Consider the following 121896-nt stretch of genomic DNA (forward strand, 5'->3'; position numbering starts at 1 on the left):
ACTTAGGAAGGAAAAATCAAATGCAAAATGGGGAACAACCGGCTAGGGGGTTGTACTGCCGAAAAGGATCTGGTCGTTCGAGTAGATCACAAACTGAATATGAGTCAACAATGTGATGCAATTGCAAAAAAGGCAAGTAACATTCTGGGTGTGTTATCAGGAGTGTCGTATGTAAAACACGGAGGTCATTGTCCTGATCTACTCGGCACTGGGAAGGCCTCAGCTGGAGCGCAGTGTCCAGTTCTGGGCGCCATGCTTTAGGAGAGACGTGGGCAAATTGGAGAGAGCCAGAGGAGAGCCACAAAAAGAATCCAAGGTTTAGCAAACCTGCCCTAGGAGGAGAGGTTAAAAGAAGTGGGTAGGTTTAGTCTGGAGCAAAGCAGACTGAGGGGGGGCCTGAGAACAGTCGTCTGATACGTTACGCGTGTTGTAAAGAGGACGAGGATCAGCTGTTCTCCATGTCTGCTGAAGGCAGGACAAGAAGCAATGGGTGTAATCCACCGCAAGGGACATTTAGTTGAGATATTAGGAGCAACTCTCTAACTCTCCGGGGAGTGACGCTCCGGAGCAGGCTCCCGAAGGAGGTCGTGGGATCCCCGTCACTGGAGCTTTTTCAGAACTGGATGGACAAACCCCGGTCGGGGCTGGTCTAGGTTTACTTGGTCCGGCCCCAGCACAGGGGGCTGGACCTGACGACCTCTGGAGGTCCCTTCCCGCCAGACATTTCTCTGATACTGATCAGTCCAGACTCTGCTTAGCCTGCAAAAGCCAACAAGCCTCACAGCCGGTGGCACCACTGGCTGGAATTTGCTGCTGCCTTCCACTGGGCACAAGTGCGCTGAACCTGGTCTCCTCCCCCTCCGTGCCGCATGGGGCGAGGGGCTGACAGATGGCTCTCCCCAGAGCTCCCCTGTGCAGAACAATCACTCTCCCAAGAGCACTATATTTAGCACGGATGCTTGCAGAGCGTCCACCCAAGCTGTTCGTTCAGAGCGTTAGCCCAGCTGAACATTTGTTTCTCTTGGGCTCGGCAAAAGACAGGAGACTTCTTATCCAGTCTGTCTACATTAGGGTTAGTGGATTATGGTCGCACCCACATGCCGCATCTGAGATCAGGGCCCCGTTGCACCGGGCGCTGCCCAGACACACAGGGACCAAGATTGGGGCCCCATCGCGCCGGGCGCTGCCCAGACACACAGTGACTGAGACTGGGAGCCCATCGCGCCGGGCGCTGCCCAGACATACAGTGACTGAGACTGGGACCCCGTCGCGCCGGGCGCTGCCCAGACATACAGTGACTGAGACTGGGACCCCGTCGGGCCAGGCGCCGCCCAGACACACAGTGACTGAGACTGGAACCCCGTCGCGCCAGGTGCTGCCCAGACATACAGTGACTAAGACTGGGACCCCGTCGCGCTGGGCGCTGCCTAGACACACAGTGACTGAGATCGGGACCCCGTTGCACCGGGCGCTGCCCAGACACACAGTGACTGAGACTGGGACCCCATCGCGCCGGGCACTGCCCAGACACACAGTGACTGAGATCGGGACCCCATCGCGCCGGGCGCTGCCCAGACACACAGTGACTGAGATTGGGACCCTGTCGCGCCGGGCGCTGCCCAGACACACAGTGACTGAGATTGGGACCCTGTCGCGCCGGGCGCTGCCCAGACACACAGTGACTGAGATTGGGACCCTGTCGCGCCGGGCGCTGCCCAGACACACAGTGACCGAGATTGGGACCCTGTCGCGCCGGGCGCTGCCCAGACACACAGTGACCGAGATCGGGGCCCCGTCGCGCCGGGCGCTGCCCAGACACACAGTGACTGAGATCGGGGCCCCCGTCGGGCCGGGCACTGCCCAGACACACAGTGACTGAGACTGGGACCCCGTCGCGCCGGGCGCTGCCTAGACACACAGTGACTGAGATCGGGGCCCCGTCGCGCCGGGCGCTGCCCAGACACACAGTGACTGAGATCGGGGCCCCGTCGCGCTGGGCGCTGCCTAGACACACAGTGACCGAGATCGGGGCCCCGTCGCGCCGGGCGCTGCCCAGACACACAGTGACTGAGACTGGGACCCCGTCGCGCCGGGCGCTGCCCAGACACACAGTGACTGAGATTGGGGCCCCGTCGCGCCGGGCGCTGCCCAGACACACAGTGACTGAGATTGGGACCCCGTCGCGCCGGGCGCTGCCCAGACACACAGTGACTGAGATTGGGGCTCCATTGCGCCGGGCGCTGCCCAGACACACAGTGACTGAGATTGGGGCCCCGTCGCGCTGGGCGCTGCCCAGACACACAGTGACCCAGATCAGGGCCCCATCGTGCCAGGTGCTGCACACACAAACACACAGTAACTGAGGTCTGGGCACTGCCTGGCACAGTGGGGCCCCGGCCTTGCTTGGCACCTCTAGACATGACAGTAATGGGTGATGAATGATAAAAGGGAATTCCAGAATCTCACCAAACCCTGTGAAAAGGTGTGTGGTCTGAACCCTGAGAATTGGCCCAGGAGCCAGGACTCCTGGGTTCCACTCCTGGCTCTGGGAGGGGAGTGGGGTCTAGTGGTTACAGCAGGGGGGGCTGGGAGCCAGGACTCCTGGGTTCCACTCCTGGCTCTGTGGAGGGGGGGGGAAGTGGGGTCCAGTGGTTGGGGGGGGCAGGGAGCCAGGACTCCTGGGTTCCACTCCTGGAAGGGGAGGGCTGCTCTGCCAGTTACAGAGGGGCACTGAGTCAGGATTCCTGGGTTCTCTCCTGGTCCCTACTGAGGTCAAGTCACATCCCATGTTGCCGTCTACGCAGGCAGGTGGACGGCTCCCACCATTGCAATGTGCTGTGGGGCGGGGAGGGGCAGTATACGCGGCAGAGTGTTGTTTTGGCACCACCCCTAGGGGTCGCGCCCGTGCACTTCGCCCAGCTGCCCTGTGGTCCAAAAAGACCCAGTTAAACGGCTAGCGCCCGATCCCCCTAAGTCTGCCTCCCCTCCCCCGCTCAGGTTATTCGAGACCCACCCCGAGTGCAAAGACGTCTTCTTCCTCTTCCGGGACATCGACGACCTGCAGCAGCTCAAGATGAACAAGGAGCTGCGAGCCCATGGCCTGAGGTGGGTCCCTGGGGGGGTGCCGTGGAACCTGCTACCACGCCAGGCCCGAGCTCCTGGGTCCATGAGGGCGCGGCACGGCCCTTGAGTCACAAGGCTAATGCAAGTGGCTGAGTGACAGGAATCAGGACTCCTGGGTTCTATTCCAGGATCGCCGAGGGGAGGAAAGTGGGATCTAGTGGTTAGAGCAGGAGAGAGGCTGGGAACCAGGACTCCTGGGTTTGTTCCTGGATCTGGGTGGGGGAGAAGCATCTCATCTCCCCATGCTGGCTAACGTGGGAAGGGGAGCTGCTCCCCAAAACGAGGGTGGGCTGAGGGTGAAAGGTAAAGTAATCAAGCTATGGAAATGGGAGTGGTCCGAGACGGGGAGGGTCAGGGCTGGAGTCAGTCCCATAAGGAGTACCCAACCATGGTATGGGGTGGTGGGCATGGGAAGAAGGTTGGAGAGGAGCCAGGGGGAGCTTTGGGGGGCTGGGAGCAGAACTGTGGGGGCATGGGGGAGATTTGGGGGGGGCTGGGAGGGGGAGCTGGTTAGTCAGTTAATTTGCTAGGCCGATATTATTATTGTCTGAAGAACAAGGCCCTGCGTCTGCAGACCAGCCCTTGTTAGCCTATGGAACTGCCTGCCAAAGAACGTTCCTGAGCTGGGTCGACTCTGGGGAAGCTGGACCTGTGCCAGGGGCTTGCTTTACAGAGGTGCTGAGCACCCACAACTCACTGTGCAGCCAGTGGGACCTGCCAAGGCTTGGGGCCTCTGGACATGGGGCCTGAGGGTTCTCCATGTTCATGCACCAGGGCATTGGTGCTGGAGGGGGTCAGGAAGCAATTTCTCCCGGTGCAAGATGGGCTCCCACCTGAAGCAGCCGGCTTTGGCAGGCTAGAAGGCTGGATGTTGGCAGCGTATGGCACATCTCCCGCCTACCGCTCTGCCCCGTGGGAAGCAGGGACTAGCCACAGTGCAGTGCAATGCAGCCACGCCCCCCGATCCAATGCTTGATTCTCCCCCACCCCAGGGTGATGTCCTTCATCGAGAAAAGCGTGGCCCGGCTGGACCAAGAGGACAAGCTGGAACAGCTGGCCTTTGAGCTTGGCAGGAGTCACTATAGATACAATGCCCCTCCCAAGTACTATGAGGTGAGCACCCCAGGGACCCGGCTGCAGGGGAGGGGGTGGACCTCCCCATTCTGCGGGGGTCGGGGAGCTCCTGTGGGATCTGCTAACCCCCATGGTGTTTGGAACCAGGGTCTGTGCAGGAGGGTATCCCAGAGTGCATTGCACCATGGTGGCAGGCTGGGAGCGATTTTTCCCAGCACCTTCCCGTACAAAGCAATTATCCCAGCATGCACTGGTACACAGTGCGTTTTTCCCAGCATGCATGAGTAGAAATATCCTTTTTCCCAGCATGCACTTGTGCAAATGGCTCTTTTCCCCCCAGCATGCTCCAGTATGAACCGCTTTTCCTACAATTCACGAGGACGAACTGCTTTTCCCAGCACATCCCAGTGTGAACTGCTTCCCCCTTCTCCCCCCCACCCCCAATTCGCCAGTATGAACTGCTTTCCCCTGCATGCACGGCTGCAAACACAGCTGTGCAGCACGATCGGTCCACCAGCTGGCTGGGCCGGGAGAGATCTGTGTTCTCGGCGGCGCCCAGCCACGTCCGGACCGGTCTGTATTTGCCACAGGTCCATCTGTAGCCCGGGCAGGGAAGGGCTGGGGCTGGCGCCTCCCTCTGACCCTGCCTTGGCTCTCTGTTTCCAGTACGTGGGCATCCAGTTCATCAGCACGGTGCAGCCCATCCTCAAGGAGCGCTGGACGCCGGAAGTGGAGGAGGCCTGGCAGGTAGGGAGCAGCTCCGCAGCTGGCTGTCTCCTGTGCTGCTGCTGGCAGAGCTCCCGTCCACGCCTGGGTGGGCTGGACCCCTTCATCCTTCCCCGATACCTTTCTGTGATACCTTTCTGATACCCGATACCCTCAAGCTGCTCTAACTGGGGACTGGGCTAGCCCCTGCAGGGTGTATTCAGGGAGTGCAAAGGGGGCGAGGTTCGGCCCCCTCGCGTGTACGTTTTAGGATACAGATCATGCAGACAGACTGTTCTGCTCAGCCCCTGCAGCCTTGGGCTGGAGCATGCTAAGTGCAGACGGAATCTTTGGAGAATTTAGTTGCCAAACTCTAACCAGTCTCTACTGAGCATGTGCAAACTGAGATTCCCCCCTACCTCCCCCAAAGGCTTCTAACTTAGCCAGATTTGAGTGGGATGTCACAGGGAGGGCAAAAGGCACCTCCCTGGCCCCAAGGTGACCATGCCCGAACTAGCCGCCCTGCCAGGCCTGCTTCACCCCTTGTGCGTTCTTTCTCCCCTCCCCTGGCAGAGTCTGTTCAAGTACCTGACGGCTGCGATGAAACGGGGGTACTACAAGGAAGAGGAGAAATCGGGCAGCATCCAATCCCTGGCCTTGAGGAAACCCGGGACTGGATCCATCCTGAACAGAATATAGGACCGAGAGCGGGCGGTGCCGCGGTTGGCTTGGCTTGCTGTGATATTCCCATAGGATCTCTCCATCCCCCCTGTGCACAAGGAACTGCCCTTGCTTGTGACTTTCACTGGCTGTGATTCCAGCTGACCGGAGCACAGAAGCTGGATTTTTGCTGCTGGTCAGAGGCCCCATCTGTGCAGCCGGGGTCCCCATGGGGTCGCTGCAGCAGGTAGAGGCAGTAAACTATCGCTGAACCCCCTCTACTTTGGGCATAGACAGTTCTGGGTGGGCTTCCTGGAAGGGAAAAGAGGCTGAGAACAGGAGTGGGCTTTAGAGACTGGCGTGAGGGCCTTGATTTCAATATATGGACTGTTATCCGTCCGGCCCATCTAGCAGCAGCGGGGAAGGAGTTAAACATCCCCCACGTGTGCAGCGTGGCGGTGTTAAAGGTGACTCGCGAAGGGAAATGAAATTGGGGTGTGGGCCCTCCCCCCGTTCTGCTTCTTTCCAATGGATCAAGACACCCAGAGAAATTAAACTTGGTCCGCCCCAGCCTTCTTGCGAGCTGGTAACAGTCTGCTACCGCTGCCAGCTCCGGGAGCGACTCTGTTAGCTTGAGTGGTGGAGGCCCGTGCTAGGCATAAGACCAGTGAGACGAGGTAGAGACAGCTGTACAAGGGGAGTACAAGGAAAGAATGAGACAATCTGGTCAGGTTCAAACCCGGTTGATGGCCCTGTGCTGGGTGCCAGTATAAAACTGATGCTGGAGGAGGGCCGTGAAATCACATGGACCTCAGAGACGGGGGCAATAGGACAGAAGTAGCCTTACCTTGTGGTTAAAGCATTGGTGGGGGATGCAGGAGATCAAGGGTCACTCCCCACCTCCACTACAGCTTCCCTGTGTGACCTTTGGCAAGTTACATCATCTTTCTAGGCCTGGGTCCCCCTCGGTCTGTACAATAACTGTGCCTTTGTCCGGTTAGACTGGAAGCTGTCTGGAGCAGGGGCAGTTTCCCAGGGGGCCCTGATCTCAGTTTGCAGTGACAATAAAGCGAGCTTTTACAGGAGAAACGTTGACCTGGCAACCTACCCTTCAGGACTCGATGGAGAACTAGCCCTGGGGCTGGTCTAGGCGCAAAAATGGCACCAATTTAACTAAACCCCCCGCCCCCAAAATTCAAAGCCAACTTAGTTAAATGAGTGCAAACCCACCTCAGTGATTATTTATTATTTCATAGAATCATAGAATATCAGGGTTGGAAGGGACCTCAGGAGGTATCTAGTCCAACCCCCTGCTCAAAGCAGGACCAATCCCCAATTTTTGCCCCCAATCCCTAAATGGCCCCCTCAAGGATTGAACTCACAACCCTGGGTTTAGCAGACCAATGCTCAAACCACTGAGCTATCCCTCCCTCCATTTGTACTATGGAAGGCCCTAGGAGCCCTAGCCATGGACCAGGCCCCCACTGTGCCAGGCACTGTACATCTTTATTGCTATTGCATGTATTACGGTCGCGCCTTGGAGCCCCAGTTAATTGGGTTCCCCGGGGTATTATGGGCTTACCCTCCCTTTTTCGCCGTCATCCCTCCAACTCTCTTGCGATGCCCTTAAATAAAGCAGCAACTTCTGTGTTTGCGGGCAGACGTTTTGATTTCTGCCCCTGCCGTCTGAGAGCAACTCCTGTCAGTTTCTCACGGCAGCATCCACGGCTGGTGCTAATTCTCCTGCTTTGGGCCAGGTTCTTCCCTTCTGCCAGCGATCATCCTTGATTAACAACCCCCGCCCCCCACATCTGTCCTGGCCTCTAGGCCACCGCCAAGCAAGCAATATTCAGCTCCTGCTTTTTGCCCGGCCTCGGCCACGTGGCCACGTCTCCCCTCGTCCAGCGATGAAACCTGGAACGTTCTGCAGTTTTGGTGCCTTGTGCGCCCGCCTTCCCAGCATTTCCCTCCTGCTTTCTGAGCTGGTGACAAACTCCTGGAGGTTTGATTGCCGGGAAAACGGCTTCTCTGCCCAAATCTCATTTGCAAGGCAATAGCCGACGGAATGGTTGCTGCTAATCCTCGTTTTCTGCAGGAAGCGCCTCGATTTCCCCCTCAGGCGCGCTCCTTGCAGTTTGCCTCATCCCTGGTTTTGCAAGTTGCGAGGGAAAATACGTCCACTCAGGGGCCTGAAGGCTGGGAACGGGCTGCGTCACTTCCCTGCATCACAACAGAGCGTGCACGCTGGCCAAGTGGCTGGAAGCTCCCTTGGACTCTCGCCAAGGTTTTACAGGGAGGTTGCAGGGGAGCCAGAAAAGGGATGCAGGATTCCCATATCCTAGGGTCATGCCTTAACCTAACCTCTAGAGGGTGCCGGAAGGAAGGGGGGGGGAAGGGTAGAGCATGGCTCCAGCCCATAATACTCTGGGCAACCTAGTTAACCCTATCACGACCGCTTTGCTACAGTGTAAGCGCATTTATACTGAAGTAGCTGGGTCCACGCTGGTCCACTTGAATTGGCTCGGGATCGCTAAAGCAGGCCGCCTTTCTCTACAGACCAGGCCTGAGACAGACAGAAGAGGGCACAGATCCAGTCTTGTCTATTCCTGGGCAGGTCGCCTTTCAGCGCTCCCTCTGGTCTGCACCAGGGCCTTTCTTTCTTTCTTTTTTTCTGCTGCTGTCTTGCGGACCTGGGTTCTCCATGGCCCCCAAACAGCGGCTTTCTCAACAGCCGTCGCAGGGATCGCAAAAAAAGTTGAGGGCTGAAGCATTCAGCGTGTCGGGACACTCCATGCTGAGCTCCCAAATCTTCCAAAAGGGGCTGCTGATTTTGAATGACTGGGAGCACGGCCCAGGACTCCCGGGTTCCAGTCCCAGCTCTGGGAGGGAGTGTGATGCAGTGGTTACAGCCGGGGGACTGGGTGTCAGGACTCCTGGGTTCTAGTCCCAGCTCTGAGAGGGAGTATGATGCAGTGCTTAGAGCCGGGGGACTGGGTGTCAGGACTCCTGGATTCTAGTCCCAGCTCTGGGAGGGGGTATGATGCAGTGGTTAGAGCTGGGGGACTGGGTGTCAGGACTCCTGGGTTCTAGTCCCAGCTCTGGGAGGGAGTGTGATGTAGTGGTTAGAGTGGGGGAAGCTGCAGGGTGGGGCTTCTGGGTGCTGTTTTTGGCTATGGGAGAGGAGTGGTGCCTAGCAGTTAAAGGAGGGGGGAATGGGTGTCAGAAATCCTGGGTTCTGTTCCTGGCTCTGGGAAGAAGGAAGTAATCTAGTGGTTAAAGCAGGGGAATTTATAGATTCCAAGGCCAAAAGGGCCCATTGTGATCATCTAGTCTGACCTTTATAACACAGGGCAGAGAATGGCCCCAAAACGCTTCCCAGAGCAGAGCAAAACATCCCAGCTTGATTTTAAACGTGCCCGTGACGGAGAATCCACCAGGCTCCAGTAATTACTCTCACCGCTAACACTGGGCAGCCTGGACTCCTGGGTCCCATGCTGGGTTGGTTAAAGCCAAGGGGAGCTGAGAGTGCTTAAGGCTTCTGAAAATCTAGCCCAGGTTGGGCACCCAAAATGAGTGGCCAGGTTTACTAAACTGTCGGGTGGATTCTAGGCGCCTAATCCCCTGTGTTAGCCCCGTGACTGCTGTCCCGATGATCCGGGCCTTCTTCCTATACACACCCCTCAGCTGCGTAGCTCTGCCTATAGTGACATGACACGGTTAAATAAACCCACAGCGCAGATCTTGGTGTACGGATAATTTTTTGCTTTGACATGAAGGTCATTTTAAAAACAAACAAACCCAATACACTCTTAAAACCAGGCTGATAGCAGGGGACTGGGGCACTGCCTGCCGCCCGGCCTCCCTGGTGCGGGGAGCTGGCTGGCTTGGGGGCGTTAGGGAATGGGGCACGGGGCCTTTCCCCTCTAGGGGGCACTGGTTCCCACCTGGCCCCAAGGGCAGGGGGGACTGGCTGGCTCAGGAGGTTGAGGAATGGCGCATGGGGCCTTTCCCCTTTAGGGGGTACTGGCTCCGGCCTGGCTGGCTTGGGGAGTGGGACACGGGGCCTTGCACCTCGATCCCAGCTCCAGTGGGGCAGCGACCAAGAACGTGGCAGCTGCTCGACGCCCCGCGGCGTGGCTCCTGCTGAAGGAGGCGTCTCTGCAAACCGCCACTGCCCTGGGACTGGCTGCCCCGTGGCCCTGAAAGCGGCATGGTCCCCCCAGGATGGAGGGAGGAGGTGTCATGAGAAGGGGGGATCATATTGCAGCTCTTCTGTTACCTACCATGTGGCTCTCTGCCCCCCTCTAGTGACCAGACTCTGCCATACCCTTCAGGTTGCTGGCGTTGCCTCTGGCTCTGCCTGCCTGGAGGTCAAAGGTTCAATCCCCAGTGCTGGGAATTCACCCCCGACCCCCCCAGCCCGTCGGGTTGCATGGGGATGAGCAGACATCCAACTACCACCCTCAACGACCATCAGGTGGCAAACCTGTGAATCCCCCTTGGCTTGTTCTACGGAGCGTATAGCGGGGGGAAAGTGCCCTCTGGGTGGTGGTGGACGTGGGGGGTGAAAGGCACCTGCTCCTGGGTTCCCGGCCCAGCTCTGCGAGGGTGAGCTGTTTGAATGGGCTTGCGTCACCCAGGGGTGCATGGGGCAGGTCCCCCTGCTGTGCCAGTCCCCCCATGAGGTGCCTTGATACAGTCCCCTAACTACGGCGCTGTCAGCTCTGGAGGTCCCCGGTTCGGTTCCCGGTGCCGCAGCCGTCACGCTGGGCTATCACTGTTCATCCAGGCACCTCCTCGGCCGCCGAGCAAAACGCTCTTGTGCTCTCCTGCTGCAGCCCCAGTTAGTGCCGTTTGTCGGGCTGTTGCTTCGGGGCTGTTGCCATTATTTGGTATGAGGTGGCCTGCCTAGGAGCCTGAGTCGTGGCCCAGGCCCCATTGTGCCAGGTGCTGTACATTTGTACTGCTATTAGGTGTATTAGGGTAGCATCTAGGCACAGACCAGGATACCGTTGTGCTAGGCGCTGTACGTTTTTATTGCTGTTAGGTGTATTACGGGACAGACACAGAACCGAGCTGGTCCCTGCCCCAAGCTGCGAGCGTGGCACTCCCCCCCCGGGGAGCCAAGTCTGCCGTGGCTGCTGAGCCTGGCCTCTCGTGCGGCTGTCGCCCGTCTGGTGAAGAGGCAGCAGGATGGCAGTTGGAGGAGCTCACCCGCCAACACTGGCCACAGCTGCACATAGGTCGGTGTAACTCACATTGCTCAGGGGGAGCCGTGTTAGTCGGTATCCACAAAAACGACGAGGAGTCCGGGGGCACCTTAAAGACGAACGGATTTATTTGAGCATAAGCTTTCGTGGGTAAAAAACCCCACTTCTTCAGATACGAGCATAAATAGATATATATTTATATGTATATAAATCTATAGATTTGTAAGGTAACGCCCTTCTCTTCATGTGCCAATATATATTTATGCCGGTGTCTGTAATTTTCTCTCCATGCATCTGAAGAAGTGGGTTTTTTACCCACGAAAGCTTATGCCCAAATCAATAGGTTTCTCTTTTAAGGTGCCGCCAGACTCCTCGTTACTGTTGCTCAGGGGTGTGGATTATTCAGCAACGTAAGTCATTCCGACGTAAGCGCTCGTGTAGACGGGGCCTTCGTGTCTGGCTGTACTGCGTCGTAAACCCTGCGCCTGGGGACTCGGTGGGTCTCCTGAGCAGCCACCTGCCCTGTCAACCTGGGCTTACAATTGCTGGACCCGGGTCTCCCAGCCGTGCTCACGCGTCCGCGAGCTGCTGACTCAAGCCACAGCCACATTGCAAAAGGACGGGGTTTGGACCCGAGTCTCCGAAGGCCCGAGGAGGACCCTGCTCCTGAAGTGCTCGATGATCGCAGCCAGGCTGATCTGTGTGTGGATGGGGGGTGGGGGGGGAGCTTGGGTTCAAACCTGAGGCCAGAGGTACAGTGCAGTGTAGACGTACATGGGGTTTGTGCCACACCCTATGTAAAGGGGATCTGATCTCAGCTGGGACGTCTAGCTGCTACCGTAATACACCTAATAGGTGGTAGCAGTAATACCATATCAAGCCTCAAGGCTTCTAAGCAGGGAAGGAGTCTGCTACCAGATGGGACCGGACGGGATGGGGGCGGGGGTTTGACCATGGCTCCTGCCCTCCCTGGAATGACAGCCCTGGAACTATGTGGAAGGAAGACGGAGCAGGGAGCTGTGCGTGTCTAGGGGCTGATGGGAGTCAGCGAGGTATCCCTGAGAGAGGGGAAAAGTGCAGGAGGTGAGCCCTGAGCAAGGAGCAGGGGAGCCGGGCATCAGGACTCCTGGGTTCTACTCCTGCTTCTGGGGAGGGCAGCGTGGTTGAGTAGTTAAGAGCTTGGTGTCAGGACTCCTCCGTTCCGTCTTCGGCCCTAGGGGGAAGAGTGTTTCATGGAGGTAGGAATTTGGGAGCCAGGACTCCTGGGTTTCTTTCCCAGCTGTGCCATTGCCGTTCTGGACAAGTCTCTCCCCCCGCCCTCTTGCCGTGCCTCAGTTTCCCCACTGGGAGAATGACACCTTGTCTGGGAACCGACGGTGCCAAGCGTACTAATTTCTCCAGTTTGCCAAGCTACAAGCCCTCTCCCCTCCCCCGGGGGAAGCGGAACCACAGTGCCTGGAATGCAGCCGCTCCTCCATCCGGCCTCCCGCGCGCCTCCTTGGACTTTGTAGGGCGGGCTGCGCGCTCTGGCAGCCCTTCCTGTACAAGCTCAGCAGGACGGGTCAGACGGGCAAGTCTCGGCCTCTCCTTGCCCCTTGCGCTGAGCGGGAGGAGCATGTGAAGGCGTGTCCCCTCCCCGCCCCAAGCTTAGCTCCAAGACACTTCTCTGCCCTGTGGACCAGAGAGCAGAAGGAAGAAGCAGACCCAAGGCGGAGCAGGGAGCCATGTGCATGTCCCAGGGGGACGGTGTAAGTGCTTTTCACTCGGCTATGCCCATGCCCCAGCCACTAGACCAGCCCTTCCTGCTCCGGTCCTGTCACGCTTCCCACCTGCCCAGCAGGGCCCATCCCGCTGAGTTGTCCTGCCTGACAGCTGGGGGCAAGGGAGCTCCCTGGCCATGTAGCCCATTGGGCTGATCCAGCGGGAGATTTCATAGCCTGGGACCCGGGGGATGGGGGGGACTCAGCCCTTTAGCTCAAGCTTCAGTCCCTGTTGCCTATTGCAGCAACATAGCAAGGAAAAGGGATTTTAAGGGCTTCCAGCCAAGGGCACCTGTGTGTGCTAGATAGCCCTGCTCTGCGGGCCTTTCCCTTCCCATGCAGGCAGGGGTAGGGGAAGGAGCCGAACAAAGCCTGCTGGATCTGCCGTTCCTCTCCCCGCTCCATGGGTGGGAGGCGTGGTCAGGTCACCAAACAGCTGTCAAAGAACTGATTTTGTCCCCCTGGGCTGTGAAGGCCGGGAGTTGAGCCTCTCCTTTCTGTTGCTGGGTTGTCCATCGGCGTGAGCCCGTCTTGGGTAGGTGCCTGTTCGCTCCAGCGTGGCCAGAGCTAATTAACAATGCTCTCTTTGCAGTTCTGTAGCACTTTTTGTCACTGTGCTTTGCAAACTAGGCACAGAAGATTCACTGCATCCAGCACTGAGATGCAGCCACCTCTGGGGTGGGGCACAGCAGGGATCCCTCACCTGGTGCTGAGATGCACCCACTTTTGGGGCACCACACGGATACTGCTAATACAAGGATCATGCATGAAATGTAGCTGCCTCTGAGGTGAGGTGTAACTGTTTGTCCAGGGGTCACTCTTCCCACACTGATATGCAGCCACCTCTGGGGAAGAGCAGAGCAGGTGTTTATACAAGGATTGCTCCCCCAGCACTGAAATGCAGCCATGTCTGGAGCGCAGGACAGCAGCTGTTTATATAGGAATCACTCACCCAGCGCTGAAATGCAGCCGTGTCTGGGGTGGGGCATGGTAGCTATTTTCAGAGACACCCTCTGCTGAAATGCAGCCACTATGAGATGGGACGACAGTTGTTTATACAGTGATCACTTGCCCAGCACTGAAATGCAACCACCTCTGGAGTGGGGCACAGCAGCTGTTTATATAGGAATTACTTGTCCAGCACTGAAATGCAGCCACCTCTGCAGCAGGGTGGGGCAGCTTTTTATAAAGGGCTCCTCTGCCTAGTGCTGAAATGCAGCCATCTCTGGAGTGGAGCGCAGGAGCTGTTAATACTGGGATCCCATACGCAGTGCTAAGGCTGCAGACAGACAGCATACGGGGAAGAGAAATTAGCCAAAGTACACGCTGGGAGAAGGGACCGTTATTATTAGGCAAAGCACCTTGTGTCGCGTGACTCAGCACCGCTGGACTAGCGTGGGGTGAATCTGGATTCCAGTGAAACCCGTTGCCACAGGTAACAATATTTGTCCGGTGTATGCCTGGCCATAGGGGGCAGGTTAGCAGGGCCTACTGTGACATGAGGGATGACATGGCTTTGTTCATTGTTTGCTTTCATGTGTCACATTCCTCTGGCTCCTTTCACCCATGGTGCCATCTGTGACCAGTTATTGACCGAGCCCTACAACCCCCCACCCCTGCCAGCACCGTGAGACAGGTGGAACAGAACCCAGGAGTCCTGACAGCCAGTGTCCCACCCACTATTAGATCACACCATTCGGTGAGTTGTAAGAGTTTCTGGATGGGGGGCTCGATAGATTAGATAGATAGAGGGGGGTGTCTGAGGACGGAGTGGACAGAAATAGAAAAAGCCAGAGTGCGTGGGTGGGGGTGTATATGGATGGATGGATGGATGGATGGATAGGTGTGCATGAGGGTAGATGGGTAGATAGAGGAGTGGTGAGATGGAAGGAAATGGTGGGGGGGGGTAGATGGATAGAGGGGTGTGTACAGGGATAGAGGAGCGTGTGAAGTGTATGAATACATAGAGGGGCTGTATAGTGATGGCTGGATAGAGATAGAAATGGGAGTGCGTATGGGGATGGAAGAGTAGATAGGTGCATCTGGGGATAGATGGGTAGCTAGAGGGGTGTGTACAGGGGTAGACAGAGAGGTGTGGGGGTGGATGGATAGATAAGGGGTGTGTAGGCGAATGCATAGAGAGACCGGTGTGTAGAGTACATGGATAGATGGGGGTGTGGGAATGGACAGAGGGGGTGTATGTGGGTGGATGAATAGATAGAGGGGTGTATATGGGGATGGATGGAGTGGTGTGTATAGGGTTGGATTGGATAGACACAGCAGCGTGTATGGGGATGGATGGATGGAGCGGTGTGTATGGGGATGGATGGATGGGTGGATCAGTGTGTATGGAGATAGAGGGAGGGTGTGTACGGGGATAGATGGATGGAGCAGTATGTATGGGGAGGGATGGAGTGGTGTGTGTAGGGATGGATGGATAGACACAGCAGTGTGTATGTGGAGGGATGGATAGATCAGTGTGCACAGGGATGGAGGGATGGAAAATGTGTGTATGGGGAGGGGTGGATGGAGCGGTGTGTATGGGGATGGAGGGACGGAGCAGTGTGTATGGGGATGGATGGATGGAGCGCTGTGTATGGGGATGGAGGGATGGAGTGGTGTGTATGGGGATGGATGGATGGAGCGCTGTGTACGGGCATGGAGGGATGGAGCGCTGTGTATGGGGATGGATGGATGGAGCGCTGTGTACGGGGATGGAGGGACGGAGCGGTGTGTACGGGGATGGAGGGACGGAGCGGTGTGTACGGGGATGGAGGGATGGAGCGGTGTGTATGGGGAGGGATGGATGGATGGAGCGCTGTGTACGGGCATGGAGGGACGGAGCGGTGTGTATGGGGATGGAGGGATGGAGCGCTGTGTACGGGGATGGAGGGATGGAGCGCTGTGTACGGGCATGGAGGGATGGAGTGGTGTGTATGCGGATGGATGGATGGAGCGCTGTGTACGGGGATGGAGGGATGGAGCGGTGTGTACGGGGATGGAGGGATGGAGCGGTGTGTATGGGGAGGGGTGGATGGAGCGCTGTGTACGGGGATGGAGGGACGGAGCGGTGTGTACGGGGATGGAGGGACGGAGCGCTGTGTACGGGGATGGAGGGATGGAGCGCTGTGTACGGGGATGGAGGGACGGAGCGGTGTGTATGGGGAGGGGTGGATGGAGCAGTGTGTACGGGGATGGAGGGACGGAGCGGTGTGTACGGGCATGGAGGGATGGAGCGCTGTGTATGGGGATGGATGGATGGAGCGCTGTGTACGGGGATGGAGGGATGGAGCGCTGTGTACGGGGATGGAGGGACGGAGCGGTGTGTATGGGGATGGATGGATGGAGCGCTGTGTACGGGCATGGAGGGATGGAGCGGTGTGTATGGGGATGGAGGGATGGAGCGCTGTGTACGGGGATGGAGGGACGGAGCGGTGTGTATGGGGATGGATGGATGGAGCGCTGTGTACGGGGATGGAGGGATGGAGCGGTGTGTACGGGCATGGAGGGACGGAGCGGTGTGTATGGGGATGGATGGATGGAGCGCTGTGTACGGGGATGGAGGGATGGAGCGCTGTGTACGGGGATGGAGGGATGGAGCGGTGTGTATGGGGATGGATGGATGGAGCGGTGTGTATGGGGATGGATGGATGGAGCGCTGTGTACGGGGATGGAGGGATGGAGCGCTGTGTACGGGGATGGAGGGACGGAGCGGTGTGTATGCGGATGGATGGATGGAGCGCTGTGTACGGGGATGGAGGGATGGAGCGCTGTGTACGGGGATGGAGGGACGGAGCGGTGTGTATGCGGATGGATGGATGGAGCGCTGTGTACAGGGATGGAGGGATGGAGCGCTGTGTACGGGGATGGAGGGACGGAGCGGTGTGTATGCGGATGGATGGATGGAGCGCTGTGTACAGGGATGGAGGGATGGAGCGCTGTGTACGGGGATGGAGGGACGGAGCGGTGTGTATGCGGATGGAGGGACGGAGCGGTGTGTACGGGGATGGAGGGACGGAGCAGTGTGTATGGGGATGGAGGGACGGAGCGGTGTGTATGGGGGTGGATGGATGGAGCGCTGTGTATGGGGATGGAGGGATGGAGCGGTGTGTATGGGGATGGATGGATGGAGCGCTGTGTACGGGGATGGAGGGATGGAGCGCTGTGTACGGGGATGGAGGGATGGAGCGCTGTGTATGGGCATGGAGGGATGGAGCGCTGTGTACGGGGATGGAGGGACGGAGCGGTGTGTATGGGGGTGGATGGATGGAGCGCTGTGTATGGGGATGGATGGATGGAGCGCTGTGTATGGGGATGGATGGATGGAGCGCTGTGTACGGGGATGGAGGGACGGAGCGGTGTGTATGGGGGTGGATGGATGGAGCGGTGTGTATGGGGATGGAGGGATGGAGCGGTGTGTATGCGGATGGATGGATGGAGCGCTGTGTATGGGGATGGAGGGACGGAGCGGTGTGTATGGGGATGGAGGGATGGAGCGGTGTGTATGGGGATGGAGGGACGGAGCGGTGTGTATGGGGAGGGGTGGATGGAGCGGTGTGTATGGGGAGGGGTGGATGGAGCGCTGTGTACGGGGATGGATGGATGGAGCGGTGTGTATGGGGATGGATGGATGGAGCGCTGTGTACGGGGATGGATGGATGGAGCGCTGTGTACGGGGATGGAGGGATGGAGCGGTGTGTATGGGGAGGGGTGGATGGAGCGGTGTGTATGGGGATGGAGGGATGGAGCGGTGTGTATGGGGATGGATGGATGGAGCGCTGTGTACGGGGATGGATGGATGGAGCGCTGTGTACGGGGATGGAGGGATGGAGCGGTGTGTATGGGGAGGGGTGGATGGAGCGGTGTGTATGGGGATGGAGGGATGGAGCGCTGTGTATGGGGATGGATGGATGGAGCGCTGTGTACGGGGATGGAGGGACGGAGCGGTGTGTATGGGGAGGGGTGGATGGAGCGCTGTGTATGGGGATGGATGGATGGAGCGCTGTGTATGGGGATGGAGGGACGGAGCGGTGTGTATGGGGAGGGGTGGATGGAGCGCTGTGTACGGGCATGGAGGGACGGAGCGGTGTGTATGGGGAGGGGTGGATGGAGCGGTGTGTATGGGGATGGATGGATGGAGCGCTGTGTACGGGGATGGAGGGATGGAGCGGTGTGTATGGGGAGGGGTGGATGGAGCGCTGTGTACGGGCATGGAGGGATGGAGCGCTGTGTATGGGGATGGATGGATGGAGCGCTGTGTACGGGGATGGAGGGATGGAGCGGTGTGTATGGGGATGGAGGGATGGAGCGGTGTGTATGGGGATGGAGGGACGGAGCAGTGTGTATGGGGATGGAGGGATGGAGCGGTGTGTATGGGGATGGAGGGACGGAGCGCTGTGTACGGGGATGGAGGGACGGAGCGGTGTGTACGGGGATGGAGGGACGGAGCGGTGTGTATGGGGATGGATGGATGGAGCGCTGTGTATGGGGAGGGGTGGATGGAGCGGTGTGTATGGGGAGGGGTGGATGGAGCGGTGTGTATGGGGAGGGGTGGATGGAGCGCTGTGTATGCGGATGGAGGGATGGAGCGGTGTGTATGGGGATGGATGGATGGAGCGCTGTGTACGGGGATGGAGGGACGGAGCGGTGTGTATGGGGATGGATGGATGGAGCGCTGTGTACGGGGATGGAGGGATGGAGCGCTGTGTACGGGGATGGATGGATGGAGTGGTGTGTATGGGGATGGAGGGATGGAGCGCTGTGTATGCGGATGGAGGGATGGAGCGGTGTGTATGCGGATGGATGGATGGAGCGCTGTGTACGGGGATGGAGGGATGGAGCGGTGTGTATGGGGAGGGGTGGATGGAGCGCTGTGTATGGGGAGGGGTGGATGGAGCGGTGTGTATGGGGAGGGGTGGATGGAGCGGTGTGTATGGGGAGGGGTGGATGGAGCGCTGTGTATGCGGATGGAGGGATGGAGCGCTGTGTATGCGGATGGAGGGATGGAGCGGTGTGTATGGGGATGGAGGGATGGAGCGCTGTGTACGGGGATGGAGGGACGGAGCGGTGTGTACGGGGATGGATGGATGGAGCGCTGTGTACGGGCATGGAGGGACGGAGCGGTGTGTATGGGGATGGATGGATGGAGCGCTGTGTACGGGGATGGAGGGATGGAGCGCTGTGTACGGGCATGGAGGGATGGAGCGCTGTGTACGGGGATGGAGGGACGGAGTGGTGTGTATGGGGATGGAGGGATGGAGCGCTGTGTACGGGCATGGAGGGACGGAGCGGTGTGTATGGGGATGGAGGGACGGAGCGCTGTGTACGGGGATGGAGGGACGGAGCGGTGTGTACGGGGATGGAGGGACGGAGCGGTGTGTATGGGGATGGAGGGACGGAGCGCTGTGTATGGGGATGGAGGGATGGAGCGGTGTGTATGGGGATGGAGGGATGGAGCGGTGTGTATGGGGATGGATGGATGGAGCGCTGTGTATGGGGATGGATGGATGGAGCGCTGTGTACGGGGATGGAGGGATGGAGCGGTGTGTATGGGCATGGAGGGATGGAGCGCTGTGTATGGGGATGGAGGGACGGAGCGGTGTGTATGAGGATGGATGGATGGAGCGGTGTGTACGGGGATGGAGGGATGGAGCGGTGTGTATGGGGATGGAGGGATGGAGCGGTGTGTATGGGGAGGGATGGATGGAGCGGTGTGTATGGGGATGGATGGATGGAGCGGTGTGTATGGGGATGGAGGGATGGAGCGGTGTGTATGGGGATGGAGGGATGGAGCGGTGTGTATGGGGAGGGATGGATGGAGCGGTGTGTATGGGGAGGGATGGATGGAGCGCTGTGTACGGGGATGGAGGGATGGAGCGCTGTGTATGGGGAGGGGTGGATGGAGCGGTGTGTATGGGCATGGATGGATGGAGCGCTGTGTACGGGGATGGAGGGATGGAGCGCTGTGTACGGGGATGGAGGGACGGAGCGGTGTGTATTGGGATGGATGGATGGAGCGGTGTGTACGGGGATGGAGGGACGGAGCGGTGTGTATTGGGATGGATGGATGGAGCGGTGTGTACGGGGATGGAGGGATGGAGCGGTGTGTATGGGCATGGAGGGATGGAGCGCTGTGTATGGGGATGGAGGGACGGAGCGGTGTGTACGGGGATGGAGGGATGGAGCGGTGTGTACGGGCATGGAGGGATGGAGCGGTGTGTACGGGGATGGATGGATGGAGCGCTGTGTACGGGCATGGAGGGATGGAGCGGTGTGTATGGGGATGGATGGATGGAGCGCTGTGTACAGGGATGGAGGGACGGAGCGGTGTGTATGAGGATGGATGGATGGAGCGGTGTGTATGGGGATGGATGGATGGAGCGCTGTGTACGGGCATGGAGGGATGGAGCGGTGTGTATGGGGATGGATGGATGGAGCGCTGTGTACGGGGATGGAGGGATGGAGCGGTGTGTATGGGGATGGATGGATGGAGCGCTGTGTACGGGCATGGAGGGACGGAGCGGTGTGTATGGGGATGGATGGATGGAGCGGTGTGTATGGGGATGGATGGATGGAGCGGTGTGTATGGGGATGGATGGATGGAGCGCTGTGTATGGGGATGGAGGGACGGAGCGGTGTGTATGGGGAGGGATGGATGGAGCGGTGTGTATGGGGATGGAGGGACGGAGCGGTGTGAATGGGGATGGAGGGATGGAGCGCTGTGTACGGGGATGGAGGGACGGAGCAGTGTGTACGGGGATGGAGGGACAGAGCAGTGTGTACGGGCATGGAGGGATGGAGCGGTGTGTACGGGGATGGAGGGACGGAGCAGTGTGTACGGGGATGGAGGGACGGAGCGGTGTGTATGGGGATGGATGGATGGAGCGCTGTGTACGGGGATGGAGGGACGGAGCGGTGTGTATGGGGATGGAGGGACGGAGCGGTGTGTATGGGGATGGATGGATGGAGCGCTGTGTATGGGGATGGATGGATGGAGCGCTGTGTACGGGGATGGAGGGATGGAGCGGTGTGTATGGGGATGGATGGATGGAGTGCTGTGTACGGGGATGGAGGGACGGAGCGGTGTGTATGGGGAGGGGTGGATGGAGCGGTGTGTACGGGGATGGAGGGACGGAGCAGTGTGTACGGGGATGGAGGGATGGAGCGGTGTGTATGGGGATGGATGGATGGAGTGCTGTGTACGGGGATGGAGGGATGGAGCGGTGTGTATGGGGATGGATGGATGGAGTGCTGTGTACGGGCATGGAGGGACGGAGTGGTGTGTATGGGGAGGGGTGGATGGAGCGGACGGATGGATAGATACAGTGGCGTGTATGGAGATGGAGGGAGGGGGAGTGGGGACAGAGATGCCAGCAGCTTTATAATTAGCCAGTGTCTGGACGTAATCATGTTAGGATCCTCCAGCCTCTGCAGTCCCCACTAATGGCTGCTCTGGCCAGTCGCCCCCTCCTCCCCCGCTCCTCCCCTGCTCATGTTTACATGTCGTCAGCCAGCGCCGCAGACTCCCAGTGAGCCACGGCAGAGAGTTATGCCGGCTCCAGGCTGCCCTGCCAGACCCTGCTCCCCCGCGGGCCCCAGCCTGGCTCTGGTCTCAGACTGAAGGCCCGAGAGCCCATCTGCCCCCTGGCTGACCCCTTCTCGAATTAAGACGGTGCATTGACGGAGGCTGAAGACGCTGGCAACGCCCTCGGGCGCCTTTCCGCACCGGGGCGCTGGCTCGGGTCCCTCGGAGCCTGGCAGCCGGCAGGGGATGTCGCTGGCGCAGGGCTCTGGGGGAAGGAGTCGGCGAGCTCAGCTCCAATCCTGAGGCAGGCTGGTCTAGTGGTTAAGGTGTCGCTCTTGCATTCAACAGGCCTGGCTTTGCCATGAGGCCCGGGCAGCTGCGCGGACAGGGGGCGTGATTGCTGGTTGACAGAAATCAGAGAATCTGGGAGGTGTCGGGGTGGGTGGGACCTCGAGAGGTCAGCAAGCCCAGCCCCCTGTGCTGCGGCAGGACGGAAGAAACCTAGACCACCCTTGACAAGTGTTTGTCCAACCTGCTCTTTAACACCTCCAATGACAGGGTCCCCACAGTCCCCCTTGGGAGCCTGTTCCAGAGCTTCACTCCCCGGAGAGTTAGAAAGTTTCTCCTAATATCTCACCTCAATCTCCCTCGCTGCGGATTAAGCCCATTGCTCCTTGTCCAACCTCCAGTGGACATGGAGAACAGCTGACTCCCGTCCTCGTTATAACAGCCCTTAGCGTGTCTGATGACACTTATCAGGTCCCTGCTCAGCCTCCTTGTCTCAAGACTAAACATGCCGATTTTTTTATAACCTTTCCTCATAGGTCAGGTTTGGATGGATGGATGGAGAGAGAGGAGGGTACAGAGATAGATGCGTAGAGGTGGGGATGGATGGATGGAGAGGAGGGTACAGAGATAAATGCATAGAGGTGGGGATGGATGGATGGAGAGAGAGGTATGTATGTGAATGGATGGATGCCATATATATAGAGAGAGAGACAGAGAGAGATGGATGGGTGGGTGGGTGTGTATGGGGAGAGTTGAGGAGGGATGGGTGGATATATAGGTTAGACAGAAGTGGTGCATGGAGACAGATGGTGTGTATGGGGATAAATCTGTAGATAGATGTGTAGGGGGGTAGATAGATAGAGGAGTGTGTATGAGGATAGATAGATAGATTAGATAGAGGAGGTGTATAGGGATAGACAGACAGATAGATAGATGTGTATGGGGATAGAAATGGATAGATGGGGGGGGGTGTATAAGGATAAAGAGAGACCAATGGATGAATGGATGGAGAGAGAGAGAGGTATATACTGATAGAAATAAGTGGGGATGGGGATGGATGGATGAAGGGGTTGGGAGGGATGGGGAGGGATGCAGGGGTGGCAAGAGATGGGGATGGATGAATGAAGAGATGGGGATGGATAGAGGGATGGGGATGGATGCAGGGGTGGGGATGGATGGATGGAGATGAATTAATGGTTGGCGAGGGATGGGGGTGGATAGAGAGGTAGGGAGGGGTGGGGATGGATGGGGATAAATGAAGGGGTGGCGAGGGATGGGGATGGATGGATGAAGGGATGGGGATGGATGAAGGGATGGTGAGGGATGGGGATGGATGCAGGGGTGGGGAGAGATGGGGATGAATGAAGGGGTGGCGAGGGATGGAGATGAATGGATGAAGGGATGGGGATGGATGCAGGGGTGGGAGGGATGGGGATGGATGAAGGGGTGGCGAGGGATGGGGATGGATGGATGAAGGGATGGGGATGGATGCAGGGGTGGCGAGGAATGGGGATGGATGAAGGGGTGGCGAGGGATGGATGAAGGGGAGGGGATGGATGAAGGGGTGGTGGGGGATGGGGATGGATAGAGGGGTCTCTGGCAGAGTTGTGACATTGTCCCACAGCGACTCTTGTTGACGGAAATTCCACTGCTGACCCCCCGCCCCACCCCCTCCAGCAGGGTCTGTCTCCTTGTCGTTTCACCCTGGGCCCTGACAGCCATAAGGTCCCTAGTGCTGATGGAAGCACACCGGGGGGGCGGGGTCCACACGGTGCCTGAGACAGCCAGGCCATGCCCCCATCGCTAGCTTTGCAGAGGACCCCAGGACCTCGCCCGGCTCTCGAGGGCTCTCCAGCTGCAGCTGCATCTCGGACTCGAAGGCTCTGGAGCGGTGGACGTGAACATGGCCCTTAGCAGGCCAGGCTGCCTCTCGGCATGACGGGACTCCACGTGCTCCTCTTGGTCTCTTTGCTGACGAGCGGCTCGGTGCGCGGGAGACGGGTCTGTGGAAAGGAGGCCATCAGGGTCCTGCAGAACGTCACCAAGTTGCTGGTGAGCAGTGCAGGGGGGGATACGAGATGGGATGGAGCTCTCCCACCCCCATGCCATAGGTGAAGGGCCTGGGTAGCCTCTTGGGCCCCCCATGGGCAGCTGGAGTCTCGGAGCCGTTCCTAACAGGCAGGTATTGCTATCTCCTGCCCCAGGCTCCTCGCTCAGTAGAGAGAGAGGCCCAGGCGTGGGAAGAGAGTGGACGCAGCCAAGACACATTGGCAGCCGGGGGCAAGGTACCACATTGCTGCCAGGGGCTGTACCCGCCTTGCGGCCCACCCCCATGGCATCCCAACAGCATGGCACCTCACCCTCCATGAATCCCTCATTGCATTCCTCTGCCCCTGTATCCCTCCTCCCAGAGCTGAGAATAGACCCCAGGATTCCTGGCTCCCAGCCCCTCTGCTCTCCAGTTTTAGTACACCCGCTTTCCCAGGTTTGATGTGAGCTCTCCTTTCAACCTTGGATGCATCACGTCCCTGCTCCGTGCCTCAGTTTCCCCATCTGTAAAACAGGGATCATGATCCTGCCCTGCCATTGGCTGGGTGGTGTTTTAACAGGCTCATTTAATTGTGCCCTGTAAAAGGCCCTGAGCCTCTGAAATATCAGGGGACCGAGAAGTGCAAAGTGTCGGGCAGATTCCTCCGTACAGGGCGCAGTCTCAGTTAGCTATATCTGTATAATGGGCCCAGGATTGCTCAGAGGAGATTTAAACAGAAGGCCGGGGGAGCTGGCTTGTCTGCAGGGGGAAATTGACCGGAACCGCTATTGTGGAATAGGAACAGCTGCATGGAGGATCTATTCCGGAATCTACTTCCCCCTGCTGCCTTATGCGGGGCCTGTCCCCCTAACCCGTGGTGCTGCTCTCTTCCAGGGGGACGCCACCGACGGGATTCTCTACACCCCGGAAGACATCACAGTACGTACCCTCTGCCACCCAGGCTCCAGCGGTCCCCTTGAAACCCTCCATGCGCTGGGTCCAACCCAGCCCAGGGTAGCGCTGTTGAAGTGGGTGAATTTCCGGCAGTAAGTGTGGCTCGGCGGTATGGGGAATGCCGTTCATGGGTTAGGACACAGGCCCCAGGTCGCGGCGCAATGGGATATGGGGCCTTTCTGCTCTAAGGCCCTGATTCTGATCTGTCCCCTCACAGCAGGGACTCGATGGCTTGACAGTGGCGGCATTGGTCACTCCTGCTACCACCTTGCACCAGCTGAGGCTCTTGGATGGTTTTATAAAGTGTGGGTGGATTGGATTAGGGGGCCACCCAGAGGCCCCGCTGTGCCAGGTGCACACCCAGACTCAGAGGAGGGACGGCCCAGGGGCTCTAGCCCTTGCCCAGGATTCAGGAAACCTGGGTTCAATTTCCAGCTCTGACGAAAGTCATTTATTTACCCGCCTCGTGCCTCAGTTTGCCCACCTGTAAAATGGGGATGATAGTGGCATTGTTCAGGCGAACTGCCCCTGTATTCCCAGTCCACCAAGGGCACCCGCTTCGGGCTCTTCAGCTATCACCTCTCTTGGCCAGAGACCTGTGTCTCTCTCCCTCCTGACGGGTTCTTCCACTTTGCACAGGTCCCTGCTTACACTGTGAGGTCCCCAGCAAGAGAGACTCAACTTTTCCCTCAGAGGCGAGGGAACAGTGTAATTGCCTATAAGTTAAAGGTACAGGCACGGCCCAGATTTTCTAAGCAAGCCCATTTACTCTTCGGTCCGAAGCATCCCAGAGAAAACATTGAAACGATCGAAGTTCCGGACGTGGGTGCTAACGAGCTTAGCAGAGATCCCGCAGCTCCAGCAAGAGCTCTGGCTCCGGGCTCAGCCCTTCACACCCCACCAAGTGGTTTTACCAGTTCATAACCGCCTTGGTTCAGAACAAACTCTCTGTAGATCCGTGAGTTCCTCCTTTATATATAGGTTGGGCCTCTGAGCTTGTCCTGGCGTAACAGGTGATCAGCAGACAAAGGTCCCCTCCTCACAGGGCAGCTTCAAAAGGCTGAATTCTTACATAACTGGAGAGGGTACATCTTGCATAGGAAATCTAGGGATTTCCTGGGAAACGCACTCATTTTTTGAGGGGCTCGGTCACTATAGGCACATAAATACCCTAGATGGATATAATCCCTGTCCCCAAAGAGCTTATGATCTACATAGACAAAGGGTTGGAGGGGAAACTGAGGCACAGACTGGCCCAAGGTCACCCAGCAGGCCAGGGACAGAGCTGGGACTAGAACCCAGGTGTCTGAGTCCAGAATTCTGGCCAAGGAAGGTTCGTGGCTTCACAGGAGGAGGTGGTGGTCAAGGCCCAGCCGATGAGATTTTGGGGGCCCAGCCGGAGGACGGTTTGAGCCAGCAAGGCCCACAGCTCCTGGCTCCGGATAGAGCCTGGGACCTAGCAGGGTTCGGACATTTAAGGAAATTGACGGGACGGGGTCAGGCGCTGCTTCGTTGTCACCGGTTCCTGGGGTGGCGAGCCCCGCTCTCCCGCGGCAGGGGTCAATGGGAAGGGCCCTCTGGGCCCCTGAAACCGATCCATTTCCCCATCCCCTCCCACATTCTGCTGCTGCCCCAGCAGGTGTGCATGGCGGAGAACCTGAACTGCTTCCACACCGAGCTGCGGGTGATCCAGTGGGAGCACAGGGAGCACACGGAGAGCCTCTCCTTGCTGATCAGGCACCTGAGCCAGCTGGAGAAGCTCAGGACCTGCAAGACCGACCAGCAATGCCACCCCTGCGAGGGTCACCGGGAGCAGCCCATGCCTCAATTCCTGAGCAAGCTCCTGGAGCAGCTGCAGTGGGACTGCTGGCTTCAGGGGAGCAACATGCATTCCTGTCCATCCTGGCCCGGGTGAGAGCAGCCACGCTGCCCACTGGCTGCTGGGACCCAGTGGGACCTGAGTGGTATCCCTGCCTGTTTCCAGCCTAACGCCTCGGGCGCAGGTGAGGGATTGCAGCATTCGCCCGTGCGTCAGGGCGGTACTGGTGCTGCGAGGAGCGGGGCGGGGACTCAGTAGGGGGCGCTGTCCCCCGGCAGTCAGGCCTGACCCCAATGCCCCCTTGTGGTGCTGGGGGAGCTGTGCTGCAGGGAGAAGGGGGGGCAGTAGGGGGCACTCTCCCCTGGCAGTCAGGCCTGACCCCAATGCCCCCATGCAGCACTAGGGGGCGCTGTGCTGCAGGGAAAAGCGGGGCCAGTAGGGGGCACTCTCCCCTGGCAGTCAGGCCTGACCCCAATGCCCCCGTGTGGTGCTGGGGGAGCTGTGCTGCAGGGAGAAGCGGGGCCAGTAGGGGGCGCTGTCCCCTGGCAGTCAGGGCTGACCCCAATGCCCCAGTGCAGTGCTAGGGGGCGCTGTGCTGCAGGGAGCACTGTAAGTGATTCATGAGGAAGGACAAATTTACAAATGGGTTTTCTGGGACCATTCTGGGTTAACTAAGGATGCAGCACCTATTGCACTCTGGGCCCTATTTTTTCATCCTCTTGTAATGTTATTTTAAAAAAATATATATTGTCTGAAAAATCCCAAGGATTTATCTCAGGCCCGATGGTCATTTCCCTGGAAAAGCCGAAGGAAAATGGTCAAGCTATTTTGAGTTCTAGGATAGTAAAGGGGAAGAAAAGGATATGAACCGGGATCAACCAGATGTTTAAAGTCTGAGCAGTGCCGATTCACACCAGCAGGCCCTGTGTCTCTGGCTTTGCCGTCCCCTGCTTGGTATCAGGCATGGAGGCGGCTAACGCAAACAAATACATCTTTATACAAGCCTGCAGCTCACTTGCTTCCAACCAGTTCACTTCCTGGGGTGTTTCACTGCCAGGTCTCTTAAAGGTACAATCCCTGACACCAGGCTGCACAAAAAGTCTTTTGTCCGGCTTAAGTTAAAAAGTGGTTTGAGGATCTGAGTTCAAACTCCTCATGCATTTAGTTATTCCACACTTCTAGTGCAAAGGGTACCTGGGGGCAAAATCGGTGTCGGTGGCTGCTGGTTTTTTTTAATGGTTAGCACAAGTTTCAGTGCAGCTTCAGTAATTAACAGAATCAGTGTCAAAGGCTTTGCAGAATCCAGCGCCCCAGGTGATGGGGCAGCCAGTAAGTTTTAGAGAGGCTGGAGAAATAACTGGGTACATGTGGTCGTGTGCAGCGCTGGTTGCCTCATGTCGAAAAGGTTATCGCAGAATTACAGGGTGTGCAGAGAAAGGTGACGAGAATGATCGAGGGCCTGGAAAAACTCTCCAATAACGAGAAGGAAGAGATTGGGCTGGTTACCGTAGAAAGATGAATAAAAGGGCAGGGAGATGATAAATCTGTTATGCAGAGACTGGGAAAAAGACAGTTGTTTGGAGCTTCTTTTCCTCCTGTCTTGTAATACAAGGGCAGGGGACACTGAATGAAGTTAAAGGTGGGAAATTCAAACCCGACAAAACCCACAATGCATAATTAGTCTGGGGAACTCCATGCCACATGATTTTGTTCAGGCTGGGAACTGAGGAAGATTCAAAAAGAGACTGAATATTTATGTGGATAACAAGAATATCCAGAGTTAGAGGCGTTCATGCTAACAAAAATATTGGCAGGGATATTGAACCTCCAGCTTCTGGGGGTTTAAGTCAATTTCTGACTGTTTAGTCTCATCCTACTCTCTAATGTGGGGTGCTGATTCTCCCATACCTGCTACTGTAGGGTTCTTACACCTGTCTCGGAACCATCTGGTGCTGGGAAGTGTCAGAGCCAGGATACTGGGCCAAATGGCCCTCAGGTCTGATCCAGTCTTGCTGTTCCTATGTCAGGTGATTGTGCATTAACCAAACTATAGGGTCTGAACACCCCCATAAATGTGAAGCTTCATGACACCGCTAGAAGGTAGGTGGGATTATCCCCATTTTACAGATGGGGAAGCTGAGGCACACAAGCATTCCCTGCCATGCTGGCGTGCCACCAGTCTGGCATCTGGGTTGTTGAGGCAAGCTCGGCTCTGAGCGTTTTGCTAACCCCGAAGGAATGTCAGACGCAGAATGAAACAGATCAAAGGTTAATAGAAAACTATCCCTGGTTCATTCCCTCCCCTGCGTTCCTTGGGGTTTGTTTGCTTTGGCTGGTGGAGTTGAACGCTGCCAGTTGGTATCTTGGGGCCTGTAGGGACAGGTACCTAGCAGATAGGGAAGAAGGTCTGAACAGGGAGGGAGGGGCAGGGCTGTTGCTCCATCCCATATCCCCGAGGAGTTGAAGGTTTCTGCTAAAAACAATCATAAGGTGACAGTGCTGCCATTTAAATGGCCAGCATCAGGCAACCTGGTCAGCACCCCGCTGAGCCAGATCTCCAAGCTATCCCACCTGCAGACTCAGCCAGGCAGCACTGTGTCAATTGTTTGCCATGTCCGCAGAAGGCAGGACAAGATGCAATGGGCTTAATCTGCAGCAAGGGAAATTTAGGTGAGATATTAAGACAAACTTTCAGGGGAGTGAAGGTCTGGAACAGGAATCCCTGTCACTGGAGGTTTTTCAGAAGAAGTTGGTCTAGGTTTTCTTGATCTGGCCTCAGCTCAGAGGGCTGGGCTTGATGACCTCTCGAGGGCCCTTTCAGCCCGGCATTTCTATGATTCTATCAGGATCACATTCAGAAGGAGTTTTCGCAACCATTAGCTTCTCTCCCCCCACCCCATCTTCACCCCCATGAGTCCCCCGTATCTTCCCTCTGCCTCATAATTCTTAACAGCTTGGTGCCATATGCATCTGTCCCATCATAAAAACGGCCATACTGGATCAGACCAATTGTCCATGTAGCCCCAGCTTCCTGTCTTCTGCCAGTGTCAGACGCTTCAGAGGGAATGAACAGAACAGGGCAATTATCGAGTGATCCATCCCCTGGCATCCAGTCCCAGCTTCTGGCAATCAGAGGTTCAGGGACACCCAGACCATGGGGTTGCATCCGGGCCATCTTGGCTAATAGCACTGATGGACCTGTCCTCCAGGAGCTTATCTCACTTGTTTTTGAACCCAGTTATACTTTTACCCTTCACAACATCCCCAGGCAATGAGTTCCACAGGTTAACTATGCGCTGGGTGACAAAGTATTTCCTTTTGTTTGATTTAAACATGCTGCCCATTGATTTCATCAGGTGGCTCCTAATTCTTGTGTGATGTGAAGGGGTAAATAACACGTTCCCCAGTCACTTTCTCTGCACCAGGCATGATTTTATCGACCTCTCTCATACCCCCCTCAGGCGTCTCTTTTCTAAGCTGGACAGTCCCAGGCTTTTAAAACTCTCTTTGTAGAGAAGCGGTTCCATCCCCCTCATCATTTTCATTGCCCTTTTCTGCACCTTTTCCAGTTCCAATATCTCTTTTGTGAGATGGGGCGACCAGAACTGCATGCAATATTCAAGATGTGGGCGTACCATGTGTAACGCCAAGAGACCCTAGTCATCGGCAGGCAGGATTGAACCTGGGACCTCGGGAGCTTAATGCATGAGCCTCTACTGCATGAGCTAAAAGCCATATGGCTGTTAAGCAGACTCATTAATGTCTCTCTCTAAGTGGTCTTGGTGCCACAAGATGGGACAGAAACCACATCCAGGAGGTGTGTGGGTTACACATCGATGTATATAGTGGCATTATGTTATATTCTATCTTATTATCTATCCCTTTCCTAATGGTTCCTAACATTGTTAGCTTTTCTGACTGTCCTGCACACTGAGTGGATGTTTTCAGAGAACATATCACAATGACTCCAAGATCACTTTCTTGAGAGCTAACAGCTAATTTAGACCCCATCATTTTGTACGAATGGTTGGGATTTTGTTTTCCAATGTGCATTACTTTGCATTTATCAACACTGAATTGCACCTGCCATTTTTTTGCCTAGTCACCCAGTTTTGTGAGACCCTTTTGTAGCTCTCTTTGGGCTCAACTATCTTGAGTAATTTTGTATCATCTGCACATTTTGCCACTTCACAGTTTACCCCCTTTTCCAGATCATTTATGAATATGTTGAACAGCACTGGGCCCAGGACAGATCCTTGGGGGACCCTGCTATTTACCTCTCGCTACTGTGAAAACTGACGGTTTATTCCCACATTTTGTTTCCTGTCTTTTAACCAGTTACTGACCCACGAGAGGACCTTCCCTCTTATCCCATGCTCAAAAACCTTTGGTGAGGGAGCTTGTCAAAGGCTTTGTGAAAGTCCAAGTACATTATATCCACTGGATCACCTCGTCCACCTGCTTGTTGACCCCCTCAAAGAATTCTAATAGATTGGTGAGGCATGATTTCCCTTTCAAAAGCCATGTTGACTTTTCCCCAATATAGCGTGTTCATCTATGTGTCTGATAATTCTGTTCTTTACTCTCGTTTCACCCAATTTGCCTGGTACTGAAGTTAGGCTCACTGGCCCGTAATGGCCAGGGTCGCCTCTGGAGCCTTTTTAAAAAATTGGCATCACATTTAGCTACTCTCCAGTCATCTGGTACAGAGGCTGATTTCAGTGATAGGTTACATACCACAGTTATTGGTTCTACAATTTTATACTTCAGTTCCTTCCTTCCATCCCTGGTGGAATAAGAGATGTCCAGCCTGGACTCCCGCCCATCCCCAACAACGTAGATTCCTCTGGGCCTTATATTGTTGGAGAGGTGGATAAAACCCTATATGGGGTGGGGGAGCAGAGAGTGGGCATTTACTCCTCATGGAAGAAATTCTCTAACAGTTCATTCCAGAGACACTATTTTTCTCTTTCAGACCAACCACACTGATGAGCAGCTGCCTCATCTGTGCCTCCATCCATCCCTGAATGGATGACTCTCTGTGCCTGTGCCCTCAAGCAGTTAAGATTTTTATTCCATGGAGGCAGTGCAATATGCAGCTGGGGAATCACAGCTCTCTAGTGGCAGCGATTTGGCTGCTTTTGATTTTTAAGGACAATTGGCCTTTATTCCAGGACCTGACCTAAGTTGCCTTTGATTGTTTTTCCAGATGACAAGCGGACTGAATGACACGATCGAAGGAATGTGCCACCAGAGTTTGCCTGCTGCCTTGTAGCCCAGTGGGTACTGAGAGGCGGAGAAGCTAAGACAGTGGATCCTTACAATTTTCCCAGAGGGTGTGAGAGGAGCTGCAAAGAGGAGACCTCTGCCAAGGCGATGACTAGAAAGCCAGGGGATGGCACCACGTCAGGGATGATGGCTGACAAGTGACCAGGGTTCACTGAATTCGGCTGGATCATTAGCTTTTCAGCAGTTAGCCAGGTACTGACAGAGGGCACGACATGAATGCTGATCCAATGCCCCCCAGGTGGACCTCTGCACCTACACAACACGCTTGGATCCAAGCTCCTGCCTTTTTTGAAATGGGATGCTAAATTAGATTATGCTGTTCAGCGAAAAGGTGGCAGTGTGTGTAAAATTCCTTATTTAAATGAACCTCAGCCACACCTGCCAGAGCACTAAAGGATAAAATCTGAACTGGTGAAACAGCAATACCTAGAGAAACTTTACAAACTGGAAAACCTGAAACTAGCTTAGGCCATGTCTACACTTACAAGCTTACAGTGGCACAGCTGCACTGATAAAGCTGTTCTGCTTTAAAAGCACTTGTAGAGCGGCGTTATGCCAACGGGAGAGAGCTCTCCCATCGACATAATAAGACCAGCTCAATGAGCAGCGGTAGCTATGTCAGCAGGAGAGCGTGTCCTGCCAACATAGCACTGTGCACATGAGCGCTTATGTTGGCAAAACTTATGTCACACCGGCGTGTGTGTTTTTTTCACACCCCTGAGCAATAAAAGTTTTGCTGACATCAGTGCTAGTGAAGACATGGCCTTAGAACCTGTAAACAGACACTTTAGTGTTAAAAGTCATTATCAGAAAAGCCCTGAGGCAAGCAGAGAGAACTCCCAGGCTAAGAGGGACAAATTCCAGCTGATTTACACAAAGTGTGGAAAAAGTCATATCCCAAGAGATGATGCATATCCAGCCAGAGGCGCACAGTGTAATAAATGCAAGAAAGATGGACATTTTGCAATTGTTTGCCACACCAAAGCAGTCAGGGAGTTGACTCATACTACAGACAATCAAGAGCCATTGTTTCTGGGATCTATCACTTGTGATGACACAGAACCTGTCTGAAGAGTGAAACTGAATATTCATGGCAAGATGATTGACTTTAAAATTGACTCAGGAACTGATGTCACAGTCATCTCGGAATCACCTTGAACCCCTTCCACAGCTGAAGCCACCTGACACAGCTCTGATTAGCCCTGGAGGAATTCTGAGCTGCTTGGGCTAGTTCACCACAGAAACAAATTACAAAGACGAAAGCTGTGCATTCAGAGTGCATGTGATCAAAGCCCAACAATCTTCTCAGCTGTAGTGTAGCAGCCAGGATGGGCCTAGTGAGGAGGGTGGAAGAACTCAATGAAGAATTTAATGATACTAGACTTTTGAAAGGAGATCCAGTACAAATCTATGTAAGAGACAATGCTGAACCCTACAGTGTACGAACACCTCTACCAGATGTAGTAGAGAGAGAGAGCCTGGAGCACTGGGCCTGGCGTGAGATCTGAGGCCTGAACCAAAGGCTGTGAACCAGAGTACGCCTTGCCTTGGCAAAATAATAATGCACTAGATATTTACATAAATTACATATTAGACAAATACATTTCCGAAGGCTAGTACAGATACATCCCAATCTTGTACAGGATAAAATGATTTGACAGAATAATGAACAGGGATGTTTTATCCAACATATCAGGAACAAGGGGAGGTAACAAACAGATGTCATGAACCATGTAAGGTGGCACCTAAGTTGTTTATCCCAATTGTTTGGCTCAGTTTATAAATGTCAGGGTTCCTCGCCTTGATCCTTTGCATGGCTTGGGGACAGCAGAGACTCCTGCTGCTGACTGAATCATTCCTTGCCACTGGGCACTCATGTGTTAGTGTACCTCTAACCAAGGAGCCAGGGTACTAGGACTCTGCCTTGAGAGCAATAAACCTGGCTGAGTGCCTTTGTCAGCAGACTGTGCCGATTGTCTTAATTGAAGTCTGCTGAATTAGCAGGCTCCGTGATCGGCTAGCACTGATAATACTGGGGCTCCAAAGACAGAAAGGCTCCCACGGTCCAGTTTGCAGAGCTGAGATTTGCCCCTGGATCCACAAATCAAATTAATGCATTTTCAGAAGAGAGTGTTAGCCTTGGGCTACACTACAAACTTATGTCAGTATAGGTAGGTGGATTTTCCACACCCCTAAGCAACGCTGTTATACTGATCTAACTCCTGCTGTAGACAATACTGCGTCGACGGGAGGGCTTCTCCTGCGGACTGAAGCTACCGCCTCTCCGGGAAGTGGGGCACCCCCATCGGTGTAGATCAGTGGTTCTCAAAACTGGTCCGCTGTTTGTTCAGAGAAAGCCCCTAACGGGCCGGGCCAGTTTGTTTACCTGCCGCGTCCGCAGGTTCGGCCGATCGCGCGGCCCACCGGCCACAGTTCGCCACTCCAGGCCAATGGGGGCTGCGGGAAGGGTGGCCAGCACATCCCTCGGCCCGCGCCGCTTCCCACAGCCCCCGTTGGCCTGGAGCAGCGAACTGCGGCCAGTGGACGCCGCGATCGGCTGAACCTGCGGACGCGGCAGGAAGACAAACCGGCCCGGCCCGCCAGGGCCTTTCCCTGAACAAGCGGCGGACCGGCTTTGAAAACCACTGGTGTAGACAGCGTCTTCGCTGAGTGCTACCGCAGTGCAGCTGCACCGGTTCAGCGCTGGGAGTGCAGCCAAACCCTTATTTTTATTCAGCATGGTGCAAAGTCGCCTTCTGGCGACCAGCCCCGGAGCGGGGACGAAGAGGGGGAATGGCTGCAGTGTCGTTACGGCACGGTAGGTAGGACGATTAAACAGGAGACAGGGGCGTGGACATGGAGGGCGCAGGAGGGTGCGGGTGTGTGTGTGTGGGGGCAGCTTAGGGACTAAAGCAGGACAAACCAGGTCGCCCAAAGAAAGCCACGGTCACAAACCGTGCAGCCCTTGTCCCGGGCTGGGGGGGGGGCGGGTCACAGGGGCCCCAACAGCGGAGCAACCACAGCACCTTTTGACGCCCCTCCCCCAGCCCCGATCCCCTTCACACCCCAAGCCCTTTTCACACACCCCGCCCCCCCCCCCCGGCCTGCCCCTTTGATATCCCCTTAAGCCCCCTCTATGCTTCCCCCCCCGGGCCCTGCCCCTTTAATACCCCCCCCAGTTACCTCCTCTGAGCTCCCCAACCCCCTGCTCTGCCCTTTGGGGCCTGCCCCAATTCCCCCACCCGGGGCCTGCCCCCTGCTCCCCTCTCTGGGCTCCCTCACCCCCTCTGGGGCCTGCCCCTTTAAGACCCCCCCTTTTGACCCCTCCCAGACACCGTACAGCAAGCCTGTGCGTCCTCCCCCGTCACGTGACGCCCGCACGCCGTGGAGGAAGGAAGGCCTCGGTTTGTCACCCAGCACGTGACGCTCGCCTGCCTCCCCTCACGTGACTGGGCCGCTCTTCCGCCTCCCTCCCCCCCGCGCCACGTGACGCGATGCCGTTTCCTACGTGACGCCCTGGCCGGCCTCGCGAGGTTTTGGCGGCGGCGCCTGGAGCCGCGCCGGGGCGAGCGGGGGCTGCGGAGGCCGGAGCCGGGCCTGGGCCTTGCCGGGAGCGGAGCCGCCGCGGGGAGCAGCCCGAGGAGCCCGCAGGCCGGTGAGGGAGGGCGGCGCCAGGCGCGGGGTGGGCGGGGCCCCCGCTCGCTGCGGCCTAGAGCCCCGGGGCCTGAGCGGGGCGCCGAGCCCGGCCGAGAGCGTCTGAGCCCCGGGGGGGCCGTGAGGGGCCCTGACCCCGGCCGGGCAAGGGGGAGAGTCGGGGTGATTGGTCCTGTCTGCACACTGACCTCTGACCCCGGCCTCCCCGTGACCTGTGACCTCTGACCCCGGTTTCCCCCGTGCTGATCTCTGACCCCAGCCCCCACTGACCTGTGACCTCTGACCCGATCCTCCTCTTCTGACCTCTGACCCCAGCCCCCACCTTTGTGTGCCCTCACTGACATGTGACCTAGCTCTTCCCCGACCTGTGACCTCTGACCCCAGGCCGCCCTGATTTGTGTGCACTTGCTGAGCTGTGACCACTGACTTCACCCTACCCTTACATGCGCTCTCTGACTTGTGATCTCTGACCTGTGTTCTCCCATCCTGACCATGACCACGACCACAGCATCCCCACACTGGCATGCGCTTACCGACCTGTGACCTCTGACCCTAGCCCTCCCACCTTGACCTGAAACCTCTGACCCCCACATACACATGCTGATTTGTGGGCTGTTGCTTCTGACCTAGGCAATTCAGATTTTAATTCCAGCAAGCCCTGACTTTGATCTCTGACTCCGGCCTTCCCCCATGCACCGCCCTTGGTCTTTGACTTGAAAAGACTCAGATGAGTGGGTCCCTCTGACCTGCACTATCTGATCCCAGATCTGGGGGAGCTGGGCTTACTGTTGTGGGAGAGGATTCATATTTTGGGCTTGGGGAATCCCTAATGGTTGCTCTCCAAGTACATGGAGGGAGGCAAGTTTCAGAATTCGGACTTCAGCACCTGGTAATCCTGCTCTTGGGAAGCTGCTATCCGGGGGGAGCTGGGAAGACCCACTTCCTCACCCAATGGTCCTCTAGCTCCCATCAGGTTACAGGACATTTGAGGCTGTAATTTGGAATATGGCCTGTTCAGGATTCCCTGAGATCCATAGTTTTAGTCCTTGACTGGGAGATTTTAAAGTGGTGCTTTCCCCTTCCATGTGCGCATCCAGCCTTGGAATTTTAGGGCAGGCAAGTAAGATGATTCCTGGCTATCTTTGGGCCACCTCCTTCCTGTGGCAGGAAATGTGAAACCCCTGCTGTTTTTGCTGGGGTCCATCTGCCATTGCTAGAAAATGTTGTCAAGCAAGGGGTTCTTGGCGCTACTGTGGTCAATCTGCAGGAGGGTCTTGTGTGTGCGTTCAAGTATATTTTGGGTTGTTCTAACTCTTTCTCTAATTGCGTATTCTGGGTTGCGTAGTGAAATAATTCTAACAGAACCATTTAATCCCTTTCCTCCTAAATTCTGTAGAATATCTGTCAGGGAAATACAATCAAATAAAAGAACATAAATTAAAATTCCCATAGTTTAAAGTTGTCTGCAGTCTTGCCCCATCTCCCACCTGTATGTCCCTTTTTCTTCCAGTTCATCTGACTCTATCCATCTTCATATCATTTTTCTCCTTTCCATTTTCTTATCTACTGCAGCCATACCCCAACACTCCTCATAGCTGGCGTGTTGTCCATTTCTTGTGTAGTTATTTTCTGCCTCCTTTAAAAAACAAACCAACCAACCTGGTGGTTTCAACTGGCTGTAGTGCTGTTCTTCGCTTCCTGCCTTAAAGTGTTACGTGGCGCTGCTGTGTGGCTGCAGCGGCTGTGTTGCGTATCTCACATTGCTGTATGTCACTGGCAAGTGAAGGGATTCATGTATATAGCTCATATATTGGTATGTAAAGTATTTGGGGCTCTTTTAAACATGTGACACGGTATGTTCGACTACGTGTTTTCACCGCTGTCACCCTCAATTTTCCTCCACCATTCCCTGCTGCGGTCCTTCTTGCGGATGCCTTAATGTAGGCCCTGATCTGAAAGCTTTGCCTTGTGGGCTTGGGCCTACATGCGTGGAGCAACTTGCAGGATCACGACATGGACTCTAATCCCTTCAGAGCAGAGTAGAGTGCTCAGCATGATGGGGTCAGGTTGGGGTTGCTGAATGCAACTGTACTGCAAATAATATACTAATATATGAAGTAGCTAGTAAAATTGCTGGCTTTCCTGTAAGGAAGTCGGATTGTTTTTCCCTTACAAAACACTGTGACTAACTTGTCAAATATTTGCCAGAGCCGCACAAACGTTACACGACTTAGTTATCAATAAACACCTACATGTGCCGTAATTACTAAATAAAGGTTATAACTTCTGTTACCTGAAACAGGCTCATGAACCCCAGTGTCATTTAATTACATTGAAAAATTCCCTTGCTTAGCCAAATGTATTTCGTGCACCCTGGGAGAGCTGGATAATCTAGGCTGTACTAGGGTTCCCTTCCCACTCTGAACTCTGGGTACAGATGTGGGGACCAGCATGAAAGACCCCCCCCCCCCCCAAGATTATTTCTACTAGCTTAAGGTAATACTCCCCTAAGGCACAAACTCTTTGCCTTTGGAGGGTACGCTGCCACCACCAAGAGATTTAACCAAGAATCAGGGAAAGGACCACTTGGAGTGCCTATTCCCCCAAAATATCCCCCCAAGCCCTTACACCCCCTTTCCTGGGGAGGCTTGAGAATAATATCCTAACCAATTGGTTACAAAGTGATCACAGACCCAAACCCCTAGGTCTTAGGACAATAGAGAAATCAGTCAGGCTCTTAAAAGAAACAGAACTTTATTAGAAAGAAAAAAGGTAAAAGAAGCACCTCTGTAAAATTAGAAGGGAAGCTAATCTCACAGGGCAATCAGATTTAAAACACAGAGGATTTCCCTCTGGGCAAAAACTTTAAAGTTACAAAAAGAAAACCAGGAATTTACCTTCCTCTCAGCACAGAGAAAGTCACAAGCCAAAACAAAAGTAAATTAATGCATTTCCTTGCTAATACTTACTAATTCTAATGGAGTTGGGTTGCTTGCTTTCTTGATCTCTCTCCAGCAAGCACACAGAATAGGCTATACTGTATTTGGAAAGCTTCTGAATGACAGTAGTGCTTCATATTGATCTTGCAGTGTTATGTTGAGTCGATATGAAATTCTCAGTTCGTTAGAGGCTTGTTCCAAAGCCTGCGTGAAGTCCTCTGTTTCCATTGACTGCGGTGAGTTTGGATCAGGTCCTGCAAAGACTTTGTCCGTGCTTCACTTTTCAGCACGTGATTTCAGTGGGAGGCCCTGAAAAGCGAAACGTGCGTGTAAGTCTTTGCAGAATCGTGTGCGTAACCACTTCGGCCCCGATCCTGTGGTGAGCCCTGAGTGGGTGATTCCCTGTGTCCTCATGAAACCCCACTGGCTTCGGGGGGATGGGGGGGGTCTGTCTGTCTCTAAGGTACTTATGTGGCTCCCATCACCCTATATTTTGGCACCTCACACCCCCCTGCGAGGCAGGGAAGTATCATTATCTCATTTTACAGCTGAGGACCTGAAGCGACATTAACAAGTATACACAGGTAGGCTGGGGCAGAGGCTATGGTGGGAGTCATGTTATGTGCAATCAGAAGAACTGCAGAGTCTAAAAATCGGGGATTTATGAGTGGTAATTTCAAACTGTAGAAGGACTTGCACAGTAGCCAGTTTTGCGTTTGGTGTCACTCCTTTGCAACCCAGCTAGCATCTAACCAGCGTCGTTGCCAAGAATCAACTGTCCACCGTCTAGCACGGTGAGAGAATTAAACGCTATGTGATTGAGTCTTTCGTACTCCACGGCACTTCAGAGCCTTTACGTTAAGATGGAAAAAATGCAACGTTTTGTTTTAAAAAAGAAAAGGCAAACTGCAGCTTCTGCCAAATTGCACCATGTGTGGGTCCTTTTGTGTATATTATATTAATAATTATGGTTTGCTTGTGCTCCCCTGTCCGGCTCCATCTGTTGTCTCTTGTCTTATACTTAAATTGTCAGCTCTTCAGGGCAGGGACTGTCTTTTTGTTCTGGGTTTGTACATCGCCTAGTGTAATGGGGTCCTGGTCTGTGACAAGGCGTGCCTAGATGTTACCATAATACACCTAATAGCCATTAATATGTACAGCATCTGGCATGGGTGGCCAAACTGAGCGTGAGAAGGAGCCAGAATTTACATGGCCAAAAAGCCACAGTAATACGTCAGCAGCCCCCCATCAGCTCCCCCGCCCCCAGCGCCTCCCGCCCACCAGCAGCTCCGCTGATCAGCACCTCTCCCTCCCTCCCTGCAGCTCCCGATCAGCTGTTTCATGGAGTGCAGGAGGCTCTGGGGGGGAGGAGTGAGGGCATGGCAGGCTCAGGGGAGGGGGCGGGAAGGGGTGGAGTGGGGGCAGGGCCTGTGGCAGAGCCAGGGGTGGAGCAGTGAGCGCCCCCTGGCACCTTGGAAAGATGGCGCCTGCAGCTGCAGCCCCGGAGTCGGTGCCTAGACAAGGAGCCGCATTTTAACTTCTGAAGAGCCGCACGTGACTTCGGAGCCACAGGTTGGCTACCCCTGATCTGGCACAATGGCGTTCTGCTAGGGACTCCGGGGAGTTGCTGTAATTCATATAATAGTTACTCAGTGAATTTTAATTCACTCTCATGGCTCAGTTGACAGAATAAGTGTCTATAGCATTTGGCAGATGCTTCTTTTTGATCATGTTTCAGCTACCATGAGGCACAGGACTTAGATCTGATGAATAAAGAGGGGATGTTTCTGGACATACAGACCCTGTGTTTCTCTCTAGCTGCCCAAGGTTGCTCTGTGCCTCAGTTTCCCATCTGTAAAAGGGGGATGATGATATTTCCCTACCTCCTTGGGGTGTTGGGAGGACAAGTCCCTTGATATTTGTAAGGGGCTTGGATACTCCAGTGTGAGTGTTTGTAAAATCTCCATCAGCTGGTAGATCTAGAGTAAATCACTTTAACCTGAATGTGCCTTAGTTTGCCTATCTGTAAAACAGGACTAATAGGTGCCTTGCAGAGCTCTGAGATTTTTGGATGGAAGGTGCAGAAGGAGGGGTGAAGTCCATTTAGATCCCTTCTTTGAGAGCATCCCCTGTTCTTGTAGGTATTTCTCAGGAGGAAATTCCATCCCCTTCGAACCCAGGAGCCCCGCGAAGATGTCGGATAGCGAAGACAGCAACTTCTCCGAGGATGAGAGCGAGCGGAGCAGCGAGGTGGAGGAGGTAGAAAACGAGGTGAGGCTGACAGAGAGATGTGGTCACTGCCTAAAGGAATGTGTTTTGGGGGGGGAAGGGGTTGGTGTTTATACCCACTTGAAATGTAGCATGTCCCAAATGTTACTCTAGTCTGTCATTTAAAAAAAAAAAACAAAAAACACTAAAAACCTAAGAAGCAGGGTAGGGACTGAATGGCTCAGGGGATTGGAACTTGGCTAGGACGCTGCACCAGGAGTCAGGACACCTGGGTTTTATTCCTAGCTATGTTGTGTGACTTGAGGCAAGTCATTGCCTCTCTGTGCCACAGTTTCCCCCTACGTGAAAGGAGGAAAATGATACTTCTCTACCCTTTTTTTTAAAAGCACTTTGAGATCCACAGGTGAAGCGCTCTCCAGGAGCCACAGCTCACCAGTTCCGATCTAACCCCTTTTGGTAACAGAAGTAAACTGCCATCTGGCCAATGGCCTGTTGGAAGTGAGTTTGACGCATGTCAGTCCAGGAGAACAGGTGTCCATGTCGCAAATCACCTGCCCAATTGTCCTTCTCATGGCCGTTCTCGGCAGAGTGGTCACAGACTGAATAGACCCTGGAGACTAAACTCTGCTCTGGGGGTGCCAACTCCATGGCTGGGGGAGGCAGATTGCAAGGGAGGGGGGAAGCAAGGCTCACCCTTACCGTCCCTCCACTTCCTCCTGGGCCCTGCATGCTGATTCTCATGGGAAAGCTCTGGGGATGGACCTGTTCCTGGGAGATCCAGCCAGCGAGTCCAGGGCTGGCATGGGCTCTGTAACCGGTCAGCTTCCCTCTGCAACGCCCAGGCAGAGGAGGAGCATGTCAGCGTTGCGGGCAGCGAGAAGGAGGAGGCTGAAGAAGAGGAAGAGGAGGAGGAAGAAGACTACGATGAGGAGGAAGAGGAGGACGATGATGATCGGCCGCCAAAGAAGCCCAGACATGGAGGGTTCATCTTGGATGAAGCCGGTAAGGAACTTCAGGGGCTCTGTGTGTGTTACACTGAGGCCCCCAGGGATGCTGATGATGGGGCAGCTGCCCCGTGTGCGGTGTAATTGGTAGGAATAGAGGGAGCTGGGAGTCAGGACTTCTGCGGTCTATTCCTGGCTCTGGGAGGGGAGTTGGGTCTCGACATTAGAGCAGGGGAATGGAGGATCAGGACCCCTTATTCCTAGCCCTTCTGTTCAATTGTGGGGTGACCTTGGGATCAAATCACTTTCCTTCTCTGTGCCTCGGTTTCTCCTGCTTTAAAATGGGCATAAAATACTTTCCTATCCCCTAGGAAAGCGTGTCAGGTGGTAATTGGTTAGGAGGCTCTCTGTGTGCAAAGTGCTCAGATACCCTGGTGTGAGTGGGGCTAGCGAAGGACTAAGCAAGTCTTAATTAAGAGCAGCTGTATAGATACCTTCCCCATATCTTCTGTGAGACCCCTTGGGAGTTAGAGAAGTTCCAGACCTGTCAGCTGAATGCTGTTCCCCCGGGCATAGCTGCTGTTGACTGGATCTCTTGTCTGCCTGTGCATAGCCCACAGGGATTCCCCCGAGGCTGAGGGCTTCAGGAATTTTGGTCCGATTTCTCTTTGCCTTCCTATGCGTCGGGCCCGTGATCACAGAGCGGCTTCAGTTTCCTTCAGGCAGCTTCTGGGCCATCCCTTCCCATGCGGCATCTCTGGCCAGCTGGTTCCTGGAGCCCACTTAACTGAGCAAGTCTCCCCTGCTCTCCCTTTCCTGCAGATGTGGACGATGAATATGAAGACGAGGACCAGTGGGAGGACGGCGCGGAGGACATTCTGGAGAAAGGTATGGCTCTGCCCTCTCGTATCCCACTCCTTGGGAGGATCGGCTGGGGGTTCGGCACAACCCCGGGGCATTTCCCTCCTTTTCAGCTAGCTCCGGAGCAATATCGCTCTGACCTGGGCGAAATAGGGGTCTGCTCTTTAGCCTCCCTGGTGTGAGGCAGAATGGGGTGTTAACAGGACTCTCCAGTATAGACATTCTAGATGTGATTCCCCGGCTGAGCATTTCTTTGCAGCCACTCCTGCATGGATTTAGCAGCCAGAATCTCTCCATTTACTAGTTGAGGGTAATGCTCATGTTTCCCATGGGGAGCGGTGAGTGGCTGCCGTTTAGCCAGGGACCTGCCCCCCCTCCAGCTGGATTGCAAGCCCTGTGGGATGAGAATGACCAGACCCTGATGCAGGGAGCTTTGGGGATGGGGTGTCGCAGAACATCCTGTCCGTGTCTCCCAACCCCAGTGCCATGCGGTGAGTTCTGACATTGCTTTGCTCCTTATCGTTTCACTCCTGTGCATGCTCCTCCCCATCAGCCAGCGGTGGAGAACATAATTTTACTCCTTTTGGTTTTTCTTTTGCTGAGGAAGAGCTGCGGGGCCCGTACGGAGGGAGGCAGGAATGCTGGCACGCAGAGCCCTGTAAACCACTCGCTGCAGCCAGCGGGAGAGGAGCCTTCAAATCCCATCGCAGCTGGGAAGCTCCAGCTTTTTATCTGTCACTTGAAGGCTGCTCTGCTGCCTGGCTCCTGACAAAGCCCCTCCCTATCAGAGGGGAAATCTTCCCTCTCTGCTGCCTTTCCAAAAGGCAGGGTAGTCTAGTGGTTATGGAGTCAGGACACCCAGGTTATGGAGTCAGCTAGCCCTAGCTCCGGGAGGGGTGTACACAGAGGAGCTGGGAGCAGGACTTCTGGGTTCTATTCTCAGCCCTGTTGCTGAGTTGCTATGTTAGGAAGTCACTTCCCCTCCCTGTGCCTCAGTTTCCCCTCACCTAAAACAGCAGGGACTCTAATCTTCCTCTGTCCTGCGCACTGACGATACTCGATCCATAGAAATGTGACACTATATGGGTTTCGGCTCTCTCAATTAGCTCCATGATCAAGCCCAGCTCACGACTCCCCTGAGGTTAGGCTGAGGGAGAGGAGAGCCGGCAATATGCTGCCTAATTTGCCTTTTAGATTCACTTCCCAAAGCTGTACTCACATTTAGGCAGAAGAATGGGGGCTTTGCGTAGAAGGTACCACTGCAGTAGCAGCCTCAGCAGGTCCCAGAAGAAGTGTTCACCCTATACTAGTGACGCCCCATAAATATAGCCCTGAGACGCCGTCGGGCTCTCGCCCAGTTGTAGGTGTAGATTTATCAGAAAAGTGGCAGCTCCCTACATCTGCTCCCTGTGCGTTGAGAATCCTCTCTGCTAAATTTAGGGACAAAAATAAATTTTGGCTACTGCTTGCCCCTGCTCGCTCTGGAGAAACCAGCACAGCTCCGAGAGAGGGAGCCGGTTTCTAGTCTGGCTCACGTATCATCAAAACGATTGATAACTGAGCTGTGATCATGGAGCCGAATTCCGCAGCAGCCAGTGGGGTTGCAGAAGTGGAACTGAGGACAGAATTTTTATCTTCGGGTCAGGCACCATCTTATTGTTCTCTGTACAGCACCTGGCTCAATGGGGTCCTGGGCTATGATGAGGGCTCCTAAACTCTACCGTAATATGCCTAATAGAAATAAAAACCTATAGCAGCCAGCACAACAGGATTTCTCGTCTGTGACTGAGGCTCCGAGGCATTATGGCAATACACACAATTCATAATAGTGCACAAGTTAAGAAGTTTGGCTGATCTTAGAGTGACTGTCTGGGCCAGGCAGCATGAGTAACCATGGAGTGAGCATGGAGTGACAGGGGATTCTCTCCGATGCTGAGTTTGCTTTAGTTGGGTTTTCTTTCTTCCTTTTTTTTAAAGTCCCTCTTCAAAGTAGAATGTTGCTCCACAACTTTTTCTGGCCCCAATTTGGAAGTTTTGCCAGAAGCTGGGAATGGGCAACAGGGGATGGATCACTTGATGATTCCCTGTCCTGTTCATTCCCTCTGGGGCACCTGGCACTGGCCACTGTCGGAAGACAGGACACTGGGCTTAATGGACCTTTGGTCTGACCCAGTCTGGCCGTTCTTATGGAAAGTTTGGCAAATTACAAAGTGTCTTTTGTGATGATCCAATGTTTTTTCCAGTGGAAATTTCAGTAAAATAGTTTGTTTTTGGCATATGAACTCTCAGCAAAAAAATCCCCTGCCCCATATCTCTGGAGACATAACCCACTGGATGTGATTAAGTTGACCAATCAGAACTGATCACTCGAAAAGCCACTGAGCAGACTGACCAACAGTTTGATTCCCTCTCCCGCATTGAAAATTTCTGTCCCAAATGTTCCAAACCCAGAAGACTTCAGGAAGGTGTGTGGATAAAAGACATTCAGGAGAATTTTCGAAAACTGGCCAAATGTCTACCAACAAAAACGAGCTTGCCAAATTTTGAACTAGTTTAGTGCCTTTCTAGATATGTTTTTTTGCTGAATGAGACAGTATTTTGCTGCAGTACTAGTTTACCTGCTAGAATCCATAGCATGGGGAGAGCTGTGTGTATCTGGGTGTTTAAGGTCCTATCTATGTGATGCCAATTAGGGCTATATTTCCTTCATCTCCCCACAGTCTCCTTATCTGACGCCCTTGTTTTTCAGACAGAATAGTCTTAAAAGCCTCTTGGGAGTGAAAGGGTTCTGCTATCTGGATCAGTCAGTTGTTTCCTCCCCCTGTGGGAACACTGTGGGGTCTGCTTGTCTGCCTCGGCTCTCTGGGGCTGGACTGGTTCAGGTGGCGTCTCCAGGACGAGGCTTTTCCTTGGGGGCGGAGGGGATTCCAGTTGAAGGGTGCCTGCTGCTAGTGAAAGACGCCTGATGCGACAGCCCTGGGGTCTCTAGCTACAGAACAGGCTTGCCCCTAGACCCCACCTCCTGTCAATGTGTCTCGACCTGGCCATGCAGGGATCCCTCTAGTGCGGGGGAGGAGGGTCCAGGGCTTGGCCTGTCTGATGAGGCTGCCAACAAGGAGAAAAGCTACAAGAGGGACGATTGAGGCGGGTGCCCGTCCCCTGGGGATTAGCGTGAGGCCCTTAGTCCCATTTCACCAAACAAGGGTGGCCCGATAGTGACTCCCTATCTCTGCTGCTCCAGTCTGGATTCAAAGAGGCACCCCAGGGTGGGGGTCCCACCTAGGGCAGACATGCCGAGCTCTAGGTGGTCCCCGTTTGGTGATGGTATTGATTACGGGTTGTTTGCCTACCTAGTGAGCCGAATGCTCCCATTGATTTGCCAGCGTCAGGCCGGCAAGCAGGGCCGCACGTCGCCGGCGGCACTCGGGTCATGGGGCACAGGTCGGGGTCAGTGGTACCTCCTGGGGATCCTGGTGGCGAAATGCTGAGGCGGCCGCTCTGAAGCTGTCACAGCCATGAGGTTTGACTTGTTGCAGGGGGGTCAGGGCCAACAATTCATTCCACAGATGTCAGAGTTGGAACGGGACCATGCCTAATGGAGAGAGAACCCGGACCGGGCCTCAGGAGATCTGGGTTCTATTCCTGGCTCCACCACTGGCCTGATGGGTGTCCTTGGGCTAATTGCTTCCCTGCTCTGTGCCTCAGTTTTCCCATCAGTAAAATGGGGGTAACCAAACTGCTTTGTGAAGAGCTTTGAGATCCAATGAAAAGGACTACATGAGAGCTAGGGATTGTTGAGTGTTAGCACCTCCCGCATAACCCAGGCCATGAGACATTGAAATTCTTTGCCGTGGCAGCCTGCCCACCTTGCCAGCGCTCTCACTGTCTTCCCCTCGTGTTTGTTTGGTTGTTTTTTTATTTACGTGCATTTCATTCGCACCTGCTTGGTTTGTGCCACATCTTAATTTTGTTCCTTCCGGTTTTCTGTTCCCCACTCACCCTGTGGTTGATTTTGATGCTATTATTTGGCTCATACTGTCCGCCCTCCACCACCTCTGCCTCCCGAGCAGAAGAAATTGAAGGTAAGCCTGTTTTTCATTCCAGCCCCTGCCTCTTCACAGCCCTCCCCCTCGCCCCCCGCCCCGCCCCTTCCTGGTGCTGCCTTGTCTTTTCCGCTTCCTTTCAGCCGGGTGGGCCCCAGGAACGATGCTGGAGAAAGTATCCGACCCTTGGCTCAGTTGCTGTTCTGGCCGGTGCAGCAATAGAGCAGGCTGGGGGTGGTGGGGGGGGGAGGGGGGGCTAATCAGAAAGGGGCAGTGGGTTTGCTGTCTCCTGTTGTGGTCACAGAAGCTGCCTCATGGAGGCTGTCGCCCTGTAGTGGCCTGGCTCGAGCTGTGGCTTGACTCTGCAGCAGAGGAAGAGGTGCTGCCTAGGTCGGTGAAGTGTGGGGAAACCGAGTCAAGCCCAGTGCGTTCACAGAGAGGATCCCGGGATCCCTCTTCCGAACGCGAGTGCCCCGTTTGCTGCCTCACTCGTGCTCCAGCCACGAGGGAACTGTCGGTGGAGTCGGCTGTTGCGTGCGGCTGAATTTTGCTTCCCACCATCCTGTCCCTTCCCAGGCCTCACCTTTGCTTCGCTGATCGACCGCCCTTTGGGCGGTCGGCCACGTTGCGGACCATTTCCAGGGCTCTCCCCTCCCTCGGCGGTGCTAGGTGTGGGGGCTATTTAACCTCTGCGTCTCTTGCAGCCTCCAACATTGATAATGTGGTTCTGGACGAGGATCGCTCTGGGGCCCGGAGGCTGCAGAACCTGTGGAGGTGATGTTATCCTGTGCTTGGGGTGGGGGGAAACGCGGCAGCCGGAGAGCGGGATGATGTTGCGGCCTGTGACGTGCACATGTTGGTGTCCAGTGTAAACACATGGTGGGGAATAGGACCTGGGACTTTTACATCCCAGCACATGGGTCTCTCTGGTGGAGCTGGAAAAGAATGTTGCAGTGGGGGAGGTTTAGGTTGGATATTAGGAAAAACTTTTTCACTAGGAGGGTGGTGAAACACTGGAATGCGTTACCTAGGGAGGTGGTAGAATCTCCTTCCTTAGAAGTTTTTAAGGTCAGGCTTGACAAAGCCCTGGCTGGGATGATTTAATTGGGGATTGGTCCTGCTTTGAGCAGGGGGTTGGACTAGATGACCTCCTGAGGTCCCTTCCAACCCTGATATTCTATGATTCCGTGATTTCTATGAATGTCCACTAGGGGCGCCCTAAAGAACCCGAAGTAGGTCTGAGAGTGCCCAGCAGAGGGCAGCGGTGCCTGTGCCATATGCTCTGGTAACCTGGGGGCTTTACCCACTCTGCTGGGGGAGATCTGGCTCTATCCTAGGGCAGCCTCAGCTCAACCGGTGGCCATGATCCCAGAGCACCTGTGTTGCTCCCTGGCGACTCCGTGCTCTGCGAGCTTGGTTGGGGAAAGGAGCCCGGGTCGCTCCCTTTGTCTCTGCGCTGCCGGCGGGGCTGTGGCCTGGGTCGGTTCAGTCCGATCCCTCATGCCTTCTCCTTCGCTGTCTCTCCGCAGGGACCAGCGCGAGGAGGAGCTGGGCGAATATTACATGAAGAAATACGCCAAGTCCTCCGTGGGAGAAACGTGAGTGCGCAGCCCCCATTGCAAAGAGTGTGTGTGTGTGGGGGGGGGGGGGGGGTCATCTCTCCCTTATGCCCTCCCCCAAGATCCTCCAAACTAGGTGTGCCCACACTCCTCCAGTCACCCCAGCCCTCAGGGTCACCTGGCTCCTGCCCCTTCCCCATGGGTCTCTGATTCCTTCTTCCTATCCCCATGGGAAAGGTAGGCCTTTAATTCCCTGATCTCCACAGTGAAGTTGTGCCTGGAAGCCAGGTTGTTCCCCCACCCCAGTCCTTGCGGCCTGGAAAGGGACCGAACAGCAGGAGCAGACAGAGGCTGTCAGTGTCTCATGGATCCCTGGGAAACAGCAGGACCCTCTCCGTTTCCTTCAGGGCGTTTAGAGATGAGCCCCGCAAAGGTCTCTGCCTGATTCCCCTGGTGTGTAACAGACCAAGCTAGTGCTTCGGCTGGTCTGACTCTGCGGGAAGGGGCTGGTCTCCTGACCGTAGCCAAGTACTGGCTGGTTCTAGAGCATCTGTTCTCCTAGCTTGGTTCTGAACAGGAGCAGATAATTCCCCTCCTCCCTGGTGTGTGCATGGAGTGGCCGGCTGCCCTGGCCTCTCGGAATCGCTGCTGTCACAACTCGCAGCTCCTGCTGTCATTGCTGGGCCTGACATTTCTCCCCATCTCTCCTTCTGTTTCCCTTGCAGGGTGTACGGTGGCTCTGATGAGCTTTCGGATGACATCACGCAGCAGCAGTTACTGCCCGGTGTCAAGTAAGGCCCTTCTGCCCGGGAGAAGGTGCACCTGGTGGAGGGGGGATGGAAGGTCATCCAAGACCAGGGGGCATGAAGAGTAGAGCAGGGAATGGGCTGCGACATCAGGCCAGGAGTGGTGGGTGAGAGGACACGGAGGAGAGGGCCCTGACAGAGTGGGAGGCATAGGTGATATCACCCTGGAGTGGCTCACGTCCGTGAGTGCCTACCTGAGGGCAGACACTGCAAACTGGTGGTGTGTTCTGTAATTAGCTTTCACCAAGCCAGTGACAGATATGAACTGGACACTGTCCCAGTATGACCATGGAGTCACAGACAGTTCCCTTGGACTCTCCAGGCTATCTTGTGACACAGACAAACTGGGCATTGTGATAAAATGGTTTCATACACCAAAAACCACATCACATTTAGGTTGCTTCCAGTCCCAAGAGACTAGTCACTTACCCCAGATCAACTGGTTCTCCAGATCTTACACCAAAGAGAAGGCTGGAAGCCAAGTCTATAGCGAACTAAGTAAAGGCTTATTAGCTAAGAAAAGGAAATGAGTTACTGAGAGGTTAAAGCAGTTAAAATACATGCATAGGTGAGTCAGTTTGTAATTCCAAATGGTGGCAGTGATGTAATAAACTGCCAGTTTCCCAAAAGTCTTTTCAGGGTACCTAGATTGTCTCTGGGGATCCCCGCTTTGCATCTGATGCATTTCCCTGTAAGAGTCCAAGCAGTCCAGAGATCCAGGATCTTTCCTAGAATCCACACACCTAGCTTCTTCTCACAGAAAACAAACTGACAGTGTCACTACCCATGTGGGCTTTTCCTTTGCTGATGGAGAGTGAGGAATGCATTTTGAGTCTTTGATTTCTGATCATCACCCACAATGAACACTTGCTTTGAAATTAGCCCTTTTCTGTTAAAGTTCTTCACTTGCATTCTATTTAGTTAGAGGGGTACACGCAGTGTAGGTATTTGCTGATATATGATAATGGGATACAGATAAGTGAAAATGCAAGTAACATCCCATTAGTTTTCATGAAGTTTAAACACCAGCTACACACTCATACCTTTAACAATCACTTTGATCTATACTAATACACAAGTGAATTGGCCTGGGGCTCTGGCAGGAGTTGGCACCTGGTCTGCCAACATAACAAAGGTTATTTTGCGAACAGCTTTTTTTTCTTTTTTTCCACTCAGGGATCCCAACCTCTGGACCGTGAAGTGTAAGGTACGTTCCAGCTAGGGGAGGATGCTATTGAAACACCTCTAAACCCTGAATCACGAGCTCCCGCTGCACCCCGTCTGGGTTTTAATTAGCGGTGAACGCCACCTCCTCTCTGAGTTGGGGCGTCTCTCTGGCTAGAGACTTCTCTCACTGCGGCCTCTCTTCTCCTCTCTCCCCAGATCGGAGAGGAACGTGCCACAGCCATAGCCCTGATGAGGAAATTCATCGCCTACCAGTTCACAGACACGGTAAGGATGGAGGGCAGGAGTCCCCTTGGCCCCGAACTCAGTTCAGCTTTGTGGGGTGGCTTAGTGCTGTTGACCACAGAGCTTGTTGGGAGTGGGTCATGCGGTTCCTGACTTGATCCGGGCTTCCTGCTGTTGATCTGTTGAAGGGGGGATTGGCTAAGCTGGAGCGTGCCTGAAGCCAGCCCCCGTATCTCATGGAACTTCCCTCCCTGCCCACCCACAGCCCCTGCAGATCAAGTCTGTGGTGGCCCCCGAGCATGTGAAAGGCTACATCTATGTCGAGGCCTACAAGCAGACCCATGTGAAGCAGGCCATTGAGGGCGTGGGCAACCTGCGGATGGGCTACTGGAACCAGCAGATGGTGCCCATCAAGGAGATGACAGACGTGCTGAAGGTGGTGAAGGAGGTGACCAACCTGAAGCCCAAGTCCTGGGTCCGGCTCAAGAGAGGCATTTACAAGGACGACATTGCTCAGGTACGGGCCAGGGGCGCTGGCTGGCCCAGAACAGAGGACTGGGGCTCGGGAAGCTGGCGTTCAGGTGTACCTTTAATTTAAGGCTCTGATTTGGGGCAGGCAGTCGTCGGAGTCCGGGAGCGTTGTCTTCAGTGAAGCGGGAGCTGGGTGTTGGGAATCCTAGCCCTTGCTATGGGCGCTAGAGATTGCAATAGGGGTGGGTTCAATTTCTGCTCTGTCCCCAGCTAGCGTGACATTGGACACCAGAGGAGCCCACACTGTCTTCCTGTCCTGCTGCTGCGAGTGAGCCTGGCCGTGTCTGGCGTCTCCATGACGCTACCCTCCTCCTCTCCTGAGCTCATGTCGTCTTCCCTTCCAGGTGGATTACGTTGAGCCGAGCCAGAACCAGATCTCTCTGAAGATGATCCCGCGAATCGATTTTGACCGGATCAAAGCTCGCATGAGCCTGGTATGTTGGCTGGCAGGATTCGCTGAGCTCAGTTCTGCTGCGAGGGAAGAGTTTGTCCCCATTTACGCTTCAAGGCTGCTAATGCCTTCGTGCCCCAGCTCTGGCAATTCCAGTTTGGTGGGCTTCAAGTGGTGGTGTGTTGGCATGTCTGTATCCCCATGGTTTCCCGGCTGATGACAGGGGGACGCATTTCTCCACTGTAAAGCGCTTACTCCGGTGCACCTCGCTGTGCAGTACTGCCCTAGGAGGGGTGGGTTCCTCCTGCTCGCAGCCCGTGATCAGCAGGGCCCTTCTGTTATCCCCCCAAGAGAGGCGGGCGAATGCCTTTCCAGAGGGTCTGTCGATGGCATTCAGTACCCCCCCATACAGTCTGGTGGGGATTCCTGACCCCCCAGACCTGGTGGTGACTTCCCCCTCCTCTGCTTGAATTGCAGAAGGACTGGTTCGCCAAGCGGAAGAAGTTCAAGAGGCCCCCCCAGCGGCTGTTTGATGCTGAAAAGATCCGGTAAGTGACTGGCTTCTTGCCGGGGATGATCCAGGGCGGGGCGGTGTCCCCTCAGCGCGAGGATGCAACATCTGTGCCCACTGTGGCACTTGGATAGGTTTATAGTGAAATCTAATATAAGTGTATGTAATAAAGAATGGAGTTTTGAAGTAGTAGCAAGGAGAAGAACTGGAAACCAATGGTTACAAAGAAAATAAAACCATAACATGTCTCCTGGAGCTCAGACTAAATGAAGACGGCCCTCTCGTGTTTTTTAGAATGTTGCTCTCCTAAAATCCCTGCTGGGCTTTTCAGTCTGGCTAGCTGTGACTCGTCTTTCCTGACACACACGCTGTCAGTTCATCTCCTATGTGAAGGATTCAGTGGACTCCCAAGATATCGCAGATCAATTGTCTTTATTCATAAACAGGACCCCCAATCCCCATAGTTTGTTTCTTCCTGTAGATTCTGCAATCTCTCAATTTGCACCTGGCCCGGTCTGCAAATAGGCATACAACACCCGATACTCACATGACCAGACAGGGAGATAGGCATCTGTTACCTCCTTTCTGAAAGGAACATATCCGAGGTAGTCACCTTCTGGTGACCTGCCTTAACTGCAAGACCTTAAGAGCACAACATTCGGTATTAATACATAGCTCCTTAAATATTATCCGTACATATATTTTGTAGTCATTATGACCAGTGGGCAACTGGCTCTTGGTAGACACCTCACATGCCACCCTTTGGGGAACTATTCTGCAGATACCTGACTCAAGGGATCTCTGTAAAACCCTCTGCACCGCCTGTGTCCTCTGCCAGTTGGCACTGCAGGGTCCCCGGGTCACAGGTGGATAGAGATGGTGATGATTTGTCCTCCTTCCATCATGTCTTCCTCCAGCTCCATCCACAGGTGCACTGGGACTTGGGCTCCTTCAGTGGCGAGGGGCTCTGAGCCATAGGAAGGGCATTCAGACCCTCTCCCTGCCCTGGGAGCTGGGTGGATTTGCCCCAGCCTGGCAATCCAGACAGCTGCTGGTGAGAGACCTAACCCTGGAGTCCTGAAATCCCGGGCCAGCAGAGGTAGAGCCACCATTCCCTGCAGCTCTTCTGTCCCATTATGAAACAGCTTGTCCCCCTTCTGAGAAAGCTGCCGCTCTGGGTGCCTGACCCTCTAATGCTCTCCCCCTCCCCCATTCTAGGTCCTTGGGGGGAGATGTTGCTTCCGACGGTGATTTCCTCATCTTTGAAGGCAATCGTTACAGTCGCAAGGGCTTCCTTTTCAAGAGCTTTGCCATGTCGGCCGTGGTGAGTATCTGTGGCTCTGTGCCAAGAGGCTCTTGTCAAGGTGGGGCTCTGAGCCGGAGCAGGAACCAGATCTGCCAAGGCATAGGTTAGGGCGGGTCAGAAAATGAGGTTTTTGGGGTCCCCCCCTCCTTCAGAAAACTTAATTTTTTTTGGCAAAAATCAAAAAAGTTCTGGGCTGGAAATGTTGCTGTGGTGCTTCATGGGAGTTCTAGTTTGGTGCCTTGTGCTCCTATTTTCCACCGTGAGCTGGCCTCCTTGGTTAGACTACATCTCCCATGAGGCACCATGACCTCCCTTCTTGGAGGCACACAATGGGAGTCCAGGGCCTCTGTGCATCATGGGAGATGTAGTCCAGCTGGAGAACCTGGTCCATAGAAGAGAATCATGAGGTGAGTTACCTGAACTACATCTCCCATGATGCACTGCGGCAGCACATCCAAATTGAAATATTTTGGTTTTGGACGCTTGATTTTTGATGGAAAAATTGAAACTTCTCATGGAACACAGGCTCATCTCACAGAAACCTCTGTTTAGTCGGAAACCCAATTTGCTGTTTATAACCCTGCCAAAACCCCAAACCCACTTCTGATGGAAAATTTTCAACATGCCTATTGTGAACTCTGTGGAGTCCCCCTCTGCGCACGTGATGGGGTGGGTGTGGGATCTCCATTTGGACTTCTGAGTGGGGGGACAAATTGCTGAAATCCCTATCTGCGTGTTGGGGGAGTTGTATGTGTATTTGGAGATGGGGGTGGCGGACAGCAAGATCCCCATCTGGGCGTGTCATTTGCATGTCAGACTCCACTATGGGGATTGAGATGAACCCACCCCTGGAGCAAAGCCCCGCTCTCGTCTCCTGTTGCTCGGCAAGGCAGGGAGCCTGACCCCTAGGAATGGGGAATCTCAGGGTGGAGGGAAGCTCTGCAGGCTCCATTTGGGTTTCTCTCTCCCCTCCCCCTCCCTGAAATCTCTCTGCCTTTGTCCCCCGGCTGCCAGATCACGGAGGGGGTGAAGCCCACCCTGTCTGAGCTGGAGAAGTTTGAGGACCAGCCGGAAGGCATCGATCTGGAGGTGGTTACCGAAAGCACAGGTACGTGGCGATGACTCATGCGCAGCGGGGAGTCCGTCTAGCCCACGGGGATTGGTGGGAGGGTTGGTCTCTGCCCCTGGGTCTTGCCCCTGAATCTGCAGGGGGCCGTGCTGTCGGCACGTGTGGGGCTGCTGCTGCCTGGGAGCGGCGCCCTCCCCGCGAGTCATGGTGCTCTCCGTTGGGCAGGGAAGGAACGGGAACACAACTTCCAACCTGGGGACAACGTGGAGGTGTGTGAGGGGGAGCTGATCAACCTGCAGGGCAAGATCCTGAGTGTGGACGGCAACAAAATCACCATCATGCCCAAGCATGAGGATCTCAAGGTATGGGATGGGCGGTGCTGGCCTGGGCTTGCATCCAGGCCCTTTGGCTGCCAAGGAGACCAAGTGCAGGCTTGGCAGTGGGGGTGTGATACTCCTGGCTGTACCTATAGGGGGCAGCAGGCCTTTTGGACCTGCGCGTTCCTGGATGCTGTGCCTGTGGTCCCTGGCATCTCCGAGATTAACCCGGGAACGTGAAACTATAGAGTTGTGAACCCTGCAATAGGCAGTGCCCACCTGCATCCTGCTATCACCCTGTCCTGTCAGTCTCCTGCGACCCGCCCTTACCCCGTTCTTCCTCTGCCCAGGACATGCTGGAGTTCCCAGCTCAAGAGCTGCGTAAGTACTTCAAGATGGGAGACCACGTCAAGGTGATCGCTGGGCGCTTCGAGGGCGACACGGGACTGATCGTGCGGGTGGAGGAGAACTTCGTCATCCTCTTCTCGGACCTCACCATGCACGAGGTGAGCGGGGCGGCGGCGGAGCTCCGGGCGCACCCCTCTGACTGTCCCCTTCCCGGGGCCATTCGCTCACTCGCTTCCCCTCTTCCAGCTCAAGGTGCTGCCTCGGGACTTGCAGCTCTGCTCCGAGACGGCCTCCGGCGTGGATGTGGGCGGGCAGCACGAGTGGGGCGAGCTGGTCCAACTGGATCCCCAGACCGTCGGGGTTATCGTCCGCCTGGAGCGGGAGACCTTCCAGGTGGGTGTGCGCTTTTCTCCCAGCATTGGGTGTCTCACTGGAGTGCTAACGAGGCAGGTTGGAACCTTTGCATGGGGAGCTGCTGGCTTCTCTCTAGGTAGGTTCTGCAGCAGAAGAAACCTAGCGTTTGCCCTGGAAAAGGTCTGGGCAGTCTGGCATCCTACCTCTGCTGGGGGCCCATGCCCGATCCCTCCCAGCTGCGTGCACCCCGCCAGCTGAGCCGTTGGGAAGGAGAATTGCTTTCTGATCCCTTCGGTGTTGGGCTTCTCGCCCGTGCATGATGTTCAGTGAAAGGATTAATGGGATCAAAATGATCCGGCCACAACCTCTGCCTGGCTCGAGGCCAGAATTCCCCGTTCTGCCTGAAGGTGGGTTCCCGCTTCTCCCTTCTTGGTCTGACTCGACTGCTCTGCTTCCAGGCCTGACGAGGAGGGGCTGCTGAGTTTTTTCCCAATGTCGTCTGCAATCCTAACTGCCTGGGTTCTTTTCTCTGTGCTACACAGGAGGTCAGACTACGTGATCAGTGGTCCCATATGGTCTTATTTACCAAGAGCTCTAGTCCCTCTGGGCTGGTGGGTTGTTTTGGGGTCTTGGGCAGAAGCCAGCCCCATAGAACTCCTGTTTCCTGGCAGTGTCTCTAAGCCAGTCTCATAGATTCAGAGACTGTGAGGCCAGAAGGGACCATTGTGATCATCTGGTCTGACCTGCTGCACGTCGCAGGCCAGAGAACCTCGCCCGCCCACACCTGTAGAACATCTGTAACGTCTGGCTGAGTTATTGATGGCCTCAAGTCTTGATTTAAACACTTCAGGCTCCAGAAAACCCACCATTTACTCCAGTTCAAACCAGCAAGTGACCCAGGCCCCATGCCGCAGAGGAAGGTGAAAAGCCCCCTTGGTCTCTGCCAGTCTGACTTGAGGGAAAATTTCCTTCCTGCCCCCAGCTCTGGTGATTCCTCTCTCTTCCCTCCCCATTCCCCGTGCAGGTCCTGAACATGTACGGCAAAGTGGTGACGGTCAGGCATCAGGCTGTGACGCGGAAGAAGGACAATCGCTTTGCTGTGGCCCTGGACTCGGAGCAGAACAATATCCACGTCAAGGACATCGTTAAAGTCATTGACGGGCCGCACTCGGTGAGGAGGAGGTGGGCGGGGAAGGGGCTTCCTGATAGGCAGGCCATGGGCCTGTGTGTGGAGGGGGGTGAAGAGCTTAAGATCTCGTCTGCACTCCCCATGCTCCAGTGAGTGGAGGCCAGCGCCCCGCTGGGAGATCATGCCATCTCTGATGGCGCTCTTGCAGCTGGAGCTGGGCTGGGTTGGAATTTAAAGGGGAGAGATCACTTTGTGGGGAGAGAACCGGCAACTCGCTCAGGGTGCTGTCTTCCCTTGGAATCACTGCTGACTTCTGTGTGGGGCTCGCCATGCAGCTGGAAGCATTCTCTCTCTAAATAGACTTCCTGACCATGTGGGGCCCTTAAAGACCCAATGGCAATTTTCACAAGAGTCAGCATGCCTCTTATGCCCAGAGTTGTGGCCATGTTTCAACTCTGTTAATTTCCCTCATACCCCTGGGATCCCCCTGCAACCGGGTACAGTTTTGTTCTTCACTTCCTGTCCTAATCTCTTGCTGAGCAGCTTTGAACAGCTGCTGCATTGGATTCCAGAGGTGGCTGCATTGCAGTGGTGGGTGAGGTGCTCCCTCCTCAGGTTGCACCAGTGCCGAGGTGCAGGCTCCAGGGACTGGGAGCTTCAGCTGTCTTCTGACTCTGTGATGTGCCCTGCCCCTGGGGGGCTGTGAATTTGGCCTCCCCGCCTTGTGGCTGGGCTCTGGATGCAGCCCCAGCGTGCCTGGGTTAGAGGGGTTCCCCGGAATAACTCTGCTCCCTGCTTCTCCTTCCCCAGGGTCGCGAGGGGGAGATCAGACACCTCTTCCGCGGCTTTGGATTCCTGCACTGCAAGAAGCTGGTAGAGAACGGGGGCATGTTTGTGTGTAAGACTCGCCACCTGGTGCTGGCTGGGGGCTCGAAGGTAAGGAGCCTAGGGAGACGCCCGGGGCCTCACCCTCGCTAGTATGACTTGCCTGAAGCAGACCACTGGGCTGTCCAGTCTCGGGTCCTGCCTCCCTGTTGTACCATGAGCCCGTCTGTCCCAGATCTGCCTCCCCATCCCCATGAGGGTGGGTTAGGCTGCCTAGTCCCTTTCAGCAACTTCTGGGTGGTTCAAGGAAGACACCCCCAATGTGGTTGCATTGGGAGGGGTGGATTTCTTCCAGACCCCCCAGCTGGCAAACGTTCCATGCCCTGAAATGTGAATCAGCAGCCCCCGGCAACTTACGGAGACAGTGTTGTCTGGTGGCTAGAGTATGGCCCTGGGAAGCAGGATTCCTGGGTTCCCCTGCTCATGTGTGACCCTGTGAGTCTCTCCCCCGGTAGACTGGGGGTGAGGTAAGGAAGTGGGTAGGGGTGAGTTTGGGAAGTGCTTTGAGATCTTTGGCTAGAGAAGGGAAAAGAAAGCTGCAGGCCGATTTGCCTTAGGGCTGTGTCCTCCTGCAGCTGATGGGGTGGGGCGGAGCCAGAGCCTCCTGTGGGCGGGGTGGAGAATGTGTACACACTTCCCTTCCCAGGGCATGGATCTACTCCCTCCTCATTGGTTCTGGGGGAACATAGTGCCCCCTTGTGTCACCCTGGCTCCCCCTTGGTGCATCACCAGGTTTCATCTCAGGGCCCCAGAGGGACTTTCCCGCCCCCACTCCCAGCTTTGTGTGGGGGAGATGAACCCAGAGATTCCTTCCTTCCTCTGGGAGCCCCAGCTCTGCGGGAGGATTCCCCTTCCTGCTCTCATGCGCTTTCCCTCTTGCAGCCCCGGGACGTCACCAACTTCACCGTCGGTGGCTTTGCGCCCATGAGTCCTCGGATCAGCAGCCCCATGCACCCCAGCGCAGCAGGTGGGTGTCCTGTGGGCTGGGCCTTGGTTCGGGGATTTCTGTAGGCTCTGGCTCACCCCGGTGTTTATAGCACCCCCGGCTGGCCCTGTTTGGGGGTCGGTGCAGCACTATGGTGACTTACTGTCCTGTATGGCGGGGGCAACCTGTAACACTGGGGTGATGTGAGGCTGCAGCCCTGGGGGCACTGTCCCGCTCTGATCTCTGCCCCCCTCCACAGGTCAGCGAGGTGGCTTTGGCGGGGGTGGGATGAGCCGAGGCCGCGGACGCAGGGACAACGACCTGATAGGGCAGACGGTGCGGATCTCCCAGGGACCCTACAAAGGTAATGATAGGCCAGTTGCCGGACAGGGCCAGTCCTCTGCCTTTCGTAGCAGGGCAGGAAGGAGCTGGGAGGTATCTGGCAGGTCTGTTCCATTAGAATGTGGGGGGGACTGTCGAGCGGTGAGGAATTCCCGGGGGCAGCATGTCTAGTGGCTGGGGCCAGGGGGTGGGGGGAAGCTCCTGGGTTCTGTTCCTGGCTGTGGGAGGGTGGTGGAGTCCAGTGGTTAGAGCAGAGAGTCAGGACGTGCGGGTTTTGCTCCCATGCCTGAGAGGGAGCTTAGTCTCTGCTGTTAGTGGACAGCCCGTCTGTCCCTGCCATGCAGGGGAGCTCCTAAGGTGAGCTCCAAAGTTCAAACCCAGCCTGTGGCTGTCCCCTCCCTGTATCTGTCGAGTGAGGACCGAGTAGACCTGAGCTCCTAGCAGGTCTTACCACAGAGCAGGGGAGCTCTGGATTCCAGCTGGTGCTCTGGCCACGTGTGCTTGGCTCGTGGCCCGTTTTCCAGGCGGCCCTTGGTGATGCTCAGGCTGGGCGCCCCCTGCTGTATACACTTGGGATCTCGAGGAGCTGCGTCAGGTGCAGAGCGCTGAGGCCTCTTCTCTTTCAGGCTACATCGGCGTGGTGAAGGATGCCACGGAGTCCACGGCCCGCGTGGAACTCCATTCTACCTGCCAGACCATCTCAGTGGATCGCCAGCGCCTCACGACAGTGTAAGTGCAGCGGGCGGGGGAGACGGGGCTCGTTCTGAGGGGAGCCCGGGCTGGGGGGCCACCGCCAGCAAGCTGCAATCCTGGGCTGCTGGGGTCGGCTCTGGCCCAGGTAGCTGCACCAATGACTGCCCTCTGGTGTCTGTACAGCGCCCGGCGCACTGATCTGTGCCTAGAAGCGTAGTAAGAACATAAGAATGGCTGTACTGGGTCAGACCAATGGTCATTCTGGCCACTGGGAAGACAGGATACTGGGCTAAAGCCAGATGCTTCAGAGGGAAAGACCAGACCAGGGCAATTATCGAGGGATCCATCCCTTGTTGTCCAGGCCCAGCTCAGGGACATCCGGAGCATCTTGGCTAATAGCCATTCATGGACCTGTCCTCCATGAATTCCTCTCATTCTTTTTTGAACCCAGTTGTACTTTTGGCCTTCACAACATCCCCTGGCAACGAGTCTGGGTCTGGGTCCTGGTCCGTGACTCTCACTCCTGGACGCTGCTGTAATGTGTCACCTGCAGTCAGCTGAGTCCCACAGCTGGGAACTGTGTGATAGGCTTGTCTTATGTGGGGCCCGGATCGGGGCAGATCAAGCCCAGAATGGAGGCTGCCAGCCCGGCTCCGTGGTTGAAGCGAGTGCCGATCAGGCTGGGGGCAGAGGAGATCCCCACGTTTCCTCCGGTTGGAAGGGGAGCAGGGGAAAATTCCCTTTCTACAGAAGGGGAACTGGGATGGCTCCTGGGCTATGGAGCTGCTAACCTCTAGGACCCTGGCTAAACCAGCCCAGCTGGGTAGTGACCAGCAACTTGGTGCCCCTGGTGGGAAACTGGGCTTAGTTCAGTGCCCAGTGGCTCAGCACAGTTTGCACCCACCCTTGTTGGCCGCTTCAGTGTTCAGGGGAAAGCTGAGGCCCCGCTAGTGACAGGCAGAGCAAATGGGTGTACAGCAACTCCTCTCTCGCCGGCAGGGGTTCGAGGAGACCTGGCGGCATGACCTCCGCCTATGGCCGCACCCCCATGTACGGCTCGCAGACCCCCATGTACGGCTCCGGCTCCCGCACCCCCATGTACGGCTCGCAGACTCCGCTGCATGACGGTGAGTGAGCTGAGCCTGCTGCTGCGGGGGCTGGGGGAATTGGGCCCTGGGTAGGAGGATTATGGTAGGGGGCTCCCCGGGAACAGGGCGGGAGTGAACTGTCCAGCCCTGCAGTCGACCCACTCTGTCCTGTGCCCGTGCTCCCTGCCCCACCTGATGGAGCTGGGTAATGGGGGAGCCCGATGGACCTGCGCTTCTCCCCCAGATCCTGGCCAGGGGTGGGATGGAAGAAGGGTGACGTAGGGCCTGGCCCCTCCCCATCTCTGCTGCCTGGGCCCGGTGCTAACCAGGCGCGCGCTGGGCTCTTTCAGGCAGCAGGACCCCGCACTACGGCTCCCAGACGCCGCTGCACGACGGGAGCCGGACACCTGCGCAGAGCGGGGCTTGGGACCCCAACAACCCCAATACGCCCTCCAGGTTCGTGTCTCGCGTGCTAGTCTGGGGATGGGGGGGGAGCTTTGACGTGGTCAGCCACTAAGGGGCAGAGGTGTGTGACATGATGGGGGCTATGGGAGAGGGGGCTGGGCTGGGGGGGCGTCATGTGTCAGGAGCTCAAAGGGAACTCTGCATGTGAGTGGTGGCGCCCTCTGCTGGAGAGTGGAGAACTGACGGGGGCGGTTACTTCAGTGTGCTCCAAAGGGGAGGTGATGGGTGGGCTGCAGACGTCTGTCTCCCACATGCCGCGCGAATGATGCGTTCTCCTCCCCAGGGCGGATGAGGAGTTTGAATACGGCTTCGATGATGAGCCCACGCCCTCTCCGCAAGGCTACGGGGGGACCCCCAACCCCCAGACTCCCGGCTACCCCGACCCTTCGTCTCCGCAGGTCAATCCGCCGTACAATCCGCAGACGCCGGGGACCCCAGCCATGTGAGTGCGCATGCCCATGGAGAGGGGACGGGGGAAGAGTCTCTTGCTAGGTTGGGGTGAATCTCTTTGCGCCTAGCATTAGAGCAGAGCGGGGCAGTTCCTGTCAGGGGCCTTGCGTTGCTTTCTAGCCACATGGCGGCCATTCCTCCCTCCCCGGGGGTGCACCCTGCTGCCTGACCCCAACAAGAGGCAGTGCTGCCTCCCAGCGTCTTGCGGTGACCCTGCTCTCTCTCCAAGCGCGCCCATCCGGAAAGGAGATCTGCTAGTTTCCGGAGATCCGATCCCGTTTCTGTGCTCCTGCTGCTGGAGCAGATCTCTGATCCCCGTGTCTATGGCTCCATGGACTGATCTCTTAGGGCAGGAGGACACAGACTGGAGCCCCGCTGGGTTCCGACTTCTATTCCTACCCCCCTCCTCACTGCCTGTCTCTTCTCATTGCAGGTACAACACTGATCAGTTTTCTCCGTACGCTGTTCCATCTCCTCAGGGCTCCTATCAGCCAAGCCCCAGCCCTCAGAGTTACCACCAGGTGGCGCCGAGCCCCGTGGGCTACCAGAACACCCACTCGCCAGCCAGTTACCACCCGACCCCGTCGCCCATGGCGTATCAGGTACCGTCCAAGCGCCTTGCTGGGTAAAATGCCAGGCCGAGCCGCAAATTGCAGGTGGCTTAGCCAGATCCGGGGGGGGATGTGGCCCAACGGGAATTCTTGCTGTGGCCGTGAGAGGCTAATGTCAGAGAGCAGAGACCTCTAACTCTGTGCTGCTTCTTCCCCACAGGCCAGCCCCAGTCCCAGCCCAGTGGGCTACAGCCCCATGACACCAGGGGCTCCTTCTCCAGGGGGTTACAACCCGCACACCCCCGGCTCCGGCATTGAGCAGAACTCCAGCGACTGGGTCACCACCGACATCCAGGTCAAAATTCGAGACACCTATGTGGACAGCCAGGTGGTGGGGCAGACGGGAGTCATCCGCAGTGTGACGGTGCGTAGCAGAGAGCGCGCTGTTTTCGTGTCAATGGGCCGGGGAGCAACCAGATGGGGCATAAGGGAGGGTCTGATGGGTAATTACTAAGGAAGGGGATGAAATAATTAAGGGTGAAATTAATCACACTCTGGCTAGGCACCCAGGAAAGCATCCTGACCGCGAGAATTACTGTGCTATGGGCAGAGGGCAACCCCTGGGGCCTCTTTAATTAAGACTAGGAAATGCCCTGGAGAATATTGCTGTAGAGAACAGCCCTGCCTGGACCACTGGGTTAGAAGCAAGTATTCAGGCCGCCGTCACTTCTGAATTCTCCATCTGATCTCATTCAGGGTATTTGTAGCTTCGAGGTCTGGATCCTGCAGGTGTTGGGAAGAGGGGGGATGTGGAGAAACCCAGTTAGACCGAACTACTGCCTGCATGCACGGCTGTATTGGGTCTGGTGTCTGTCCTCCAATGTTTATCCCTCCCCCTCGCATACATAAGCTAGATAAGAACGGCCATTCTGGGTCAGACCAAAGGTCCATCTAGCCCAGTATCCTGTCTTCCGACAGTGGCCAACGCCAGGCGCCCCAGGGGGAATGAACAGGACAGGCAATCATCAAGTGATCCATCCTCCCAGCTTCTGGCAAACAGAGGCTAGGGACGTGAACAGGTTTGAATTGTGCAGGATAGTGCATGGGAGGCAGAGACCAGAGCGAGGGACATAAAGACTAGTGGTGCCAACACGTGGTGCGGTGAATAACCAAACGCGTCCAGTTGCAAGGCCAGTAGGGTGAGGAGGGGAAAGTTAAGGGAGGAAGATGAGGAGTTGTAAGAACACACTTGGTTAGCAGCAAGCGTGCACAATAAGGCCATTCAGACACCACAAACTGCAGAGAAGGCTCTTGTATGCAACCTTTCTGCGCCACACCTGTGCACAGGTAACAGCAGTGTCGATGTGGGGGCCACCTGGGCACGTACTTGGGTGGCTGCCCCATGCTGAATACTGTGCCGATGTGTGTAAACAGCTGTTTGTTTATTTGCGTGAGCTAGATCAAAGCCCACCCATGCTGCAATCAGACCTTTGCTTGCAGCGTGGAGGTACCCTAAGTGGCTTTTGAGGGGGGGACAGAGTTTCTTGGGATCAGCTGGAATCTTCCTGGAATTCCAGAGGTTCGCATCCCGGGGTGGGAATTCTCGGCTTTGTGTTTGAGCTCAGGCATGCTCTACAAATGGGTCTGAAAGAGCACGCGGTCTCTGAATGGCTTAATGTCGGCGCCTGACCGGGCTGTCTTCTCCCATCAGGGTGGAATGTGCTCAGTCTACCTGAAGGACAGCGAGAAGGTGGTCAGCATTTCGAGCGAGCACCTAGAGCCCGTCATACCGACCAAAAACAATAAGGTACGTTAACGCCAACCCGTCTGTCTGGCAGCTCTGATCAAATGGCATCTCTGGCCTCTCCGGTGGCTGGATTACACGGTCCTACGTAGAACCTGATTCTGTATGACTGTGTTGGGTCTTGATTAAGAGTAATTTGTTCCTGGTTGGTGTGGTACTCCCTGTGGGGCCCATTGTGCTAGGTGCGGTGCAAACAGTAGGCGCTGGCCCTGGCCCTGGATTGTTAGGAGTACAAGGGGAGGGAATTGTCCCTCAGTTAGTAGTAATATGTCCCACGAAAATAGTCCCCATTCAAGCAGTTACAACAGTCATCCCTCGCTCTTACCTGACGCTTTCCATCAGCAGACCTCAAAGGGCATTACAAAGGAGGTCAGAGTCGTCATGCCTGTTTTCCCGATGGGGAAACTGAGGCACAGGAGGGTGCGGGGGAGAATGAATTGCCCAAGGTCACCCAGGAGGTATTATTCTGTCTGTACAGGGCCGGGCACAATGGGATTCTGGTCCATGACTGCAGCTTCTAGGTGCTCCTGCAATATAATCATCCTTGGAGAAGTTTTTAGACTGTGAGTTCCATGGAGCTGGGACCATGCTGTCTTCTGTGCCTGGGAACACATGGCATGCTGTGGGCACCACCAGAAAGAAAGAATAGTTTCTTTGCCAGCTATGCTTGTACGGGACCCCCATCGTGACTAATAGGGAGTTAAAGATCTAATGTGCACTCAGAACGTCCAGGTTTAATAGATGTGATGGTCAAACTTTGTTCTGATGCAGCTGGTCTTTCCAAACTGCAGAGATCATGAATATTAATGTTCTGGTGCCCACACTGAGTGCCCATTGTGCCAGGCGCTGCCCAGACAGGAGTAAGAGACCAGCCTTGTCCTGAAGAGCTTCCAGTCCAAATAGACAAGACATGGAAATGGAGACTGCTTGCCTTCTCTGAGACCACCTTGATGTCTGTTCTTAGGGTGTCCTCCAACCCTGAGCGCACCCGACCGCTTCACATATTTCTACCAGCCTTTAGCTAATCAGGATTGTACTGAGCAATCCATGTGGTGGGGTGGGTTGTTCGTATGCCTAGAGAGGAAGGATGGTCCAGTGGTTAGGGGGCTAGTCTGGGATTCTGGAGAGCTGGGTTCAGTTTTCGCTTGGGCAAGTCACTTTAACTCTGTGGGCCTCTGTTTCCCTATCTGTACAATAGGGATAATACTAATACCTAGTTTTCTTTTAGCATTTTCCATCTCTGGATCCTAAAGCGCTGTCCTATGTCCCAGGGGGCTGGAAAGATAAATACACTTAGGAGCAGCCAGATAAGGATCATAGATAGGAACTTATTGACCCTGTGCAGGCAGTCTTGTGCTCAAGCCTTGCCCCTTTTACCCCACGGCAGACACAATCAATTCTGACTTCCAGCATCAAATCTAGCAGAAGCATAATCCCCTTGCCCCTCAAGCTCCTGTGCTTGCTTTCTCCAGGTGAAGGTGATCCTGGGGGAGGACCGGGAGGCGACAGGCGTCCTCTTGAGCATCGACGGAGAGGATGGCATCGTCCGCATGGACTTGGAGGAGCAGCTCAAGATCCTCAACTTGCGATTCCTGGGCAAGCTGCTGGAGCCGTAGGGCTGGGGCCTTTTTAGCAGTTGACCAGAGACTGGTTCAACATGTCCTTGTACAGAGTTCCGGGGTGGGGGGGGATAACTGCTTTTTTTTTTTTTTCTTTTTTCTTCCAGAACAGCTGGTGGTTGTTTTTGGAGTTTGTTTTTATTTGTAATGCTGCAGTTATGTCTCATGAGTAAATTGGGACTGGAGTAGGAAAAACAGTGTGTGCTCACACGTGGGGAGGGCAGGGGTAGAGGCTGGGGTTGGTCCCATAGCACTAAACACGCTTCTTCTCCTTCCTCTTGAAAAGGGAAACCACTTGCTGTGCCTGCGTTTCAATAAAATCCATCTGTCCCGTGCCCCCTGCATGTGCTTGGTCTGTATCATCGGATGCAATAGGCTGCCTGGATCCTAGGCCACGGTCATTGGAACCACTCAAATGCAGCCTGCCAGATGGAATGGATAAGAATGGAACAGCTTGATCTTGTCTGAGCTTTTCTTTTTTTCCCTTTGCCTCCTATTAGCCTATGAAATAAAGGGATATCTAAAACGTCCAAAGAGACCAGGGGGAAGGAACGCAAGCGAAAATAGGGAAAGAACTGGCTAAAGAATATTTAGGCAAGTTCGATAGATGCAAGTCGGCAAGGCCTGATGAAATTGTTTCAGTTAGTTCCTTACACACCTTATGGTCAATCTCAGAACCATTAGCAATGATCTTCAAGAACTCCTGGAGGAGCTGAGGTTCCAGGGGACTGGAGAAGGGCAAACATGGTACCTATCTTAAAAGGGGGAACAAATAGGACATGGGGAATTTGTAGACCAGTCAGCCTGTCTTCGATACCTGGGAAGATATTGGAACCCATTAACCAACAATCTGTTTGTAAGCACCTAGAGGATGATGGTGTGATCAGAAATAGCCAGCATGGCTTTTAAGAATAAATCATGCCAAGCCAACCTTATTTCCTTCTTTGATAGGGTTATTGGCCTAGTGGATGGGGGCAGATTGGCCTAGTGGATGGGGGTGGGGGGAAGCTGTAGATGCTTGATTTGATGAAGGCTTTTGACACAGTCACCCATGACGTTCTTGTAAGCAAATGTGTTCCAGATGAGATTATTATAAAGTGGGTGCACAACTGGTTCAAAGACTGTACTCAGAGTAGTTATCGATGGTTTGTCAAATTCAGGGGGTGTATGTAGTGGGGTCCTGCTTGGGGCTGGTACTATTCAATATTTTCATTAATGATGTGGATAATGGAGGGGAGAGTATATTTATCAAATTTACAGATGACACCAAGCTGGGAGGGGTTGCAAACACTTTGGAGGGCAGGATTAGAATTCAAAACAACCTTGACAAATTGGATGAAATTCAATAAAGACAAGTGCAAAGTACATCACTTAGGAAGGAAAATTCAAATGCAAAATGGGGAATAACTGGCTAGGGGGTCGTACTGCCGAAAAGGATCGGGGGATTATAGTGGATCACAAATTGAATGAATCATCAATGGGATGCAGTTGTGAAAAAGGCTGATATTCTGGGGTGTGTGAACAGAAGTGTCGTATGTAAGGCATGGGAGGTAATGGACCCTGCTCTGCATGGCACTGGCAAGGCCTCAGAGGGAGTGCGGTGTCCAATTCTGGGTGCTGCACTTTAGGAAAGAGTGGGATAAAGTGGAGAGAATCCAGAGAGCAACAAAAATGGTCAGCAGTTTAACCTGACCTGCGAGGAAAGGTTAAAAAAATGGGCAGGTTTAAAGTCTTGAGAAAAGACTTGCGGGGGACCTGATAACTGTCTTCAAATATGCCAAGGGCTGTTACAAAGAGGATGGTGATCAGTCCTTCTCCATGTCCTCTGTAGGTAGGACAAGAAGCAATAAATTTAATCTGCAGCAAGGGAGATTGAGGTGAGAGATTAGGATACATTTTCTAACTCTCAGGGGAGTGAAGCTCTGGAAAGGAAGTTGTGGGATCCCCATCATTGGAGGTTTTTCTGAACAGGTTGGACAAACATCTGTCAGGGCTGGTCTAGGTTTACTTGATGCTGCCTCGGCTCGGGGCTTGGCTTGGTGACCTCTTGAGGTCCCTTCTACCCTGCCATTCCCATTCTATGTGAGGGGTTTTCCGTAGGGGAGTAGAGCAGCACTGTTCAGACAAGCTTCCAGTCGTGCCTGAAGCAAGGCTGTGGCAATTGAAGGGGAGGAGCAGGCTCTTTTATCTTGGCAATCAAAAAAATCAGACTGATAAAGTGACTAATACTCAATACAATAAACAGGACTCAATTCCCCTTTTCCTTTCAGGTCTAAATCACTGCTTTAAATCCAGACCAAGTAACTGAATGTCCTTGAAACAGCTGACGGCTGCTTGTTGACCCATGGGTGAAATTTACCTGGTGCAGAGTTGTTCACCTCAGCACCATTTTTGCATTTCCCAAGTTGGCCAGCGATAACAGACTGGGTCACTTTCACTCTTGTGTCTAATGTGTTTCTCGTCTTTCGTTTTCTGGTTCATATGCACCAGCCCTGGGTTGTAATAGAATGATAGAAGGTCAGGGTAGGAAGAGACCTCAGGAGGTATCTAGTCCAACCTGCTGCTCAAAGCAGGACCGACCCCAACTAAATCATCCCAGCCAGCGCTTTGTCAAGCAGGGCCGTAAAAGCCTCTAAGGAGGGAGATTCCCCCACCTCCCTAGGGAACCTATTCCAGGGTTTCCCCACCCTCCACGTGAAATAGTGTTTCCTAATATCCAACCTAGACCTCCCCCACTGCAACTTGAGACCATTGCTCCTTGTTCTGAAGAAGCTGGGTTACATGCACCACAGGGGAAAGATTTTGTTTTTCACTAGGAATTATTTTTTCAAATAGAAATATTTTGTGGGCGGTCTCACATTATGAATAAATTAACCCTAATTTGGAGGCTACAGACCTAAGGCAGAATCTTCCTTTGAAAGGATTTTCCCCCTTCACTATAAGGATCACCAAAGAGTATCAGAAAAGGACTTCCTCTGTTGGGTTATTTTATAAATTTGAATAAAGGAAAAAGCTGTGCTAAGCTGTTGCTTTGCCCCTCTGCCTGCAGGCTGCAGTGAGTTTCGATGAGTCTTGTTAAAACCCTAAACAGCAGAGGTTTGTAGAGCTGCTTGAACAATATTCTAGAACACTGTATTGTTCTTGCTTTTATTTTCCTTGAAGCGATGGCATCAATTTACAATGTAGTAAAGTAATTTCAGGTACTCGGTCATCCCTTGCTTCTGTCTGAAACCCATACAGAAAAGCAGGGAGGGGTCACTTCACCCAGTCCTGCAGGGAAGCCATGCCTGGGCTTGGACTGGGCAGCTTTGGAAGAAGGTCCAGTCAACTCTCCTGAACCACTTCTAACATGGCATGAGGAATATTATTTCCTCCACTGTCAATTCAGGGGGTGGAGCAAGATAATTTAAATGCATTCAGGCTGTGGTTGCAAAGTTTGGACTGTACAATCTCCTCGATCAACAGGCTGTTTACAACAGGAGCACATATTTGGCATGTAAGTGCATGTGGCCACAGCTTGTGAAAATGATCTTTAAAGTGCCATCACTAGACTTCAGAGTGAACAACGCAGAGAAGAATGGAGTGTTCCACATCTCTCAGAATGGAAGCTTCAGACTGTCATAGGTGAGGAAGCCCCCCATCCTTTGCACTGAAGTGGGTCAAAGGTTTTAATTCTAGTGAACGCTCTGATTCTGTTGCATCAAAAATCCTGTAGCCTGGGCCTGTGCCCAGCTTCTAGGAGTGTGCCAAAAAGTGGGGAGGAGGAGGAGGTAGTACACAAGGGCCAGAGCTGAAGTGCTAGTGGGATCTGGGAAAGGATCAGTGTTGTGCTGCGGGGGGAATGTTGCTACCACACTGCTCCGCCTTCGTTACCTTCTAGTCTCCCCATCAGCCCCCTCACTCCCTCTTATCCCCAACACCTCCTCCCTCCCCTCCCATCCACCTCCCTTCCCCCCTCCCAACTGCATCCTCCCTCCACTGCCCCACCAATTCCCCATCCACCTCCCATCTCCTCCTTTCTCCCCCTCCAATCCCCATCCACGTCCCTCCACTGCCCCACAAATTTCACATCCACCTCCAACCTCCCTTCCCCCCACTCAAATCCCCATCCACCTCCCTCCACTGTCCCACCAATTCCCCATCCACCTCCATCCTCCCTCCCCCCCTCCATTGCCCCCAACCTCCCTTCCCCTCTCCCAACTGCCTCCTCTCTCCACTGCCCCACCTATTCCCCATCCACCTCCAACCTCCCTTCCCCCTCCCTCAAATCCCCATCCTCCCATTTCCCCCCCAACCCCATCCACCTCCAACCTCCCTTCTCCCTCCCTCCATTGCCCCAACCTCCCTTCCCCCCTCCCAACTGCATCCTCCCTCCACTGCCCCACCAATTCCCCATCCACCTCCCATCTCCTCCTTTCTCCCCCTCCAATCCCCATCCACGTCCCTCCACTGCCCCACAAATTTCACATCCACCTCCAACCTCCCTTCCCCCCACTCAAATCCCCATCCACCTCCATCCTCCCTCCTCTCTCCCTCCACTGCCCCACCTATTCCCCATCCACCTCCAACCTCCCTTCCCCCTCCCTCAAATCCCCATCCTCCCATTTCCCCCCAACCCCATCCACCTCCAACCTCCCTTCTCCCTCCCTCCATTGCCCCAACCTCCCTTCCCCCCTCCCAACTGCCACCTCCCTTCCCCCCTCAAATCCCCCTCCCCCTCTATTGCCCCAACCCCATCCACCTCCCCCCCTCCCTCCATTGCCCCAACCTCCCCCCCCACCTACCTCCTCCCTCCACTGCCCCCATCCACCTCCCGCCCCTCGCTCGCCGCAGCCCTTCCTCCCAGCTTCAGACAGCGCGAAGGGCGCCAGCAGCCCAAGTGCCTCATTTGACCTTCGCCGCCTTCCGTTCTTCTCGCTCTCCCCCCGCTCTGATTGGCTGGGGCGGCAGCGGCCTGCGCAGGGCGGGCGTGTCTTGTGATGGGTTGGGTCTGCCCTCTTAGCTCCGCCTCCTATGGTTTGTCATTGGTCTGTCGGCCTGTCTCCCTCAGGGCCCGGTGCCGGCCTTCTGTCGCTTGCGATTGGTCTGCCTAGCCAAGGTAGGCGGGGTCAGGGTCACCCCGATGTCTGATTGGTGGACAGCCGCGGTGTGGGCGTTGCCTTCACTGCCTTTTCCTCTGATTGGCTGAGCTCCCCCGCTACTTTTCAATCTCCCCGGCTGCGGCCTGACCTCCCCTCGCGCGTGGATTGGCGGGCTGGGCTCGAAGCGCTCCGATTGGGCGGGAGGCGGCACCCGGCGCCTGCGCGCTGCGCTCCGGGGGGGGGAGGAAGATGGCGGCGGCGGCTCGCGGGCTGGTTGTGGCGGCGGCGTGCGGGGTCCGCGCGCTGGGGGGTGGCTGCTGTCGGCGGCCCCGGGCGTCCCCGGGCCGGGCCCTGAGCTCGGGGGCGCCGCCGCAGGGCGCGGGGGTGGGGCTGGCCGAGGCGCTGCTGCAGGACAAGCTACGGCAGCACCAGCAGGTGAGGGGGCGGGGCCAGAGGGGCGGGGGCGGGGCTGCTCTTTGGGGGGGAGGGTGTCGGGGGGGTTGGGGGTGTGGGAAGGGGGGCTGTGGTGGGGGGAGGGATGGGGTGGGGGAAGGTTGGGCGATGGGGGTGTGGGAAGGGGGGCTGTGGTGGGGGGAGGGATGGGGTGGGGGGAAGGTTGGGGGATGGGGGTGTGGGAAGGGGGGCTGTGGTGGGGGGAGGGATGGGGTGGGGGGAAGGTTGGGGGATGGGGGTGTGGGAAGGGGGGCTGTGGTGGGGGGAGGGATGGGGTGGGGGGAAGGTTGGGGGGCTGTGGGGAGGTGGGAAGGTTGGGGGGATGGCCTACTTTCCAGCACACCAGTTTTGGTTCATTGATTTCTGGTTCTACGCTCACCTTGTTTACCAGGCATTATCTTACCACAAGCCTTGAGTTACATCAGCCGGCCTTTTTGTTCGGACGCGTTCAGTCTTTCTGTCTCCTTTTCATACCTTTTCCCGTCGACACTTGATGTTTCAGGTTATTGTGATCTCTTATGAGCGTACCCTCACTTTTTACAGATAAACTCACCATTGGGGTAAATCTGTTGGCCAAGTTATTACAACCGAGGGTGGGGTGTATGTGGGGGGAGGGGAGGAGAGGACAGGACACTAGAAAATGGTTGAGGGAGCTTGGGATAGGGGCATTCGGGGGTGGAGGGAGGGAGAGATGGGGGTTATCAGTGAGTGGGGGAATGGGGAAGAGTGGTGAGGTGGGTTGTTAATGGGAAGGATCAGAAATGGCTGGGAGGGGATTAGGGTGTGGGGGGGTTGTCAGTGGGGAGGGGGTTGAGGACTGGGAAGGGCATGGTTGGGGGGGTGTGAGGGGGAAGGCTGGGGGTTGCCATCCAAAGGGAAGGGGGGCTGGGAAGTGGTGGGAAAGGAAAAGCGGAGAGGGAGGTTGTGAATTGGTTGGGAGGATGGCGTGTGGGGAGTTGAAAGGCAGGTTTGATGATAGGGTATGATGAAGTTGGCAAGCTTGGGGGCAGGTTTAGGGACAAGGGGAGTTGTCACTGGATGGGACAAGACCCTGTCTGGTATACTGTCAGAAATGGCCACCACTTGGCATTGAGAGGCAGGCATGACCTCAGCAGAAAGGTCATCAGGGTCTCTACCTGGCTGTCACAAGGTGGCGCTGCTGAAATGTACTTGAGAGTCCTTGGCAGTGTCAGCTTTGTCCTCTCACAACCCGGTGTGTCTCAGGCTTCAGAATTAATGCCAAGACCCCAAAACATCCCACAAGCAGGTTGTGGAAATTAGGATGTTCCACAGAAATCTGGGATGGGAGAGAATTCTTACTCACTGTCACTGTATTGTCCCCCTTGGCACTGGCACATCCGAGAAGGTTTGCCTGTTGCATCTCGCATGGTTTGGTCTGGTCAGTGTTTGGAGGAGAAGCAACCAGGAAAAACTCGGGGCGCTGCAGGGAGTTGTGTGGGTATCTCAGTGGGGGATGTGCTCATCTGCCTGTGCCAACCTCAATTCCCTGACATGGTACTAGGGAGTTCTGGCTGGTACAGGGAAGTTGCTCTTTTTCAAATGAGATCTAGCCCAGAAGTCGTGACCATCTGGAAGCATTACAGTTCTTATGGTAGTTTTCACAAAGGCACCTGGGTGTTTAATCTTGGTCTTGTGACCATATTTCTGCTTGGGTAGTCATATTCTTCCGTCCTGCGTTTCAGTGGGGTATCAGCCTTTACAGTGCCATTCGGCCTTTAACCATGAGAGTAAAAAACAGACCTATTGCTGGTTTTATAGTTGTTCCAGGTTTAAAATATCGGCTCTCTCAAATGGTTGCTAAACAAAATTGTATTCTGGTTAGGACTTGGCATTCAGATTTCAGGCTCGGGGGCAAACATTTCCCCAGTGGTTCATTTTAACCCTCCAAAACGTAAGGGGAAAGTACCCTGGTAACAGGACTTTAAAGCAGTCTTGTAAAATTGTTATGAAAACTTACCATGCTAAGCACAAAACCCCACTCCCCTGCCCTTTGCCAGGACATCTGATCACTAATGAAAAAACCTTGTACTTTACTCTCCCCAAACAAGTGGATGAGGGAAAAGTTTGCAAGTCTGATGCTATTTTCTCGAGGTCAGGGTCTTTTCTTCGGTTGGCACAGCATTTGACAGTTTGTGCCTCATTAATAGTGCAGGGAAACCTTAGGGGAGACCAGTCTTTCCCAGGCTGCCATGGCTGGACTAGACGTAGGGTCAGAATGCGGGGGGGGGAAATGGTGGTACTTACTCTAGCAACCCCATCACAAGGAGCCATGCTGGGTGGCCATCAGGAGGAGCCATGCTGGGTGGATTGCACAAATCTTCCTCTTGCATGCTTGATCCGAATAAAAATAGGTAACATTGTTGACATTTAATTGCCTCATTAGGATTCAGAGTTCCCTTTGGATAAATGAAGCAGTTAATGCTCCTTTTAGAGCTGTTGTTTCAGGCAGTCTGCATATTCAGGCAGACTCCACTATATTGACTTACAGTCATTTCACATTTTGAAGGATGCTGTCTATACAGTAAAGGCTGAAGAATTTGCTAATCCGATCTCTGGCTAGATGATGTAATGGATCCTTTCCATCTTTAGTTTCTCTGATTATGTTAATTGCTTTCTTTATTCCTTTCACGGGGAGTTCTGTAAAAGGTTCTATAATCACGTTCTGGTACTAAACAGAAAGGCCAGTGGAATTTTTCCCTAAAGGTTTTGAGTCCAGTGAGTTAGTTATTTACCTGTGTGTGGCTCTCTTCTCTGTAGCTATGAACCCTAACTTCTGTAACTTTCACACCTGATAACTTAAATCTTTTCTCTTTCCCACCCTCCATGGGTAGTCAACAGAGGGAGGAGATGGGAAGGGGTCCAGTTCTGATGAGCAGCAGGAGAAGAAACAGAAGGAAAATACAGCCTATGCCAAGAAAATGGTGCTCCGGATAGCAGGGCTAATGGGAGCTGGTAGCGGGATAGCAGTTATCTATATTTTTGGTAAGCTTTTCAATCCATTTGGGATGGAAATTATTAACAATTCTATAAAAATGCCAGCAAATGTGTTATTCTCAGTGCCTTTCTGATTATTCTCTAGCAGCTGATTCCCCCTGCCCAATAACTGGCTATATTTTTATTACCTTTCTTCCAAGGATCTCAAGTCGTTTACAAAAACTAAGCTTACAACACCTTTGCAAGGCTGTGAAGGATAATTATTCCTATTGTATAGATGCTAACGGTGCATGCAAATGGCTTGCTACACAACAAGTCAGTAGCAGGGTCAGGAATGGAACCCAGGAGTTCTGTTCTTTCCATTTTTATTATTTATATTACCATGGTGTTCAGAGATCCCAGTCAGGATCAGGACCCCGTCTGTAGAAGGGGAGCTAATGGTACTGACCTCCTTTGTAAATGGTATACCCCCAGGCTCATCAGATATTCAGTTCTTAAAGGAACACAGCATGGGAAATCTAACCCTGACATTCCTTTTATGAGTGCTACATAAATTACTTTGAGATCTCAGAGCACTAAATAAAGCTAGGCATTATTGTGCTAGATGCTGTACAAACACGCATAGGTATGGTCCTTAGCCCCAAAAGCCTGCAGTCTAATCCACTAAACCTCCCTTCCTTGGTCTGTCTAGATACTTACATGACACACATCACTGTAGTATCCGACCTTCATGCAAAAGGTGTCTGGCCAGTCAGATTAGCCAGGAAGGGAGTTTGTTGATATCCCAACACAGTACCAAGACTGCTGGGGTTTTTTTTAAGGGGTTCTTGTATTTTAATTGCAATTTTAAAAATGTTTTTCTGGAAACTTAGCATTGATATCCCTGGCATAGAACTGAGGCCCATTAGTGAGACAGTCTGTTTAGAATGTAGTCTTCCGTTTCCAGAGCTGTCAAGATGGAACCCTTCCTGAGCACTACCATCACTTAATGCTCTACTTATTACACAAAGTCTCTCACAAATTAATGGAATGACCGCATCGCTGATTTGCATTGGGTGTTTTTTGATCTGAACAAAGTGGGAAGGCAGGGACATCTTGTTCCACAACTTCTCGGGCCGGGGAAGTGAGAGGGAGTTTCTCTGCTGTCTGCAGAGATCTGTTTGTTATGTTGAGGCCTTCAAACATGTAATGTGGCCAGGTGTACACATGGGTCTGGTACCTGTTTGTAACAGTGTTCATGTTGCAGTGTTGGCTGAGAAAGTGACTGACTTCTTCTTCATCTTCTGTTTTGCTGGCAGGTAGTAATTCAGTGGACGAGCAAGGGGCTAAGGTAAGGTGCTTTCTGTGTTCTTTGGGTTTTGCTCCTCGTTATACAAGGGAATTGTCCGTAGAACTGCAGTGAGCTACAGTGCTGTTTGCTTGGTGAATGCCACAAGAGGGCACTGTTTCTGTTTGAACATGTTCTGCAAGGCTGGTTATGTGTGCACCAGGAATCAATAATAATCTTTCCTGCATGAGCGAATGGTACAAGGTTAGGTTTATGGTTGGGGACGGGGGAGTGTCAATTAAATTAGCCAGGTACTCAGACAGTTATCGCTGTTCTCTTAGTAACTGGCCAGTTGAACATTGCTCGCTGGTTGTGATTTGGATTACTTCCTCCTACAAAGTGAGGAGGAGGAGAGAGGAACAGTTCTCAGCCTAAGCCAGAGAGTCCAGTTTTAAGATAGACAGGCCCAGGGACCAGCCAAGAGGAGTGAAATAAGAATTGTTTCTGTGCACAGCTAGTGATTGCCCAGGTGCTGGCTTAGCCATAGGAGATCCCTGTAGTTCTATAGAGGTCGCTCACACTTGGCTGCGTGGACCTCTTCAGCACAGCAAGCCTAGTTACAGCATGGGGTGTGTTGGCGTGCGCGTGCTCTGCCGTGTTGTCTTCTGGGGTTTTGTAAAGAACCTTCAGAGCATTCCATAGTAGCACCCGGTACACCCTTCAAATCCCATTCTTTCAGGGCCGAGTCCTGACAAGTGTCTTCTTCCCAGCAGGGGGCGTGATGGTATTGAGGGAGCTTTGAGGTATCCATCAGTGACATTGGCTTCAATTTCCACTGGGAAAGAATCAGAACAAAATTGATGTGTGGGTTCCTGGGGGTGTGCACAACGGGAAGGAATTATGTGCTAGGTAAAGTCAGGGTTTCTTGGTGTTGGGGGCAAACGCTTTGAAATATCCTGGGTATTGGGTTTTCCCTTGAAACTCCATGATGTTGATTTGGGGGTATTGGGCTAGTTCAGGGATCTACGCTTTTGCTCGGCATGTGCTGTCCCAACGGGGAAGGTGGTCATGGATCAAATAGCTCAGCAAACTTTCCCGCACTGCATTCTAGATTCTCCCATTAGCGCTAATTCTGCTCAGTTGTTGAACACGAGAAGGGAGAGAGAGTTGCCCAATTCCGATAGGTCTTGCTCAGTTTTTCATAAGACTTGCCCCTCCTCTTTTGCAGCTGTCAATGGCTGTGTCAGTTCTTTGCAGACTTCAACTGTTGCTCAGACTTGAGTGGATCTTACAAGCATAGCTGCAGGGAATTTCAGGTTCCTCACGCTCTCTGTGCTAACAACTAGTGGTTTGACTGCAGACGTCCGTCCTGTGCATGAAAGTGACTTGCTCTGTGTGTAGTCGAACTCTTCTGCCAAACAGTCCATCTCCTCGTTACAAATGGAGTTTCTGGGACTCTGTTGTTGACTCAGGGTGCAGGAGCCTTCAGTTGAACAGCCTGTTGCAGTTCTCATCCTACTCCCTGTTGGGATAGATCTTGCTGTTATGCCTTCTCTGCCGCTCAGACCTTCTCTTAATCCAAAGAGGGTTGGTTTGGTGGCTTTTTTTATGGTAATGTTTTAGTCTTAATCTGAGGGTTCAGCCACCAAATTAGCATGAAGTGCGGCATTGGTGTTTCAGAGCATAGACTGTGTCTGCAGCTGTCACCATCTTCCTCTTGGCGTGTTCATGGGTCAATGGCCTTGTGCATCATGTTTTCCAGGGAAGCCTTCCGCACTTTTTGGGTCTCTTCGTAAATCAGCCCTTAGAAGTGTGTTATACCCTCATAACAATCCAGGTGATGAATAGTTTAGCAGTGCCTTGGATGTTTCTGTGAAGCACTTTCCAATGATGCTTTGTGCCTCCTTTCCGGAGTCCCTTACCTTTGCTGAGGTGCCATGGGGAAACCCTTTTGTGCTGGTGATGGGCAGTCCTGAATAAATAAGTCCTCTCTTTATTTTCATAGGAGAGATACCTAGGTGTTGCATCTCCATGATCTTTTCAGCACACAGCTGATACTGTCAATCAGAATGCCATTAAATGCCTGTTGCCTTGATGATGTGGTCACCAGTCTCCTAAAAAATGGTGGTGAGCTCCCCTGACTTATTTCGCAAAGGGATCATCAAACAGGTGGTGGCAATCTCCTTTCACTACCAGGCTAGGCTGAATTTGAACCAGTGACCTGGAAGTGAAAAGCTCTTGCAACCCATTCTTGCTCCTGTGAGCCATCTGGTCATTTTTGGGAACTTTCCTCAACTCATGTAACAGGAGCAAATGAGTCTCAAAGTGTCATGGGAGAAGGGGGCGGTGTGGTACAGAATAGCTGCTGTCAGTGTTCCTAAACCTATATGGCTCCGTCTGGTTTGTTAATGGGTGTCCAGATTGAGTAGGGAGGCTGAAAAAGTTGTCTGTTATCTTCCATTGGAATCAATCCATTGGGTCCCTAGCAGATCTGCTCAAGTCACATTGGCTTCTCTGGACACCCATTAACAAACCAGATGGAGCCATATAGATTTAGGAACACGGACAGCAGCTGTTGGAATTGGAAAAGGTTCAGAAAAGGGCAACGAAAATGATTAGGGGTATGGAACAGCTTCCGTATGAGGAGAGATTGAGAAGACTGGGACTTTTCAGCTTGGAAAAGAGACGGCTAAGGGGAGATATGATTGAGGTCTATAAAATCATGACTGGTGTAGAGAAAGTAGATAAGGAAGTGTTGTTTACTACTTCTCATAACACTAAGAACTAGGGGTCACCAAATGAAATTAATAGGCTGTAGGCTTAAAACAAATAAAAGGAAGTATTTCTTCACACAATGCACAGTCAACCCGTGGAACTCCTTGCCAGAGGATGTTGTGAAGGCCAAGACCATAACAAGGTTCAAAAAAGAACTAGATAAATTCATGGAGGACAGGTCCATCAGTGGCATCCCTAGTCTCTGTTTGCCAGAAGCTGGGAATGAGCGACAGGAGATGGATCGCTTGATGATGACCTGTTCTGTTCATTCCCTCTGGGGCACCTGGCACTGGCCACTGTCGGAAAACAGGATTCAAGGCTAGATGGACCCTTGGTCTGACCCAGTAGAGCCATTCTTATGTTCCAGGGAAAGCTGTGGAATGGTTTATGTGGCTCTGTTCGGAGGGTGTTCGTTTTCCCGTAGAACGCTGCCGTCGAGTGTATTGTGTCCGGGGTAACAGCATATTAGGGTCATAGGCTTTTGGACTGATTTTTTCCCTTAGGCTGCTGATCACATACAGCTCCCGCTGATTTAACTGGGATGCCTGGGTGCTCAGCCCTCTGAAAACCAGGCCAAGGGTCGAGTAATTAACAGGGGAAAAGACCTGTTAGAGGGTCTTCAGTCCCTGCCTCCCCACCTTGCTGACTCTCTTCCTGATGGGCTGAAACTCATGTCATAGGAGCAAATGGGTCTGGAGGCGTTCTGGAAAAAGGGGGCTGCATTCTGAGACAGATGAAATTTCTTCCAGAGAGGTCACTTTCCTCTCTTTCTCATGCTCTACGGAAACTTACAATGGACTCTTCTCTTCCAGTGCAACAGGGAAACCCTGACCTTGAGCAGAGGGCTTTGCAAAAGTGGGTAAGAATGTTGGATGGCTTGAATGTTGAAAGGCTTACGTTGCTGTCTATCAGAGGGTGGCCTTTCCAAAGGAGTATGGCTAAGTGGCCCTTACCTCAAAGGGAGCAATGGGTGGAATGTCTGCTCCATTCCTCTCTGAAATTGGGAGCAGCTGGAGCAAATTGGCAGGAGTGTCCTGCCCTTTCTGAGGATAGAGTGCTGCATTTTCTATTTTATGTGGGGAGGAAGCTAAGGGAGTTCCTGGCTAGGCCAGGATAGTGCGTGTTGTTAGAACTGTTGCTACCTTGAAACCCCTTCTTTTGTCTCTCTGGCCAGTGCTTGCCACCTCTTAGGCTTGAGCATGTTCCTGTTTGCTGCCCGTGTTTTCCTGTGTCCTGAGACTGTAGACAGAAGCTGGGAGAACGTCTGAGTGAAAGTTCCCACAGATGCATTACGATCTGTATTACAACCCGCACATGCTGCCATGGACATGTGAATGGGCCTTGCTGATGGGCTTGTGGGAACTCGCCTGACTGTGGCCTCTTCCACAGCCTACCTGTTACCTTCAACACCCCATTGTTCTTTGAAGGGCTGGGAATGGCCAAGTCTTCGAGTGGGCAGTTCTTGTAACGTGTATCTATCTGCACCTCTCATTTCCTCCCTTTGATGCTGTTGGGGGCAGCTGTAAGAGGGGAGCACTGGGTGAATTGGTGGCTCTCCGGGATTCTCCCCTGCTCCTGGTGTTTTTAACCATTGAAAGAAATGTTGTTTTCATGTCTTCCTGTGTATTAGCTCTGCTTGCACCCATGTTTGCTGGACCAGGTATCCAGACCAAGCTTTCTTTAAACTGGTTCTCTGTGCACTTTCCCTGGCATGCCCTGTGTACTGTTTTACCCTTGTCCTGCCTTCCATCATACAGTGACTGGAAACGGTGTCTCAGAGCAGCCCTGTTAGTCTGTATCCGATGAAGTGAGCTGTAGCTCATGAAAGCTTATTCTCTAATAAATTTGTTAGTCTCTAAGGTGCCATAAGTACTCCTTTTCTTTTTACGAATAGGATACAGACTAACACGGCTGCTACTCTGAAACCTTTCAAAGCAGCCCATTAGTGACGCTGCAGTTAGCTCTAGCTCTTGCTGCTCACTCTCACTAAATGGGAAGTAAATCTTTGTTCAAATACATACAGCATTTGTAGGAAGATGAGAGCCCTTGGCTGGCTTTTTTCAATGGAAAGTGGGTCCCTGCTCTAAGGATTTGGTAGGAATTTGTTTCTCCTTTACTGTCCCCTTTGGAAATTTATACATGTGCCACGGATCCTTTTGAAGCTCACCTTGCAGAAGGGAGTAGATTGCTGGGCTTTCGTGTGTCTGGCTCCTGGAGGGGCACTTTCCCCATTGCCTATGTAAAAATCTCTCCTTTTTTAGATCCGTCCTATGTTACGGGAGGGCTTATTCAGATTGTTTTTTGATATGCAGCACGAGCCATGAGCCCAGCTGGGGCATTAAGGTGTGAATTGCTGCAGTGGTTATGCATTGCATATCCTCATGGCTTTCTGTATGGGGGAGAATGGCTTTCTTTTTTGAAGTGCCTCTTGGCTTCCTGGCTACCCTTTAAATGCAAGGCTTGTTTGATGTTCAGGCAAAGCTCCCAATTCCTCACCTTGTTGTGAATAGGGGCTAATTGTCATGGGGGGAAGCGACCCATAATATCCCCCCCTGGTGCAGCTGAGGACGGCACACTTCCCCGGTATCCTCAGGTGAATGACTTCACTGCCCTGGATGGGAAGTTGGAGCCTGTGTGCTGACAACACACTTCTCTCACATCCCCGCAAATATCCCTTCTCACCTTGGTTAGGCAGCAGGTCTCCTTGCTGTCGGCGCATGCCCTCTGCCAGTGTGAGAATCAGCCATGCTAACAAGTCTTTTCTGGTATAACTGGACTCTTTGTAGAGCCCATGGGCTGTTGAAAATCATCCCTGAAATACAAGGAGTTTGTGATCTGAGGGTAATTGTGACAAGATTGTTCCATTCCTACCCCCTCCTTCAACTGGGGAATGGCGGGGATCGGCTCCTGCATTTACACAGTACAGGACACAGGTGCTGTCTGTACATCACAGTAAGCGCTCTGCTGGTCCCATGGGAGACTGATGCTGCGTAACCGCGATGCCTCTCAGGCTACGGGAGGGGCTGCACTGGGCTGCCTTCTGTTCCTAGAGAATTTCAGATGGGCTAGAGGTGCTGCTGGGATTATTCCTGTGCTGACCTACTTGTCAGCTTCAGGAATCTGTGCGTGTCCTGTAGACACTTGCTCTTGGGAGGGAAGAGAGAGTCTGTGTTCTCCCTTTGCCCACAGGTGCTAGCTCTGTCTAGATTGTTATGTAGCAGAGATGCCACAGAGGCCTTCACCCAGCTTAGCTGTTCTTTGATGTAACTGCAGACCCGTGTTTCTCATAAGCGCTTCGCGATGCAGATACCTCGTTGCTTTCCTCTGTGGCAGTAAAAACCCCTTTGGCTTTCTTAATGATCCTGTCTGCTTAAATGTCATATTCATGTGACTTGCCATAATGAGGTGTCTGGCTGGTAGCAGCAGAGCAAATGTGCCTGATTGGAAAGGCTTGGCACACTTCCCATCTCCTCGAGAGTCACATGGCATCACATAATTGTATCTGACTTGTCTGGTCACCTCTCTCTTGGCTGGCTGTAAAATGGGAGAGCTTTTGATCTGTCTCTTTTCCCACACAGCTCTGCTCATGCTCCCTTTTTTTGGCTTCTAGACTGGGACTCGATCTGTTTGTTACAGTCCAGAGAAGAGCTTCCTCTTTCCCGGGAACTTTAAAATGTGAAATATGGGTGTTGAAAACACCCCAGCTGCCGGTGGCTTCCTTGGAAAAGCTGGATCATGCCAGCAAAGAACAAACCTGCAGATGGGATGTAAAAGTCTGGAGCAAAGGAAGGGAGTTGGGACCAGATCTTTTCAGCAGATGTTGTGAGATGTGCTTGTGGAATAAAGGGATGTGACGCGTTGGGTAGATGAGATGTGACTTGAAGGTGCAAATGAGGAAAACAGGGAAAAGGCATCCAAAGAATTCAATGGCCTGGTCCTGTTCCCAGGGTGTTCTGACTCTTACGTGAGCATAAATACGCAGGCAGCTAGTGTATGCTAAATGGTAGTATTAACCCTGTTTATTACCATAGTGCTTATGGACCCGCCAAGATCAGGCGCCGTTGTGCTAGGCATTATGCAAACACAGGACTGTCCTGAAGCTGTTGTTGAAGATCGTTACAAAAAGTTATTCTCCTTGAGGCTCTTAAACCGGCTGTTCCAGAGCTGCTCCCCCATAAAGTCTTACACACAATCACTGTGGCAAAGGATGGTCCTTGTTTGTGGAAAGTAGGTTACTTAGATTGGAACAAGGGCAGTCTTTTTGTTCTGTGTTTGTACACGGCTAGAACCATGGGGTGCTGCTTCATAACTAGGGCTCCTAGGTGCTACTGTAATACACTGAATAGCATTAAAAATGTACAGCACCTAACACAATGGGGTCCTGCTTCATGACAAGGGCTCCTAGGGGCTATGGTAATACAACTAATAAAACCTGGCCAAATTCTTTTGGAAGCTTCACATTTTCCCTGTTCCTGATTTTCTTTGGGGTTCAGCCATCAAGAGAGTGAATGCAGGCCGGCAAAAGGCAGTAGCTCGCACTTTGAGAACTCCTTTCTTGTAGGTGAACATGGACGTTGACTGGGGGTGACATATGCGAAGGACTCGATTCAGTAAGAGAATTGGAGAATGGACGAGTATGAGTAATTACACTGAGAAGTTACATAGTGCTTTCCAGCCGTTAGAGATCTGTGTGTTGTCACCCTTTAATGTACAAAGCTGCTCCTACTGCTACATTATGTTCAGAAGACCTGTTCTCCCTCCTTAGGGAGTAGGTGGACAATCAGGGTCCAGGATGGCAGAAACTTTTTCAGTCTCGGGTGGTCTCTTGTCCTTGACCTGGTGAGATCTTTTTTCTTCCCTATGTAGCCAATATCCTTTTAAGGTGTGCACCAAATTCCAGGAAGCCAGTGGGAAAGATAAAATAAAGTGCTGAATGCGGCTTTTACTACCGGGAGTCAACAAGTCTGCTGGAGCCGGAAAGTATTCTGTACGGCGACTGGGAACACCTACTTGGTACTGAAAGGGCGTTCTTTCACAAACTACCTTTGTGGAGTCCTTCATCAGCAAAAGGACATATAAACAATGTGCTGCCCCTTTAAGAACCAAGCATATAGGCTCTCCTTAACCGAAGTCCATAGCAAAGGTCTTGGCTCACTTCAGCCAAGTCCGAGGAAAGGTGATGTAATCCCGTTGCACCCGTTGGTTCTCCTTTTGGCACAGCACTCTTGAGTCTTGTTGCTGGACTGAGCCCCCAACTCCCCACAGCGTATTGCGGGAGAGGAGAATTAATTCCCTGCAACTGGCCTAACCTGGTGAGCCAGGACAGCACCATGCATTCAGGGGTCCCACCCTGTAGCTCAGGGAGAGAGTTTAACCCCCTTTCCTGCCAGCCTCTGAATGCGCTTTGTACGCTCAGTCTCTCCAAGCTAAGGTTGGGAGCATGGATTTTCAGTTGTCTTGCCAGTTTCTCTGTCTAGATAGCACTGTTGAGCTTTAAAACCTCATTGAGCCAATGTGAACTGGTTGAGTGTGGGGCCAGTCTCTCCCCGCCCCAAGTTAAACTGCTCCCTTGAAGCTTGTTTTTGTTTACAAATGCCCAGGCTGCTCTGTCATTTGCAGTTGCTGGTGCAAAGCCCTGAGACACACGATAGAAGAAGTGTGGCAATTGTGCTTCTCCGTCCCTAACGTGTTCAGAATAAATGTTGGCCTGCTTGCCATACAGCTCTGGACTTAGAAGATGAAATGAATTCTGAATGAATGAATGACCTTCCCCCTCTCCCCGCTAACAGGAGGGGGTCAGTCTGTTGATTCGTACCCCTCCTGTGCGTGTTTAGAAACAATCCTGGTAAACCTGGTATGCACATAGAAGAAGCTGCAATGCAGGATTCCTCTCCTGAGTCTGTGACCATCAGGCGATGCCTTCATTCTAAAATCTGGCATAGTTAGCAAGCTGGAGAAGTAAATTAGTGCTGAGACTGAAATTGCTGTACAGTTGTGTGTCAGATATGCACCCAACTTGGTAAGAGACTGACTTCATTCAAGCCACCTGTGGCCCCCATTTGAAGAGTGGGGGGTGTCAAGGAGGGTGCCAGCGCTGGAAAGACTGGCTACAAAGAAGTACCATGCTGCACGCATGTCTGACAGGTTTGGCGTTGCTGTTGAGCGTCTCTCACAAGAGCAGAGTGGGCAAGTGATTAGACTGTCCCTGGCTTTTGCTCCCTTCTCCTTCCTTTGTGGATTTGTCCAAGTGGGGAAGTGTTACAGTGAACTCTGCTCACATTGACTGACAACCAGGAGAGATCTGACTGCAATAAAGTAGCCTTCCTGTCCGCTGGCTGACTAAACACAATGCATTTAGGAATGCTTAGTGCTGGAAAAACTGCATGAAAGCTCACAAAGTGCCAGGATTATATGGCATTTGGGTCCTCTGTGTATGTCCTTTTATCCCAAACCTGGGCACTATTGCTGATTTCTTACATATATTAATATGAAACTCCGCCAGTGACATAATATTGCTTCCTGGGGAGTTGTAAATCCAAACAGGGTTTCTTTAATTAACCAGTAATGGAACCACCTGAAGGTTCTCAAATAGTTACATGTTTTGTTGGTCTAATTTGATCATTTTTATTTTTAATTTAAGTTAAAATTATATGATATTTCAGTTAAAATGAAGGCTGCCAGGGTACAGTGGTTTCTCGTGTCTTTAATTCAAACAAAGAAATTCACACCATGCTAAATTGATGTCTTGGTCTCTGAAACGCGTGGTGTTGGGGATTAATTCTCTGTGTCCAGGGTCCCTCATCCTTGTTTCACTCCAGTCTTTTTTTTTTTAACATAATCCCAAACTCTGCTAAACACAGCTGTGATTCATAAACTTCCTTGCTTTTAAATGATCAGTCAGTTACGATATGCTGCTCGTTTCTCCCAGGGGCTGTTAAAAATAAACTCTTGATCAACAAGCATCTCTGCCTCAATCCTGCATCCGCTCTCTGCTGACTCGAGTTCTGTAGCAGTTTCCGCAAAGCCGCCACAGATTTGGGACTCTCTCCTCGTTACCCAAGCCTAAATCCATAGGGAGATTTTCACATGCGGGGGAATGGGGGTGAGGGGGGTCAGATTTCTTTTTGCAGCAAGCTGATCCAGCAGCCCTTGAATTCAAGTGAACTTTTCACTGAAGAATGTCACTTGTTCTGCTGAACAGCCATTCTGGTCCTGCACCTGTGTCAGGACACAATGAAACTTACCCTTCTCCATTGCCTTCTTGTGTGTGGGGCTGGGGCTTGTTCTTTGACGAGTTAAGTTCCTTTTTGTTTGGTGGTGTGGATTCTATAGGGCTTAAACAGCTGGTCCATTATTACAGATGTCTTTTTTTCTTTCTTTTTTTAAGTAGGCAATTGTTCTTGGCATTGAAAGGGCGTTCTTTTTCTAGTCACCTTTTTCTGCTTGCATGTGGTTAGTGGAGCTTGGGTTGGAAGCTGACTTTGATTTGGGTTCTAGCCATCAGTACGGGTACAATTTTCTTTGCCAGTGAAGTTGGCCACAAGAAAAATTGTGTATCATGGAGTGGGGTCAATGGCGAGCTGTATTGTAATTATAATTAGAGTGAACTTAAGAGAAATCTATAAGGGAATCTACCTTCCCAAGAGCCTGTTAATTCCTCACTGGAGTATTGCGGAGCTCAATGAGAGGAGGGATGGCCCAGTGTTAGGGTGCTAGCCTGGGACTGAGAGACCTGGTTTCAGGTCCCTGTTCCACAGGTTTCCTGCGTGACCCTGGGCAAGTCACTTAGTCTCTCAGTGCCTTGGTTCCCTGTCCGCAAAATGAGGATAACAGCACTGACCTAACCATGGGGGTTATGAGGATAAATACAATCAATATGATGAGGTGCTTAGATACTGCAGTGATGAGGGCTGTATAAATACCTTCGATAGCTGATAGCAAAAGGGGCTTCTGGACATACAGATCTGAAGACTATACTCCTTTGCTATGCTTTTTCTCCTCTGTCCGTATGCCCCCAAAACACGTACATGCTTTAGATATATTTTAATTTGGGATCATACCTTCAGAACGAAATCTCCACAACCCACTGTCCCGGTCCTCCACCACCCCCACCTTTGAAAAAGGTTATCCATGCTGACTTTAAATCAGATTTGAACCACATGTTTGAAATCTAATTGTAGTCCAGTAACGCTTTCGGTGCTGTGTAGGTGGGGTGAAATGCTCTTAAGAGAGCAGGGGGGGGTGTGTAGCTCCCTCAACAAGTAGCTATGGATATAAAAGTGACTTGCTGAGGGAGCTAAGGGCACCTCAACTCTATAGCCTGGTTGCCTTGACCACAATTTGTCGTCCTCCACCACTCTAAAGGTGTTAGCCTAGGTGGTAGCTATATGGCTCTAACTGTAAAATTTTGGGATGTGTTTTTTTTTTAGTGCAGATGGGCCATGCACTGTGTTAAGCTTGTACAGATGAGTCCTCTAGAGCTGGGTGAATTTGTTTGACTGAATCTTTTCTCAGTAAAAAAAAATGCAGACACGGTGACTACAGAACATTGTGTGAATTTGTGGGGATTTCGCCAAATTGTTTTGGTTTAACCAAAAAAAAAAAAATCCAAGAAAAAAGCATTTCAGTTTAAAAATTTCAAAGCAAAGTGTCGTTTCCTCTCCCCCCCCCCCCCCCAGTTCAAAACAACTTTTTGTTTGGAAATTTACTTTAATATTAATTTTGTTAATTAAACACTAAAAATTGCTCAATCAAACCAACTAAAATTTCATTCAACCCAAAACTATTTTTTTTTCCTTTTTGATTCACCAAAAACTTTGAAAATGTTGTCTTTCAGTTTGATGTGAAATGATTGCCAGCAAACCAAAAAATCCATCATCTATCCAGCTCTAATCAAGTTGTTTACTGTATGCCTGGAAGGCACTCAGATGCTACAGTGATGAATGTGGGCTAAAAACATATGTTGAAGCAAATGCAGTTCCAGGCTTAAGTTTAGGAGTTAATATTCTGAAAAATTTAATAGCAAAAATAATTATTTTAAAAGAAGACAAGCTGTGTATGGCTGAAGGGAGTCTCATATGTTGCTAAATAAGGGATCTGCAGGATTCCTGGTTGACTGGTGCATTTTAAAAGTGTTTCCTGATAGTGCAGAATACATTCCTTAGCACTTGTCCTTCCACCATGTGTTTCCAGTTTCTTTTCCTTTTATTGAACTTACACTACAGTCTTCAGTCATCGCTACATATAGTTCTGCTCAGCGAAGGCATAAAGCTGTCCTCCAGACAATAGGTGAGAAGGAATAGTATGAGCTCATAGCACAACAAATTCAGACAGTTATTTTATATAAGGCTGGGGACGCTTTATGTGGTTTGAATGGGCAGCCTGTTCATTATTGAAATCTTGGCCGGATACACCTGTAAACTTATCAAGGATCTGATAGGAGGAGGCCTTCAGTAGCAGTAATGGCTGGATGCCGTGCCTTTCACTTAGGGGTTGTTGGCTCACGTCCTGCCTGCTCCATTTGACCTTTCATTGGTCCTCCTCTTGTGAAATGAGTTGGTGGATCCTAGTCATGTTTCTAGTGAACAGGTTTCCATGTTGCAAATGAAGTCACAGCAGAGAATGTGCTGGAGGGAAGCACCTGCCTCATTGTAACTCCTGATTTCCAGATGTCAAGGCCTCGCCACCCTGGCATATTCTCTAGGCTTCTGAATTCTTTATCTGCAACAGCTGGTCAATCGATGAGGGTGATTTTGGCAAATCTTTATCTTGGCAGAGTGGCACCGAGAGGTGGAAAGCCAAAATGTCAGAGCTACAAAGCAGGAGGCTTTTGTGTTCGACCACTAGTAGAGAGCTCAGCTGGCTGCCTGGTTCACTCCTCCCTTAGGGGGCCCTGCAGGCGTGCATTAAGTTGGGTGGAATTTCCTTGCGGGGGGTGGGGGGGTGGGGAGGGAGGCGGTTCTGACCTCAGATACGGCACACAGTTTGAGTTGTAGTCTGTTAGATTTTCCTTTTAGTCAAGTTTAAACCACCTCCGTGCCCCAGTAGACCATAATCCTGCCAAACTTGGGCTTTATCTACTAATGCTCAAGACAGGTTTCAGAGTAACAGCCGTGTTAGTCTGTATTCGCAAAAAGAAAAGGAGTACTTGTGGCACCTTAGAGACTAACCAATTTATTTGAGCATGAGCTTTCGTGAGCTACTGAGCTGTAGCTCACGAAAGCTCGTGCTCAAATAAATTGGTTGGTCTCTAAGGTGCCACAAGTACTCCTTTTCTTAATGCTCAAGAGTGTTTTGTGATTCCAGGTGACTTCCTGTTGTTGCCACCTCACTTTAGTAATTAGTACATTGGTATAAACCTCGTTATATTTATGGCTCAGGTGACGGTGCTGCAAAGCTCTCTGGGAAATGAACACTGGGTTTTTTTTCTCCTGACAGCTGTTGTGGGGGCCACTTCTTTCATGGCCCCTGAGAGGGTCAGCTGTGCGTTCTTTTCATCCTCCTGATCTGGATGTGCATTAAACAGGGAAGAGGGATTAGGATGAGAGGGACTTTGTTTCCTTTCAGTGGAATGGCCGATGTAGTGCTCACAGTCATACCAGGGGAATTGCATCCTGAAAGGATGTTGTCTTCACTTAAGCAGTTGTATAAATCCTGTTACTGTTTGACCTCTTCCATGTGAGTCTAAATAAAAACATCTGATTGGATTTTGCTCTTTCCTGACTGGTGGGAGGCCAGCCAAAGACAGCTGGCCAAAATTATCTTATCCCCCTGGTTCTCCCGGCAGTGGGGTGTTGGAACTCCAGGGGACGCCCCCCCACAAACATTCATGTCCTCATCCCTCAGGGGGGTCTGACTCATGGGCATCATGTCAGCTTTGCTAACTTGCTCTCCATAATAGCCTGAATTTGTTAAAACAGGCTCTGACTCCTGATGCATCTGAGCATTTGGCTTCCTCATGCAGTCAAACAATAACCTGTTTTTGTTTTGTTCCTACTTCCTTCCCTTCTTCCCCTAACCTCTTTCATTCAGTGTCATCAGCTCTGCGCTGTCCACAGCAGAAGCCCTTAGAAATGGCTGTTTTGTGAGCCACGTGTTTATAAAATGATGGCGTTATGGCGTTCAGAGAGAGCACTTGATTGTTATCCTCCATGACATGGAGCGGGTTGGTTAGCAAGTTCTAGTGATCTGTAACAGTGCTGCCGATGGAAGTGCAGTCTGGAAGGAAGAACACCCAGTTTAAGAAGTGTGCCAAGTTTGCTTTCTTCTGCCACCCAGTTCTCACTTGTTGGGTTACTTTCTGAGCTTGCTGCTTTCTCGGGTTCGTTTCCTCATTAGGTGGCACTGTGGAGTTAGCAGCAGGCTTGCACCAACCAGTCTGCCCTTAACATGATTTGCCGAGCTTTCTGAGGGAATGAACCCTCCTAGTTCATTACCAGTTGAGGCTGAGGTAGGAGGTACTCTCTCCATTCCCTTGCCGTCTTGGACAGTTTCAAACGGGGATTAAACAGGCTCAGTTAGGCCTTTGTATAGGCTACCGATATCTTGAAATGGTTTTCCAGATACTCTTGCTTGAGATATGTTTTCTGAACTGAGATATATTCACACAGCCTCCTCCTAAAAGCCTGGCCACTGGACCTCAGGCTCCTCTCTTTCAGGAGCAGCAAACTCACTTCATGCGCACACGTGCTCTATGTTTAAAGAGCAGTGCAGTTATTTGGGGGGGTTTACGGTGCCGCATGGCCTAGGGTTGCTCTTATCCTAGGCTGAGATGCCATTTATAAGCAGAAATGCTTAGGGGGACCACGCTGCTGATTGATTCCAGACTAGCCTAGAGATGCGTTAGTGGGACTCAGTAGGAGTAGTTTAAAAAAAGAAAAAAGAACTGAAATCTCTCGCTGTCCTGCATTTAACATCCTGCCACGGGATTACCTGCCCAGTGGGGAATTGTACCTTTTGCTTGCTGTACAGGTTTCCCTCATCTCCCTGTTATGGGCACCGTCCACAGGCATATCTGGGCCAGTGCCCCAGCTGAACTTCCTCTCTGGCAGCAGGAGGAAGCTTGACACCGTATCTGTGTAGCTGGACCAGAGGGCAGTGCAGGTGGGGAGATGGAATTCACAACCCAGTAGCCACCATCCCTTTCATCCTGGCAATTGGGTGACCTGCAAACCCTAAAACTGGTCCTACCAACGGTTGGCTGGGTAGGTGTGTGCTGTTGGAGAGATGGTACTGGTTCAGAAAGAGCACAGGGTAGACATGTAGATGCCTAGTTACTTTCTCAGGAGGAAGGGCACAAAAGGGAACGGACCTTCCATTCATTAGTGTGTGTGTGTGTGAGTGAGTGAGAGAGGCTCTGGGAGATTATGGGGAGAGATACAACTAAAAACACAGAGCCCAGCCACAGAACAGGAGGTAGCAGACTTTATTTTTGAGCAGCAGCTCCTTTTGGAAAACTGCCTCTGGGTGTGTGCTGTTGAGAGAGGGAGAGTGTACTACAGCTTCCTTCTGCCTAAAAAGTCTGTCTAGGCCGTCTGGGTTCTGTTCTGGCCAGTGACTACTTGCTGCTGCTCAGAAAAGTAAATAAACTGTCAGCTACAAAAGAAACCCATTGGTGTGATGTGACAAGGGTTAGAAGCGGAACAGCTGAGCTTCTGGCCCACAGAAGGCGGCAGGGAAACAGCTTGAGAATGATGAGAGCTTCTTGTGACTTTCTCAAGTGCAGAGCTCTTCGCACAGCGCTGTAAAATGTACTCCGCGTTCTGCAAAATACAGAACATGACACAGTCCCGACACCTAAAAGCTCATAATCCCAGTCGGGCAACAGATTAAGTGGTAAGGGGTGATTCCCTTCAACCTTAAGGCTGGAGCAGCTTTGGAGGCACTTGCATGCCTCTTCCCCATCTTGGTCTGGACCCTAGCACGCAACTTATTTAATTGGACCCTGGACACTGACTAGTCATTTGATCAGCAAATCCATGCCTGATTGGCAGGAGGGGGATGGGTTTGCATCCTGTAAACACAACTACAGGGCTGTGCAGTCTAATATGCAGCGGGGATATTTCACCTCTAACTCCCGGAAGGTACAGGAACTACTGCCTGGTGGGGGCAAGCTTACCTATGTGGGGGGGTCCAGTTGCTCAATGCCGGCATAAGCAGCTAGCCTGATGGATGTCACATTAGCCTCAGTGGGAAACAGACAGTTAAAGACAGGCCTAAGGTCCTTAGAACTTTATCTAAGGATCGTCTCCAGGTAAGAGGTTGGGTAGAGACTGCCTTTGTCTTGTAATACCAAGCATCTCTTATTCATCCAAGTGCATTATTATTACCATTCTTTGTATTGCAGTAGTGTCTAGAGGCACCCTCCCCCCCCATCAACGATCAAGACTGCCTTGTGCCAGGCGCTGTACAGATATAACAACACGATTGTCCCTGCCTCCCGAAAGACTGTACAATCTAAATACATTGATTTATTTGGTTCACAAACCTGTGTATCCCCCACAGAACGGGTGGACAAACTACAGCCCGTGGGCCACATCCAGGCCGCCAGCCAATTTAATCTGGCCCCTAAGCTCCCGCTGGGGAGCAGGGTCTGGGGCTTGCCCCACTCCCGCTCTCCAGCCGGGGAGCAGGGTCGCTGGCCACAGCTCTGTGCAGCTCCCGGAAGCAGTAGCATGTCCCCTCTCCGACTCCTATGCATAGGGGCAGACATGGGACTCCGCACGCTGCCCCCGCCCCAAGCGCCGCCCCCGCAGCTTCCGTTGTCTTGAAACGGTCAATGGGAGCTGCAGGGGCAGGGCCTGTGGACGGGGCAGTGTGCAGGGCTGCCTGTCCGCGCCTCTGCGTAGGAGCCAGAGTGGGGACGTGCCGCTGCTTCTGGGAGCCGCTTGAGGTAAGTGCCGCCCGGAGCCTGCACCCCTGGGCCCCTCCCGTGTCCCAGCCCCCTACCCCACCTCTGATCCCCCTCCTGCCCTCCGAACCCCTCAATCCCAGCCTGGAGCACCCTCTTGCACCTCGAACCCCTCATCCCAAGCCCCACCCCAGAGCCCACACCTCCGGATGGAGCCGTCACCCCCACCCCACCGCGCCCCAACACCCTGCCCCTTCCCGCACCCTGAACTCCTCATTTCTGGCCCCCACCCCAGAACCTGCTCCCCCAGCCAGAACTCTCACCCCCTCCCGCACCCCAGCCCCCAATTTTGTGAGTATTCATGGCCCGCCGTACAATTTCCATACCCAGAAGTGGCTCTCAGGCCAAAAGTTTGCCCACCCCTGCTCTGCTGTGAGCCAGGGTTCAGAAGTGGTGATGTCTGAATTCTTTTGCATCTCCTCAAACCTAGCCGGACCAACCCAGACATTGGACCAAATCGTAGAACGTGAAAACAGAATGGTTACAGTGACGAGTTCAAACGCACATTGATCAAACAGAAGTGTGATCAACGTCTCAAATCTCTTCATCCTCATGAACATTGCTCAGTCCTCACTCTGGCCTTCCTGCTGGGCAGTAAATGAAGGCACCTCAGGAAACACCTCTCCCCCATGGAATTCCCTCTCCAGCTTTCTGTTTGTATTCTGCAACAGAGCAGCTTAGAGCAACTTCGAAAGTCCTCCTGCCTTCCTAATGAATTCTAGTGATGAGCTGCTTTTCCTGTGTCTTGGGGACATCACCCGATAAGGATTTTGTACATAACTGTATTTTAGCTAACGTTTCTCCATAAAGATAAGCCCTTCTTTGTAAAATAAATGTGGTGATTCAGACAGCTTTGACATTACCGTGGGGTTTTCCTTTAGCAAAGGGACATTTATTACTTGTATTCTGGTAGTGCCTACAGGCTGCAATTGAGATCAGGGCCCTGTTGTGCTGGGCACTCTGTAGACACACAGTTACAGTCACTTGTACCCAAGGAGCTTCCAGTCGAAATAGGCGAAGGGCGGGAGTGGATTATATTCCTGATTTAACAGATGTGGGAACTGAGATGCAGAGCGGTTGTGACATATCCAAAGTCGTGGCAGAGCCAGGATTTGAACCCAGGTGTCCTGCATCTCTCTCATGCTCACATGAAGACAGCTGTTCCTATATCCCAGTGGAGTTCAAAGTCAAAGTTCCCCTGAGCGACTGGCGTATCTGTTCGACGCAGTCCAGCCACATCCGTTTCGGTGGAGTTGCTCAGGAATGGAATTTGTTCCTGTATTTTTCTCTGTCCTCAGATATTCAGTTTTCTGTCCAACTGTTCTTAGCAAAGGGTCATGGGATCTGAAATACTCCTTATAACCATTGTGATATGGTGCAATAAACATGCTGCTTATATATGAAACGTGCCAACAGTTAAGGCCTTCCTGGTCCTCTTGTCCTTCTCAGCCTGGTCCTCTTGTCTTAGACAAAGAGCTGATGTAATTAACTGATGTCAGGAGTTTTCATCCCCTCTCCCCTCCCCTGGGGAGCAGGCCCAGTTGGCCTTGCTGGAGTGCTGTGCCTGCCGTGGGTACCAGACCTCAGAATTGAACATGCTGGCAATGGTAGCGTTTGGGTAAGGGAGGGCTGGCAGCTGCACCCCAGCCAACAGATGTATCTGAATATTCATATGTTTAGAGATTAATCTTTCTCTTAATTAGGCAAATGGCTGTGAGGGTGTCTCTAGCCATGCTGTGTAATGTAGTGGAGTCAGAAAAAGAAGAATAACCAGCCATATCTCTTTTCTTTCCCTACAGATCCCAGACGAATTTGATAATGGTGAGTAAAGCCCCAAACCTGCTTCTGAGTTGGCTCAGTGCTTTGGGCCGCTTCCTCCCCATGAGCCCTTGGCAGACAGACATGGAAGAGAGGCTGGTGCAGGGGTGTGTATGTGGGGGGTGGGGGAATAGACTTGTCACTCCTGCAGATGTGAGCTCGGTAGCGCAGATGGCTCTCTTGATAAAAAGGGCAACTCACTGGTCATTGGGAAGTCTGTGTGAGGTGGAACAGAAAGGCCCTTTTGCTCCAGGTTGGAAAGATGGCCAGTTTTAAAAGCCAGAAATGCTGAGCAAGGAGAGCGCTGGCAGGTGCAGGGAGAGAGACATTTGCCCTTCCTTTTCCTTATTCATCCAGCGGTATCCCTCTGTGGCAGGACAAAGTAGCTGCCCTCCAGGAGACGTATCAAACTTGGCGACTCTGCCTGCCTTCCCAAAGCCTCCCACTCTCCCCAAGCAGGAAAGTGACTCACTTTGGATAAACACGTTTGTGTTTGGGCTTCTGAATTCTGCACTGCGTGAATTGGGGCTTTTACTCCATGCCTGTCACTGTGCTAAGAGATGGATGTTTGCCCCGGCTGGGTGCTCTTGGATTTGGCAGTAGACACCTCGTTTAAACTCTTCTCCTAGACAGAGAAGCACATCTGGGCTCGATGCTTCTTAGTTCTGTTGTTCATGAATGATGAAAGTGAGGGACTCTACAGTTACCTGTCTGGGGAGTGGAACTGGCTGTGAAATGTCTCTGGACTCAGTGAATCCACTGGGAAGTTGGCTTAAAATACCAGATCAAACCGAGAGTGCTTCTGAGCTTCAGTTTCCCAGTTTCTGCCCCTCCTTCCTCCCTGCGAACATGGTGCCATCTTCTGTTGTGGTCTGTGTTCTGGAGAGCATACGATGATTCCCCTTTAATCCCCTGGAAGACATGCAGTTGTTCCCATTGTATGGATGGATAAACCAAACCACAGAGAGGTTGCATGACTGACCCAAGCCTGACACTGATTTGCTGTGGCAGTAGTTTTCCTAATCCCCTGCTCTAGCCAGTAGCCCACACTTCCGGCAGTGGGGATGGAAACCAAGAACTCCCGCTGGAGCCTTCGAAGCGAGGGGATGGAGAGCAAAGGGCGAAAACAGTCCATGGTGAGGGCTTTGGTCAACTGGGAGGCAAAACTATTTCCTGTGGGCTACTTTTGTCATCTGCACATGGATTTCTTATGGAAAACGTTTCCTTGTGAGGGATGTAGGGATGTTTTTTCCGATGGAAGGGTCTGGTCCAACCAGGTTTATGACCACAAATGAGTATGTGCACACGGCAGAGGGAAGGTTTGGCAGCCTATAGTCAACTCTGTTAACGTGCTCAATTGAGTTTTACAGACGCGGAGTCTGCTTCTGGTTGACATGCTCCCGTCCTCTTCCGAGCCTCCCAAACTCTCATTTGGGTGAAACAGCAGCTCTAAACCTTGTCACCTGCCTATCACTGCAGCAGAGCTTCCAGCTGGTCCTCGTAGGTCAGAAATGGGGCTGGAACCCCTTTGACTCCTGAAAGAAACCATCAGCTGCTGTTTCCTCTTCTGACTTTTGCTGCAAACGGTGCCGTCCGTGTTTTTCTGGTCATCACATTTTTGGAGAAGAGCAACAAAACTAATAAGGAAACCGCAGCAGCTGAGCACCAGGGAAAGCCTGAGAGCTAAATCTTGACTTGTCTAAATTGCGGGAGCCTGTACATGTTTGAAAAGCGTTAGAGCCAAGGAAGAAGAGGGACGGAGTGTGATTTATGAGAGGATGGGCTCAGTGGTTAGGGTGCCAGCCTTGGCCTCGGGAAACCAAGGTGTAATTCCCTACTCTGCCTTGTGTGACCTTGGGCCAATCGCCAAGCCTCTCTGTGCCTCGTACTATAAAATGGGGATAGTAGCATTTCCCTGCCTTGCAGAGAGGCTGTGAGGAGAAATTCATTAGCATGTGATGAGCTCTGATACTGTGGTGTTGGCGGCCAGATAGTATCATGGCAGATGAGTAAGAGTACGGGGGTGAAACTGAGAGAGGACAGTTTAGGGCGGCACTTTCAAAAGTAGCTAAGTGACTTAAGAGCACGTGTCCCATTGACTTGCACTTCTACAGTGTGTTTAAAAACCCTGCCCTGAGGCTGAATGTTGGGAAAAGTTTCCTGAGAGTGAGATCTCCAGCTGTGGAACAGTCTCTCCAAGACAAGGCGCAGCTGCTCTGTTACTTGGGTCTTAGGACAGAACATGAGCAAACTCCTGTCAAGGAAGACTCCTGGCATTGGGTCCCTAAGAAAGACGGAGTGTTTTGAACTTGATTTTTCTCATCTCATAGTGACTGTTCAGTAAAACCATTTCCTCTCTTTGCATAGATATAGAGGGAGTATCTCCTCCTCTCCCCTTTCCAATTTAAACCCTCCCACTCATCATCCTCCCATGGTCTGACTGGTAACACAGAACAATAGGCAGAAGCAAAGATGTTTGGGAAATGAGAATCGGGTGGAAAACTCCTTTTCTGTTGCACTCTAGATCACAGTTTTCAGAAGCAGACAACAATTTTGAACAACACACTTCTGTGGCACCCAGTCTGAGGAACCTTTAAAGGGCCTGACTTTCAGCAAGGGCTGAGCACCTGTCCTCTAAAAATCAGTCCTTTTTCTGGTGTCTCAGTTTGGGTACCCCAATCACTGGTCACTTAGTACAAATGGCCCTAGTGAGAGACGTGCTTAGACTGTCTTGTCCCTTCACCCAACTTACGGTGTCCTTTGCTTAGGGAGATTCTAGGAAAACTGGACAATATCTTCTCTAAGGCCTAGGCTACACTTAAAACTTATCCCAGCATAGCTGTGGCAGCTAGGAGTGTAGAAAATATCACACCTGCTAGTGACAAAGCTATGCCACCAAAGCCCCCAGGGTAGATGCAGCTATGCCACCAAAAGTGTGTTTCTGTTGGGTTGGCTAATGTTGTTTTGGGAGACGGTGTTTCTACCCTGCCAAAACGCCTTCCATTGGCAGACACCGTGTCTATTCTAGGGGGGCTATGCCAACGTAAACTCGGTAGTGTAGACCGGGCCGCACAATCAGCAGTGTATGTAGGCTCTTAATTCACTAGGCCTCTGTCTTGGATTCCTGTGTGGTTTTATCTTTAGTTTCCCCCCTGGATATCTATACTTGTTTTTCCACCCTGGAAGATAATGGGGTTTGTTCCCACCTTCCGGGATTGCCTGGCATTGCTGCGATCGCCAGCATGCTATATGGCATCGGGGTTCTGGGAAAGGAAAGGCTGCAGCCTTGACCAAGTGAACTATCTAGGTTGCAGGACCTGGCCTGGTGTTTAATTGCTGTTCCATTTGTAGCTGAAATCTTGTCCATTTCCATATTAATCAGCCCAGGGTTAATACTGTAATTAAAACGAGATGAATTGGTAATGAACCAGCACTAAAAGCAGCAGCTGAGAATGAGCCAGGAGCCCTCCTGACTGCAGAAGATTAGCTCGATATTCACTCAGGTCTCCATTGCACAGGGGCCTGCTCGGTGCCCAGCTGCAATCAAATCCACACGGTGTGATCATCCGAGGAGGCAGCGGAGCCTGAAAGGCCAGGATGCTAATGACGATTGTCCATCAGTGAAGCTCTCGGCATTTTTTTAAATCTGAAATTCACTAGCAAAGATAATGTAAAACTCCCACCTGAACGCTGCTGATCTCTGAGGTACATGGTGATCTATAACCCTAATACCATTTCCCACCCGCCAAAGAATGACCCCTTGAACCCCCCCCCCCCCAAATTAAATGCTCAAAAAGGCCAGCCAGTGGTTTTGAGGAAGGTTAAGAGGTACATGGTCATGAGAACAAAATTCCTCAACAGAGACGTGATCAGCATTCATCTTTTTCTTTTAGATGTATATTTGAACTCAATAACATACTCATTTAATAGAACCACTCCAGAATCCACCAATCAAGGGGTTAGTTCTAATATTTGTTCCCGGTGGTGCCCAAGAATGTGCCAGGAATTTTCGGAACCTAAATGGGAGGCGCGCTCCCTGCTGTTCAGAGGGATCCATAAACCAAATGATCATATGGGCTCCAAAATCAGTAACTTGTAATCTCCCCCCATCTTTCCTGCCACCCTTCCGATTGTGGAATGGGTGTATGTTTTGAAATGATGGAAAAGGGATGGGCTGGGAGATTGTAGCAGTGCCAGAAATTCTGGCTTTGGAATTTGGGAATCTGCTTCCTCTTGTTCATCGCTTTCCTTCGTGGGTATGGGGAGAACAGAACTGCCTGCCTTGCCCGTGAAATGCTGATAGCACCTGCCGCTCTGCGTCAAGTTAGTGACTATAATGAAATCTCATGCTTTGGGGCTTCAGCTGCTTACCTGCAGCGGAGTCAGGAAGGAATTTGTTCACCAGTGCAGTTTGGTTTGTTTTCTTGGATGTGGAGGGTATTTTTCACCTTCCTCTGGAGTATCAGGCTGACCATTGCTGGGATGCGGTGGACCGTGCTCTGAGGCCTTGCAGAGAATCCTCTGTTAGCTGCCTGGCAGGTGCGTCTCACTCTCATGCTCAGGGTCAAACTGTTTGCAAGGTTTGGGGTCAGGAAGGCATTTCTCCCCCCCCCTTCCCCCCCGGTCAGATTGGGAGGGACTTTGGGGTTATTGATTCCTCTGGAGCGTGGAACTCCGGCTGGGATCATCTGGGCCTGTCTCGCCTAATCAATTCCCTGCCACTGCAGAAGCCTCAGCCTCTCCTGTTCTCTCCCTGTGACTCAGTTTAGTTTTCTGAGGACAGAAATTCTTTTGGTGCAAGGTAAGTCATTGACTTACTATAGGGACATCTGGCTGAAAATCAGTGCTATATGTGAGGTCTGACTAGATGATCCATTGGTCTCTTCTGGTCTTAAACTCGATGAAACTATATGGGCCCCAAAATCAGTCCCGTGTATCTCGCCCCATCTCCTCCCCTCCCTCCCCTTATCAAATTGTTGAAAGCGGGCGTAAATTTTGGAACCACAGAAGAGGACTCCTGGTGAGTGGAGGGGCAGTTTTGATCACTTTGGCAGCACAATCACAGAACTCTGTTCAAACCTCAGCCAGTTGATGGGAAAGTTGCCTCTCTGATCAGGTTTACAGATATCTTCTCCACCCCATCTCCCCCTCCACATAGGGTCTGTGTTTTGCTACTCCTTCCAAAGCTACATTCAGGGCAGTTTTCATACCCCGCTTGGTTATACAAGCTATGGAATTATTTCACTATGATATTGTTGGAGACCCATCTGGTAAAAATCCCAGCCCGACCGAGGATTTAAACTCTTTACTTTGGCTGGCTGGAAGCACAAATGTCTTTACCACCTTTTGGATTTAGGTGGCAGAGAAATCTGGGGGGAGAGCAGCTCAGAATATGGAAAGCCGGATTATAAATGTTAATTCTTTAATGTGTTTAAGCTGGATAGTGAGTGAGCAGTAATAAGTGTAACATGCTCAGCTCCCCCTAGGGAAAAAAAAATCAAGAAATAAAGTAACTTTACAATTCTAATCAGCTGAGTGAAAGGGCCAGTGTTTGAGCTGCTTCTCCAGAGCAGATGTACTGGTGCATAAACAGCGTGTGTGAGTCTCTTGTCGAGGGCAGAAGGTCAGGCAGGACTTGTGCTGGGATGGGAGGGTTAACAATTCTCTCTTCCCTACCCATCCCTGGGCATAGCTGCGGGGGGGAGCAGAGTGGGAAACTGCTGTGACACTGAATGAAGGGGAGGGGGGGATGTGGCGCTGTAGTATGTCTGCCCCCCAAGGGACTGGAGCCATAGGCTTTCCAGATGCCCTTCTTAGCCTGTTCCACTTGATGAGCGAAGAGCAGGGGCAGATTTCAGGAGAGAGAGCCCCAAGGGGGTCAGAGCGGAGCGATGGGGAAAGGTCAGGCTCTGACGGCATCCTGTCGCAGCGCGGTTTCTCATACCTTCGTGCTGTCTGGCGTGTCTTCGCTTGCTTAAGATCATTCTGTCGCTGCTCACTCATCTGTTTCATGGATCGGCGTTGCTGAAGGAGCCATAGACTCCCCCTCCGCCAGGCTCTGGCCCCCCAAATTCACCCAGGCCCCAGCTCTCTACAGCCCATGCTTCCTACTAGGGAAAGCTTTCCATAGCTCCCTGATAAAGCCCACGTGTTATTTCTGGATTTTCTTCCTACAGCGTGTTGAATATTCTGGATACCTACATCAACATAATGCCATTTGGTAGACCTATTTTGGTGGTTTCTGTTGGAGCACACCTCTCAGTCATACAGGCTGACTGTTGATTTGACATTTGCAGTGTGTCGGTCCCAGGATATTAGCGAGACAAGGTGGGCGAGGTAGTACCTTATATTGAACCAACTTCTGTTGGTGAATGAGAGCTCTGTGTAAGCTCGAAAGCTTGTCTCTCTCACCAGCAGAAGTTGGTCCAATCAAACCATGGTTTTTCAACCTGCGGTCCGCAGACTAAGGTTTCCAAAGGGGTCTGCGCCTCCATTTGAAATTTTTTAGGGGTCCTCAAATGAAGAAAGATTGAAAACCACTGCATTAAAAGATGTTACCTCACCCACCTTGTCTGTCCTTTTCACAGCATTTAGGAGTATAGTCCTACCAGACGGCAAAGATCTGCCAGATTGTGAGGTGGGGCTGTATGAAGGGGGGGTTACAGCCCTTATTCCAATCCCAATAATGCAGAATCTTAGTGAGAAAGTTTCAAGCATAGGTCTTGCTTCGTCCTACAGTTTGTAAGGGAAAATAGCAAAGCCCGTGGTGGGAGGAGGGGCTTGACTTTCTGAGATACTGCGCTCCCACTGAGTTGAACTGGTGGGGGCTCAGCAAATCAGACCCTTTGTTATGTTACTTCTGCCCCCTCCCTAAAGGAGCCTGGAAAACAGAGAGGCAGATGGAACTTTGCTGAACACTTTCAAAGGCAGAAGGTCCGGCGAGCGGAACACTTTCAGATCAAACACGTACAGAAACACACAGTGGAGGCAGGGCCTGGGCTTTGTCTGCCCACGGACCCCTGAGAGCGCGTGAGCTGGGATAGGAAGCGCTTTTCACCTGCTCCGTTCAGCAGGCCTGGCATATGCTCCGTCCAGATTAAAAGCCATTTTTCAGTCAGTGGCCCATTGTCCGACATAATAGAAAACTCCCCCTCCCCGCTTTTCCTCTCTCCAAATCTCTGGCTAATTCTCCGAGCTCTTCCTTTTAGATTTAAAGATGTACGGGTTGGGGTTAACATAATTGTTTAACCACCATGCGCCAGCCATCATGTGACCTAGAATAATCTGTCAAGACACTGCAGACCTTTTCTTCACCTCCCCTGTTTGTTTAAAACAATGGGTACCTACTCCCCTGTAGACATGCGGCAGATAACTTTCCACTGTAGAGCTGAGCACCCTCTCCCCAAAGCTATTATGTGTTCTCGGTTTTCCTGAGGTCATACTAAAGACTTAGCTCTTATGTAATGCTTTTCATCTGTAGGCTGCAAAGCTATTGTCCTCCCTGTATTACAGAGGGGAAAGCGAGGCAGGGAGCAGTGTGTTTGTTGTGTGTCAGTTTCAGAGCTCTGATCAGTTTCAAACCTGGAAATAGAATCCAGGCGTCCTGTCTCCCAGCTGCCTCCCCTGCATGCTAGAATTTTCAAAAGGGTGGTGTTTGTTTCAAAAATATTAATTGGTGTTGCAGATCTGTAGTATTCTCCATGGGAGGGAAGGGGACAATTGGACACAGAGTCCAAGTTTAAAACATGAACGCAGGCCAGTAAACGGTAAACTCAGTCACAGATGAGACTTTGTTTTAAAACCATATCCCTTTTTTTTTTCCTTTCTGATTTAACTTTTCCAGGGTGTTTTGTTTTTTTTTTTTTTTCCTTTTCAAGTGTTGCATCTGACAGACAGAGTCCAATGCAGCCTTGGCCATGATCAGAGTCCCCGGTATGGGCCTGCGATTGACACCTGAATCCCGCTCTCAACAGCCCCATCGTCATCCGCCCCAGCTGCTCGGTCTGCATTATCATAACAATTGCCCCCAAATTATGTCCCATTCAGTGCGCCTGCCTTTGATTGATTAACTTACAGTTTCTGTTTGAATAACCCTGGCCGCTAAGATGGTAAAGCTGTAATCTCAGAGGGATAGTTAACAGCGATGGTGTGAGGACTGCGGACTCAGTCACACGCTCTCTACAGCCTGACCCCTGCTTATGGGAACATCTGAAGAGACAGGAGGCCAGTAATTGAAAAATCCATTCCTTGTGTGTGTTGGGAGGGGCAGAGGGATGCTTCTGCATATGTGAGAGCTACATCAGATGGTCTGGATTGCCAGACAGCAGCCCACGCTTCATCTGCTAGCATGGCGGATGATCAGAAGATACAGTTGTATATATTTGTTCCTACAGCACCGAGTGTTTTCCCTAGACTTCTACTTTCTAGACACAGCCTCAGTGTCCCCAAAAGAAATGCTATCCTTGGCGTATCTCTTAGGGCAGCCTCCTTCCCTTTTAAAGGTACGGGCCGAGATTTTCAACCGTGGCTAGCGATTTTGGGTATCTCCATTTTTTTTTTTGAGTATTCAGCTAGACCCCTTAAAGAGAGGGGACCTGATTTTCAGAAGGATGGTGCTCCATGTTTTCTGAGAATCACCTTTAGTGCCTCAAGTTTGGGCGCCCCACCCCACCGCCCCAAATCTCTAGACACTTGTGTAGTTTGGCTGTGATTGGCAGCTAAAAACCATGTTCTTATACTGATGTGCATATGCCTTCCTTCCCCCTCCCCTCCTTTCACTCTCCATTCATCCCTAAATTCTGTTTGCCAGTTAGAGAATGAAATAGTTTGGGATAACTTGCCCCCACCTCCCACTGATACAACAGAAGACCTGTATGATGCTTGTAAATAACGGAAATGAAGCATAAAATAACCAGTATATTTCAACGCATAAATTGCCACAAAATTTTTGCAAGTTTAGTTTCAAGGTCTGCTTGCTGTTACCTGCCTCCCCCGCCCACTGAATTACCTTCCACCCCCCTTTTTGGTGATGATGGAAAACAATCTTATGCCTCAAAACAAATTGCTGCTCGGGGCACTCTTGTGCCGGGCGCTGCACGCACCAACTGAGGTCAGGGCCCCCATTGTGCTGGGCACTGCTCAGGCACAGAGTAGTTACCGCCACTCCTTGGGGGTGGTTTAATTGTGCCAGCGGGATAGAGCCAGCTACATGAGAGACCTTACAGAAGCACAGCCTAAGTCTAGACAAGGGGTGGGCTGGAAAATAGCAGCGTAAAGAGGAGAAGGGACTTGTCTATGGTCAGAGAGCAGGTTGGTGTTAGAGCTGGGAATAGAACCCAGGTGTCCTGAACTCCAAATCTGCAGCCCTGTCCAGAACCTGCTGCCTCCCATGCTGGTTGGCCTGGGGAAGAGGATGAACAGACTCTTGCAAGACTGGCTGATATGAATAGGATCCTACGTGAGGATGTTGTTACTTAACTAATCAGACCCTTTGCTGAAGCAAATTCTTATAGCATCACCAGTTCTGGGGTTGGTTTTCTTGTGCGGAGTCTCTTTGGTGGAAGTATAATTAGAAGAGTTTGTGTCCCTGAAAGGATCCCTGGCTAATGAAATGATAAATTCTATCTTGTACTTGGCTTTCTGGGTATTTTATATGTTGCCATCACCAGTGCCTTTCGGTCACGAATAAGCAAAGCATGTTTGTGAGGGAAAGGAGCAGTAACCCTATTTTGCAGGTGAGAAACTGAGGCACGTGACTTGAGCAAGATCTCCCAGGAAATCTGTAGGGAGCTAGACATTGAACCTCCACTCTAATGCCCCAAGCATCCTCCCTCCCTCCCACCCAGCCCATTTGCATCTGGTCCTTTCAGAATCCCTAGCGAGGCAGGGATTCATTTTCCTGCTAGCTGTGATGGGTGGCGTGAAGACTTTTCCCGCTCTAGGTGCTGCTGCTACATGTGAATCTTCCTCTTCTTTTGCAGATCCAGTGGTGGTTCAGCAGCTCCGAAGGACGTATAAATATTTCAAAGACTATAGGCAGGTGAGTTGCTGCACAAACCCTCCGGCTGGTCTTGAATAGCTCACCAAAGGGCTGATCCTGGGCTCTGCAGTCAGGTAGAAACGCCAGCGTAAATTTCACAGGCTTGAGCCAAATGTAACTCTTATGATTAGGAAACAGAGCCCCTCTCCAGATGGTTTGGATAGACCCGTTGCAGTTCTTTATCATTTGTCTTCTGATAACACATAGAGGCCCCCACTGCGATTGGGGCCCTCTTGTGATAGGCCCTATACAAACGTGTGATGAAAGACTGTCCCAGCTCCAAAGAGCTCTGTGACCTAATGCTGTCTCCGATTTGTAAAACCGCGTCCCTTGTCATGGATTTAATCTGGCCCCGGCATTCGAAGTTTGGCTTGAGAGGAAGGATGGCCCAGGGGATAGGGCACTAGCCTAGGTCTTCGGGCATCTGGTCATTTCCCTGCCTTGGGCATGTCACTCAGCACCTCTGTGCCTCAGTTTCCCACCTGTCAAAGGGGGCGGGGCCTGATACTTCCCTACCACAGGGGAAGCCTGAACTAGTTGGAATCCAGCAGGTGACAGTGCAGCAGACCAGATAAGCGAGCAGAGTTCGTACCCCGGGTCCATGCCTGGCTTGTATCACCCATGCTGTCCTGTCTTCCTAGCTGTTCTTACCCCCGCTAGCTGATTCAAGCCAGCTCCGGCGGGCTAACCCATGCCCAGCTGTCACTGTGTAGACATCCCCTAAGAAAGACCTCAAGCCCTTAATGAAATACATTTCGGCTGACGGTTCTCATATTGAAAATTCGTAGATTCCAAGGCCAGAAGGGCCCACTGCGATCATGTATCCTGCCCTCCTGAATAGCACAGGCCAGAGAACTGCCCTCAGATTGTTCCTTTTGAGCTAAAGCTTTAAAAAAAAAAAAAAAAAAAAATCTTGATTTAAAAATTCCCAGTGATGGAGAATTCGCTGCAACCCTTGGTAAGTTGATCCAGTGGTTCGTTACCCTCCTGGTTAAAAATGCACGCCTTATTTCCAGTGTAAATGGATCTAGCTTCAAAAAAAGGTTTTTTCTTTGTCTTGCTGAGATCAGCATCCAAGCTTCTGTGTTCTTCCCCCTACAACAGTTGACGCTGCCCTGAATGTGTAGGTGTCGAGCTCTCTGTGTTGTGAATGTCATCAGCTATTCCAGGGTAGAAACTCTCCAACCTGAACCGTGGCCTGTCCCTTACACCTTGGCAGCTAAAAATCTCTTCACACAAGCAGCTTGGTTCTCATTAGGAGCCCACGTTCTTGTTAATGCTCCCAGCTTTTTGAGCTGTCTTCGCAGGGAAGGCGGAAAGGCTGCTGCCAAGCACAAATGGATAGCGGAGGACCATTTTAGACCTCATTTTAGAGCACTCGCGCTGACAAAGCACTGTTCACACTGGCTTTTTTCGTTGGTAAAACTTTTGTCATTCGGGGAGGGTGTTTTTTTTTCACACCCCGAGCCACAAAAGTTTTGTCGCTCAGTTTCCAGTGTAGACAAAGCCTTGGTTTCAGGGGGACACAGCGAGTGCAGACTGTTCCAGGTTGGGAGGGACCTGTGTTCTCTGAAATCTCCCACATGTTAGTTTTTGAGGCAAGCTGTAGCAAGGTGTTAACGGTGTTCTCCTGTTTCCTCTGATTAAACAGAAGCCTGGTACAACAACTGGGAGTCGCATGCGTTTTTTCCAAAGCAGATAGGTTACGAGGTCAGCTGTCAGAAACACTCAGGTATTCAGTGTCATGAGAATAGCATCTTGGGAACTAAAGCCTTCCAAGGAAGGAGGAAGTGCCAGTGGAGGGGAGATTTTTGTACAGCTCACGGGGCTCGACGTAGAGGTGAAATGAACGATATCCGTGATGCAGGAATTCTGTATCTCGCCCATGCATGTTAATGCAGTGTGCCGGATAGCCATGTATAGTCGTGTTCTTCTGCCTTGCTGCTCCAAGCTCCTCCGTATCTGGCTTCCTCATACACCTGTAACTCTTTACTCTGTCTTCCTGGGTCTCTTCCCTGCAGATGATTATAGAGCCCACCAGCCCGAAGCTGCTTCCAGACCCCCTGAAAGAACCATACTACCAGCCTCCCTACACTCTGGTCATTGAGCTTACAGATGTGTTGCTCCATCCCGAGTGGTCGGTAAGTCAGGCTCTCTCCCCTTTGTGTTCCCCTTTCTGGAGAGAGTGTTTCGGGGGAGGAGGGCTCCTTCCCTCAAATTCTTTGAGGGGTGTTTCAAGTGCTTTCGCGACAGACACATGACGAGAGGCAGTGGGTTACTGAGTTAGTTGAGATCCTGCTAGATCGTAAGTGAAATCTAGATTAGTGGTCCCAGCGTAGCACCTGTTTCTTCCCTATACAGGGCCACTCTATAGGTTGACGCAACGGTCAGACCACAAGTGGCTTGCTAGGAAAAGACCATGGTACTGCTAGTCAGGAATGGGAGTACAGTTCTGTGCACAGAGAGCCCAGGTGGGCTGCAGGTTAGGACTGACTGGCATCAGTAAAGCTGTGTGTGGAGAGCCCAGAATTGGGGTTGCAGGGGTACACTTGGTCGGGATCAAAGAACATTGGTAAAGCTCTGTTCCTTATGGATAGTTCACTGACTTCAGCTGAACCGACCCTTGCTTTTATTCTGGGAGTGCTAGGTGGACTCCAGGCCATTCCCGCAGATCTGACAGCTGTAGCAAACAGAAGCTGTGCGTTGTGCTCTGGACCCCGGTCTGCATGATCCTAAAAGCTGGCAGTAACTAAACCTCTTCTCAGCAGGCTACTTCTGAGAGGAGGGAACATCTGGTTGTGGGGGAGCCAGCTGCGTGCCTTACACATGCAGGCCTTCTGCTGTGTAAATGGGTGTGGTGCTTCAGCAGATGCGCTGGGCCAAAGAGGAGAGGGTGGTGCCAGCAGAGACAAGGAGGAGGGATCGCGTTTGCTCCGTCTTTCAAACTTTGGGTTCCTCTCCAGTAGTCACAGCATCTTGAGGCAGGATCGAATGACTGCAGACAGTGATCCCTAAGCACGTAGGCCTGCTGTCTGACCCAGTGGGTCCGGCCCTGTGGTTCTAGCCTAAAGATGGAACAGAGCACTGACAAATGGAGAACTCGCCTTGCAGATCAAGCTGTTGAATCCAACCCCTTCCCCTCCCCCCCAGCATCTTCATCCCAATCCAGTTTCCCCTCCGCAGTCATTAGATCACAGTGCACATCTCAGGGGTAGAACATGTCTTCGATCCACGTCTTGGGAGCTGCTGTTTAGTCTGGTTGTGGATGTCCTGAAGTACAGTGGTTCCCAAACTTTTCCAGACCCTGACTCCATTTGAGCTCCCCTCCTCGTAATGCGACCTCCTGGCTGTGGGGGGGAGAAGGGGGCCTGCCCTGCACTCACCCTGGACAGCAGCGGCTCCCGTGTCTTGCCGGGTTGAGCCCGGCATCCTCGCCCGGGTTTTGTGGCCTGGTGCACGTAGCCTCAGTGCCACTTGGGTTTGGCCCATCCGTTGTCCCTCTGAAGATGGAGACAGCGGGGTGAACAGGTCAGATTTTATTGGCATTGTGACCTAGCACATGGGGTCGCGACGGCACTCCGGTTTGGCCCATGGATGGCCCAGATGTCTCCCAAAGGTAATGGGCATTGCATCACGTCCCACTTAACTACTGTGAATTGGACATGTTTTACTTGATCACAAATTGCTGTTTTGTAAGTAACCAAGGGAAGGGAGGCCGTAGAACTGGAGAGAAATGCTAGCATTCCAGGGTATGGTGGGAAATCCGGAGTTGTCTGTGGATTTGAAGGACAGCTGATCACTCTATTTCAGCAGGCTGGCCAGGCCAGGCCAGGCCAGTCGTCGCTCTTACACAGAGGGGAACTTGTGGACAGAGCAGTGCTGCTAACTTCCAGTAGCCCTGACACCACTCGCGTGATTTGAGTTGCTAACTCACCAGCCACGGAGCAGGGCGTCTTTGGGATCTGAGCATTGGTTTAACACACAGTCTGTGGGGTTGTGGTCCACAGAACAGGCCTGCCCCGTGCTTGGGCCAACGAAGATGCCCAAACAGGTTGGTAATGAAGGGTTTGGGAGAGTTGCATCCTTCCACTGGCTCCCCCTTCTCCATTGCATCAAACATAAGATGCTTGTGTTCATTCTCAAAGCCCTTCGTGGCCTATCATAGAACATTAGGGTTGGAAGAGACCTCACCTAATCCAAACCCCTGCTCAAAGCAGGACCAACCCCAACTAAATCGTCCCAGCCAAGGCTTTGTCAAGCCTGACCTTAAAAACCTCTAAGGATGGAGATTCCGCCACCTCCCTAGGGAACCCATTCCAGTGCTTCACCCCCCTCCTAGTGAAATAGTGTTTCCTAATATCCAACCTAGACCTCCCCCACTGCAACTTGAGACCATTACTCCTTGTTCTGTCATCTGCTACCACTGAGAACAGCCGAGCTCCATCCTGTCTCTATCCCCTGACTGTCTTCTATAGTTCGGTATTGAGAAGTTAACTCCTGCCTCCATTCGGCCCCTGGCACCAGCTGCCCATTTGTGAAATTCTCAAACATACACCTTTGTGCTCTTGTCCATGCTTCCCCCTGTACTTGGGAGGAGCTCTCTGTAAACATCCGTCCGATTAATGTCCCTCCAATCCCTCCTTCAAACTGCTTTCCCAGGAGGCCTACAGACAAATCGACTGTTGTTGGGCCACTGGAGTGAAGAGACCACTGGCTGCTATGCTGAGCTGTGTTGTCGTCTTGTTTCCTTGTACGCCTTCCTCCCCCCCCACCCCCCACTGGTCTGTGTCTGTCTCTTGTCTTGCACTCAGATTGTCGGCCCTTCAGGAGAGGGATCGTCTTTTTGTTCGGTGTTTGTCCAGTGCCTGGCACAATGGGGTTCTGCTCCTAGGCCCTACAATAATACGGGATAAGGCAGGAGGGGACTCCTAGGCGCTCTGATAGTATGTGAGTCAGGGGGAAGGAGGCATCTCTTGAAGAACTGCTGGCCTCTTTCCAAGACTTCCATGTGCCTTATACCCCCTGTCGTTCTCTCCATGCTGTGTGGCAGCCCTAGAGTGCTTGGCTGCTCTCCCTGCTGGACAGTGCGATGCCAGCCAGGCCTCCGATACCAGCCTCTCTGTTGAAAATCAGCTCCTGTCCTTCCCTAGCGAGTTGTCATCTCATGGCTTTTCTTTCTGTCCCTCCCTTTGTCCTCAGCTAGTAACTGGCTGGCGCTTTAAGAAGAGACCGGGCATTGACAGTCTGTTTCAGCAGCTGGCTCCGCACTATGAAATAGTCATCTTTACATCTGAGACGGGCATGGTGAGTGCTGTGGTGCCGGGGGGAGGGCAGGTCCTGCGCCCCACGGGGTGTGATCGGTGCTGTCTTCTCAGACAGGTGCAGCTGGCATGCCCTGGATAAAAGAGGGGGTGGGGGAGACTGAGAGCTTCTCCAGCAGTCTCTGACAAACCAGGAAGAGGCTGAGCAGCGTACAGATGGGGGCGTGCTGCGCTCTTCATGTTAGTGACTCCGGCAATTGGGCGGGCACCCTGTTTTGTGGCCCTTAAACCTGGAGGAGGGGGGGTTGGTTTAGCCCAGTGTAGGGGTGTTGATTGTTTATACCCAGACCCCCAAGAGTAAGTGTCCCCCTTGCTGTGCTAGGCAAAGTCTTTCCAGTGAGTCTCCTCATACTCTTGACCTTCCTTCAGTAAATAGCTGGGGCACAAATAGTAGAGTTTGGAACGTGCCACCGCTCATTTGAATGTATATAAACCACATCTTCTCCATTCCATCTGTTGAATTGGGGCTATTGTCGTGCTAATTTGGTGGAACCGTCCGCGAGAAGGGGGTGTGTTTGCGTCCATAGGGCAAAAAACCCTGCCCTTGTTGGAACCTACTGAGGGAACAGCATGCATCTGGCCAGCCGTGCTGCCCTCAAAGCACGTCAAGGGAATGGCTGGCCCATGCTGAGATCCAGCATAGCTTCCCCTTTGGTGCACTGGGGGGTGGATTCCTGCAGGCTGCTCCAGCAAAATGCACCAGCTTCACGAGAAATGTCTGAACCCAAGTCCACACTGGGCACTCCCGGACTCGGGTGTGCACAGCCACGGGGTGCCTCTCTGTCTCCAGAATGATTAAACACCCCATTCGTCATTGCCCATGATATTTGTGTGAATTGTGGGCTAGGGAGATGCCAACTTTTGTGGGGTGTGCTGGAGACCTTGGTAATTACTAACCTTTGAGTAACCGTGCCTTGTTCCTCTCAGCGTTCCTGACCAATGCCGTTTCTAGCCTCCTCCCTGGTGCACATGTTTCTTGTGTTGCTACTGCCAAACTTGGTCTTCTGTGACATCAAGGTGCATGATGGATTTGGGGGTGTATCAGGGCGACCAAAAAGTGTGTCCGTTTGCTTTGCGTACATCCTGGAAGAAATGCTTGGGGTCCGTTAGTAAAGTTGGTCAGGAACTTTCTATCTGACTGATTTTCTGACAGAAAATGCCCTTTTCGCACAATGGAAATTTTCCATGGGTAAATTTCTAGTTTACCCCCCAAAATGTGATTGCTTTCTGCTGGGAAAATCCGAACCCTGGCTCTCCAACTGCTCCTGCTGTGTCCCTTTCACGTGCTGCCTCCAAAAGCTGAAATGGTTTTGCTTTGGTTTTCTAAAATGCACTTTTTCTGGAAATCCCTTCCCAGGAAAAATGGCACCTTTTTGACCCCATTCAGGATGAGTTTTTTTTCCCCCAAAACTGTTACATTTTTCACAGGAAGATATTTCCGTTTTCCAGCCAGCTGTATGCATCAGGTTGTCCCTGGCTTCTGAAACCTGTGCGTGGTTTTCTTTAGCTTCACCTACCTACATGCTACTGCTCAGAAGCTCTGTTGCTGACCCCTAATGGTTTTCAAGGTGTCTATGAGGGAAGAGCTGTGGATGCATTTAAGCCTGCAGAGTTGTCTGGTGCAAGCCTTGAATCACCCCTTTTCTTTCTCCTCCAGACGGCATTCCCCCTCATTGACAGCGTGGACCCTCATGGATTCATCTCCTATCGGCTTTTCCGAGATGCCACCCGTTACATGGATGGACACCACGTTAAGGTATCTTTACTGGGGGTTCCGGCTTGAATAGTTTTGCCGCTTCCTAGTGCGGGAGAGCCCAAAATAATCTCAGAACACATCTGTGCTGGAGTGAGCAGGAAACTGACCGGGTCTGAACGCTTCATGCGTTTTTGTGGTTAACATGCTGCTTTCAGACTTTCGCCTGTGTATCCTGATATCCCCTCGCCCTCTAGCTCTGCCGATGCCCCCTCAGTCCCTTCCTGCCGCCTCCCCGGGCTGTTCCAGTCTTGGACTAATCTTGGACACAGCTCTGCCAGTCAACTTCAGCCTGTGGTCTTTCCCCATCAGAGGCTCAAGGTGCCGCGGTTTGTGTTGTGAGCCTGAACAGCTAAAAAGCGTGTGCATCTGAGCCTCTGTGCCAGCCCATTCATCCCTGTGGAAGCATACACCAAAAAAGCTCTTTACGGCCTTTACTTGAGAAAGCTGTAACCTGCTGAGCTGGATAAGGAGGAGTCCCCATCCAAGGGTATGATAGAGGCAGAAGTAGCAGCAAAGTCTTCCATTGCCCCGGCGCTTGCTGGGGGAAGTGGTTGAAAGGGAAATGGCGTCTCCTTCAGTGAGTAACCCCAGCTTCACGCAGACGTGACCCCGTCTAGCTCTGAGTCACGCCTGCTGACTTCACCAATGCAAATTCTAGTGTGTCTCTGTCAGAGAATGTGACCGTTCTGGCTTTGAAAGGTGACCTGTGGCAGGGGGTGCATGTTGGGTTTGTGCCCTTTGATACACAAGGAAGGCCTCTAGGGGACTGTGTTTTCTAATTGTTTTCGTACACTGGGGCTTCTTGATGTGGGGACTCTTAGGGTATGTCTACACTTCGCCGCAGGGCAAACTGGGGGGATGTGAATTACAGAACACACTGATATTGCGGGTGGGAACTAAAAGGTACCTGGTTTGCACTAATGTAGTCCTCTACGTTAATGCAAACTAGGTACCTTTTAGTTCGTGCTGGGGGTAGCTAGAGTGTAATACTTCAGTGCGCTCTGCAGTTCACACTCCCCGCATGGCCTGAAGTGTAGACAGGACCATAACCTCGGGAAAATAAATCAAATGAATGAATCCACTTTAAATTCACACCTTTCGATAAACTGCATTACATCCCCGTGTGGGCAATCTCACTCAGAATTAGTGGCCTTAAATTGGTTGACCTTAATTTTAGTTTGGAAGCGAATTAAGATGAAACGAATTCAAGGTCCCATTACGTCTGAATGAAAGCATCCACGTGGGTGGAGCCCTGGGCTGATACAAAAATGCGGACGTGCATCAGATCTGCGAAGAGGGCAAACAATACAACCGCATCCGCGGAGGCAGAGATCCATGGATAAAGAGTGGATTTCCAGGGCTGTACAAATGGGTGTGATGCAATTTAGCTAATCCACCTAAAAGCTAATTGGGATTAATTTTCCTGGATGGCATCATGTAGACAAACTCCGGTTCTGTCTGTTCTCCAAGACCCGACGGAGAACTGGCAAACTGATGACGTTGCAGATGCCAAAGAAATGTCGCCAGATTCAGAGGCAAAAGTGACTTTTGTTTCAGATGTTTAAAACTTAGTTTGAGACAGTGGCCAATAAACTCAAACGCTCGAGAGACCCCCTGTCTTTCCAGCTGGAAAGGCTCCTCATCCACCCTTCTTCGTCATCCAGCACAATCAAGGGAAGATCAGGCTTAATATTTCCGGCTTTAAAAATGAGCAAAATTGCTAGGAGGGGAGGAGGGCAGGTAAAGGAGAAAAGTGGGGGGGAAACGCAATTCGTTCCCTTGTGCAGGTCACCTTTAAAAGAAAGGCAGCTGCTCTGAGCATTGCTGCTTCAGCATGATGAAGCTCCGTGCCTGATGGTGCTAGATTATTACCAAACCTCCGAGCGCTTTCCCTTGACTGACTTGATGCATTGGTTGTGTTTAACAAGAGGGCCCCCTCAGCTGTCAGCCATCCAGAAACATGCTGTATGTTAATTTCAGTTTGTCTCCGCGGCTGGTGTGCGGGGGCGGAGGGGGGGCCCTCCTGCACTTTGCTCTGTCCTCCAGTGAGCGATGGTACGTACAGCATCTGCCTGCTGCCTCGTTGCCGCAGTAGCAGAATGCGAATAGGGAGACGATCCGTGACGGCCTTGCCTGCCCTGACCTGTGCGTCTGCAACTCGGGGTGTCTGAGCAAAAGGCTTGGTTCTCTGTGACTTCTAGACACGCGTGCCCAGCTGCCTGGGTGGACATTAAAACTCTCCCAGGCAGGGTAGACCCCTTTTGGGATGTAGGCAGCTCGAAATTCAGAGCAGCTCTGTACTTTCTCCCTCTGAGCACGGTAGTGTTAGCCTTGGGTCTCCATGTGATGCCATGCCCGCTCATCCGTGAAATGGTCCCATGTCGCCTTTGCATCTAGGCAGCGCTCTGCCCGCGAAAAGCTGCCCTCTCTTTCCCCAGCCCTGGCCTCGTGCGCTGTAATTCGAGCACCTCTGTCCACACTCCACAATAGAGCACTTTGCTATGGACCTTCTGGCTCTCTTCCCCCCCACACACACCCCCTCCCTCCCTCTCACCTCCCATCTGCTGTCCCGGGGTGGGCAGGGCGTCCTTTTCTCTCAGGGCAGCTCTCTCTGTGTTTTGATTGTTTGTGGATTTTGGAGGGGGCGGGGCGGCTTTGCAAGGAGCAGCCCTGCTGTTCCATCCAAGATGTTGCTGCTTTAGAAAGAGCTTGCTGGTACCGTAACCGGGATTCGTTTCCCAGCGGGACGTTTTTGTTTCCGACTGGAGTATCGCAGGGGAGGGGACAGGGCGAAAAGTGTGTACATCAGATCTGGAGGCTGCGTAGTGGCACTGCCCTGTTCACTGCTGGTACTACCCAAAAAAAAAAAATATCAAAAAAAAAATCTGGGTTAACTCGGCTCTTAAATCTGTTGACCTGTTGTCACTTCTGTGCAGTTACCAGCCCCATGTGCAGCGATCTGATGCTGCAAAGCGCATGGTGAATATACATCCCTCCCCGCTACCAGTCCTAGCAGGGAATGCAGACCCCTGCAGCAATCACATGCCCCCTGCCTCCCCCTCCCCCCCCGCCCCCCCGGCCACCTTCCAGTGTATTTAGCAAGGTCATGCAATGATCCAGACACTGTGTATGGGGGAGGCAGTGCAGCCGAAGTGGATAGTGCACTGGTTTGGGACTTGAGGCCTGGGTTCAGTCCCTGGCTCTGCCACCAGCCCCCTGGGTAAGTTGCTTCTCCTCTCTGCCTCAGTTTCCCCATCTGTAAAGTGGGGGCTAATGATACCAGTATCCTTGGTGAAGCACTTTCAGATCTATGGGTGGAAAGTGCTAGAGAAGAACTAGTGGTTGCTGTTGGATTCCTGGCCTTCTGCAACACACAGTGCCACAGGTTGCTCTTTCGTTCCGGCTTCACCAGCCTTTACACGACCCCTCAGTCGTTCTCATTATGGGATGGAGAAGAAGGGTCTGACTAGCTTCCGTTTTGCCCTTCAAGCTTTCGGATCCCACTCTGTGCAGACCCATGTGCACTCCGAGCTGTGCTAGGCAGTACGGAATTCTGTCCGGTCTTCACTGGACCCAGGACGGGTCGCTGATTTCCACACCGCTCTTTAGGTCTGGACCCGCATGGTAGCCAAAACACCTGAATCCTCCTGTTCAGGAGAAGGGCTGCAGTGGAGGGGTTTCTGGGGGAGAGGGGAGGGAAGCACAGCCTAGGCTGGGCAGGGGGAGATCTGTCTCCCAGGCGGTCCCTGCCATGCCCTGTGGTGCAAGCTGCATCAGGTTCCGGGGTGCTGGAGAGCGCAGGTTTCAGCTTCTGTCCCGTGTCCCCGTGTCCAGGATATTTCCTGCCTGAACAGAGACCCCGCCAAAGTGGTGGTGGTGGACTGCAAGAAGGAAGCATTCCACCTGCAGCCTTTCAACGGCATGGCACTGAAGAAATGGGACGGCAGCTCCGACGACAGGGCGCTCTTCGACCTCGCCGCCTTCCTGAAGAGTAAGGGGGTGGGGGGGTGTCCCTCTGCCGGGGGCTGCTGCTGGGGCAGGGGGCGCTTGGCGATGAAATCTGACCGAATTATCGCTCGGTAAGGCCATGGGATGGTTACAGGAGCAGCTCCTGCCACCTGGCTCAGGGACTGACCCGTTTCTGTATGGGAGGGAACACTGGGCTTATATCTGGAAAGTCCAGGAGTTCGCTCCCCTCCCCTCCCCTTCCCGGGACCGAGGGGCCCGCTAGTGTCGCAGCTGCTCCCTACGTTCCTGCAGAGAGCAGGTCTCTCTGGGCCTCTCTCCTGGGAATGGGCAGCATTTCAGAGAGGGGCCTAGACAGAGGCCCCAGAACAAGGGAGTCAAGGCCACTTTTCGCCACAGGCCTGGCCCCCTGTCCCTCCCCTGAGGCCCTGCCCCCCAGCTAAGCTGGAAACTGGAATGCGGGTAGCTGTGGGGAGCTGCAGACCCTCCACCTGCCCAGGGTGGGGGGGGCCTAAGAGCAGCCCCCAGCCCAGGGCGGAAGTTGGGTCCGTGGCTCCCCACAGCTGCCTGGGCAGCTCTTACCGTGGCCCGGCTGCGGCTCTTCGGCCCCCACAGCCCTGCCGCCAGGCTGGAAGCCAGAGCAAGATCAGGGTAAGAGCCACATGGGGAGCTGTGGACCCTCCACCTGCCCTGGGTGGGCGCCCCGGGGCGTGGGGACACAGGCTAGTGGCTGCTCTTGGGGCCCCCCCAACCTGGGCAGGTGGAGGGACCTGGGCTTCCTGGCCTGGCTCCAGCTTCTGGCTTGGCTGGGGGCGGGGGCTCGGGGGAAGAGGTGGGGCAAGGCCAGGGTCACAGAGGGGATGGGGCCTCGTGGCCCTCCTGCATTTAGGAAGAATCCGTCGCTCCTGGGTCTAGACCCTCTGACCCCCAGCAGGAACTCAATGCTGCTTATACGCACGCAGTGCAGAATCCCTGCCTCCCGGACTGGCTTTGTTTGACATGTTCGCCCACCCATGCTCAGCCTCTCCTTCCCTGCCTCTCATTGCCCGACAGCTATTGCCTTGAGTGGGGTCGAGGATGTCAGGACGGTGCTGGAGAACTACTCGATGGAGGACGACCCGCTGGAAGCATTTAAACGTAGGCAGTCTCAGCTGGAACAGGTAAGGGCACTGGTCTCACGGCTCCTGCCGCCCCGGTTCAGGCTGCAGCACCAGAAGGCAGGGGGCAGCGTGGAGTCTGTCCTCAGAGTCTTGGAGGGAGGGATGTTGTTTGTACTACAACTGTGTCTTCCAGTAACAAGGTCGGGGCCCCTTTGTGCCGATGCTGCACAGATAGAAGAGCCCTGGCCCCACAGAGCTTAGTCTAAATAGACAAGACACAGCAAGGGTAAGAGGGGGGCCTTGAGAGCAAGGCAGGTTGCTACTCACCAGTCACGTGGAATAGAAATGTGAGTGTCTTGGTCTTTCTCTGTTAAAACATAGCAAGATCCCCCTCCCGCTTGCTTGTGGTGAGCTATACCACAGCCGTGAGCTCTATGGAGACCCTAGACAGATGTGTCGGTGGTGGGGAGGGACCAGCAACGCGAGGGGGTGGTGCAGGTGGGAGCACTGGCTTTGGGGGCTGCTCTGTACGCAGATATCATATTGGCTTGGCAACTTACCAGAATCAGCCCTCCCGAAATAAGTACCTTGCTACTAGGCTAACTGCATCCACACTGAGGGTTGTCCCGCTTTAACGATAGCTGTGTCGGAACCAATGTAGTCATTGCATTCGTCATGATAAAGCCCTAGCTTTTCATCAGTAGATCTCAGAGAGCTTTACAAAGGAGATCCAGTATTGTACACATGGGGAAACTGAGGTACGGAGCAGGGAAGTGACTTGCCCAAGGCCTGCCAGCAGCAGAGCTGGGAGTAGAAGCCAGCATTCCCACAAGCCCCTCAGCTGTATTTCACCTGTCAGGCTCACCATGATGCTGAGCATATCAGTGCCAGGCTCACCTGTGTGTAGCTCGCATGTGCTCGCTCGCGTCTCAGCCTGGCTGGATGTGTGCTGGTAAGAGCCATCGCTTCCCGTTGAATTTTGGTGCAATGATTTGTCGCTTGTGCGTCGCCCGTGGAAGGATGGGCTGGGGGCGAAAGCACAGGGGTGGCAATCCGATCCTGAGCCTGTTCCCACCGCTGACACCAACGCCTTGTGGGAACTTGGACGATCGCTTCACCTTCCTGGCTGAAATGACTCCTGAGTCACCCCCCCGGTAGCGTGGCATAGACAGGACTCAGCGGCTAATAGCGGAAGGTTCGAGGAAGCCCTCAGCTCGGTGCCGTCAGGCCGTGTGGCGCGCCCCAGTAACGCAGGGTTTGTGTCCTTCCCTGTGCGTGCAGGAGGAACAGCAGCGGCTCGCCGACCTGTCCAAGAACAAGAAGCAGCAGCTCTTCCTGGGCTCCCTGGCAAGCCGGCTGTGGCCTCGGTCCAAGCAACAGTGACTCTCTCCTGTGCGGCCCCCGCCCGCTTGTGGACCGTCAGAGCAGCGTGGTCTGGGGGCGGGGTTCCAGCAATGGCATCCGCTTTACAAGGCCTCCAGAACTGCCTTCAGACTGAGCCCTTTCCAGACCCCCTCTGCGGGGTGGAGAGCCGGCAGGCAGAGATTCCCGCACCGGCGCTACGGTGGCCTGTCTCTCTGCGGGGAAATGGACTTCTCTCAATACAAGTAAGGGTGCAGGGGGAGGGGTCAGTCCCTAATTAGCTTCTAGATCTCCCCCCCCCCCCCCGTGTCATGTTTCCTTCAGACGAGAGAGAGGACCGCACTGCTCCTGTTGGCGTGAATGGAAACGGTGGTACGCACGCTTCAAATAAAGGGTCATCGTTCTACAGGCGGCTCCTGTGACGCGTCCCTGCTTTGCACTTCCCGCTTAGTCGTGGGTGGGGGTAGGAGGTGGTGTCTAAAGCCACTGCTGCCCTGTGTGGGAGGGGCAGTTGATTCATTCGGTCACTACAAGAGGGAACCCACCTTAGGCCCGTCAGGGTTTGTCAGGGACCGGTGTAGCTGGGGCCACAAACCTGTTTTGGAAGGTCTGCTGGAGGGCGGTAATGCACAGATTGTCCAGTCCCTCAGCGTGAGGGGAGCAAGCCGTCCCGAAGATCTGTTCCTTGCCAGACAGGATGGGCAGGGGTGTCTGGCCACACACACTGGGACAATATAGAAACAAGAGGGGCGAATGGCAGTGAACCTATAAAATGCACCTCCAACTCGAGGCCGTCTGGCCCTCCCATTTTGTCCAGGGGTCAGACTACAGACAGTCACTGAGGCCTTCTGCCCTCTGTTGGAGCGGTCATCTACATACCCCAGTGAGCAGAGAATTCTGAGATCCTCTTCCATTTCCTTTCAACGTTCCTTCCCCACACCCAGCCCCCTGTCTTGCTAGGGGAAGGTTGAGGTAGCACCCTCCCACCTCGTCTGACATCCATTTCCCCACAACTCATCCCTTCGCCAACTGCACTGAGCTTTTCCACTCCAGAGCCGGGATTACCTGCTCCCCGTTAAACAGATTGGCGTCAGTCTGTGTTTTGGTACATGGGGGGGGCAAGGACTCGGGCAGACAGGCCAGCAACCCCTCCAGCAAGGTCTATGATTGTGAGAGGCTGGAATAGCCTTGTGTTTGTCCTAAGCGTCATTGTAAAGTATAAACGCCAAGGGGCTTCTAACGACAATAATAAACCCACCATAGATTTGGAGCCAAAAAAGCATGTGTTTGAATTTTTAAGTGAGATCCTTGGTTTTTTTATGATCCCTTCCTGAAGTTGGAAGGAAATGACTGAAAGCAACTGACAGCCTCCTGTGTTTAGAGTCCGTCATCGCTTGGGATGGGGACTTGTGTATTTTTTTAAAGGAAACAGATGGGAAAGGACAGTTCCAAGTGTGGTGAATCCCTGTGTACTAGAGTTGCCTGATGCAGGTTAAAATTGCAGTTGTGGAAGCGGCTGGAAGAGGAGGGTTCCTGTTTTGATTCAGGAAAATGGGTCCTAGTTCCTATCCCAAGACCAAGGATGGATGTAAACAGGAAAGTAAACAGAATGGGATGAGCAGACACAGCGTTTCCTTAATCTGGTGGGATTGGTTCACTCTGATTCCAGTTCAGGCGCGCTCTGCCGGCTAGAACTGAGATTACTGCATGGTACCTGCTGGCATCACACGGACGCCTGGAAGATAACTGGCTTTCAGCAGCCCAGGGTTAGATCTCGGTACTGCACCAGAGTGAAGTTTACCAGCCCACCGACTCAATCTGCTGGTGCAGCTGGGAAGTCGATTGATATTTTATTCACCCATCAGAATGATTTCCTCGCCTCTCCACTTTGTCCCATCCCGTTTGTTAACGGGATTAACATAATTTAGGGGTTGAATGTAACATTCACCTCTTGTTTCCACTGCTTAGCCCAAGGGAATGGGTGAGCTGTGACGAGCCATCTCTCCCTGCATGCCTTCGACCCCCCCCGCCCTATTAACACAGCCCCCTTGCCCTCCCCCATGACTCAGCTGTCCCGTTTCCCTCAGCAAGGGTTCGTTAATTCAGCCAGTGATCTCCCCTTACCGTTTTTTTTTGTTGTTGTTTCCTCATTCTTCATAGAAAGAATAAGAAGAAATAAAAGGCACTTCCCGTCAGGAACTGAGCCTAGATCTTTTCCCACACTCGCCTCCAGCCAACAAAACAGTAAGGCAGGCGTAACCAGTCATCCTGCCTTGGCAGGGGCTGCTGGGGAGGGATTGGGGATGGGGGGGGGTGTAGATAAGCAACTGAGTTGTTTTGAACATAAACAGGACACGGGCCTGTAATGCCGCCTGGTTCTCTCGGAGGTGCTGTATTTAGAAAAGCCGCCCCTGCGGGAGGGGGTGGGGGGGGATGCTGAACAAGTTTCGGCTGTTTGTTTGGGGCTTTTTTCTCCCCCTTCTCCAGGGTGGAAGGAGGAAGCAGATGCATCTGTAAGAGATAGAGGGAGTAAAGTTTTGGTTACTCCAGCCTGCCCTTCGGCTCCTGCCATCAGCTGATCTCTTCCGCATCCCAGGAATGGATCCCTGCGTTCAAATCCCTGGCAGCCTCAGCTTCCCAGGTAGAAATGGGGGCTGGGGATGGCCAGCGGACAGGGAGGTGCCCAGATCCCACGACAATCCAACTCCTTTAGGGCTCTTGGGGAGATCCCTGTTCCGGTTGTGTAAGGGGAAGGAGGATGGGATTGAAAGTAGCCAGAAGATCAACTCTGGTTTTGCTGGAGGGTTCCTTGGATGCTTGAGAGAGGGACTATGAGCTTTCTCCCTCTTTAACGGAGGGAGGAGGAGATGTATTGAATCTTCACCAGTGCGAGCCGTTCTGCTGAAATCTCCCCTGCAGCCCCACACCCCCCAGCCCTGTGTTGGTGTACTGGGGTGAGCTCTCAGGGCGAGGGGAGAGCATCCCCTACTGCGCCTCTCACACTGCTTCCTGCAGCCCAGCCACCCCTAGCTGCGGGGGGGCGGGGAACCAGCCGGGAGCCGGTTCACTCCACACATTTCAGCTCGTGCCCGACTGCTCTGAGGCCGTTCCGCAGGCGAGAACCCGCTTCTCAGATCTCCTGGCCGGAGAGCTGGTTGGGACTTGGTGTAGATGTTTACAGTAGCTCCTAGGCAGCACGGACCAATACTCCCCCTCCCCCACTCGTGTGGGGTGAAAAGGGGGGTCATGGACCTGGACACACACACTCCCCCCCCCCCCCCAAAAAATCAATTGACTAATTAGAAATCGAGCTGGGCCGCTGAGCTCCGGGCGTTTGCCCAGTGGGACGGGTGCTGCTGCCAGGCCGCATGCTATCCGTGGCAAGCGCTGCCCAGGTGATCCCTTCCCGAAAGCGCTTCCAGCGTAACCAGACAAAGGGCAGGAGGGGAGACCGAGGCATGGAGCAGGTGCGTGACTTGCCCATTTTCGGCCAGCACGCCACAAATAGGACCCAGGCGTCCTGGGCTCCACCTAAGTGCCCCGCCCACTGGGCCACACTTCGCTGCGGCTGGGGTACAGCCAAGCAACTTGCTTGCCCCCGTGGCTCCCCCATTCCTCTTCCTTTCCTGCCTCTCACGGGGGTTTGGGATGCTGCTCGGTGTAGAGCCCGGGGGTGACGTTCGCCAGGGCCGCTAAGCCCTGCCAGCTCCATGTTACCCTCCCCCTGGAGCAGCTGCTTCTCAGCAGTTGAGGTGCTGCTGTCTGGGGGCCTGGATTACCTGGGGTGTTTCAACTGAGCTCTGGCCGGCAGGGAGCCCCCGGCACGTGGGTCCTGCTGCCCCGTAAGGCCGCAGTGCCGAAAGGGTTTGGGATCGTGCCCACGATTAGCGCAAGGAGCCGCTTCATCCCTCCCAGCAGGAGGGCAGGAAGGAAGCGGGTTCCGGGCACCGGGGCTCAGAGCAAGGGAAAAGCGCCAGCCCCCAGGTTCACATGATCTCAGCTCTTGGCCATTCATGCAGTGGGACGGGCCCCAGGCCAGGCGGCCACATGAGCGGGGCAGGAGGGTGTGAATCGGCTGGCGGGGTGGAGGTAGGAGCACCGAGCAGCGGGGGGAACGCAACCACCTCTGGCTAGGCCAGAAAAGAGTGGCACCCCCCAGTGCCCCCTGTGACCAGCAGCCCTCCCGATAGCACCTACAAGGCTCACCCCAGAGTGGGGGCCCCATCGTACCAGGCACTGCACCACCCCTGACTGAGATCACGGCCCGCATTGTGCCAGACGCTTCACACACACCCCACCAGGATAGGGGCCACATCTCCTTCACGGACATCTAGAGAGAGAAAATCCCTGTCCCTAAGAGCTTAGTCTAAGTAGATAAGGTGTGAGGGGAAACCGAGGCACAGAGTGGAAACAGGACTTGCAGCAGCTCAGAGCTGGGGATAGAACCCACGTCTCCTGCTGCCCACAGCACTGGGCTCCCCGCTACTCCTTTTGATGCCTTCATGTTCACTCATTTAGGGGGCCTTCTTTTTCAGCCTGCAGCTCCTATGAGCATCCATTGGAGCAGTGCGGGGCCAGCACCTCTGGATGCCAGCCCTAAGCTGTCCCCCGGCAGCTGTCTTGGAAAGGTGAGACGTAAATGGCTGGATGCTGACAGCAGCCTGGGTTTCCCTGCAGCCAGGTCTCATGGGAATGAGCCTCACACTTGACTCCCTTGCCATGTATTTACTTGCCCATCCTCTATTTTCCCTGCTTTAGGAAGGGAGGTTGGAGGCCAGCAGCTCTACGGGGGCAGAGTTAAGGCCGTTGGGGTATCTTAGTTGCAAATATTTAGCCTTTTAGATGTTTGGGGATTGCTTGTTAATTTCATTTGGAATTTCTTGTTGCTTTTTTTTTATGATTCTCTCTGTCTTGGCTACTTCCAGCATGTCTAGAAGGCTTTCGCCGCCATCAATCCCTGACCTCTGCTCTCGGTGCTGTTAGCAATAGTCTGACGGAGCTGTCTGAGGCTCCCCAAGGAGGTAGCATGGGCTGGGGGACTGGCGGTCAGGACTGCCCTGTTCTGTTTGCAGCTTTGTTGCTGTGTTACCTTCACCAGGTCCCCCCTCACCTCCATGCCTTGGTTTCTCCACCCGCAAAATGAGACATTTCATCCTTTGGAAAATGCTTTGAAAATCTGCAGATGCACAGAGCTAGGGAAGGGGGGTGGCATTCCCTTGTGCTCTCCTGTCTGTCTGTCTGTCTCTGTCTCCACCTCTTGTCTTATATTTAGCTCGTCGGCTCTTTGGGGCAGGGACTACCTTTCTGGTCTGTGTTTGTACAGTGCCTGGGACACTGGGCTCCGGGTGCATGACTGGAGCTCCTAGGTGCTGCTATGATATACCTAATAGCATTAAAAATGTACAGTGCCTTTCACACTGGGGTGCCTAGATGCTA

At 53.0% G+C, this 121896-nt stretch overlaps 3 protein-coding genes across 6 annotated transcripts in view; all 3 read left to right on the plus strand.

Annotated features, from left to right (window-relative positions):
* LOC144279225 (neuroglobin-like) overlaps positions 1–5601 on the plus strand; it is a 13646-nt gene extending 8045 nt beyond the window's left edge. The window contains exons 2-5 of the mRNA XM_077840713.1: positions 2998–3105; positions 4116–4236; positions 4864–4944; positions 5476–5601. Coding sequence (XP_077696839.1) covers positions 2998–3105; positions 4116–4236; positions 4864–4944; positions 5476–5601 — 436 coding nt within the window. The remainder of the gene's footprint in view (positions 1–2997; positions 3106–4115; positions 4237–4863; positions 4945–5475) is intronic.
* A 29327-nt stretch (positions 5602–34928) lies between these two features.
* Positions 34929–64993, plus strand: SUPT5H (SPT5 homolog, DSIF elongation factor subunit). 2 transcript variants are annotated; one of them, XM_077840073.1, is made up of 30 exons: positions 34929–35090; positions 40170–40299; positions 41100–41259; positions 42024–42089; positions 46133–46144; positions 46810–46879; positions 47635–47703; positions 48390–48455; positions 49647–49677; positions 49854–49922; positions 50146–50397; positions 50756–50845; positions 51280–51350; positions 52532–52637; positions 53634–53727; positions 53914–54050; positions 54356–54511; positions 54600–54746; positions 55732–55878; positions 56647–56772; positions 57604–57688; positions 57906–58010; positions 58615–58717; positions 59681–59808; positions 60120–60225; positions 60518–60676; positions 61118–61286; positions 61456–61659; positions 62947–63042; positions 64512–64993. In XM_077840073.1, exons 2-30 carry the CDS (start codon positions 40222–40224, stop codon positions 64653–64655), a joined length of 3246 nt encoding a protein of 1081 aa, XP_077696199.1. In that variant the 5' UTR covers positions 34929–35090; positions 40170–40221; the 3' UTR covers positions 64656–64993. The 2 variants fall into 2 exon arrangements, with proteins under 2 accessions (XP_077696199.1, XP_077696201.1); XM_077840075.1 differs by lacking the exon at positions 46133–46144.
* Positions 64994–69988: 4995 nt separating this feature from the next.
* Positions 69989–116871, plus strand: TIMM50 (translocase of inner mitochondrial membrane 50). 3 transcript variants are annotated; one of them, XM_077840544.1, is made up of 11 exons: positions 69989–70174; positions 73045–73195; positions 74446–74477; positions 92898–92919; positions 102897–102955; positions 104977–105096; positions 108155–108259; positions 109934–110032; positions 113867–114023; positions 115052–115158; positions 116380–116871. In XM_077840544.1, the coding sequence occupies exons 1-11, from the start codon at positions 69989–69991 to the stop codon at positions 116479–116481; spliced, it is 1140 nt and encodes a 379-aa protein (XP_077696670.1). In that variant the 3' UTR covers positions 116482–116871. The 3 variants fall into 3 exon arrangements, with proteins under 3 accessions (XP_077696670.1, XP_077696672.1, XP_077696671.1); XM_077840546.1 differs by lacking the exon at positions 69989–70174 and adding an exon at positions 70671–70694; XM_077840545.1 differs by lacking the exon at positions 69989–70174 and adding an exon at positions 70696–70752.
* Positions 116872–121896: the final 5025 nt, after the last annotated feature.

The sequence above is a fragment of the Eretmochelys imbricata genome, chromosome 23, assembly GCF_965152235.1.
Source record: "Eretmochelys imbricata isolate rEreImb1 chromosome 23, rEreImb1.hap1, whole genome shotgun sequence".
In the NCBI taxonomy this organism is placed as follows: domain Eukaryota; kingdom Metazoa; phylum Chordata; order Testudines; family Cheloniidae; genus Eretmochelys; species Eretmochelys imbricata.

Coding starts and splice junctions, on each gene's coding strand:
- SUPT5H (XM_077840073.1), top strand. CDS start 40,222: ATGTCGGATAGCGAAGACAGCAACTTCTCCGAGGATGAGAGCGAGCGG. Junction 49,923..50,145: donor CCTACCAGTTCACAGACACG/GTAAGGATGGAG, acceptor GCCCACCCACAG/CCCCTGCAGATCAAGTCTGT. Junction 57,689..57,905: donor CATGCACCCCAGCGCAGCAG/GTGGGTGTCCTG, acceptor CCCCCTCCACAG/GTCAGCGAGGTGGCTTTGGC.
- TIMM50 (XM_077840544.1), top strand. CDS start 69,989: ATGGCGGCGGCGGCTCGCGGGCTGGTTGTGGCGGCGGCGTGCGGGGTC. Junction 74,478..92,897: donor TGGACGAGCAAGGGGCTAAG/GTAAGGTGCTTT, acceptor CTTTCCCTACAG/ATCCCAGACGAATTTGATAA. Junction 114,024..115,051: donor CCTCGCCGCCTTCCTGAAGA/GTAAGGGGGTGG, acceptor ATTGCCCGACAG/CTATTGCCTTGAGTGGGGTC.